A 144,179-nucleotide genomic window follows, 5' to 3' on the forward strand; every position below is an offset into this window, starting at 1 on the left:
GGCTCCAATAAGCGGTTCACCCGTAAAATACTCTGGATTACCTAATCTCACAAACACAACATGTGAGGTGTTCTGCGAAACACGCACTCGCACTCGCGCACGCGCACACACACACACACACACACACACACACACACACACACACACACACACACACACACACACGCACAAATGCTTATGAAAGTATTATGAGACACATGCACGCTGGCAATCCTGGCCAACGGAACAGACATATTGCATATGAAGCGCATTACAGGTCTTTACAGATGAACCGTGTGGATAGCCACCGAACGAACGCCTCATGCCCGAAGGGGGAATCACATAAGGAATGGGAGAACTAGGCATGCTAAAGGACATGAACTGTGATTGCATGAAGCAGACCGTGTCCCTCGCGGCTCACAGCAGTTTGATCACAGCCGGCTCAATAAGAGTGCTGGCAGAAAACACGTTGCGTCGAAAGCAAGCGTTTGAAAATGTACCGAGTTAACCGAGGATGGAGGGAGCACTGGGATCTTCTTAAATCAATATATTTCATAAGGCGCGGCATCTAAGTGTAATTATATTTCCCACTAACGGGTTGGACGTCTCCATAGTGACCATTCCCAAGCTATCAGCCACTGCCCACAATGACACAACTAGCACCACAACAGCGTGTGAAAGTGCTTCAGATCTCGCAGTAAAAAACTAATGGGCAGGCGGTTAACCAATGGTATAAACACACATGCGCGCGCTCGCGCACACACACACACACACACACACATCTGCTCTAATTGATTGCACCCAACCTCAAAGAAGAATTAAGAGAGCGTTTTTTGCAAGTTATACAGGAGACCGCAGGCAGATGAATGATGATGTCTGGGTGTCTGCAATATGGCCACTCTGGCATAGCTAACGTAACGCTATACGTGTCACTGACCGATAATAATTAATGGATACATTTATTGGGGAGAGGAGGGGGGGGGGGGAGAAAAGATTCAGCTGCGAGAGAGGGAGAAGGCCGAATGTTTTTCCCCGCCAGTGGCTGGGATGACTGAGAGGTGGATGATGGAGAGCAAGAGATACAGGTCTGGATCTGTTTTAGGTAATGTTAACTGTATACTGTCTATTTGGACCATTTGCCAAGTTTATGACGAATTAAATCTCTACATTGGGATTTGAGTTGGAAAACGGGCATTTCCCCCTAAAGCGCTCGTCTGTCATGTCCTCTGCCTCCTCTCCTTTCTCTGCGTCTTTGCTTGCGTGGTTTTTCCGTGCGGTGTGGCTCGATTTTTAAGGCCTATATACGGAAGCCGTCGTGCCAGTTTAGGCATTTCCTCCTTGGGATATATAGCATGCACGCATGCAGGGTGAGCAGAGCTAAACACATCTGAAAGCCTGCATCAGAACAGAGAATTAAGCCCCGTTCTTCGTAATTCTACCCTCCCCGATTTCCATGGCAATACATGTGTATCATGGTGTACACAAAGGCAAAGGTGCCAGGGTCAAAGAATCTCTCAGGAGTTTGTTCTTTTTTGTAACATTTCACTTAAGCAACTCCCTTCGGAATCTGAAAATCTAAATTTGTTTGTTCTGGATCTGTCACCTTGTGATTATATCGTCTCCAAGCTGTTTTTTTTTTTGGTTTTCTCTCAAACAATCCAACTCAGACGCGAGTACAGCGGGATATATAGCGTCTGTGTTTTTCAGCAAACTTCACCAACTAACAAGACTTTTCTTTCCTCCCGTGTTTGTCCAATGCCGGTTCATCCAAGTTCACCTCAATTCCAGTTCAAATGAGTGGAACTAATCTTTGTTTTCTCTGCTAAGCTGCTCCTCAGGGGTCTCACTTGCCTGAATGTCTTCCTTTCTCAGAAACTAGACCAGACCGGCGAAAGAGCTAAGCTAGCAATTTACTATTTACTATTCAGCCATTTAGCAGACACTCTCGTACAGAGTGACTAACGAAGTGAAAGCATCACGCCGACACGGTCATCATTATTAACACATCGAGAGCTGGGATTTTCTTTTTCAAAATAAGAGCGTTATATGCCAGCAGATATGGGAGATTTTACTCTGAAAGGTACCACCAAAACCAGTAGGCATAATGTTCCATTCTTACCTCGCACTGGTCACACTAAAGTCTCTCAAGAAGCATTATTCCAAACGAGAGGCTTGTTGAAGTCAGAAATGAAGACAGAAGTATGCCCGTTTGGTCAAAACCATGGAGAGTTCCCTAGATTAGGAGATACGAGGCATTCTTTCTGAGCCGTAAACAAGGAAGTGAACGGCAGCGCGCATGCGTGAAACAGCAAGGAGTATGGTGCAGAAGGAAAGGCCAACCAAAAAAATCTAATTTATATTTTTTGATTAAAAAAGCTCTAAGACATGTGTACAGTACACGTCCAAGTTCCACAACCTAGAAACCTAGCAATGATGTGTGTACTCGTCCTACGGTCTGAATGTATATCCAGTTTGACTTTAACAGGCTATCCAGGGCTCTGCACCTCTCATTTTCTCTCATGTGCTAAAGCTAAACCGACAGAAGTAGGGATAGTGACACCAGCCAACAAATCGATCTTAAACAGATGCTGTTTCCAGAGTGAATGAGAGCATTAAGTGTTTTAAAAGGGGGAGGAGGGGGTGGTCAGTTCTGTTGTCTTTCCTGTCTCCCCGCAACCCTGCCTGGAGGGAAGGCTGAGATTGGCTTGTGGAGTGAGTTAACATAATGGCTTCATGAAAAGGTTGAATCGTATTCTTGAGCTATGTTCTGAAAGAAAACAAACACATCAAAAAAGATTCTCCTTTCTAACATAATAATGTACCCTTACTGAAGTATACCTGTAGCATTCCTTAACACCCTGAGTGGCAAGGACGGAGTTCTCCGTTCAATCAATTAGGCAGCCACATACTATACAGTTTACACAATCTATGCTTGTGCAATTGCATAAAATAACATTATTCAATTTTGCAACATACGGTATGCGCACTTCAGACTGTTTTGATCCTCTTACTCTACTTTCATTGCTGTCAGAGAATATTGACGAGGCTCTAAGTGTAATAATTGAACTGCCTGCGCTGTTGCCGCAGCTGTATTGCACAGCACGTGCATGATGTGACAATACAAACTTTGAACAAGGTTGTTGTCAGTCAGTGGACAGCTAACAGACTTCCTGTCCACTCTCATAGAGCATTTCCTCAGGGATGGGGTTTGGTGACAAGTGGGAGGAAACCCAGCCCTCATACCCAGGCCTGAGGGAGGGATGGCTGGGTGTCACTGTCGAAATCTAGCAGGCGGTTTGCCTCAGGGCCTGCTGGGAACGGCGGGAAATACCTCAGCCTGACAGGAGACAGTAAAACCCAAACAAACCAGCACTCCCACGAGGGAGCTGCAACATGCAATGAAATATAGCTACAATTATATACATTTTCTTCAATCATATGTAAATTTTTTTACATAAATCATATACTTTAAAAAAAGAAAGTAATAGTTTGAAACATACCTTTGAATAACTATACGCACTTTAGACAAAGTTACATAACAATTTTCTTGGAGAAAATATTTCCCCTACAAATTCCTAGGAAAAAGCTAAAAATGACACTGGCCATATTTACAATCATGAAAAATAAGACAAATCATGCCAGGAAGGTTTGTTTTGTCACACGCAACTCACCACAAACACGATGAAGTCTAACGTTTCAGTGTCTTATTAAGTCCTAGACATTTTAACGGCTTTCCGCCTTAGTATTTGGCCAGGCCTTTAACAGTTCCTGTGGCGCAATTACTGCCTCTATTATTTTGTAATTCTGTTCCTCTGTCTACAATCTCTGTGCATGCAATTTATAAGAAGACACATTCATAATGAATGATGACGCATCACCAACGCTCACCCATTCACTGTGTGTGTGCGCGAGAGAGAGAGAGAGAGAGAGAGAGGAGAGAGAGAGAGAGAGAGAGAGAGAGAGAGAGAGAGAGAGAGAGAGAGAGAGAGAGAGAGAGAGAGAGAGAGAGAGAGAGAGAGAGAGAGAGAGAGAGAGAGAGAGAGAGAGAGAGAGAGAGAGAGAGAGAGAGAGAGAGAGAGAGAGAGAGAGAGAGAGAGAGTTGGAGATAGAGAGAGAGAGTTGGAGATAGAGAGAGAGAGTTGGAGATAGAGAGAGCGCGGAAGCTAGGTAGAACAGATCGACAGACAGACAGACAAATAAGCCAGATAGATAGAGGGGGGGGGGGGGGGGCTGCACAATTAACTGAAAATATATTTAAACCGACATTTAGAATGAACAGACTTAAAACGAAAGCATCGAGAAGCAAGGCTATTTATTTATTTATTTTTGATCAACTATTTCTCACATACCAAGTGTTAACTCTGATTAACCACTTAACCCTCATGCTCTATCCCCGTGTATAATGGTGGCATTGCGACACATTTTGACCCAGGGAAACCCCTCTCAAGGACCACTGGGAGCCCCTGGACCTCACTTTGAGAACCACCAGGTTTACGATCACATGAACTGTAGCATTCAAAGAAAAGATCGTTTTTATGAGCATGTGGGCTCTCCGCCAGGAGGAGAAGGACTGGACATGAGTCAGACTGCTGTCAGCGGCTAGGACTGGATTTACCGCTTTCCTTTGTGATCCAGTTGCGTAATTGCAGGCAAGTCAGAGTCATAGATTAAATATTTACCCCAACATTGTGATTGAATACTGTAAAGTGATACAACAGTGCTGCACATTCCAGGATGTGCAGCGGCGGACCTGAGGTGCGCTCGGCCGTTTCAGACACATCCATAAATAATCACGCAGAGGATTCTCCCGACATTTGGCTTGTTTAGATTGCACCGGGTTTATTTCTGCATATTCTTCCTCATCTGCCAAAACATCGACTCCCCCTTCAAACCTGTCTCATTTTTATGAAAAAGTAAGTGCAATAAAAGTGAAAGAAGCTATTTTTTCTTTGCTCCAGATACAAGCCGTGTGAGAGGGGAATACAATTCAAACGTCTCCCTGTGGGTATTACGGTGTCAAGAAGTTTGGTTGGAATCATTACTCTGTCACAAAGACATAGTCACCCCATGCAGTCTATACATCCATCTTACATGTAACCGCGCACACAGTGAAGTCCTTGGTGATAATTGGCTCCATTTGGTTCCATTTGTACACTGTATTCTGTTAAATGAACACTGCAGGGTTTTTATCATCATCACAAAACCCCACAGGTCCTGCCAGAGAGAGATCACAGCAGCAATCACAGCAGCAATGTTTGTTTCATTGCGTCTTGGCGAAATCACACGGGTTGTACCGTTCTTGTATATTATGATTATTAATTTCCGATACTCTGGAATTTGGCTGAACTTGAGCCTCAACTGAAACAGTGAATAAGAGAAGTGACTCTTTATTGTCCGTGGCAACTAAGGCACAACACTGCAGGGATATGTTGCTGCAGTGAACAGTAGCTTGAAGATCAATTAATCAACTGCGGAGTCAATGCTATGTCTAGCTTACATCCACTGGGAAGCACAGCTCCACATTAAGCAAGTCACACTAGTATACATCCATTCGCATCCATTCACATCCATCCATCCATCCAGTATACATCCATCCACGATCCAAGCCCTGTATTAAAACATCCTCTTCTCGTGTCCTTGCCTCAGTGCATCTGCAAGGGATATGACATGCTGCGCCCCATGCATCAAACAAAGGGGCCTGCTTGTTAAAATGCTACCATCATCCATGTTACATGTATGGATTTCTTACATGTTTTTATTTTTAAAGAGAATCAATCATGCTGTGCATTCTCACTGCCCCAGGGAATAGAACGGAGGGGTTGTGTGTGTGTGTGTGTGTGTGCACTATACGTATGTGTGTGAGCAGTCAGCCACTGAACTGTGTGTGCACACGTTCTCAGCAAGTTGATGCGTGGCTCCACAGATTGGTAGTCATTAGCATGACAGAGTGATGTGGCCGCACACTGGGTTTAAAGCCTGCTGGGTCATTAAGCATCACATACGACAGTCTGGGGAATGCCTCCGCTCATCATGACTGTGGAAGATAAGGCCAGATATGGGGGGGGGGGGGGTCCTGATGGCGGGAGCAGATGCTTGTATTCCCCAAGCCGAAAATCCCGTCCAAAATCGTTGCGATTGGCTGAGATGTGCAGAGGGAGCGGCCAACCCCCTCGTTTCATGCGACGACCTGACCTTTTCGGACCACGGCGGCTTGCAAACTCGGACGGCGTGCAAAGCTATCGTCTGCTCGCGTGGGCGTTCGCCCAGCTGACGGTTCGCTTTGGCACACTTCACAAGCCTCAAGGCCTCGCTGTTGGAGTGCCTGGCTTCTTTCTGATTGTAAAGGTCATCATGCATCTGTTGTAAAACGCTGCTCATTTGTACACATGACGTCGAGTTGAAACAAGCCCGGGCAGGGAGGGTGGCGAGGACAATCTGAGGGACATCCTGCATGTTCCTTCTCCACCGTGTGCTTTCTGCCCGTCTCTGCTGCGGGCAATCACAGAGGCTCCGTTGTGCTGCCTTGAGGAGTTTGCCGTCTACAGGGTACATACTGTAACATGAACAGGAGGACCTCAAGCCAGTGCTATACACCCTCCTCAGCTCTCAGAGCATGAGCTCTATATATCCCCACTAACAGACCTCTACCAGTGGCTCATCTTATAACAAAGGAGGAGCTCACACAAACAGTACTTTTAGTTTTTGACCCTGCACTGGAGTATACCCTCTCCCCTGGCTATGACTGCCTAAGAAAATCCACCAGACTTGAAAAGGCTGACTTCATGTGGGAAAGGCCAAACATAATGAGACAGAGAAAGACAGAGACACAGAGAGATAGAGATGGACAGAGAAGAGCTAGGATGTTTCCACTTCTGACTTTGTTGTTGTCGGGGGATTTACGTTCACAGCCAAAGCAATAAACAGAATGTCATAGTCACATTTGTGACTGGGTGGCTTCCTGTCTCGTTAGCCAATGAGAATTTCACATCTCATTCTTTCAAAAAGGCGCCGTTTAATTAATGTCACCACGGATTAAACGGAGCAGTGTGGATGTAAGTGGCTGTCTCCTGACCCGCTGCAATGCAGCCCTGGGTCCATTCAGGCTGATTGATTACACTGACTAGGTCCACTATTAAAAGGGGACGGGGGGTCATATCATGAAGGGGAAAAAAAAGACAAAAAAACCCCACAGCTGGCGATAACAATGGGGGTGGGGGGGTTGTATAGTAGTGACAGAATCACAGGGAAAAAGGGCTGAGAATGAAAACATAATTGGGTAGATAAAAAAACACATGCATGGTCATACTGTAGCACTTGCAGGGAAACACAGAGAGAGTGCGTGCGCGCGTGTGCGTGCGTGCGAGAGAGAGAGAGTTGTTCCATTGTGTGTGCTTTGTTGTGGCTTCCTGCATACAGGAGAGAGAGTGAAGCCAGAGTTATATTTAGTTGTGCGTGGGTGCCGCACAACTGAAAATAGCTGATCTACAAGCGCGTATAACATCTGCTATGGTAGACGTGCTATTTTTGGCGTGCGACACCCCGCGTGCAACGAAGTACAAATCAGACATAAGAGACCGAGGGAGGGAGCGAGAGAAAGAGAGAAGGGTGGTTGAGTGATTATGTGCTGAAGGAGGTTTCTTGTGTGTGTGCGTGCGTGCGTGCGTGTGTGGACTCACTACTTTAAGAGCTTTACCACTCTTAACCCAACATCCCAAATCCTGCTGCTCCTGTCCTCTCCTCTCCTCTCCTCTCCTCTCCACTGCACTCCTCCGACCCCAGCGTGTGTGGAATGCCAGCAGCTCAAAGAGAAGAGAGAGCGAGAAAAAGTGACTCCTCAGGAGAGAGAGGGAGAGAGAGAGATGAATATTTGGGAGGGGTTGGTATAGCTGTTATTATCCTGACCTGCACCAAGCTGCACCAGCTGGAACTACAATAGGAAACAATCTGCTTTTCCTGTGTTGTGTTGTGTTGTTGCTGTTGTGTGGCGCGTTGTCGTCGGCCCTCGCGAGGAATCGGCGAGCGAGCAGGGGTCAGGAAACTGTGTGCAGAACAGACAGAAGAGGACGACTCGCTCTTGCAAAACGGTCACGGCGCGCAGAGACGTGCTGAGAGAGAAAGAGAGAGAGAGAGAGAGTGATAAAACAGATTTTGGAGTCTGCAGGAGCCAGGACCAGCAGGAACACAAACGTCTTGTGGGACAACTTCGAGAAAGAGGGAGAGAGAGAGAGAGAGAGAGAGAGAGAGAGAGAGAGAGAGAGAGAGAGGAACATCACCTGACACACTTTCTGACTCAGCCAGGTGGAACAGCCCTCCCCCTCCCCTCGGTCCCCTCCTTTCCCCCCCCCCCCCTCCCTGAGATGGGCGGCCCGCCGGCCCTCGTCCACCTGACCTGCCTGGGCTACCTGTGGGCGGCGGCGGCCTCGCTGGGGGTAGCCGCGGCCCGCCAGCAGCGCCACCACGTGCAGCACGGCCCCTGCAGCTACACCTTCGTCCTGCCGGAGGTGGAGCACTGTCAGCGGCCCGTGAAGGACGCTCAGGTGGTCACCAACTCCCTCCAGAGGGACTCTCCTCCTCCTCCTGACCGGCCTGCTGCCGCCCCCGAGCAGCAGGGGGTCAACGACAAGGCCGGTGGCGGTGGCAACGCCAGAGCCGCCGCCTGGCAGGAGAGGAAGCTGGAGAACCTGGAGAGCGCCACGGAGAACAACACGCTGTGGCTGCAGAAGGTAAGACCGGACGAGAGCGCAGAGCGAAACGGCGTGCGCACATTAAAGCCCTATACGTTAATTCGTACGGTAGTTGACCTACAAAAAGAAAATCACACACCCCACATGAAACCTTGAATTCATGGATATTTTAGTTGCATTACTGGGCCAAAAATGTGACGACTCTGTCTGAGTCTACGTCATCAAATTATTGGATTCAAGGCTTCATGGGGTGTGTGTAATTGATTGTAATTTTTTGGCTGAACTAGGCCTACTACTAATTCATATTACAATTAAAGGAGTGCACTTTCACACATTGTAAAATGTCAGATTTAGTATAAAATGAATTACTATTCCAACTAAATTTAATATTCAATGTGTGAAAGTGCACTCATTTAGAGACAATTTCAGCATCTTTCCAAATTTGCCCCTGGGGGGTGGTCCGAATTCTCCTCGCAAAACAAAGTCTTATCTTGTTTAATGTAACAGTAGCTCCAGCTCTGCTCCTGCTTGTACACTGTGGCTGCCCTCATCCTGTCCTGTGTTCTCTCGCCAGAACATTTCTAGACTGGAGTAGAAAGACCACAAGGAGTCAAATGCAATCTCAGGATAAACTGTATGTCTATGAAATTCACTATCTGATATCAGCATCTGTCACGCCTTCCCTATGCTCAGTGATTTTCCCTGACGCTTGATTTGTGCACATCTGGGGGTCTCCGTCAACATGTGGTGTGTATCCATGTGTACTGTATGTGTGTGTGTGTGTGTGTGTGTGTGTGTGTGTGTGTGTGTGTGTGTGTGTGTGTGAGTGTGTGTGTGGGTGTGTGTGTGTGTGTGTGTCAGTATTTAAGACCAGTGGGTAGCTTCAAATCCCTGTTGCATGAGAAAAGAGAAAAGACAAAAAATGAAAGAAGTTCAGTAATATCAGAGCGCCAAAAGCTTCTCAGACCGTTAAACCTGCTTAAGTAGTGTTCCCCCCACTGGCGGCAGCGCACACACACACACACACACACACGCACACTTTTCTTGCTTGCAGGCTCAGCCACATGCTTTGCTTCATTTATAAAGCAAAGTCTACACACACTCCCCTGACCTGCACTAAACTTCACTAAAAAGATAACGCGACGGCACATTTGTTTATCTGTTGGAAGCACATTTGAGCTTGTCTGGTCTCCGGGCCACTGGCCTTTGCTGTGCCACTTGGCCCTTATTATTGAACAAGTCAACTGAAGTGGTGCGATACACTGCTAAGGTCATCAGCTCCCAGGATCAGCGTTGCATTATTGTCGGTCAAAGACTGGTTGAATGGTTTCTATTCTCATGGTTATATGTTAAGGTTATACAATAATCCTCAAAGCCATCTCTTCAGCTCACCTCAAGCGCTAGTTCTTGTCCATAGCGTTAAGGACTTAAATGCAGCACAGCTTGTCGACTGCTGCAAAAATAAAACGAACAATTTAATTCGCTAATCAATAATAAAACAATGGTTTTGTGTGTCAAAAGCCTTCTTTCCCTATAGTGGACACGCTCTGAGCCACCCCACCACACGTATAAAATGCACTTTTTGGCCAGAGAAGAAAATATTTCACCGGAAGGAAGATCTGTAGAGGGCGCAGTGGAGTAATTAAAACATATTTTGTCTTCCGGTGAAATATTTTCTTTTCTGGACAAAAAGTGCCTTTTATACGTGTGTCGCAGAGTGCGTCCACTAGGGAAAGTAGGCAAAAACTCCACAAAATCGTCTTTGTTTTGGTGAGTATCAAAAGTGTTCTTGTTTTTGCAGCAGCAGTCGACAGGCAGTGTCATTTTATTTTCAGTTTCATGCTTCATTCCTTGTATCAGTTTGTGTTGACTATTTTCGATATGCTAGTTATACATACTGCAGATGTGTGTTGGTTACTTGTTCAAATACAGTATGTTATGAAATCAAACATGCACAAACATGCTAAGTATGTACAGTAGATGGCATGTTGCTAGATAGATGCTAGGTTTTATGTTTACCTGGTATTCTCCTTTGCAGTCATTTCTTTACAAATGTCCATGCCATTTATTCTAATAAGAGGGTCTGCTAAATGCCTAAATTGTTAATTTAAATTGGCAAGGGAATAATATAATCTTCTGCTGAATACTACCAAAATGTCACTCAAATAGGAGTAAGCTTATACTTTCTGTTGAAAACTACCCGGGTAAAAGTAGAAAAGCTCTTTCAAAGACTGCGTAACGGGTAGATTCACATGGGCACTATGAAAGGGACAACGTGGCATCCGTAACCATTTCAATGTGAATATGCCCTGCCAGCCAATCCCTCTCCAATTCAATGAATCCAATTGAGTTACTTTGAACGCGTGACAATTGGGCTTTTCTTTATAATGGAAAATCTTTCTCTCTGTCTTTCTGTCACCTCCATTACACGTGCTTCCCTCACTCCCTTTTCTTTTGAACTCCTTCCCTAGCCCTCCTCTTCTCTTTCCACACGCTACAATTTCTATAAATCTCATTTTGTTCTATGTATCTGGAAGGGATCACCACACAAATGAATGATGAATGTGCGTTTCCTGTCAAAACCTTCACAATGTTAGAACTCCAAAAATGTCTGTCCACTCTCGTCCTCCTCATACGCGTGCATGCATGCACACACGCACACACCCTCTCTCTCTCATCCAAGTATGGAATTCACACACAGTCCGACACCCATGCTGTGAGCTGGAAACCTGGCTCTCATGTGTGTGTGTGTGTGTGTGTGTGTGTGTGTGTGTGTGTGTGTGTGTAGGGTTCGATTTGTGGGCGGCGCGGGAGTTTAGTAACATATTCTTGACCACTAACCTGAGCAACCACCTGAACAGCCATCAGCGATAGGTGAAATTCCCCTGTGGGATTAACAAAGCTATGATCTGGGGGGGTTCAAATGATTATAATTATTTTGGTTGAGAGCCAGTGTTCCAAGAAAGTGGTTCTCAATGTGGGGTCCTGTGAAGCCTCAGGCTCCCTCCAGGTGCTTCCAAATGGACCGTTGCAGGTCTGTCACTCTGAGAGTTATGCGGGTCCTCAAAATGAAACAAGTTTGAAGAACCTCCCTTCTAAAGAAACGCTCCCATCTGGCAGTTTTGCTCTCTCTCTCTGTCCTCCACCCAGCCTGCCTTGATACGACCTGTCATGGAGGTTGACGAGAGCCAGTTTTATGCCTTCCATCTGAGGGGAAAGCTCAGCGGAGACACAAGCCAAACAGGTCTGTGGGTCTGTTACTGCAGTCTGTCTATACGGTGCCTGACGTCCGGAACATGGAGATTGAAACCTTTCGACACCTTTTCAGAGCCCAGGCCAAAGCCATGCATAACTGATGGCTCTGCTGGTGGGACTCCCAAACAAACAAATGCAAAGTTTCCGACATTTAGGCAGAGTACAGTGGCCTTTAACCCTGCATGGAAAGGGCTTTTCAACACCTCACTGATTGTTGCTATAGCATTCAGGAAGACTGGGTTATGTATTATGGAGGGACGTGTGTGTGTGCATTTGTGTGTCTATGCCAAACTCGCTGACTCGCTGTCAAAGCACCCCCGCGATGCTACAGCCCTTCCAGTGAACCTAACTCTGATGCTGTTCAACACACACACACACACACACACACACACACACACACACACACACACACAAAATTCAGAAATGGGATCTGCAAGTGGTTGTGGACTGCAGATTCCTTCGCCACAAGTTTCTTCAAAGTTTAGTTCTCTTCATGCACAGTTGACATGTCCCCATTCAACCCCCTCCCCCCGCCCCACCATCTAGTCCTTACATGTCCCCATTCAACCCCCTCCCCCCGCCCCACCATCTAGTCCTTACATGTCCCCATTCAACCCCCTCCCCCCGCCCCACCATCTAGTCCTTACATGTCCCCATTCAACCCCCTCCTCCTGCCCCACCATCTAGTCCTCCACTCTGCCTAGCGACAGTTCATTTAACTCTGAGAGTGCAAACATATTTACATTTCGACACCCAGTGTGAAAGTAACACTGAGGATTCAACTGTGCAATGCTTTCCTTGGGGGGGGGGGGGGGCTTGTGGAGGGGCTGTTCTGTGCTGTGCGTGGGCTTTCCTTCATACTGGCTTTAGGACGGCTCATGTCAGATCATGCGAACACAGTAATATTGCAAGGGGATCAAGGTGGCTGGTGACCTGGTTCACTCGCTCTGCTATGCAGGCTGCACTCATACACGCTTTTGGGGGGTTTTCTTATTTTATTCGCTAATTTGCATTCCATTTCTTCTCTCGCTTTAATTTCCGCACTCCCTCTCTCTCTTCCTCCTCTCCTGTAACTAAAGCCCTTATACACACAATGCGTCCGGAGCTTGCAGATCTGCCTTTTTCACCGCTGTGAAATTGTCACGTTCGTGCTCACCCGCCCGTGTCGAGTCGACTTGTGTTATAAGGTTATTTCTATACGGCATGCAGAAACTAATCTATTCACATGAGGAGCACAGTGAGAATCACAGTGCAACAAAGTGAGGGTACACGGGTGTCGCATCGCTCCCCGTGTAAAAAGCCCTTTATTTAGGCATAATACACAATCTTCATGACCTCATTCTTTCCCATTGAGGAGTACATGTGTGTGTGCTGTCACATCTCCGTGAAGCATCGGTCAGATCTTGTGTGATATTCCTTCCCATCAGATCCTATACTCCACCTTGATCCGTCATTAACATTTGGCATGGCCTATCCCACAGATGGGCGTCTTCCATCCGCCTGTGTAACTGAGAGCGAGTGAACAAATCATTCACTCGGCAATTAAGCTATCAAGCAATACAAATCATCCCCGTTTCCTCGGTGCCGGCCAGGCACCCCCTGCTGTCCTGCTTAGACACACTGATGACAGAATGACGCTACATTCCCACCATGGATTATCTGGCCCGATATTGCCACTTCTGAGAGAGAAAAAGAGCAAAGTCTCCAGTTTAGATCAGGTCTTTGGCATGCGGGGAGAGGGGGAGAATACTACAGTGAAGCCATGGACCGACCGAGGCTCCACCACGGCGGGGTTTAATATGAACACTTTGATGAGGACTGGCTTCAGATAGCGGCTTCAATAATGGAGGCCCATTATGTCACACGGATCTCCAGTTGTCCTCCTTTGGAAATGACTCTAATCCTCTGGTAATCTCTGCATGGCATTCACCATGAAAGGATCCGTCTCCGGTCCACTGATGCCTCATGCTCTGTTTTATGCTCCGTCCCCCCGTCCCCCCCCCCCCAAAAAAAAAGAAATAGACGATTTACAGGCTTGCGGCGCGTACCATCGCCAACTCGCTGTGAGCCTGTAGTTTGGCTATTTCCGGCAAGCAACGCAGTATTCCGGCAAAGCTTTAGTCATCAAAAATGTGTGAGATGGATTCATGTGGAGAGTGAAAAGGAGGGAGAGAAAGAGATTACTGCAAGCGATTTACTTGCCATTTCATCTCTATTGGTTGCTCTAATTAGCTTACACTCCCCAGAAAAAAACATAATAAAAACAATAAGAAAATAATAAATAAATGTGGTGGTCACGCCTTATTATATTCCCACAAATGTGCCTCCTCTTTCGCGATTAGCCACTCATTCGTGATTAGCCACTCATTAGATGGATAATTGTGAATATGCACTCGTTTAGTGACTTCATTTTCCAGCAAAGGGATTTAGTGAGTGAAAGTCTGATCCTGTTCTCCCTGGAACAGCATAAATATTAATGTCTTCCCTTCCATAACCCACTCCGCTTTCCGACGAGGCACAGGCTGCCTGCCGCCCGTTAAACGCCCAACGAAATTCCATAGCTCACGCCTGGTAAACGTTTCAACTAAAGCGCCATGAGCGCTAGTGGCGGGATTCGTCTCACATATGCCATTAACTCAAAACAGCTGCATTAATAAAATAATCTGTTTATTGCTGCGAGATGGATGGCACTCTATTTTTATCTACAGCTATGGAATAAAATGAGTTTCCATTTGCCCTTCTTGCTCCCGAGCCAGTTGATTGATTCGAGGGTATGTGAACAAGTGTCCCTTAAGTCCTGGTCACAAATGTCACGCGGCAGCCACTCGGGTACACTGCAATCATGCTGCATTTCTGAAATGCCATTAATTGTTACACTTGCACCATTGTGCATATTACATATTAGTTCATTTCATTAATGCGAGCTTGCCATTTGCCTTAGGTAAAGCCACAGAGCGTATAAGAGAGAGGGATAAATTGATGGATAGAGATATGAACACGTTGCCTTCAGGCCCAAAGGCTTAGGGGGATACCGGGCTGCAGAGGAGCAGCCAGTTCAATGTCACCTCAACTGCCTCCTTCTCATACTGTCAAAACACTGTTGTCAAACTGAGATATCATCATCATCATCATCATCATCAGTATGACTGTCACTGCAGAGACTAACCACTTAAGCCCTATTTTATATAGTCCCATGCATGACCTCCCCCCTCGCTGTAGCTCCAGGAGTCAGTCACGTAGCATTGTGATTCCAGATTAGGAGGTGCGACTGCCAGCCAATATGATCTATTTGCCAATTTAAAAAAGGGTGGTAGATTTTAATCCACTGTGAAACCATTTATTTTATTTTATTTCTTTTACATCACAGCCTGTGCAGATTGCAGAAGCAGGCAAGCCAGGCAACTCCTATTCTGGATGACTAGCAATGCTACAATATGTGACAGAGTGAGTCCCCCAAGCTACTGTATACAGCAGGGTGAGGTCACAGTGAAAATTGTGTGAAAATATTAAAAAACAAATGCATTTCCCAGAGAGAACACATGGCGGGTTTTAAAGTAGTTGCAAAACCACTAATTCTTACAATGTGTGACTGCATGGTGTAATCCATGTGTTTTTAACTATTCTCCGCACAGCTGGAGAACTACATTCAGGAGAACGTGCGCTCCGGAATGGAGGAGATAACGAGGAACGCCGTCCACACCCAGACGGCCGCCATGTTGGAGATGGGGACGAACCTGCTCAGCCAGTCGGCGGAACAGACTCGCAAGCTGACGGATGTCGAGACACAGGTAGAACAACTAAATAAAAGCAGGAAAGGTTGTTTTAAAAAGGCCTAGTTGGAGTTTAGCTTGAAGCTCCAGTGCTTCCGATGTACAGACGGTTTAAGCGGAAGCATTTTGTAGTTTTCGGGAGGAAACCTCATATCTCCAGTTTTCAAATTATGTTTTTTTTTATTGCAAATTAATGCCATACTTATGGTAAAACTGTGTCAGGCAAACAGTGAAAATATCTATAAATAGCAAGCTAACAACACGTCTTGTAGATCGGCATTTAATAATAATAATAATAATAATAAAAGGAACTATTTTGGACATAATCTGATTTTCACCCGGCAGTGACAATTTGAAAATTGTGCGAGAGCGAGAGAACAGTCTGTCTTGCGAGACTATACTCTGGAAGCCCTGCAGTAATTTGAATGAAAGGACTTTAAATCCTTTAGAGATATCACACAACATGCTGCACACAAACTCAAGAAGCATGATGTCAGTGGTCAAGACGTGGATTAGTATCTAATTAGATGACCTCACACGTCAGCAGAGGTATACCGACATCCATGCTGCAGCTTAACGGGCTGTATTTATAGGTTCTACATGACACTGATTGACACAATGAGCTGACAAAGGGTGGCTATAAACAACAAGCCAATTAAAACATGAAAGGCAGTATCACAACACAGATGTCTAATCGTGCCACAAAGCTGTTATTACAGATTGGGCCTGTTTTGATCACGCTGTACTTTCATTCGGTGAACATAAACGTCCCTGTGATGCAAGCGTAACACAACCTGCATAAACATTTTTTGCCGCTTTCATTGCGGCTTCAAAACATGACCCTCGGGCGGGGGGGGAGGAGGGGGGGTTGATAAAGGCGCACATCATGAGCCTTGTAGAAAAGTGTGCAACATTATAGATTTGTAAGCTTAGCTTTTGATCTGCTTCCCGTTCACTAGAATGCACGGCAGGAGGCCGGGCAGGTGGAGCAGCAGGAGAAAGTAGAAAGGAAAATACATTCAGAGCGCGTCACAGGACGCCTGGCTGGAACGTCATATATGGAGATAAGTGACACATCTAAGTCTGACATCATTGCACCGGGCCTTGGCTCAGGTTTAGAATGACAGTCTCTTACATTGGTTATTCAAAAGATGTATACAAGCTCATAGCTTCGTGCCACACTATGAGCTTGTAGATCTGCTATTTTAGAAAAATCCTTGAATTTAAATTTTATAATGAACATTTTTAACTAAAATCTTTGCTTCTGGGGTTCTTGGGAGAGATCATTTTTGAGACATGACATGGAAAGGTTTGACCACCGCTGATATATGATACGATTTTTTCAGAAAACAGTTTAGAAACATATTTAGAATCAGCCTCAGGTCTTTAATACAAAATGTATTAATCTTGTTGCTGTTGAACAATACCGGAGACATCATGAACAAACACAGACGACAGCTTACAGCATGTTTGAATGCTGAATGTGGGATTCTGTGCCAAGATGTGGTGAACCGAACGACATCTGGGACTGTGACAAAGAAAAAGTGCTTCTCTGATGCTCTGCGGGACAGTACTTTGTACCGGCTTAGGAAGGTCATGTTCAACTGTTCTCTCTTGGCGCAGCCTACTGAGCCTATAGTGAAGGGGTCACTACAGTATCTTTACCAAATGAACAACAGTGCTGAGAGTTAACGTTATACATTCAAACAACAGGGGATGTATCTCTAGCCTGGCTAATAAGTAGGGCTGGGCGATATGACGATATATATCGTATTTTCGATAGAAAATGTCTATCACGAAAAAAAAGCTATATCGCTTATATCGCCGTTTCGCTTTACGGCAGTATTTTACGTCACAGCGCTTATATACGGCATGTCCAGCAGCCCACCGCGCGCACTGAAAACAGTGAGCCAACACCTTTCGGATGTCTTCTCTATTATATACTCTAAGGCCAACACGACCACAACACAAGCCGAGGTGGCAACGTCTTCCATTGTATGGATATGGAAGTGGTTTTGATTACATGAAGGGAGATGATGGCTGACGAGATTCAGAGCACGTTCGGAAATACCACACCGGAGCGAACTCATCTATCAGTTTGCATTGCACAGTGCGCCTATAGTGCGCTATTTCCGAACGCGCCCTAAAGTAACCGGTCATTCACTGTTATAAATGCAGGTTTCATGTTGGGTCAAATTGATAAATTGCGTGAGCCACGCATGTTTTACACAGTTGAACAATAAGCTTGTCCGTCGTCGGGTGCACTGCAAACTTCTTCCAAGACGTTCCTCTTACCTGTGCAGTCCTCCTGTTGCGTGTCTGCCTTGTTTTATTGTTCCAAATAAATTATTCCATTTGAAAAGTCCTTAATTCAGCAACAGCTTCCAACAACAACAACACAAGACGCTGACTTTGTTGTGATCATCAAAAAAAAGGAAAAGAAAAAGCCCCACTCGTCCCAGACTCCCAGCTGGGCATGGAGAGTTGACGACAAGATCGCGTTCTCTCTCACTCTATCGCCTGTAGTCAATTAAACATCGTTAAGATGCCCAACGTCTTTAACAAACTAAACTATAACTACAACAGAACATGTTGATTCCCTATACAGAGCTTAAATGAACTGAAACAACTGTAGTGACAAACTGTGACATGAGATATTTATTTTTTCCTTAAGCCAATTTAATGCAGACACAGGCCTGTACTTCTGTGTCTGCTCTGAATGGCAACGTCTTATTTCTTTCTTTTTTCTTCTAATTGTCATAATAATAATAATTATTATTAATAATACTAATAAAACTTTATTTGTATAGCACCTTTCATTACATGAAATGCAGCTCTCAAAGTGCTTTACAGAGCAATGGAGAAAAAAAGAAAAGCAAGGCAACTACATTGCAGTAATGCAATACAGTGAGGACATGAATAACAAAAAATAAAAGATCAATTAAAAGCAATGTTGTAGAAGTGGGTCTTGAGCTGTGCTTTAAAAATGTCTACAGAGGCTGAACAATTGAGTTCAGCCTCTAATTATTATTATATACATTTTATTTTGTAATATTTTTGTACTTGCTTTGGGCCTGTCTGTGCATGGGAAGGGCATCAGTATTATATTCATATAATTAGACTGGATAATGTGAATTTAATTGTTTTTTGAGTGGTGCAACCATTATAGACAGCTATGTGTGTCCCTGTCCCTGTATCCGAGCACGGAAATAGCATAACTATTGTCACCACCAAGTGTCACTGTTGTGCAGCCTAACACAGACAGAGGCCAGGGAGGAGAGCTTGTACAGTACAGTACAGTACAGTACAGTACAGTACAGTACAGTACAGTACAGCCCAAGTACAGTAAAGTACTCGACCTGAACAAAAATCAATTCTTTTAGATAAAAAAAATAGGTATCGTAAAAAATATGCTATATCGTGAGTATATCGTTATCGTGATAAAATAAATTCTATATCGTGATATGAGATTTTGTCATATCGCCCAGCCCTACTAATAAGCCAGACGCGAATCTGCCATTGGCAAAAAAACAATTGCCTGCGGCTGTGTGATACGAGTATGGCTTATTAGCCAGGCTAACGTATCTCTGCTCCGTGCAGTCATTTGAAATTGCCGTGGCGTGCGGTAACATTTAGCACAAAAGCAATTCTGCAACAAGTTAAAGTCCAAGAGTCCCTGATGTTACTGATCAGGCTGAGCGTAAACAGCTGAGCCTGTCACGTCACTCCGGACATTACTGTTTACTGCGCCAAAAGCGGACGTCACTGTTATCACTCTGCCCACTAAAAAGAACCCACTCCTGGACCTGTGCCAACGCCAGGAGTTGCCAGTGACATAGGAGAGGAGCTACGAGTCGTCATGGCCGTCCTCTCCATGCTATAGTACAGTGGTTTTCAACCCTTTTCATGTCAAGGCCCATTATTTATTCGGCATTTGAGCCACGGACCACCATTTGACGACATTAGCCTCTCAGACCAAAAACGTATTTTGTTGTCGTTGAATAAGATGTTGCCACTACATAGACTTCTATTGGTGAAGAGTGACAGTGGCCTGAACCGGAAGTTTAGGAATGCTTTGGAGTCTATGGGCATAAGAGTGACTAACAAGTTACATGAACCACGTGACCGGGCTGTTGAAACCCCCTCACTGGCAGAACTCTCCTTTCCATGGCTCTGGGTCGGTGGAGGTGTGATTTGGCTACGTCACAGAGTAACTGTGATGTGATCGATGACAAAAAGACAACAATACATACTGGACCATTCCCACACGATTCAATGTGTATCTAAACACTGACTAACCACCCTTCTATCAATCTAAACTGTAGGTGTTGAACCAAACGAGTCGCCTGGAAATCCAGCTTCTTGAGTACTCGCTGTCCACCAACCGCTTGGAGAAACACATTCTCCAGCAGACCCAGGAGATCTCACGCCTCAATGACAAAAACAGGTAAACGCTACCCTGGTATAGATTATAGAAACAATATTCCAAGTGCTTTGCCATTTCCAGATATACGTCTTAAGTGCCTAAGTGGAGAAAAAAAAGTCCATGTTGAACAGTTTTATTACCGTTATTAATATTGTCCTTTATACAGTAAATTAGACGAACCAACTGTAATAACATGTCTTACCCTGCTCCATGGACAGGAACCACAGGGAGCGAGTGCTCTTAATGGTCATATATCCTGCGTGTTTGTGTGTGCGAGTGCATGCATGTGTACATGCATGTGCGGGGGGACGAGTGGGGGTAAAGGGGGTGGACGTGTGATGGAGTGGTTTCGCCATTCCTCTCTCTAAGAACGCAAGGTCAAGCCGGGGCCAGTTGCAAATGCAGGGGTTAAGGACAGGCAGGCGGGCGGCGTGAAGGAAGCACTTGTTTTCTCTCCCCATACCTCCCTATCTGGGTTGTTATTCATTCCATCCATCTGTGCTACCAAGTGTGACGGCCGCAGCTCTCTGCCGACACCTGTTACAGATCTGGCCCCGTGTTTTGGCCCTATGGCCCTTCGTCCTTCATGTTCATGACACATGGACCCTGGCATGTAAATAAATGAACACGTCTTATAAAGGGCAATCGGCATGATCTGGACATACGCGATCAAGAAGGTCAGGCACAAGATAAATAAGCACTTTGAGGGCATGCTGTGAGTGACTACCACTGCCCATTCTGTAAAGGCTGTGAAACGCTTCCAACTATAGAAATGTTAGTTTTCACAGAAAAAGCATATCGCCGCTGCCGAGCAAAAAATAATAATTGGAAAAAAGATGTCCAAATGTAATTATTCAGAATGGGATCAATTTGGGGCATGACCAGAACATGTGGGACAGATTCCCTGGTGATTGTGAACATCTATCGCAACTATCCGTCATGCCCGGATATATTTTAGATAACCTTGCTTTACTGTAATGAGTTCTGTGGAGAACTTTAAACTGAATGAGGCTAAGCCTAGCACAGGAAGAGGAATAATTAACCCTCTTCGTTGCCTGCTTCCACTCATCTGAAAATGCGATCTCCAATTCGGCCTCCCAGCCTGCCCTGATCTTATCCAAACCCGGGTCTCTGCGGGGGATAGTCTCATAGTATGATGAATTCCTGTTCTGTACTTTAGCTACATAGAAATGTCTATTTGTATGTCTCTAAATGTCTGTATGTCTTTAAATGTTTTGATGAATTGAACAATGTGGACCCTGTTGTAAACAAGTGTAATGCTTAATTGGGTCGTCCACTCACAGTTGACAGTCTTTGTATTGAGTTTGTGCTTAAAATGTACTGTAAATTCTACAAACTGTTAATAAATATTTCAATCAATCAATCAATCAGACAAGAAACAACACCTCTAGCTAGGCTTGCTGCAGGCATAAAGACCTCCACACCCGACCGCATAGGTAACTGCGGGAATGTTGGAGAGTGGGTTTTAACAAAGTGTCTAACCTGGAAATATCTAAACCGGTCAGATTGTCGCAGGTAATAGGTTGCACACAAATCTCAGAATTCTGCAAATTGGCCATCTATATACAAGTCTCGGAAGTGAATCAAACCTTCTCTTCCCCATGCAGCAAACCCAGAGTCCAATCGAATATTTAGACAAAGTCATGCAAGGGGAACTTTCTCTGGTCTCCATGGGCTAAGAAAATAAACGTTTAAATCTCAAATTCGGTCAGAACGGCTGCTCCGACTTCCTAGTGTTAAAAAGCACTCTATGCAGAATGTCCCATTTTACAATGGGAAAGAGACACTGTAAATGGTAAATGGTGCATTTATATAGCGCCTTTATCCAAGGCGCTTTACAGAGATTGTGCATTACATTCACCCATTCACACACACATTCATACACCGATGGCAGCGGAAACCATGCAAGGCACCAACTAGCACATCGGGAGCAATTAGAGGTTCAGTGTCTTGCTCAAGGACACTTCGACAGTAACTCTGGGGGAGCCCGGGTTCGAACTGGCAACTTTAAGGTTACCATCCAGGCACTCTACCCCTGAGCCACCGCCGCCCCATGACACTGTAGCGATCGGCTATCGCACGCACGCACACACCATCGCAATTATTCATGTCCATGTCCCGTACACACACAGACGAGCGTCAGCGCAGCGACACGCCCCCAACGCTCGTACGTTCCCTTCGTACGTAGAGCCAAGATGGCGCGGCCCTGTGGGAGAGAGTAGCCTGGAGAGGAGACTGGAGAGGAGCGATCGGTACGCGAGTTTCATACAGTCCGCGCGGTGCGTTTCCTAACTGAAGCTACAAGTGGATCCATGCACGTATTGAACAACAGTGGAAGTGATGTGAATATTGTGGACACTATACTGTGGTACCTGGGAGACTGGACTGGATTTTGGGTGTGGGCTGGAAACATCAATACAAACAAAGCAAACTGAGTTGTACTGTGTCTGTGAATTACTGAATTCTGTTACATTGAGTGAAGGTTAATTTTTCGGGTAACCTATCCCCCTGGTTATGGTTTACAGGTTCATGTGTATATATATATATTTATTCTTGTTTAACCATTGTAAGGCTGGCTTCAAATAATAAGCAGTTGTCCCCAAAGTGGTCCAACTGTGTTAGGCATTTGCCTAACTGGCACCCCAAAAAAAGCGTAACATTAAGCCAAGCCGTTACAACACGTTGTGAGCTTTGTAGATCTGCTAGTTTCAAATAGCCTTTGTTATATAGGGCTGATTGTGGTTAATGTGTCTTTTGTAATAATAATTTAAATCTACAAAGCAACGAGTAACAAACGTGTACAAGTAATTGTAGTGGATTAAAAAATATTATATTTGCTTTGTAGAGTAGAAAGTATAGACATTTGGAAACACTCCACTAAAGCAAACATTCCTCAAAAGTGCACTTATGCACAGTAAGTACTTGAATAAATATACTTAGTTCACACCACTGCTGTCTGACAGTGACTAAATAAAACACCAGTGGGGAGGAACTGCAGCAGCAAGAGCAGCTCCTCTGCAGTGAGAGAGAGAGAGAGAGGGGGGGGGGGGTAATCTAATTGCAATAGATCCACATTACACGGTTGTTAGCGTGTCAGTTTGAACACCCATGATGTAATGCAATCCAAATGTCCTGTATTGAACTTGGCCCTATAGCAAATCAAACCGTCTTTGGCTGTATCATGAGAGTATAGACAACCCTTTCCCTCTGCGCCCGGGGTGAGAGAACAAACGGAAAAAAACAAAACAGATCTAAACAACAGTAGACCCTCATCAAGTGTGCCTTTGGGAATCTATGTGAATCGACAATACACTTTCTCTCCCTGGGCTCATGAAGAGTGCAAGCTTGTGTAGTGAGAGATTGACTAGCATTGGTGAATGTGTGTGCACGTGTGTGAGTGTGTGCACGAAGGGAGGGGCAGGGCTGCAAAAGCAACTCATTCAATCTGGATGGTTGGATTGTTTCAATAAATATCTATTGCACTCATTAGTCAGAGCCATAACGATCATGCAGCACGGATTTATGACGTTCATTTGAAGCTGCAGACCTTTTGCAACACTCTCACAACTCACGCACGTGCGCCCGTACATACACACACACAGTCAGATCGTTGCCCCGTGGCTGTGATTGAGAGCGCTCGCTTTCAGGCCCATCTGTGAACATCGCTGCTGTACAGGTGTCTCTGTGGCGTTAGCCCGATGAGACTCTCAGCCTGAAGTCTATAACTCATCCCTCATCACAGCCGGGGCAATGCCACCGAGGGAGCAGTCTCTCTGGAGACACACTGCTGGCTCATACAGTTCTCAACAGCTTCCGCCTAGCAGTCTGCATGTCAGAAGAGCTGAAATTCAGCAGAAAATAAAGCAGATGTCTACAGTAATCGTAATCCACCCCTCCCGCACACACACTTACTTTTCACAAGTCCTATTGTAAATCAGTAATAAGTAAAGCCTATATATATACAGTAGCTTGCTGCTTGGCAGAAATGGACATTCAAAAACATACTTTAAGGAAAATAATGATGACAGCTTCCTATATGCAGAAGGTTTAGAAATGTACTTTCGAAGATTGATTGAGGAGTTGCCTGACTTGAAGGGCTGAAAGGTATACATAGTATAAAGATAAAACAGGATTAGGGTGCAGTTAGTGTGTGTGTGGGGGGTGGAGGGGTGGAGGGGGGTTATTTTCCAACTCCCACCACTTCCACCATTTGTAAGAAGTGCAGCATCCTTTTGAAGTTGAGACCTGGTTTTCATTTTTTTTGCTTTTGTTTCCATTTTTGAGTGGTGCAACCACTCCTACAACCAGCAATGTCCGTGTACCTGTGTGTGCTGTCCGTGTACCTGTGTGTATGAGCACGAGTGGTGTGCGCATGCGTGAATTTGGAACGGAAGAAATTGGTGTGTGTAGTGCCGTGCATGAAAGCACGAGTGGTGTGCGCATGCGTGAAATTGGAACGGAAGAAATTGGTGTGTGTAGTGCCGTGCATGAACGCGGTATCGCACGTGTGGTGCGTGTGTGCGTGCACGTGTGTGCATAAATAAACGCGGTATGTGTGCACGTGCGTGCACGCACGTGTGTGTGTGTGTGTGTATTAACGTAACGTTAGCACACATTAATGCTGCGCACGTACGGCGGTACGTGTGTGAGACTGGATACAGAGAAGAAACTGGAACGATACAGAGAAGAAACTGGAACGATACAGAGAAGCAACAATGCTGCGTCGTATCGCGTGTGTGTGTGTAGTGCCTAGCACGTAGCAACACAATTCTGCGTCGTAGCAACACACATCAATGCTGCGTGCGTGCGGTATCGCATGTGTGTGTGTGTAGTGCCTACTGCCTAGCACGTAGCAGCATCAATGCTGCGTGCGTGCATGAACGCGGTGCGTGTGTGTGTGCATGACCGCGGTATGTGTGCGCGTGCGTGCGTGCACGTGTGTGTGTGAGACTGGGTCAGTGTGTTCTAACCAGGAGTTTAGTTAGTAATGTTAGGCTGCACTGGGATCAGTTGGTTAAACTATAGTGGACATTGAGTTGTCTTGTACTGCCCTGGGATCAGTTCGTGCAGCCTGCGGCGTGCGTGTGTGTGGCTGGATGTATTCCTTACAATTGTGTTTTTCATCCAAAGTATGAGAGAATGCAATGTGAAATATGTCCTGTAAGTAGACTTAGCAATAAAGGCTAATTTTACAAATACCGGTAAAAAATCGGTAGTTCTCAAAGTAGTTCGTAATTTCCAAGCACTTCAAGATGATTAAAAAAAGACTCTAGAGTACAGTAACTATAACAATAAATGTGTAGTAGAACCACTCAGTTCACACGGGTGTGATTTTTTTTAATGTAACAACTACTTTGGGGCGGCGGTGGCTCAGGGGTAGAGTGCCTGGATGGTAACCGTAAGGTTGCCAGTTCGAACCCGGGCTCCCCCAGAGTTACTGTCGAAGTGTCCTTGAGCAAGACACTGAACCCCTAATTGCTCCCGATGTGCTAGTTGGTGCCTTGCATGGTTTCCGCTGCCGGTGTATGAATGTGTGTGTGAATGGGTGAATGTAATGCACAATCTCTGTAAAGCGCCTTGGATAAAGGCGCTATATAAATGCACCATTTACCATTTATTTACCATTTACTTTAAATATTAATAAGGTAGGCACAATGAGCTTCGGCTTCAGCCCATTCCTTTTCGGTCAATTGCAACTTGTTCACCGTTATTCTGTACATTCTGGCTATACAACTGCTGTGTTAAACCATGGACGAGATAAACTAAGTAACTAACTCATCTCTCCGGCCTCTCTGTGTTTGCCAGTGGTCTGGAGCAGAGGTTGCTAGCGCTGGAGGGCCAGTACGGGAGGGAGCTGCAGCGCCTGCAGACGGAGAAGCAGCAGATCCAAGACGTGCTGGAGAGGCAGAGTCAGCTGGTCAGCCAGCTCCAGGGCGAGCTGGGCAGCTCCACCCTCAACAGCAGCCTCCTCCAGAGGCAGCAGGCCACGCTCTCTGCTACCGTTCAGCAGCTGCTCTCGATGGTCAGCCACTGCAACGGTAACACAACTCAAGTCCTGTAGGCTACACTACATCGATCTGCCAGCTGATAACGCATAGTGATGCAACGTGCTGTGGGCTTAGATTGACTATGTTTTTGAACATGTTACCATATATATGCCATATATATATATGGTTATGTATACGTTTTAGTATATTCAGTCAGTTATATAGTTTTTGCAAGCTGTGATTCTCAAAAGATATATATAGACATATAACTTATGGAAAAGTGCAGGGAAAATGTACATCTTCCTCTTTCTAAATCTGTATTCTATATGGCTGAATGTCAAATAAAACTGCTAGAACTTGAACTTGAAAGCCATAAAGGAAATAAATAACCTCATAAATCTGGGATTTTAATGTCAGTCAGCGGTTTTAGTCGATAAAGTGAGTATCCCAAACATTCCATCTGAATGTGTTTTGTAGAGATCACTGCCAGAGAGGAGCCAACCAGTTTCCGGGATTGCGCCGAGATTCTGAGATCAGGGATGACAGAGGATGGGATATACAGCATACGACTGGCCAATTCCACGCAGACCGTCAAGGTAATAGGTCTCCAGAAACCATTAGCGTTTTCTGCTAAATAAAACACGGATCGAGTGTGACATGGCAACCCTCACATGGGGAACTTTTATTGTGAGGATTCTTTATCCCATTGTGCTGCACTGGCTGATTGATTTTCTCGACTATTCGAGTCAGCGGTTAATGTATGGCTTAACTAAGAAACTAAACAAACGGCATACGGCCACGCAGAGGTTCGATCACTCTCATGGGCAACAATACACTGCGGAAGGTACACACAGTTTCAGTGTAATGCCATTATATTGGTCTTTTATGGCGTAGAGGTTGATGTAAATGTCATGTTTGGGTATGGAGCACTGAAATAATAAGCAACAGGAGCGCGGTGCCCTGCAGGCCTGCTGCCTGGTGACTGAGTGTGCAGTTGAATGTTAAATCAGAACAGCTTGAGAGCCCCCCCCCCCCCCCCCCCTGCCCTGACCTGAAGTAGCTGAGCCATGCTAACTCAACCATGGCCCACACCAGCAGTTCTCTGCAGTAGATTAAAAACGAACAACCTTGGCATGGGTGCTGGTCTGATAGGGGAAAAAGTTTTGTTATTAATTACTCGTTTGCTAGCTTGCTGCCCCCTCTATTTTCCCCCCAATCATCTTCCTCCTCATTTCCTGTGGGCAAAAGCAGCCAGGTGTTTGGCGCTGGTGCCATGTGTTTCCTGCCAGCTGGGGCCAATACGCTTCCATAGATGCATGCCGCATGCGTCTTCTATACTATACCCACAATCATCTGTGCTTTCAATCTATGCCATGTAATTCCTTTGTGGCTGGCAAACTGGGTGGTAGCATTCAAGTGGGGCAGTTTTAAATTGCCCTGCTTTCTCTGCAGCATGCGGTTTTCTCATATTTATGCGGGATGCAGATTTGCCCACATAGGCCATGCATCTGTGATCAAAAGAGAAACGTGCATATCATTTCCATAAGTGAAATTAACTGGAAAACAGCATTTGTCCATAGCCTATATACAGTAGCTAGTCCAGTAGCTATCCATATGTATGTGTATTGATCTAAGAATCGATTTACAAATAGTAAAGTAAAACTAATGAAAAAAGTACTCTGCTACTGCTTGTAAATGTATTTATGTGCACACACTCACACTCACACTCACACACTCACACATTTCACTCGAATAGAATTGGCCCCAAAATGAAAAAGGATTTGGATAATTAAATATGGTTCTGGTCAAAATCACACTTTTGGGAAAGGATCTTCAGAGACTCGTATTTTTAATATATATATTCACAGAGTCTGTTGCATTCAAGAAACACTGACATTGAGAGAATGTGCCAGAAAATAATCATAGCATAACAAAATTTGTCTCAATGTTCTGAGGGGGAAAAAGCAAACATTGAGCCATGTTGACCTAGAAGTCCTATTCTGGGAAGTGGCTGGAAAAATAAATCTTTTGCAGCACAACACAGTTGAGAAAAACTGTAGAAAAAAATAGAGGTCCCTTTAGGAGGCACCCAAAAACATAAGAAAAAAACACCAATACCTATAGCTAATACCCGTCAGCTATGAGGCATCGTCTCCGCTGCAGCTGAGCCTCAAGCCAGGATGTGAGTTAGACAGTGAGGATGAGAAGGGGTGGATGATTTGAAAGCCGGTCAGAATATCCAGGGTTGGATTTGCTGGGGAGGACGGCATGACTCAGCTTTTGATATCCGGTCATGCATTTATTTATATGACCGGTGGAGCTTTGTTTTATCATTGGGTCAGATAAAACAGTCTATATTTCCCCCCAAATGAAATGCTTTGATATAATTTATGTTTGATAATTCAAAGAGTAAAAAATGTTTTGCACAACCATTTTCAATGATCAAGGAAGTAAGTATAAAAGTATAGTATAAAATGTAAATGATCGAGGTGCTATGGTTAGAATAAATGGCAATGGAATGAGGCAGATGAGAGACTATACTTACATAACTTCTTTATGTACCGCTATATGGATACGCAGAATTATGCACCACAATAATATCATCACTATATAGCAATCGAATTAAATGTTTATGTTAACCACATTAAAGGACGACCTCACCACTTTTCAACCTACAGTATATTCATATAATTGGTCCTCACTAATGTCTATGATAAAATAACCACATTTGTTCTACTCAGTCTGTGTCTCATAGGAGGGCTGTGGGCAGATCAGAAACCCGTCTTCCAGTGACATCATCGTAAGGCAGATATTTAAAAAATCTGACCTGTCTGAAGTGAGTGGCACTGCACTGCATTGCATTGTACTGCACTAGCCCTCCTCCCTGGCCTGTGTGTGTCTGTGTGTTAGGCTGTGCAACAGTGACACTTGGTGGTGAACAAACGCTATAACGCTATTTTCGTGCTCGGACACAGGTACCCAAGGACACAGCCACACACAGCTGTCTATAGTAGTGGTTGCACCACTCAAAAATATATATTAAAAATATATACTGTAAATGTTTAGATTGTTATTATCGTGAGAACGATGGCTTCAATTATTGCATTGTAACTTTTCAGGAATAGAAAGCCTGCAGTTTCTATATTAGCTTGGATTCCCCATCGATGATGTCACTGGAAGAAGGGGTTTCTGAACTGCCCACAGCCATCCTATGAGACACAGACAAAAAAGTGCTATTTTATCATGAACATTAGTGAGGACCAATTATCTCCTTGCATTTTGAGTGCATTATGAGCCATTGTGTTAGTATAGTCTGCATGGACTGAAAGGACAATACAGATTTTGCCTGTTTCTTCCATGGAGGCTAGCGGGGGCTAACAACAATGCTAAAATCAACAGAATATATTTTTTAAACTCCAGATAAAGGCAAATTAATCAAATATCGTTCTCTCGGGCATGGCTACCTGTAATAATAATAATAATAAATAATAACAATGCATTTTATTTACGTATAAAGCACTTTACATTCTCATGAACATAGGTTGAAAAGTGGTGAAGTCGTCCGTATTTCGGCAAATTTGTCCAGATATCTTCTGAAAAAAGTATAGGGTTAAAACAATGTTGCCCCCCCCCCCCCCCCCAAATCGACCTTGAGCATTGACAAATGATCATGCAAATGTCTTCTTTGTGGTCGGCCTTATGTAGTTTCAATTTGACAGCGAAGTGCATAAATGAATAAAATTGAGTGTTTTACAATAACCACTTCAGAATAGGGATTGTTGCTCACAAAGCTGATTTATTTGAGCTGCCCGCACTGCATGGGAAGAATTAAAAAACACCAATAAAAACTAACTCTGTGGCCAGAAAGTGTTAAGACTGCACAGTGTTTCCAAGATCATAGGGGTTCACAGTAACAAAACGCCATCTAATCTTACCACCCACTGGAACCAGTCATTCATCCACTGTGGAGTTAAGGGTTACATGTGAATCCTGAGAGACTGAGCTGTCAAAAAGCTGTTCCCCTAACGAGTATACATTTCAATTCCTGTCACGAGATGAGTGGGTGTAATTCATTACACTGTTTGTCCTTGCAAAGATGTCTACATTTGGCAAATGCACGGTCAAGTAAGAACAAAAACACTGCCTGTAACTAAAGCCTGCAGACGTCTCCATCTCCCTCATAGCACTGTGTACTGACATCGTTTTTCCACCCCACCTGGGTCATATCATCGTGTTTTTACTCGCAAGTGTGTTATAAGTACAAGTTCTGTATTCCAAATGTAGTTGAGTTAAAAGCCCAAAAGTATTGGTATCAAAATATACTTAAAGTAATACTCATTGTGCTGAATGTCTCGTTTCTTTTGAAACTGTATAAACATCTTTTGAAAATTGCTCTACAACCTATGGCTTGTAGACTAGAGTGTTGTGAGCTATCTACAAGCTTGCAAAGTGACGCGTTGTGAGCTAGAAGTATATGGTTATATCTCTAAGTAACTAGTAACTCAAGTTCTCAAATAATTATAGTAAAAAAACACTACAATTATTTGCCTTTGAGATGCAGTGGAGTAGAAGTACAGTATAAAGTACAAAAAAAAGTGTGTACTTCTCCTCTGGGTTATTCTCTCACACTTCCCCAAAAAGTGTGTGAATTAGTAAGAAATTGACCCTTATTGTCAGTGTGGGTCCATTTTACACCCTCAGAATGAAATTAACATTTAGGATTTTACTGACAATGCGGTTTCAGTTACAAACTCAATTCACGGGATTGAAGTGCAGCACAATTAATAATAATTGTACGTCATCTGCAGGTGTTCTGCGATATGAAGACCAAAGGCGGGGGCTGGACAGTGCTGCAGCATCGCAGAAATGGCTCGGTGGATTTCCATCGCGGCTGGAGGGACTACAAGATGGTAGGTCGGGCTGAACGCCGCCGAGCATCACCTCAGGAGGATGGGGGGGGTGTGTGTGTGTGTGTGTGTGTGTGTGTGTGTGTGTGTGTGTGTGCGCGCTGCAAGTCAGTGCTTATCAAAGTGGGGGCTGGGAAAGAACCCCCAGGGGGTCCATGAGTGGATTCCAGGGGGTCCCCAGGCCAAATGAGTTAATCGGCTATTTGAAAATAAACAATCCATAAGCTCACAACGTGTTGCGATGGGCTGAGTTGTGAACTACATGGTGGTTCCTAGCAAATACATTTGGGGGTCCTTGACCTAAAGGAACTACACTGCTGTGTACTTAAGTGACGCTGGGCAGGAGGTTTCAATCTCTGTCCACGGGGTGGTTTGGCACAGAGAGACGTGGGATCGTGGCCAGCCCCCTGATCCCAGGTGACCTGTGGCTGTTTCATTTGGACCGTCCGTTTGTTCTCCTCTACCCCCCGTGTTATTGCACCTGCTCCCTCTCGATAGCCTACTACCACACGCCCATACAGCCTGCATGTCCATAAACACACAGACGCATGCACGTGCGCGCACACACTCTTCAATCACTCACATAACACTTTCTTTTAATCCGTCATTAAATTCTGCTCAGGAAAATGGGTCGATGAGGTTACGAAACGGTTCCAAGGACTATAGCCGTGGGCAATGAGCACTGCCTGGACATAATACGGTTGGCCACAGGAGACTAGAAATCGGTGCCAATGTCGTACAAATATGTTTTCAAACCTTCCTGTTGTTCTGGTCTTCATTATAGATAATGTTTTTTTTTTTTTTTATAACATCACACTTTGCCCTCATTAAAATCATGATCCTCGTTTAGAAACAAACACATTGCCACATGCTGGGCTGGGTCATTAACCGTTTTGACCCTGGCGTCCGCGTTTTTTAATAAAAGTTTTACCACAATTTGTCGATATTTCTTCTTCACAACTTCTTCACAATTCTTCAGGAGCCAGTTGCACCACCTCATACTAAATTCAAACGTAGCCTATAGTTATAGCTTACATGGCTTAACTTAAAAGGCATTTAAACAATAACTAGGCAAGTTTGAACTTAGTGTGATGTGGTCTCCAGATCTAAAAGCTGACAATGCGTCGTAGTGTGAGTTTATGTTGCAGTAAAAAAAGTTACTGTAAAAGCAAAGTGTGACAGTGAGAGAGACACTAGCTAAAGGAGAGACCAAAAGAAAAAGAGAGCTCACCCCCTCCCCCCTCAAAAGTCTCTCAAGAACAATATTGTCACAAGAGAATGATAAATATTTGGCCCCTGCTGGAGCGTGGGAGTGTGGGGGCCCCTGTAGATGGCAGATAAAGTGTGTACTGATGTGCTTCACTGACCCGACCACACTTTATATTCTACTAATCTTTGTTCATTGTTTATCATGTCTTCCACCCACTGGTGGAAGACAGCAGTGATGAATGCTGCAAAAAGAAAAGGAAAAGAGAAAAAATAAAAACATGTTTTCGTATATTTGCTTTCACTTTAAGAGCAATAACAAACATGGTCCCTGTACATTGCTGAGTGAAAAAGAAAGGGGCAGAGAGAATCTACCCATCTGTTTGAACAAAATGGCATCAACAATATCTTCTGAATGCATGCTTTCAATTATTCACATTTGATTAGGAGTAATCAGCTACTATAGGGCCCACATGTTTATTGATATCATTTGGGAGGGCCCAGATGCAATCAAGTCCTTAATTGGCGCAAATACAATAATGTCGCAGCTCGACGCTACTGTAACTTCAGAGTTATGCAGATGCATTGGTGTCGAGACAGAATATTCTTTATTAATTAGATGCAATATGCATCCATGTGCTCCAGAAACATATTGTGCTGCTCGCACTGAAATCTGAGAACGACCAGATTGTATCTTCCTCACTTGCTGATTTGGCGGTGACCTTCAAAGTTTTTTTTTTTAAACAAACCCGAGACTTCTCGTGTTGGCAAAGGAGGTTGCAAGCACGAATCCCGAGAAATATGACAAGCAGCCAACATTTCCCTCAGTTCTTTTATAATATTCATCTGCTTTCATATGGCATGTAACCTTGTGCCTGGGATGGGTCACTTTGTTCTTCATACAGGACGTTTTGGACCTCAAAGAAAACTAACTTAGTTTGTGACTTCCCCATCTCCTTGAATAGAAATAAAATCTAATGTGATGTCATTCTCCCCTCGGGTGCATTATTCATTCCTACTATGATCTCTGTCTGTCAAAGTAATCACACCCTGTGCACACTCTCTCCACCTTTGTGAGATCACTTTTAATATTACTCTAACGTCCACCTGTTAATATAGTTTAACCTTCCCTTTGGACTAAAACATTATCATATTATATCCCTTTGACATTATTCTTTTCACAAGCATTATATTATGTTTAATTTTACCACAAAGCCCATTTTAAAAGAGGGAAACCATTGAATTACACCTTTGAAATGCAGTACTATAATAGTATTATTATTAGCATGTCCTTGGACAGTTCAGTCTGTGCTTATTATATCTTGCCTAGTCTACAATGAGTGAAAATGAATTCTTGCCGTGTTATATGCAACCGCAGTTCATGTAAAAAAAGGTTTGGGCACATAGAGTTCTGGTTTTTCAACTTAAAAAAAAAGAGTGTGGACATACTGCACAGTGCGTGACTACTTATGCTGAGAAGGATTCCTAGTTACTTCCAAATGAGCTTGGCAGACCCCTGCTAAAACGCTTTAGCCCTTTCCTACTTTATTCCCATTTGCTTCTATACTCTGTTTACCTATTTAAAGGGCTTCGGAGACCCCTCTGGGGAGCACTGGCTGGGAAACGATATTATCCACAAGCTGACCAGCTCCCAGGATTACAGTCTGCACGTTCAGCTCAAGGATGGAGAAGGCAATGAGGCCTACTCGCACTACGACCACTTCCACGTAGACGCAGAGGACAAGAACTACAGGTAACATATCAGCAGGCATAACCCATTCTACATATGCATACCTTCTAAATCCTAACAGTTTTGTGGAAAAATGTATGCTCAAACCATTTCATGGCAGGGATGAAGGTCCCCCAAAATCTATTTGGCCGCTGACCATCCCCCCCCCATCTCAAAATATGTTGTTCCAGGGACCACCAGAAGCAAATATTTGAGTAAAAAATGTGTCCCATTGATGGCCAAAGTATAAAATAATAATACAATTGCACAGATGCTTTCCCAGATTTAATGGGTAATGCATATATACCGTATGTGGTTAAAGCTGAAAGAGAATGTTAATACAATATATCACATCTCTGAAGTGACCTGAAGTGGTCTCTCTACTTTTCCATTGTAAGTACTGCCTGAAGCAAGACTGTCTGAATATCTCTACATGCAGGTTTGAATCCCGGGTATACGACATACAACACACTGACTGCAGCTTTATATTATATGTATGCATATATGCACAGCTACAGTATGCATTATCTGGTCAACAGCATAGTGTATTAAATAATGCTTTGTTGTTTCAAGTCTCTAACTTCCTGTTGCAGTGTGTGTGCACTAGGCTTTAAAGCTTTCACAGCTCTCCCATTTTCCTAAAGCATTTTAAAACCTGCATTCCAAATTAAAATTAAACCCTTTCACATGTCAGAATACTGTCTAGAAACATTTTGAAGAGGCATTCCTTCAGTCAAGACATTTTCATGGAATCCTTGAGAGACATAATTGCAATGAATGAATCTTGATTTCCCTTTGGGCATAAAAGTCTAAGTTCCATGACAAATTAAAAAAGCATTATCTGCACTTAAAACCCCCTTCTATCCTTTCTTATCGGCGCACACAAAAGCAAAGTACCCGCTAGGCTTATTGTTAAGGATGTCACTCCAACTCATGAGCTCAGCGGAGGGCAGGCTGCCACTTTTTCAATCCGTCACCAGGGCTACCTCTGCCCCTGCAAATCCCAGAGGGTAGCCCCGTCCACTGCTGGATAACATGAGCAGTTGGCAGCGCCTGGCCGTGCCAGGAAACTGACAACTCAAGCAAAAAAAAATACTCTACAGTAACTTTGCGATTGCTAACAAGATTAGGTGTGCAAGCTGAAGCCATGGCCTTCACAAAATAGTACAAACATACTGCAGGATGGTTTAAATCAGTGGTTCTCAAACGTTTCTATGTCAAGGACCAGCAAATTGATACATGCATGTATTTGGCTGCAGAACCCCATTTACAAACGTTGTGCCGCAGACGGCAGATTTGTTAAAAAAAAAAAAAAAGTCTAAATTATTCTAAATCTAAACAAAAAATAGCCGAAGTACAAAATAGGATTAGTGGTTAAGAGGTTTAACTGTTCCAAATTATTGCAGGGGACCCCCTGGAACACCTTCCAGGACCCCTGGCGGTCCCCAGACTCCACTTTGAGAGCCAGTGGTTAGATTTAATTGAAATGCTATTGTTTTCCACTCATGTTTCATGCAATAACATTATGTCATGAAACATGTTAATTTGTTCCATGATCCCAGTTAATTTATCTGATTTACCTTCATCTTGTTCAATAAGATCCAAGCAATGTAAAACTGCACTTTAGCTTCCCTATAGATCCCTGCGGGATATGCAGTGTGGGTGGCAGCGCACCTGAATGGGTGTCATCAACCCCTGTAGCCAACAACCACTGTGCTGGTGTGTTGTCATAACTATTTGAGTATGTGCTTTATTGTGCTAGTTTTATTAGCATGCTGCGAATGCTGGCCTGATCTCTATCGTTCCGCTTGGGGTTTCCTGGACGGATGCCTACAGTATGGTGTTAAACCACTATCAAGTCACAGTATAACACCTTCTTCAGCTGCTGCTGACGTTCTCACAACGCTGCAAGCGGGTGGTCTTCAGACAAAACATTTCTATATCCATTCATTGTTATCACTGACAAGCCAATTTATCCCATAAATCTCCAATTGCTAATAACTAGTCCATACCCGTTTAGGGATATGAGCACCCACAGTATTTGTACAGCAATATGTCCTGTCAGGGGCGGCCTTAGGGATCTGGAGGCCCGTTTCAAGACCAAATATGAGGCCCCCATATCACCCCCCCCCCCCCCGCCCTCCCTCTCTTGACAATTACGCCAGCAACAACAACTCTCCTCATCCTGTCGTCCCTTCACAATAAAGTGTCTCCCCTTTACATCCCAATGCCACACATTTTACCCAGGTTATTAACAGGAAATAGGTGTAACTTAACAGCGTGGAAGAGAGAGAGGCAGTGAGTGAGCGAGAGAGAGGGGCCTCGGTGCAAGGGTGAGGGGGCCCGAGGCCCCCTAGAGGGTGGAGACCTCCTAGAGGCTGGAGGCCTGTTTCAATTGAAACTGATGAAACATAAGGCCTCCTATGTGTCCTGTCCTCTGTCCAGTCTTTGGTAAAACCTACTTGAGTTTGCGCTCTCCACCCCCCCCCCCCCCCCCCCCCCTCCCTCTGTGGCACACCCGTTATACGCGATGCTCACGGCATTGAAGCTCTAAAGGGCGCTGGACTTCAACACAATCCCAACTGGACAGTAGGACAAAGACATTTTAATGAAAAACAGTGGATTAAGAACCTCAACACGGATTTTCCTGGAGCCATAAACATCGGATACATGGCGAATGCATTCATTCCTTGCATTGTGCTTACACATGTTGCGACCGAAGGTCGCAACATGTGTAAGCACAGTGCACTGAAGTCTTTCAGTGCCCCCCTCTGTGGCACACCCGTTATACGCGATGCTCAGCCAATCACGGCACAGAATGACACACCTTCCCGTCAAACACAGCGTGCAATATCTGACATTCAGTCCGTCTCCTCGGCACCCATACGACGGGGCAGTCTTTGTACCAGCAACTTCTAAATGTTGGCCATGCAGGGTCAGCTTGGGTGAGGCTACTTACTGGCAGGTGAGAAGAGGTGGCAAGTGATTGCATGTGTGTCGGAGAAGGCATGTGGTTTCAATACCACCCCTATAAGACCATGCAGTCCCAGGAGAAACCAGTAGGGGAATTCAGATATTAGCATAATGATAGCATGGTAAGAAAAAGGGGGAAAAGTACTGGCTATAAAAATAATAATAAAATAACTTCTCCTCGGCAAACATTCTACATAAACAAAAAGTAAAGTTTGTCTATAGTCTAGTTAAGACCACTCCTAGGATACAGGCTTCCAACAAAGACATCATCCTCGCCCTACTCCCAAATTCATTAGTTGAGCTAACCAATGTGATTCCGGTCCTGTCAACCAGACTGCCCTTTGCTGTGAGGCCCTGCTCTCCCCAAACCCTACTTGAAGGATTGGTGATCCCTCACACGCTCCTCAGCAGACAAGCATGCCCTGGGCAAGCAAGAGGTCGCATAACTCAGGGCAGAGTCCAACATTAACTAGACCAGTTGACAGGACAGCAGAGGACAGGCAGCCAGGCAGGGTTAGGACAGCAGAGGACAGGCAGCCAGGCAGGGTTGACCTTCTCCTCCTCCACAGGACAGCAGAGGACAGGCAGCCAGGCAGGGCTGACCTTCTCCTCCGCTGCACTTCAAACCAACACCGAGGCACACATGCTCCAGGGTTACGCAAATAAAATAAAGTAAATGTGCTGCTTTTAAGAAAGTAACCCAGTTGAACCATCTGATGCATCTGTGTTATAGATACAATGGTATGGCCGTTTACATTGTGAGTTGAACTTTGAAGTCTGCTTGGTTTTAATTAGGGGAAGACGAGGAATGCTTGTGTGGTGTTTTACTGGAGGATAGAGAGGCCAACATTCAACGCTTTTTGGTGAATTGCTCCCTTTTTTCCCCCTTGCTAATCCAGCCTTCATGCTGATGGCTTCAGTGGGACAGCTGGCCGCACCAGTAGCCTCACCCATACTGGCACCCAGTTCAGCACCAAGGACAGAGACAACGACCGCTGCACCTGCAAGTGTGCTCAGATAGCATCCGGAGGTACAGTATACCATCAATGGGCAACTGGCGGCCCATCATGAATACTGATATAGTATTGATTTCAGATGTTGTTTTATGTCCATTGTATTGAATTTAAGTTCATAAAGTTAACATAAGTATAACTAAATGCATTAAAAAAAACTGGATTTCAATTCAAATAGCAAAAATAGCAGATCTACAAGCTCAAAACGTGTTGCACTGCGACGTGTTTTTAACATGAGCTTGTAGATCGGCTATTTTTGCTACGGCAGTATATGTAAGTGGCCCTCTGGAGTGAGTGTGGAACTATAGTGGCCCTCTGGAGTGAGTGTGGAACTACAGTGGCCCTCTGGAGTGAGTGTGGAACTATAGTGGACTTCTGGAGTGAGTGTGGAACTATAGTGGACTTCTGGAGTGAGTGTGGAACTATAGTGGCCTTCTGGAGTGAGTGTGGAACTATAGTGGCCCTCTCCATCTTGCCCACCCCTTTAGTATACAGTATACACTGTGTGTATGACCTCTCTGATGTGTGTTCACTCTTCACAGGGTGGTGGTTCGAAGCATGTGGGCCATCCAATTTGAACGGCATGTACTATCCTGCCTCTACCAACGTGGTTCGCTACAATGGCATTAAGTGGTATTACTGGAAGGGACCGAGTCTGATGGCTACCGTGGCAACTATGATGGTGCGTCCCGCAAGCTTTTGATAGGCTGGCACACTGATGATGTCACATGGCAGAGTGGAGCATGGTCTCAACCAGAGCCATCTAATAGAAGAGTTGCGATATTGAGGGGGCAGAAAACAGCCCGGTCACGTGGTTCATGTACTCGTGCAAGCCCATAGACTGCAATGCATTCCGTAAACTTCCGGTTGTCCCCATTCAATACTTCCGGTTGTCCCCATTCAATAGAAGTCTATGTAGAAGAGCCGCCATTGGACTGGCCCCATGAAGTGAACAGAGTTTGTGTAACTCTATGGTCTCTCTATTTGTGAGAAAAATCCGAACCAAACTTTGGAAGGTTTCACCTACCGGAGGTGTTCTCATGAAGTTGCTTTAATAATATCCTGGGGCCAAATGACTGTGGGTTTTCTTGAAAGTTGGAAAGTCCCATGCTTCATAAAGAGTTTGAACTTAAGTTGTAATATGAATAATTTTTCAGATGAGATTCTGGGTGGAATTAATGTTGCTCATAATTTTGCTACAGTATGGACATTATTCATGAAAAATAATGTTTATGTTATTAATATGTAACAATTATTCATGAAAAAAAGGTCATGAGGTGGTAAACATTCATGCATTAAAGTAACAAAACAGTAATGATTACTCTTCTATTTGTTTTCAGTTTTTTTGTTTTCATAGATATTTTTGTTTAGATCTTTTTTTTTACAGACCTGTATCCTACAGTATGTGATTTTGGCCCTTTGTAAATGATGAAACGTTACGCATGTGTCTAGATGTTTATATGTTTCCATTATTATCAGTGAAAACTATTTATGTAAATAGACTGTCTTTAGACTTTATTTTATGTACAGTACATGCACAATGAACTATAAACTAATCTGAGTTTGCTGCCGTTACTGAAACTATAGCATCAACAATGAACATTACGTATTATTGACAATTCTGCCTTTTAAAGTTTTAGGAGGAAAAGGAAATATTCTATAAAACCGCCCGGAATCTTTGCAGCCGCACCTTTAATAAAGTTTAACGAGTTAGTAGTATGAGATCAATTTGACAAAAGTGCTTCCAGCAATTTCACAATTGTCTATTATACGAGCTTATTTACTCTCCAAAAAAAAGCAATATTTGCAATGAACTCAGACACTCACAAAAAGGGAATTTTTGTTTTGTTTGCTTGTTTGTTTGTGGTTCGGAAAAGCAATAAAACCATCCGGGTGTTTGGAAACTTCTGCAAGTATAGCAAGTATACTCTCTGCATGCAAGTTCTATACACACACACACACACACACACAACACGGTAAAACAAAGGCAGGACCTGTCGGATGGAAGCTGCGGTCTAGTACCATCAGTTTGATGAATCATCCCATAACAATGTTCCCTATGGTACTCATTAGAGCACGGAAGCCCCCCATGCACTGGAAACACTGCCAAGTAAGATGCTTAGTGTTAATTTAACTCTGAGAGGGGCCTGAAACGCTCCCTTTGATTCCACTTGCACACTTGTAAATTAACTATAAGCATTTTACTGTGCAGCCGCCGCCACTGAAAATGTAGATAAAATGCAAAATAGCTGGCTAAAGCTTAAGTGACTGTAAATTATTATAGTGACTGATTCCATATTTGACAAAACGCTTCCACTCGTTAGGGGCTGTCTCATGCGATGCTCAAGGATGACTCACGTCAACATAAACTGTGTTGGAAACCGGTGCTGGATGATTTCCTACTGATCAGTCTCAGAGAGAGGGAGAGAGAGAGAGAGAGAGAGAGAGAGAGAGGGGGGGTAAAACAAACCCACTGCTCTCTACTGGGTTAAACCGTAAAACTTTTACACTCAAATAACAACGGACACATTTCTGTCATTTCTGTAAACAAATGGCTTTTTATGTATACGGTTTCATTGGAACTGCAAAAGCACTAACCGGCCTCCCTCCTATATGGCCGTGATTTACTACTCTATTAGGGAATATGCAGGGGCTGCTTGAGACAATAAAACTACTCAGAGAGATAACACCGCCGTTACTTTGCCTGGCCGTATCTCACACCTCCATTAAATGCTCATGTATAAATATACGACGCAATCACAATGGGATTTGTGTGGAAACTGCAGCGATCATCACTACCTGATACGTGGCCAGCAGAGCTACAGTATGGATATGTTCCACCACAGAGGCACAGGTGATGATGTTGCTTTTAAACTCATCATGCGGAAACGCATATCTCTGCTGTCAGGAAGAATACATACATACAGTACATACTGTCTGCATGTGTGCAGAACACGTTGCACGTATGCATCCACATGCACCAATCTATCACGTATACATCCACCAATCTCAGGGACGTGCAGAGACTGTCAGAGAGGCAGGGGCTGAAATCCCGTAAGAGGACACTTTAGGACAAACATATCTAAAATAGCTATCAACGTGTCGCGCTGCGACACGCTGAGAGCTTGTAGATCGGCTATTTCCGGGGGGTAGTGGAGATGCGGCGCACGGCATGGATTTAGAAACAAGTTGATGTCTATGTGTGCACGTCCCTGACCAACCTAGACGTCCCGTCCCTTTCTTTTTGTGCACACAGAGGACTACCCTCCCTTCACTACGCCCCCTCCACCCACCCTTTACCTACAAGACAACCCTCCTGTTGGTTCCATGCAGGGTACAACTGTGATGTCATTACACAAAATTATATATAAAAATAATATATATACTGTATATGTATAATGATTACATGACAGGATAAACAATTAAGCAAATTATGAATGTGCTTTGACCTTTTCGCGCACGCGCACACACACACACACACACACACACACACACACACACACACACACACACACACACACACACAGACGACAGTGCCACTAAACAGGTTTATTACGACCTCCACGGGGCGGGCCGGGTGATGGATCACAGCGGGTGGGGGGTGGGCTGCATGGGGGATCTTGGGGAGTGGCCAGGCGAGTGAATCCATCAAAGTGAGTTTTATAAAGACCACTTTCAGGTGAACAGCGGCGGCAGGTCCGCTGGAGTGGTTGTGTTCCGGTCCGCTGGAGCGCTCGCACGCACGCTGGGAGGAGGCTGGACCGCCGCACCACTCCGCGCTACCGCCCCCGTTTATTAGTCGGGTTATTTGTAGGCAGACGGCAAGAGACGAACGGAGGAATGTGCGAGACGGAGAGAGTGAGAGAAGGGAATGTTTGTGTGTGCCTGTGTATGTGTGTGCAGCACTGTGTGTACGGTACATAGGTGGCTGGTGTGTAAATTATAGCGGTGGCTTCGCCCCAGCTAGACCCACATGTGAGAATTTATCACCTCGGCCAAGATGGATTGAGAACAAGAGACGGCAAGAGGAGACAGAGAGAAAAGGGGGTGGCGGAGTCAAGCGCTCATAAGTCCTCCCCCTCTTTCTGTTTCTGCCCCCCATGTGTTTGATTCATAGGGGGGGGGGGGGGGGGGGGGCTGTTGGCCGCAGACAGGTGGGATAGTTGGTGCTGGTGGGGCAGGAGGAGATAGTTGGTGTTGGTGGGGCGGGAGGGGATAGTTGGTGCTTGTGGGGCGGAAGGGGAGATTGCGGCCGTCTGGCAAAATAAACTCGCCCGATAAATCAGATCGCCAAGTAACGTTTCCGTTTCTGTTTTATATTCTCACACACACACACACAGAGAGAGAGAGTGAGAGAGAGAGACAGAGGCAGACAGACAGAGAGACAGAGAGAGAGAAAGAGTTGCATGCTCTCATGTCATTTCTGAGAGGTGATGAAAAGACAGCAGATGCACCCACGAGCCACTTGGGGGCACTGGTGACACAACACACGTTTCTCCTACCTTGTAGTGTTGAGAGCATCTGGAGCACCTATCTCCCTCCCTCTGTCCCCCCCCCTCTCTCCCTCTCCCTCTCTCCCTCCCTCTGTCCCCCCCCCCCCCCTCTCCCTCTCTCCCTATCTCCCTCTCTCCCCGCAGGTCTGGATTATATAAGTTAAAATCATTAACATGTCTTGTGCCTTGCACCCCCTCTCCCAACAGATGGTTAACTGAAGGCTAAAGAGGACATAAGAACACGAGGGGTGGGGGATTACTTATGTATGGCGAATTGCATTACAGACACCCGAAAAAACCTGAATGAGATTCAGTTCATTGGCCAAGTTATGTTCACATCATAAGGAATTTGAATTGGTGCATTGCTGTCAGGCACAAAGAAGTAAACATAGATACTGTACATATTACACAGCAGATAGGAGAAAAAGTATATTGTTACAGTCTATAGTTAGTACTAGTAGTACATTACATACATACATAGTATATTGATAGGTATTTTTCTTTTGTAGATCTGTTATTTTGGTGGATGACGGTTTTCATGTGATCTATGACTCAGTGTCCCCTATGGTCTTGCAGAATCATGGATTATGAATTGCCCTGTGACTGACATTTGATGTCAGGCTGTCCCACTGACTTTAAAATAGTATGGTTCTGAGTTTCGATAGTAAAACTTCTCCCCTAGCCAGCGTTGTTAGATAAGAATTGTTTTGTTTCCGTTGGCCATAACACCCAGCCTCTGTGTTTTTGCCCTTGAAAGTTAGTATTCGCTCTAACAGACTGGTAAACTGCACTCAATGACGTTCTGCCCTGTCACCTGGTTTCACTAACTGATATTCATATCATAATAAGATAAACATAATATGTTTTTTGACCTTGTTGTTCAACACATTTTCCGGTGTATTGATTACGGTATGCTATATCAACCATGTTCAATTGGACATGGTCAGAGATCGTTGTGAAACGCTGTCCGGATGGCATGTCTTCTTCTCTCCCGAAACAATGGTGAATATGTCTGATTGAACCTCCCTCTAAGTTCTGCTTGTCTGAGTTCTCTTCATTGTGTCATTCATTACGATGTTACTGTCCCATTTGTTGAATGTCTTGAGGCTATGTCGGGGGTTTGGTTGTGTGGGAGTGAGCTATAAAAGCTGTCGCCTTTTTGTGACTCCCTCCATAACTCTGAATTCTTGTGTTGCCTCATTATCATTATTATGAATTGTCTTTTGAGCATGTGTCCCACAGACTGCCTTTACATAACTCATGTTGATTAGGTGATGGAATGGTGATGTAAAACAAACGGTGCCAACACAAACATTAAACGCCATTAACAATAAAGAGACAATATGACGTAAACGACATGCATATTATGACGTAAATTTACCTTCATTGTCAAAGCATTTACTAAACAAACTCTGAACTAAAGACAAACATTAAACCTGTGACCTATATAAGGTACCATATACCGTATATATTGTACTGAATATAAGACCACTCTGATTAGAAGACGATTTTTCAAGACTCATTTGTGGATCAAAAACATTGAATGTCAAATAGTCTAGTCCCCGATTATAATACAACCCCGTTTTTTAGGATATTTCCATTGGAAAATAAATGCAGTCTCATATTCAGGCCAATAGGGTATTCCTTATAGGGCATTATAGTGGGATGACAAATGCCATGTACTGTATCAGTACTGCACCTGTCCCAAATATAGCTATTGCATGGGCTACAGGTGGTAGAAAAACTATACGATAAATCCACTTTTTGTGTGGTTGACGGCAGGATCACGGACAGAAAAAAAAGAGCATTTCTCTATGTACATGTTCACAGTGCCCTAAAAAAGGAGGTCGTAGCGATAACGATGAGAGTGCTGTGTTGGCGCGGTGAATTATCAGTTAGCCAAAAGAAGAAAGATCAGATCTGTCTGCAGCACCGATCCTTCGCTCTTTAAAATAATGAACGATTCCACAGTCAAACCATGGTGGGTTGTCTTGAGTTGTGCTGTTCTCGCTTTGAAGTGTGCACACGCACACGCACACACACACAACACACACATGGTTGCTGAGGGTGGAATCCAATTATCAGCATATAAATCAATCTGATTCCTTTGTGTTGCATTACCACCCTACAAGATTCTCCAGTTGACAGATATGCTCTTCATGTCTCTCTCACAAAATCTCCTCTCCATCACTGACATTCTCCTTGCTCCCACTCCCTGTCGCATGTCGCCTCCCTGTCGGGTGGAAACATCACGTGTCCAGGATTCAAATTTAAAAAGTATAGCTGATTCACAGCAAGTACAAAAGCTTTCGAGCCTGTCAATCGTTTGATATACCGTTGCGTGTAGTATATCAAATAGGGCATTCATTTAGGAAAAATCAGACCCGTCTGAAGTGAATGGTGCAAAAAGAAAACTCAGCTTCCCATCATGCACCTGTGCACAGTGTGAAGCTCAACAGCGCCACCTTATCACCTGTTGGTACCCTAAACATACCTACATAGACAGACAGACATAGGGAGGGACGGACATAGCTGGGCATTGGAGTGGGTGCACCCTATAGTTGCACCACTAAAAAAATCACACCCATGTGAAGTGAGGGGCGCTCTTATCGTCATACATCATTCTGGCCATTCACAATTTGTGTCCTCTCTTTTCCGTCTTCACTTTTGCCTTCAATGTCTGTGTTTACACAAACCAGGAAAGCTGGACATATAGGAGCGGCTAGCGCCCCTACAACAGCGCTCGCTCTCTCTCTCTCTCTCTCTCTCTCTCTCTGTCCCCCCCCCCCCCCCCACAGCACCTCTGGCACAGCATGAAAGGCTCACTCATTTTCTCCAGCATGGTTTTCATTTGAGGTCCAACATCAATCACCCAAAAGTCCAAGAGAGTCAAAAAATCCATCTTGACTCGTAAGGGTGGTGTTGTATTATTCATCAAGACAGAGAGCAAACGTGCAATAGTCTTTTCGCCTGGATTTTCACAAGCACAGTTTGTCATAATATTCCATTATCTTGGACTATTGGAGAAATTAAACGCTGAATATCACAATGTTTTGTTTGTGTGTGTGTGTGTGTGTGTGTGTGTGTGTGTGTGTGTGTGTGTGTGTGTGTGCGTGCGTGCGTGTCTGTGCGGGTGACTGTGCGTGTGTGCCTGTGTATTGGTATAGTACAACAATCTCGCAATCCGACGACAATTTAAGCACAATACGTACTCCTGAAAATCTTCCGCTTTGGAAGATTTTCAAGTATGGAGGTGAACGGCTTACAACCAAAAGTTGCAAGACGATGACAATTTATACTTGTATTACGTCCTCATCTGAAGAAAGGTTTGGGTACGCCCCACGAGTGTGCACTCTGGGGTAGTTTCGGCAATCAGAAAATGTTTTACAGTCCATAAATCACAAATTTGATGATTTATTTTAGACAGAAAACAAACCAATAAGCTTCCACCTCAGATGATGGCAATGATCACAAGCAGGTTTTGAGTCGAGACTGTATTTTCCTGTATTCCTGTACTGTATTTTCCTTTGCTCTCCCATTCATCTGAATGCTAACCTCCCGTCATAAAAGCCTGCACAAACTTGGTCAATACTAGTCAAACTACAAACAGAAGACAAATGGAATCCAATACTTTCAACATTTCAATCTTGTCCCTTGCCTACAGATTGTGCATTCTCATGCAGATGTCTCACACGTAGCAACTCCTTTCAAATAATCACATGTCACTCTGTCTTATATGCTTCATTTACCCTCTGTTGTACAAGGGCAGCTTGCCAAATAAAATATACCAGATACTAGCTCTCAATGTGCGCCGTGACAGTGTCATACAACAAAGTATAAATTAGGGCCTTTAGAGCCTACAATAAATATGCATTAATATGTTGGTGTGCGTTCATGGGAAATGTTTTGGTTCTGTGCTCAGGCTTGTGGAAATAGCAGCCTGTCTCTGGAGCAGAGTGTGTCTAGCCAGGTCATTCGGTGTGTAGGCAGCAGCAGTATACAGAGAACACCATCACACCTCCTGACAGCTGGGAACATCCACTGTGGAGAACACTGCACTGTGAGAGAACATGAGACGCTGCATTGAGTGCATTCTCACCGGGGGACGAGCATTATACCTTCAAAAACAATTCAAAATCCTACCAATTAACGACCGCCATAAGTGTGTGTGTGTGTGTGTGTGTGTGTGTGTTGAATGATTTGAAAGACATTATTGTCGAGATCATTGCTGTTTGGAGTCATTCGATTTTGCAGATTGTTAAGTTCCTGCTTATTCAATCAGAACAAACTAAACGTGATTATTGTAGCTTTTGTTCTTGGGTAAGCATCTGTTGCTGTTTGTGAAGGTGTGTCAGCCGATCCCATTTATTGCCTCCGGCTCCATCGCGATGGACAGCTGCCAACTGGGTTTATTTCTGTCCCTCTTTGCTCGGTACCTGGCTGGACCAATCAGAAAAAGCGACATCTCTTTGTGCAGAGCCAAAAGCCAAGAACCCTATAATCAAGCCACTATAGCATATAGTGTACTTGTGAGTGGCTGAAACATGCATTGTGGGAATGCGCCAATGCAATCAAAAGCAAGTAGGTTGATGTATGGTGGCTAGAGCAGTGGTTCCCAAAGTGGGGTCCTTGAGGGAATTCCAGGGGGTCCCCAGCTAAGTGATAGTTTGGAACCAAATGGACCCTTACGGGTCTGTAACTCTGAGAGTACACATGGAACCAAATGGACCCGTTGTATGATGCCCCGGTGCAGCTCAAGTTGAAGTGATAGATCGACAGCCTATAATGGAGGGGATTGAACAGTATGTTGCAAGCTGCTTTGCCTTACACTTGGACAACCCCATAATAATCCTCAAGTCTCTGACCACCAGACTGTGTACATCATATAGAATATCAAACAGAATAGACAATGAGCTGACACTTACTAGATGTAAAATGGATTACTAATGGTTGGTATTTTACTCGTTTAGTGAGGAAAGAATAGCTAAAATTGTTAAAACGAAAGAAAGCAGCAAATGAAAATTATTAAAGGACCTATAACATAAAATTCAACTTTTTCAATTTCTTTTGTGTTTTTGGGGCTCCCATGTGTGTTTTCTATCCCCACAAATAACCAATTTTGAACAATCAGGCCTTCATGTCATATGGGTGTTTTAATGGAAATTGCTCTCAGAAACAGCTCGACTGATTTTGGCCTCATCGTGATGTCACCAATGTCACCCTACTTTGTATAATTCCTCCTTTTCTTCAGTCTTCAGTTACAAATTTGCATTTCCACTTTGTTTACAATGTCCACCATTGTGTATTTTCTAAGCTGGCATGGAATGGAAACAAGCCTGGTTTTATCTAGCATCAGTATTATAATGACTCAAATATTAAATAATCTGCATATCAGCACCCTCTCCACCTCAGGACAGTGTGGTACTGCAGCTAAAACTGCTTTCAAAGTCCAGAAAGAATTGACAAGGCCTGGTTATATCAGAGTGGTGATTGAGGCTCAAACCATTAGAAATAACTTTGAGGGACATAGACCATATGATTATTAAATATTAAAAGCAGTTTTATAATGCATGTTATTTGCGCTTTAACACTCCAAGTAGCCAATAAGAATCGTTGCTGAGAAAAATCGAACACTATATATCTTACTGTACATTAAAAACTAAAAATGTTAAGTAAACTTAAAAATCAGACCCGTCTGAACTGAGTGGCGCTGTGCTGTGCGTGTGTGTGTGTGTGTGTGTGTGTGTGTGTGTTAGGGCTGTCAGTTCACCTCTATAATCCAATTCGAATTTCATTGCTTCATTATTTGTAATTTTCGAAAATATTTGAATATTTACATTGTTTATTTTAGCTCATATTTAGCCTATAATAATACACAGAATATAATACGATGCATGTTCTGTCCACTAGAGGGCCCCCCCTTCCAAACGACAAAGCAGTACTTTCAGCACACGTAATAAGGGTTTTCACGGCACAAAATAGCGTTTAAACTGTTTTATTGAGCACAGTGCACTCAGCACGGTAAGATTGTTGTCTGTCTATAGTGCAAATGCATTTTACAGTGAACGTGAAACGTAAAACGACAGGCCTAGCGCGAGACCCACCGAATGCTTGTGTTTCCACGGACATTATGTCATGCCATTGCGGTCACTCTAAGCGCCGCCGCTCCTCCGGACATTTCGGAACTTTTCGGGGGTACCGCCTGGGTTCTGCGCGACGGGCTTGACCATGCGGAGTAGCCCTCGTCGGCCCGCTCAGGACCCACGGAACCGCGGGCTTGTCAGCGGCGGTACCGCGAGGCCACGGGGCCTAGAACGCACGGAAATCGAGCCTCCGAAAATATTTTCGAGACATTTCGACGTTTTTGACCGCGTGCTCAGCCTTTGCAATCGGGGCCCTTGTCACCTTCGTGTAGCTGGCTAGTCTCCGCTCATTTATCACCGGGCCACTAAGCCGTCTCTATTACGGTCGCGAGGCCACGGGGTCCGGAACCCGGCCCACATTCGCTCGAGACGTGAACGTGCACGTTTTCACATCCAGTGGAAGCGGCCGGGGAGATTTCACAGCGGTAGATTCTTTACTCAATACATTTAGTGAGCGGATAAAATAACATAAAACAAAATAAAAATATTAAATAGAATTAATAAATGATAAAAGCTCTAGTGTGATAACAGCCCTAGTGTGTGTGTGTGTGTGTGTCTGTGTGAGAGAGAGAGAGAGAGAGAGAGAGAGAGAGAGAGAGAGAGAGAGAGAGAGTGTGTGTGTGTGTGTGTTAGGCTGCGCAACAGTGACACTTGGTGTGGTGAATTTTTTTTCCAATTTTATTTCCGTGCTCAGATAAAGATTCATACATACAGACACACATTGCTATGCGTATAGGAGTGGCAAGCACCACTCAAAAAAACGAAAACACAAACAAATCCAACAGAGCTCAATATATCCAAGGGTTTATTGCAGTCCAAACTGGTCCACAAATCAAAGTAAGTGCACACGCAAAGCAACAACAAAGTCAAAGTCCCTGTGGTTAGATCGTCTGATGATTCATCCTCAAGCCCTCAATATGCCACAGTTTCTCAATTGTTGGACATTTAGCTAATAAGGTCAGCAAGATAAAAATATATGTGTGCTCCAGCTTTATCAATTATCATAGGTCAAGACGAATATAATGATATCTATAGGTCAGGTGTTCCGTTCATGAGTTAACTACTGTATATCATGGTTATGAAGATAATTACATTTGGATAGAAACCTTTGTATCTAAATACACATATTGTATACTTCATTGTAATGTATGACAGTGTCACTCAAAAGTAGCAATAATAGACGATGTTAAAGCTCACAATGTGTCAGTCACCATGGGACATTGTCAAAGGTTTTTCAGGCCTAATGACCCAAATAGGGGGACTGCCCATTCTTCCGACAATGCGGCTTTGTGTGCGGTGAGAGGGTTAGCAATGGGGAGAGTCGGACCAACGCACCGTCGGAACAATGATGCTGCGCGTCACCAATAGGTATGGCAGTTTGAAATCAATGTGTGATCAATACACTTAAACAGTACACTAGAATATGGTATCTGAAACATTTTCGACATTTTAGGTTAGAAATAGAAATAAGCTACGCAGTGACATAAAACATGCTTCACACTACCCCTCTCTTTCTCCCTCGGGCTGCGTGAGATACAGGGCATTGCAGGCTACAAACATAGCCATCTCTGGCTAATGCCTTCCCATAGCCCAAGGGGATGGGACCTTCTGATTGGTTCAGAATCGTACAGTCTACTGACTTTAAATATGGGGTGCAATGGCTTTTTGGGGCATTTTATTTTGAAGTTTCACTCTGAAATGGAAAGCGTGTGTTTTTTAACCTTTCAGAGCATTTGGCGTCGCCTGCGCTGCGACACGCTGTGGGCTTGTAGATCTGCTATATTTATGTGTGTGCGCACTGTGCACGCCTGCACAGCACCGTGCTCAATAAGGGCCTTTCTCGGCCCCACCCCTCTCACATTGTTGTCTCCACCAGGCCGAAGGCATGTGGGGAGAGTATGTTTTGCACTCCGTCCGTCCGTGTGTCCGTCCGTCCGTCCGTCCGTGTGTCCGTGAACAGCTAATCTCGGCCACCGTTATTTATATTGTGTTTTAGTTTCCAAGCTGGCCGCAGCACCAGGAGGGGGTGGGGCGGAGGTGAGCAGGCGGGGTCGACATATGCTCTTACTGGGCTGCATTCAAGCCCCCCTCACCCCATCAAACAAAATGTTTGGCCAAACCATATGGGCTTCCAATGGAAATGCATTGGAGCGGCCATTATACACAGACACAAGACCGGTGTCTTGAATGTGTGAACGCAGCCCAGTAAGGCCACCCCCTCCTGGTGCTGCGGCCATCTTGTAAACTAAAACACAATATAAACAATGGGAGAGAGGTGGGGCCGAGAAAGGCCCTTATTAAGAAAGATTTGGTGCAGATGTGCTCATTGCACTAATGGCGGTCAGGTTTAGAGCCTCAGAACGGAGAGGGCACTTTTCTCCAATGGTCAAAAAGGCAGGGGCTCAGCGGTCCAGGCACCTTGGCCGGTAGTCCAAGTCTGGCAGTGTGCCGCGGGTTCGACTCGGCCTTTATACTGCATGTCACCCCCCATCTCTCTCCCCATTTCCTGTCAGCCTACTGTCTGTCCCTCTATAAGTATAAATTGTAAATAAATATTGCATTTGTGTCTTCCTCCTTTTTGTCATAACAATATTCACTGCACTCAACATGTTTCTCAGACTCCAACTGACTCCCTGGTCAGCTTTGGCTAGTATTTTGTTCTGCTAACAGGTGGCAGGGTAGAACTGAACTTCACTGCTCATGTTTCTGTTTTCTCTATCTGACAATACATAGAAACAGTTTTTAGACATGGCACCAATGTCGGGTGGAACTGGAAACCTATGTCTAAAAACATGAATCTGTGTTCCATACTTTCATTGGATCCAATGTAGTTAATATTTATCTCACAAGCTTGCACAACACTACATATAAAATAGGAAATTAATTTATGATAAAACATTTGAAAAAAGATGAGATATGGAGATACAAGGTTTCTGCCCAAGAGTGGCCATATGCTCTAAAGCAGGGGTGCCCAAAAGGTTGATAGCGATCTACCAGTAGATCACAAAGGCTGTGCAGGTAGATCACATGACATGCCCCTAAAGAATATGTAGGCCTAATTTAAATATGAAATAATGGATTGACATTAAAAGGAGTTAGCTCAAACCCACAATGCAATATTTTGTTTTCAAGAGTGTTGCAGTGCACAAAAACGTTGGTACAGTAGCATTACAAGTTAAATACAAATCACTCGACCTATTCCATTTATCCCCCTCTATTTCCCATCCCACCAGCTCCGCTATTCCAAAGCCCCCTCAGGTACATTTTTAAACTATTTTCAGAAATGGTATAGTCATCTTTTCGGTGGGTAGATCTTGTTGAGCTGGTTGAGCATTTTGAAAGTAGCTCTCAAGTCAAGAAAGTGTGGGCACCCCTGCTCTAAAGTTATGTTGCTTATTTGGGATAAACTAAATTGGTTATAAGTATTACAAAGGGTATTGATTTAGAAATATATTTCACAAAAGCGTATACAGTACTGTATAGACTAGCATGAAATATAAAACCTAAAGATAGTAGGCCTTAACACAGAGTCCTTTTTTATAACCAAACAGAACATTAGAAGGAGTTCCTAATATTATTCTCCTTCTACTGCCAATTGTCATTACGGCCCCTGACACTCTTCATAACATCCAATACTTGTAATCAAGTGGTGTTGGGCATGAGGGGTCTGATGCTGTTAAGACAGAACAGGTGTTTGGGATCAAGGCTGCCAAGCATAATTGCATGTCCTTATGGCTAATCATTGGCACTCGACTTTTGCTCAGACCCGACCGCTTTTAATCCCATTATGCATGGCAAACAAACTGCCACCCTTTATGAGCCATTGTGTATTCCGAGGGAATAGTCAATTAAGACTAATCGCAGGGTTGACATTTTCAGATATGAGTTTCAGAGAGTGTAGAGTACGTTTGTGGCACAGTGGGGGGAGCAGAGGGGAAAGTTGGAGATGCTTAATTTCCCTGAAGTGCTATTGTGCTTTATTTCCCATGAAGCCACATCACTGAATTGCTTTGAAGAAGAAGAAAAATCTCGTTTTGTGTTGGAAAAGAATCACATTTGAAGACTTCTAGTGTTCTTTATCTCCATTTCTGTGTCTCCTTATTGTGCTATATTTCTGTCTTTGTATGCCTTAATCTCCACTACACACACGCACGCACGCACGACGGAGCTTTAGCACAGAGCTTTGTAATGGCTTTGATCAATAATTGATCAAGGGAGACTTCTCACTGTTCAAAGACCGTAAGGAGGTTTAACGGCAACCATTTTCGTTTTTCTCCCAATATTCAGCCAAAGATGAGAGCCCCATTGAGTGGAGCTCTGCAGTCATTGCTCACCCACCACAGTCTCAGCATCTCTCTCTCTCTCTCTCTCTGCCCTGACATTAGCTGAAGCCCAATGCTTAACAAAGACAATGGGCCAAAGCAACATGTCACACCTGCTGTGATCCAAAATGTCTCAGAGCGGGAGTGAAAATGTCATGTCCACAGTTCAGTTGCTCGCTGAAGGATCCTTTTGTTATGGGAAATCTTTGTACATTTTTGCAAAAGTTTTAATGGACCCGTAAATTAATGGACCCTTTCCTTTATCTTCTCGCATGGGGGTCACTGGTACAAAATCTTTTGAAATGGCACCCCCATTTGAAAGGATTTTGAATCATCCCTTTGCAAGCCAGCACAAGCTCGGGAGAACAATGTTCTTGTTAGTGCCACACAGTATTTTCTGAAGTTTAGTGAGCACAATTAGCACATACAGAGAATATTACACAGTACATAGCTTAGCAGAAGTCTGAATACACCTAGCCGGAAGATAGGAGTGTTGGAGCTGAGTAGGATGGAATAGGTGAACTAAAACATGATGCTATAATACTCAAATGGGCTATACTTTAACACTGACATCCCATATATTCCACGAACTGTCCTGTAGTATAGACAAAATCCACACATCACCACCACAACCAAATAATTATTTCCAGATAGACACTGCCGGCAGTGTTGCATTGGAGCAGTATTATTCATTAACCTTATTCCTGGAAGAACAAGACTCTTACGAGATTGTTATCGATAATTATAAATATATTATTTATTTATTTTGTTGTAACTATCCACAGGTTGACAAACTAGACAGCTATATGTTCCGGAAACTTTGTTTTATATCGCGTGGTGTGGTGGAACCATAGACATTCTACCAGGAAATGCTTCTTTCTATATGTTTGTTTACAAACCTTCTGAGCTGGCCTACATTTGATAAAGTTATGCCACAAGCATATACAAGCACAAGCATATATAGAGGCTTGTGCAGCGCCTAGAACAAATCAGCATAGTCCAGCACAGATACTGGGGGTGCAGGTCAAACGTCAGATACATTTACAACACATAATTAAACCAGTAAGACGCCCTGAGGGCGAGGTGCACGCATCCGCCTGAGTGATGGCAGACGGAAGACTGCTGGGCGAGCACTGGCGCTTTGGCATGCGGGGTCAGATCTATATGGAATGAATTACTGTATGTACTGGCCATATATGGAGCGTGTCTAGAGTGTACAGGGTTTGATCAACATATGGAATGTCAGAACAGGAAGGATAGGTGGGGAAGGATCAACATTGAGGTCAGATGTAGAGTTACTGGCTGGCTCCATATATGCAGATCTATGTAGTTCATGATCCAGTTTTCTCCATGTATGGTTTGATTAATTGAAAATGGTGGGCCCTAAACAAGTGTAATGCTTTATGGTGTTGTCCACTCACAGTTAACAGTTTTTGTATTGAGTTGTACTGTAATTCTGCAAACTGTTAATAAATCAACCAATCAATCTAGGGTTAGATGAGGTCAGTGTTGTGATCTTCATATATGGAGATGGCCATATATGGTGGCGTAACGTGTCACGAGGCGTGACCATAAATGGAGGCATGTCACGAGGTGTGACCATATATGGAGGTGTCTTCGGTCGCAATTAACACCCAGAATTTTACTCTGTTGGACACACACACACACACACACACACACACACACACACACACACACACACTTTGTAAAGCTGAATAATCAGCTGAAGGTGGATAATGTCAAATTCCCGAGTGCTCACTTTAATTATTTTCTTTTCATTTCACACTGGACATTATCCGTTCATCTATCTACGAGTTCCATTTCAGTGCCATTATCCTTTAACTGCGTAATATCGTAATCCTTGGGCAGGATTACGGTTGTGGAAGCACGCGCCAAAGGACGCTGACTAGAGTTCAGATAAGGATATGGGTGTGTTATTTCCAGCACTGAAGCTGTTCAAATGGAGCAATTAGTAGCAAGTAAATTGAAAAATCGTGTACATTTCACGATTTAATTGTGAAACTTGGCCATTAATTTAAACACGATGTTAGGTCACATGTTGAACCCAATACTGAAATCAATGGTCAACAACCGAGGCACGACATCAGAGGCCAACAGAACATTTACCACAAATGTAGTACCAATAAGCATAATAATCAGCAACAAACATCTTTTCCCACAAACAAATCTAAAAATGTAAGATAAATTAAGATACAATTAGGGCAAATATAATTGGGATTATCATTAGCATCGTACTTTACCAAAATAATATGTACTGTACCACGTCATATATTATGGCCATGAGAAAAATCTCTGTAAAACAAGTTCAGGATGTGGTGCCATTGCTCTGACATAATAAAAATGGCTTAGTTGCCAGCATTCTTCATGTTCCTGTTGAGTTATTTATTGTTTGTATACCTGTTGTATACCAAGAAATGGGAGCATGCGTAAGAATCTGACAACCAAGCCTACTAACGTTACCACTTGTTCTAGTGAAAATACAGCAGAACCATTTACTCTACAACGGTGCATAAAAACAAGGTTTCATACTTCTTGTCTTCTCTCTTACTTGAGTTTGTGTTTTTCCTGCACCATGTCTCGTCTAATACATGCTGAGGCGTGATGCAACATAACACTAACGTCGCCTCACACTTGGCGGCGGTAACCAAAATTGTTGCTGCGAGGACAATCAGTGGTGCAGCAGCACCCACAATTTAAAATCATCCTGTTCAAAATTAGATACAGTACTGTATACTGGTTATGTGCATACCGTTTATTGGCTCACTACTTAACAAACTACAAAAAAAAACAATGCGTGTTATCTGGGAGGGAGAGGGCTCCAAACCACTGACCTAAACAAATGTTTACTTGTGTTTATTGGGTCGTACTGGCCCTTGGACGCGGGCACTCACTCGCATAACGGCTCAAGGTCTGACTGGTACAGTACATCCATCATGTTACGCTACAGTCACAAAACTCCTCCGTCTTTTTGACGTGATGTGAAACTGCCTGGCCCATTGGGTTGTGGCTTCGTTAATGTTTTTCTTTTTACTTTTCTTGTTTCACCGGGTTATGGACTTTCACCTGGTGATGCTTTGTGAGCGGTGACATGCAGTCTTCTGCCCTATACATCCCATGCCCCAGGGAACACGAAACGCAAACCCTGGAGGCCAGAAAACCAAGCAACATTGTCTAGGAGGAGCTGTTTACTCAGTCTGCAGGCGTGTACAGTGTTTACTCCCACAGCTCATACTCGGCTCCAGGTGTGTGTGTGTGTGTGTGTGTGTGTGTGTGTGTGTGTGTGTGTGTGTGTGTGTGTGTGTGTGTGTGTGTGTGTGTGTGTGTGTGTGTGTGTACAGTGTTTGCAGCTCATACTCGGCTCCAGGTGTTCTATCGCTGACTGAGCAGGAGACAATACTGTCAGAGAGAGACAGAAAGCACCATCGAGTGAGTGAAAGAGAATAGAGACAGACAGACAGACAGACAGACAGACAGACAGACAGACAGACAGACAGACAGACAGACAGACAGACAGACAGACAGACAGACAGACAGACAGACAGACAGACAGACAGACAGACAGACAGACAGACAGACAGACAGACAGACAGACGTTAGAGGGAAAAGAGGAGGAGACTAAATGAGAGAAGGGAGCGAGAGCTAGAGCTGGTGGAGGAAAGTGAATGAAAAATTCATATGTTTTCTGATCCCAAAGGCCCATTCTGTCTTTGGTAGAAGTCCTGAACAGCATCAAACTGCTGAGCAGCAGGGGGGGGGCGATGGGACTGTTCCAGAGAGATGTTATACGCTCACAAAGACACGCTCACAAACACTCACAAGTTGGCCAGATCTAGTAAAGGGACATGGAGAGGACCAGACGATGTGTTAAACTTGAGTCAGGAGTGAGCTGAGAGGGTGATAATAATCCCTTAACATCCTAACACAGCCACATCCTAATACCCACGCACACATACAAGCACACCACACATGCACTCTTTATTGCTGTTCATGGGCAAGCTGCACTGAAGTTTTGACCAAACTTCCCCAGCGGGGCCAAAGTTGAAATGAATTGTTTCATACCCATAACAACCATGCAAAAATGGCGTGGAAATGTCATGCGAAGAGTGTGCCGTAAGAAGCCGAGAAAATAAACGTATGTCGGCTTTTCAGATACATCTGGAGATTAGCGTCTCTGTAATTCTAAAAGACACCATGTCTCTTATCCTTAACGTGTCACAGCCTTAAGCTGAGGAAATGAGAGAGAGAGAGAGAGAGACGCCACTGCAGTGTTGCCATAGCCACCATTGCATTCTTGGGGGGGGGGGGGGGGGGGTAGAGGATGAGAAGGAGGAGGAAGAAGGGAGCTGCAGGGGGGGTGAAGAGAGAAGTTCTACAGTTCTGCCTCCACCACTGTTTGAAAGTGGGTCAACAACACGTGCGAGGCAAGCATATAGACAGACACACTGTAGATGGACGCACATCCACCCACGCACGCACGCATGCACGCACGCACACACCCACGCACGCACGCACACACCCACGCACGCACGCACGCAATACAGTGTATGTTTGAGGCAGGTGTTGTGGAACATTATGCCTTCTAAAGTGTGTTTTTTGAGTGGTGCTCGCCGGAACCGGGCCGGTACTTCACACGGGTGTGATTTTTTGTCTCGCACCAAAAGTAGCAGATCTACAAACTTCACAACATGCCACAGCTTGTAGTTCGGCTATTTTGGGGCAAGAGTCGCAAGACACCGGCGCGCATGCAACTATAAGAATAAATCAGACGAAAGGGAACACCCACCAGGGCAGAGGAGACAAGGCAAACACGGGATGTTTGATAGGGTTTACCCAAAGCCCGGAGCTCCAACCTCAAAACGGAATCCAATCAGATAGGAAGGGGAGCAGTCACCACATTTATAACTTATAAGCGACATTTTACCGCTGGAAGAAACTCCAGTCACTCAATGTTAATAGTATTTGTAGTAGATAACAGTAGCACAGTTTTAAATGTGCACCCTATGGCCAGAAAAAGAATGCAGTCTGTGTATTTGGATTGCTGGATTACTACAATGACCGTAATGCTTTGGTGCACTCACCCCACCTTGTGGAGAGGGGGAGGGCTGTCTTACTGAGACAACATGTAGTCCAGGAAGGAAGTGAGAGCAGTGTCTGTGACATCACAGAAAATAGCCGCTCTACAAGCTACCAGGAAAGTGTTTCTTGTCTCTCTGAGAGGGTACAAATGCAACGTCCTGTAGCCTATGTCCACAATCAGTAGTTTTTACTTAAGTAAAAGTATCAATACTACAATGTAGAACTACTTTGTGTAAAGTTTGTAATTCAATATTTACTAAATAAGTATTGGTTTCAAAATGTACTTAAAGTACCAAAAATAGAAAGTACTCTTTATGTAGAATGTCCATTTCAAGTTTTCAAAATGTATAAAAAGCTTTTGAAAATAGCAGATCTACAAGCTCACAATGCATCACTGAATTCAGGTCAAAATACATTGTCTAAAGAAGACTAGAGTCTGCACACTGTGGTGATACTCCTCTGTATTATTCGTCGTCAGAGGAGATTGTTCAGCATCACTTAATCATTGAATATAAAAGCAAGGCTAACATTTCAGCAGCAAGCCGTCTTGTCAGGGTCAATCCCTGTGAGATCAATCCATGAGCCATGATCTGAGTTTAACTGCAAAACATGAGGTTACCGAACAACCCTCCCTTTATTCATCAGAGCTGAAACCAAGGCCGCAGACACCAGCTGAACTTGGGTGGTCTATATCGATTTAAGCTTTAGCCAGGTAGCGGAACAATTTACAGTTAGTGAATCCATTTCATTAAAATGCAATGTATTTGGACTCATTTTATGATCCCAAACAGGAAATGTACTCGTAATTTCTCAAGAACAGATTATGTGCTGCACTACCGAATCTATCAGCAAGGCCATTCAGAATGTGTATAGACTGTTGATAGGGAGAATGAAAACATGGGCACACCACAGGAAGTGGAGGGCTGAGGTCGGGCCAAACGTGCCAACATCCTGTTATACACATTCTACTGAGGCCTGCCCCCAGAGGCAAATTCAAAGGAAACCAACAGCAGAGGGTGCTGCTTTCTCTTTTTTTGCCGATGAGTTCCCAGATTGATGTTCTCGTGACTCGTCCTCATATTTCAATGAGGGCTTCAGTCTCCTCATTCGACCACATCTATCCACGGTAACGGGACATCTTTGCACTGCGTAGAATTTCCAAATCTCTTCTCCAACTGCGTTTCCTCATCATTCATCCGCCACATAGTTTGCTTCATTTCCTTTATTTGCTGCAGATTGCATTCACACCTGCACCGAATCAAAATGAAGTGCGAAACCCCCATATTAGTAGAATGCGGTTCTTTGATGTGCATTAGGATTCGAATGAGCCTTCACACCTGCCAAACGAAGCGCACTTTCTGACAATGTGCAGCAGGATTTGTTTTCGCAGTAAAGCTTTCTGGTGTGAATATGACCTAATTCTCTGATGAGACATTCTCTCTACAGTCGCCTAGCTGCATCTGCAGTACTTCCTCCTTGGTGCACGGCTGTAATGTAGCCTATATCACTATACACAGCCATGTAAAACAATGCAGACCTTGAATAAATCATAACATTAAATAGTTGCCACAGGATCTTCAGCATTTACCAGCAGCACTCGACTTACATTTCTTCATAGTTTAAGATCTTTCCTGGAGCCTACCCTCCCTATACACCATGGTATGCAAGGATGAATGAAATGCTGCAGAGCACGTGAAATATCTCCATTGTACACCAGCTATAGTCAGACAATACATGAATCCCATGTGGGTCTGTGGTATGCAATAGGTCACAAAGAGATTCTGGATTGTATGCTCACAATAACTAGTTATGCTCACAAGAACTAGTAGCATCATATATCACACATGTTGGGTATATACAGAAAACATACAACATTATCATGTATTGGAGATTAGACCACTGAACAGCATGAGTGGAGATTCCTTCAGTGGGGACAGGCTAGCACCAGCCAGCGAATCATTACACTACATATAGGCTAGCTAGTAATTGTGCCATTGACATTTGCATGCAGGCTGCAATAATGCTTTGGTCAGTTCATGATTAATGTTTAGTACAATCCATGAAATAGAACGAATGCCGTACACTCTGGCACGGACTGTATTCATTAATACAAGGCTAACATTTCAGAATGATGCCTTATTATCAGGGTGACAGGGTCGATCCCTGTGATGTATATAAATGAACCATGATCTGAGTTTAACTACAAAACATGATGTTATGATGACACAGACAACTTCCCTTTAAATCAGAGCTGAAACCAAAATGTTCCGTTTTACTGTGATAATTATGATTAAGCCCTGCTGGTCGTGTGCTACGTTGGAATGGAATATTCAATGCTTCTAGGATTTTGCAATCACAAAAATGAATAGGCTGAAAAGGCAAGCAATCCTTTTCGCAATTAATTGTGGGAGTTCATAATCTGAGGTTGTAATTTGTCCAATATATATTCAAAAGAATGATCAACTCGGGATTCTACACCAGTACACCTCCAAGAAGACAGAAAGAGTGGAAAGGAGCAGAGATGCAGACGTGTGTGGAAGAGAGGCCCTGCAACCTTTATTTTCTTATTTCTATTTTTACGTGCAGCGTTTTTCAGCGTTGTGAAATGCTGAGCAAGCATATCCTGGGTATTCTCGTTCCATGCTGCAATTGTCTCTAGCATCTGGCCGTCTGCTAGTGCCAACACATTCGGCCAATATTGGGTGTCTTTGTATAATTGTGAGAGTTTGCAATTTGCACAGTGCTTGAAATAATTATGTCTGTATAACATGGACAACTTACAATTGAAAGAAGGCTGTGTGTGCATGCGTGCATGCAGTACAAGAAATGGACATTCAGGCGCTATCCTGCCTTCGGAACAGTGCCACCTAGGTAGCAGCAGCCTTAATGCTATACTCCCATCCCCTACAGCAACTTTACATTACAATGTAAACCAGAATACATTTTTCATATGGGCCTTGAAATACCTGCGCCCAAGACAACACATGCATTTTGTAATAGAGCTTATATCCAAAGCCCTATATGCTCTCTACACGGCAGGAGCCCTCGGCAAAGCATCTGGTTCTATAGGTTCTTCTACCTGAGCCTTAAGGGTGTTTCTAAGGCAGAGTGTATGGAAGGGGTGACCCTCGTGCGGCCCCCGTTTGACTGGTGGCTCTGTGAGTGTATACCAGATGTAGGTCTCGCAGTGCTTCCATCACCACAGAGGGAGGGCGAACTATCCATCTGTAAGGACTACTGGTTTTATCCTCACGGCCAGTGTGGCCGTTTCTCTGTCAAAGACAGGTTCGGCCCTGGGGACTTGCTAGAGCCATTTACCAATGCAAGACATATGGCATATGAGCATGAGTCGTGTACCCACATACACACACTCTGTCTATGTCTGTCACACACACACACACACACACACACACACACACACACACACACACACACACACACACACACACACACACACACACACACACACACACACACACACACACACACACACACACACACACACACACACACACACACACACACACACACAATATGACATGCACAAGAGTGATGACGACCGACAGACCCAAATGTCAAGGAAAATTACATCAAGCAGTGAAGCACAGAAATGGTGCGTGTGCGAGTGCGAGTGCGCGTGGGTGCGTGCGTCTGTGTTCGCTATACCAGAGGCTCTTCCGTTCTCTACATCTCTCTGTCAGGGACATGATGAACACATGACAGGAGCATTGAAGGGGCCCGTGGGCCTCTGGAGAGCAGGTATAATGATCAAACGCACCCAAGGGACAGGGCCCAGAAGTCTTACCTAAACAGCTGTCCGCTCATTCCCAGAGACATCCACTTTACCACTCACTAACCCGGCCCAATAAATCCACTGGCCCGGGCCCCATGGGTCCCATAGAGAGGGCCCCATGGGTCCCATAGAGAAGACCATGTGGCATATGGTGAAAGTTGTCATAGATTATTAGTGTGGTGGTGGGGGGGCTGCTGAGAGATTGGACAGTCGTATAAGATAGGGGGCAAGAAAACGCAGGCACAGAATTATAATACTGTGGTGTCTTGCTCGGGAAGCACCGCGCCCAACAGGTAGAAGATTTCCCCCCCCGGAGAGCGGTTGAGGCAGAGAGAAAGACGACAGCGTCACAGCACTGGACAGACGTGTCATAGAAGGAAGATACGTAGCTACCTGTTCACCTGCTGCATCAGCTTGATTACGCCACATCTGTGGCTGTGTGCGAACTAGAAGTGTTCAAATATCGTTTTTTCGGTAAAAAATCGATTCTGAAAAATAAAAACGGTTCAATATACTGTACAGTAGCCTAGGTGCCTGGACCGCTACGCCATCACCCCTTTTCTGTCATTATAGCCAGCATCCCCATCCCCTTATGTCCCTCACTCTGCTCCCTATGACTCCCAGTGCTCTCTCTGCTCGACAGTGGTGACAGTGGTTGGGTCCCTGGAGCCTAGAGCCAAATTCCAATACCCAGAATCTCGGCTACTCGCTCACTCGCACTCAGTCACTGCAAGGTGGTGTTATGGTGGAATTGGTGACCTGCTGAAATATGTGACAACCGTGTAGACAATCACATAATGTAAATGTGTCCTAATGTCAATTGTTGCAGTTTGTTCATTAGCAGAGTTCAACCTAACTGTATTTAGGCCATGTATTTAAAGACTTCCATGTAATAGTTGTGTGAACAAGATGGTAACATATTTGGCAGGTCACCAATTTCACCGTCATTTGCCATGCTGGAGTGAGCGAGTGTGAGTGAGCGAGTGGCCGAGATATTGGAATTTGGCTTAAGTGTCCAGGCATCTGGTCAGCATCTGTGGATGACACATGTCGTGCCCTCCACATCCCCCACTCATCAATTTATTCCTCAACTGCCCCTTGCTGCTCCATCTATGAACAGGTTACCCCCCTGCAGGGGCTGTTTTAACACCCTTCACTTCTTCTCCGTCCCTAGTGTCCCTTTAGCTCTCTGCTCAGTCACTCCATCAGCCGCTGTGTCAACAAAGTATACACACCGAGACATCTGTCCTTACAAGCCATGGGCAAAAAACTAGAATGGCAGTTAGAAAAGATAGATATTGTCTATGGAAGAACGAGAGAGAGAAAAGAAAGTATCTGCTGATAAAGTTTCTGCAGTGTTCTCCGCGAGTTACGAGTGAGGCTGAGTGAATCGTATTGCCATGGGCACATTTTGTGTAGGTTGAACTGATAAGAAAGGCTATTGGTCAGGTCAGGTCAGGTCATGTGAGGTCAATTTGTATTATCCCCGCTAGCAGAAATGCAGGTGGTCAAGGTACAGAAGCAAATAAAACCGGATTTTGCAACCATGGTCTATGAAAACAAGTATAGACCATATAGGACACAACGAGCATTCGCTATTCATTTGAAAATAGCCAATCGACAGTGGCGGCTCTAGCTGATGTTGGTTGGAGGGGCTGAAGAAATCTTATGCTACGGGCCAATATACGATAGTATATGCTGATTGATTTATTAACAGTTTGCAGAATTACAGTACATTTCAAGTACAACTCAATACAAAAACATGCTATCCATTGTTCACCCTATACTACAGCATGTTCACAGAATACTGGTCTACAGCAACAACAGCATCAACATCACATTCCACAACAACCCAGTACCCATGCAGTGCTACTCAGAAAATCTATTACACTATGCTACCCAACTAGTTCAACCTGCAGCAATAGCATCATATTCCAGATATCAGTACAGCAATGACACTACTACAGGCCTATACTTTGTTACAGCAAATGCTCCACAACAACAGAAGTGCATGCCCACAAAAAAAACACTCCACTGAACATTGTTTGTATTTGTATGTACAGATAGCTGCTCTTATACTGTCATTAATAATAACAGTACGCATGCACGCACGCATGCACGCACACACGCGCGCGCAACTGGCGCAAACGGGCCGTTTGCGCCAGTTGCGTTGCGCGCGCGCGTCGGTGCCGTTTCGAAACAAGCAACTTGCAAGGCACACACACATGCACGCACGTGCGCACGCACACGGCACCGAAACAACACTAACACACGCACACAAACACAGCCTCTCTCTCTCTCTCTTCCCAACTCAATGAGAGCTCGAGCCACTTTCAATGTGATTAAACCAGCGATTATGTTTCTTAACTTTGTGAGATGAATGAAGCAGACCACTCTACCTTTCTGTGGGTCCGGTGTCTGCCCCAAGCAAGAATTTCAAACTCACAAAACGTATTCTTCGTATCCTTTATGTTATATCCAAAATGGACGATATGCTCCCAGTCTCTTAACTTCATTTTCCCCTCCACGGACACGGGACAAAACGGATTATAAAGTAAATAATAAACTTATTTCATTTAAAATAGGCTACTTCTTTCACATCATAAACAACCACACACAAGCAGGTGGCCACGTGATGTGATTGGTCAATAGCCAATGACCTCACGGTCTGAGGCGGGCATTAGGGCTGAGCACAGCCCTCTATTGGCTCTGGGGCTGAGAGATTGTAGCCCCAATGGCAAGTAAACCAAGCAGGCGTGTCTTGGCAGCTGTCAATCATTCAACGCAATGAAAGCCAATGGAAGCATTTTGGGCTGTAAGAAATCAGCCCATTTTGGGCTATTTTGTGTTTTTCTTGTAACTATTTGATGCTGTTGCTGCTTTAGATTATACCAGAATATAAAAGTATCTATTCTAAAACATTTTAATAATAATTTCTCATCTTTACTCCATAAGATAGGGGGGGCTCAGCCCCCCTTGCCCATAGATACGAGCCACCCCTGCCAATCGACAATGACACTTTGCGAGCTTGTAGTCCTGCTATTATAATTATTAATCGGGGGGGGGGGGGGTGAAGCATTAGCAGCAATTACACTTTAGAAACAAGCCCAAAAAAACGTACCCCGCAAATACCAATATTTACAAGCGACTTTACAGAAAAACAAGCGCAAAGTTGCTCATAATAAGGACACATGGTAACACAATTGACATTAAATAATTTTCTTGAACACCGCGCTCTGACTTATGGTTTTAAACTGGTATGGTGCGTTACCAGTTTAAAACATCATAGCATAGGAGAAGGGATAGCCGAAACGTCTGTCCTGATATGTAGAAAATAAATCTGTTGAAAATGAGTTCTTGGTGTGTGCGACCCTTCTCCTATAACACAAATAGACATATTATATATATATATATATATATATATATACATATACACAATAATATACACACAGGAGATACATAATTACAACAATAAGCTCCAGAAACGCCGATACCGCACAGGCAACTTGCTCCGTTGCCTGTCCACCTATTGAGCTTTGAAAAGAATCCTGAACACCTGGAGTGCTTTTTTCAAAGCCCATCATGAAATATTTATTCTTGTTTATTGTGATGCTGTAGGGAATGGAATTGTTGGCATTAGCTAGCCTGTTACTACCTCAGTACAGTCAAAAGGAAGGCAGGATGGATAGTGCCTGAATGTCCATTTTTTGTAGCGCACGCACGCACACACACACACGCGCACGCACACACTAGAGATGCAACGATACAGATTTTTCAATTCCGTTCCGATATATTATTTTTTAAATTTCCCGATATCCGATATTTGCCGATCCGATATTTGCTGTAGGCTACATAGCAAAACAAATAAATACAAAAAATGCATTAACTTTCAATAAGCCATTTATTAATTGTACAAATGCCTTGCATTTAAATTCAAAGAGGGGATGTTTATGGTTAAGTGTTTAACCTGTAAAAATAAGAATAAGAAGTGTTTAACCTGTAAACCTTAAGGAAATGGCAACTTGTTAATTAATACTGTGGTTTATTATTATTATGTGCAAAGGTAAATTTTTACCCCTAAAGTGATGCCTGCATGTAACCTGTTAATTAATACTATGGTTTATTAATAATAATAATAGTAATTATTATTATTGTATACACGTGTTACCTTTTTACCCCTAATGTGATGCCTGGAATCAGCTGCGCTATCATGTGACAAAAGCCTTGAGCCTTACCGACAGAACTCGGGGAGAAAAAAAATACCTCAGGACGTTTGTTATGGCGCTGGTGTTGTGTTGCTACTTTAGTTTGCAAACTCTGTCTTTGTCTTAAGAATTGCACTAAACTTACAATCTGAATCAATATTTGAGCTTCTGACAACAATGTCATGGTTTGATAACTGAGCCAATTATATAAAGACGGATTTTACCGCGACGACGACGCGCGCTTATTCTTCATCATCATCATCGTCACAGCAGCATTATTTTCAATGGCAATAATAAAGTTACAAATATTTAATCACACGCCAAATAGCACGTGTGTGCAGTTAATATATAACAGAAGAATGGATTGCAAGAGCAATCTCATCAACAACAATGTCAGAACGCAGCTATAGATGATTGGCTCCACCACACAACTGAACTGCGCATGCAGTGACTTGACTGATCCGTGCGACGACGGGTAAACCTTATACTTTGAATACTGTTAAGTCTGTAAGTGATTCAATTCTCTTGCATATTGCACCTTAGTGGGGCTTTTTTCTATAAACTGTTTGCAGTCTGTACATACTGGAGGTTGGATTCGCTCACTGCACTGTCTGTGCAGGACGGACTGTAGTAAACATTAAACACGTGTCCCCCTCCTGTATCGGAGCGTGTATCGGTGGCGTAAAATCCAATCTCCGATACATTAATTAAGCTGGATCGGAGGCCGATCCCGATATAATATCGGATCGGTTGCATCTCTAGCACACACACTTTGCATATTAGGAGTGTACACACAACATGCACACACGCGTGTGTGGAGGATGCGCCACGCACATACATAAACTGTATATGGATATAATATTCAGAAGATACACAACACAATAGACTGAATAGAGGCTTGCATGTGACAACATCGTACCCGGAAGTTGGTTGCGCACAGGTGGTGAAAAACAGCCATGCTGTTTTCGTGCTCAGACGCACCCAGCCACCCAGCCAACCACACACATAGCTCCATAACTCAGAAAGTCACCACAGACATCTTATGAGCTACTTTGTCAATAAATTCCATGCCGGTGATAATTTTAGTTTTGAAGTGTTTTTAAACGTCCTGCTGCCTCCTGCATTATGTGCAAATTAGACACACGTGGTACAAAGGGCCATTGAGTGATTTCCAACAAGTGGTGCACATGTGCCAGGGGAAAAGTGATGCATGTGCATACGGTACTCTGTAGAATACCTCAAAGTGCTCATTAGCAATATCCATGAGTTAGACGAGCCACCTAAACTGCAGTTTCTACCCTCTGTTGCTGCAGGGGAAATCGTCTGGTCTTTCTTGCATCTACTATGATAACCTTGCTGTATCTCATCTCCTCCCCGTTTCCAGTCCCATGTCTGTGTGTGTGTGTGAGCCACTTGTCTTGTCTGAATCTTGTCTATATTTATTATATCAAATCTAGGCCATGTAGCAACACTACATATCCCAGGCTGCAGCTTGCTCCTATACCAATAGTTAGACCTTCCAGAAAAACGTGATTATGCGATTGCATAATTCATTGCATAATCAGCCAAATGGCGTAGATTATGCGGCTAGATTATTTGTTTTCTTCAAAAAGGCTGCATATTCACCGCAATAATCGCATATTTCCATGCATAATATGTGGGGCTCGCTTGATTTCACAATCTCCGCATTTTTCCGCATAACGTTTATAAAGTCATTGCCTCTCACATCCGTTCACACACAAACCATGGTGGTGCGGTGAAAAGTGGTGCCCTGTGAAACCTCTTCAAGGACCGCAGGGGGTCTGCTGGGCTAGAGAATGTGATTCAAGACATCATCGTATAGGCTATACCAGCTGTTTATCCCCTGATAAACGACTGCATTAATTCCGTTTTCCTCTTTCAAGATGCCAACGTAGAAACTGCATGCCAAGGAAACAAAGGGGTGGCCAGCAAGGTAGCAAGGCATTGTGGGGCCAAGCAGCTTTATGCCTATTTTATGGGAGGTCGTACAATGGTGTCGCACAGTGAAAATAGTCGGTCTACAAGCTCGCAACGCCTTGCCCAGTGAGCTCGTAAATTGCAGCACAAGACCATCATACAACAAAGTATCAGTTTTTACAAGGCTTTACAAGGCCGGAAGTTCCAGACCCACCGTAGACCGAGTGCCAGGCCGGTCTACGGTGGATTTTTATGAAAGAAAAACTTTACAGATTGAAAGAGGATAATCCAAGCTTTTCGTGCAGCTGTAATGTTGGTGAGTTCGACGTTGTTTAATACAATTAGATATAACTTTTCTGTTTGGATGTCAATGGGAAATTGCACCTAGTTAGTCCCTTGCTGCCAAGATGGCAGCCGTGTGCATAAGTTCAATAGGGCAGGAGCCTGTCTGCCGTTTCTGTAGCGTGAGGCAGCTTGGTCCATAGCTCTAATGCCTTCATTAGAGCCATGGACCTGTTCTTTTCCTACGCTCGCATAAATGCAGACGAGCCTCTCGTCTGTAGCAGCGTAAATATAAAAAACGTTTTACCTACTCACCAAAAATAAGGCAGTTTGTGTAATTAGAAACCTACTTTCCTTAGTGGACACACTCTGAGCCCCTTGATGCCAAGTGCCAAGCAGGGAGGCATTGGGTCCCATTTGTTATAGTCTTTGGTATGACCCGGCCAGTATAAGGGCATACACTCCGAGCTGGTCTGAATGGAAAGTGATTACCAAGGCGGGGGGGGGGGGGGGGGATATCTCTGACGCACACCGGATCTCTGACGCACACCTGACGCACACCTGCGCAGACAGCATTACATTAAAAAAATACCACCCAATAATAGAACCGCAGAGTTTTCGATTATTATTAGGCTAACTGTTAATTTCTTAACGGCGATTAATCGATTAAATGTTCGTTTTTAAGTGTAAATTAAGTGTACAGTATAATTCAACAAATTTAATGAAGTGGCCAGCTTGTTGAATTTTCAATCAGTAGACACAAATTACCTCTGCAGAGAATATGTTCTGACTGCACTTTAACACCCACACATAATCCCCAATACGCCTTCACCTGCCAACATTCTTCAGTGGCTGTGGGCATAATTATTAATGTGGCTGGAACACAGGGCGTTAGGTTCACGCTTATTTACAATAAGTTAGTTATAGTTCATAATGTGCAAGAGGCAAGAGCTTTGTTTTTCTCTCATCTAATTCATGTCAATATTCATATTCCTAGATTTTGTTGACTGTCTCTTTAACTTTTTTTAATTGGTTTACATCTTTAATGGATTAAATAGGCCTGGGCCCTCAAGGTGTTAACTGACAAATGTACGCAGGGTTGAATTTGGTAATCTATAGCTTTCAGTTACTTGTTGTGAAATGGAGTGGCTTATCATACTTCCCCTTGTTTATCAGCATAGGGGCCATGTATCTTACAGTGCAGCTTTAAATGGGTTTGACCGGTTTCAGAAGCTTGACAAGCGAGCCCGTACATGGTAGCCCAGTACCTTCTCTCCGTGCAGCCTCCGGTTGTGGCTGTGCTGGCCATGGCTCTCTGTCTGCCTCAGAGCCTTCAATGGCAATGGCATCCAGTTATACTTAGGGCTGTCACGATCATGACATTTTACTTGACGATTAATTGTAGCTCAAATAATTGCGTTTCTGTCTTTGAACATTGGAATGCGTACATTTTTCATTTCTGTTTGGCTTTTAGACTTTGTAAACAAAAGGTGCACAGGGTAGAAGATTGTGACAAATCACTTGCATAATAACTTTATACAAAAAAAGAAAAACATTAGTGGAAGTAGCTAATCTATTTCCACAATTTTGGAAAATGTTTGAAAGTATGTGAACATTTTTCAACGTGGAAATTGTGACAATTATGCCAATTATTCAAAGGAATGATTGTGATTATGGTATCCGTCTCAAAAAATTGCAATAAGGCAATTATGTAATAATTGTGACAGGCCCAGTTATCCTGCCCAATATGTATGTGTGTTGGACCCCACGGGCCACAAAGATTTTGCACAATTTGGTGTTTACAGTTAGAGCAGAATGAAAATGCCTGTACGTCCAGTTTTCTGTTCCGATTTGTTTTCGGTTAACTGATATTTACTTGCTTGCTTTTAGAGGCTCATCATGCTGTTGCTGGTCATCCTCGATTGGAAAGCACTTTGGGTCAACTGCTGTTGTTTTTAAATATGAAATAGAAATAAAGACGACTTGAGTTTAGGATTTACTGATTACATTTAAAGCTGCTATAAGCAGTAATATGTCAACATTTTAATGACTTTATCTTTTTTGGTATTCAGACAGCCAGCAAGCAAATCTTTGATCGGCCTCGGGTTGTGGCAGTGAAAATAATGGCACATTATGGCTTGGCCTCTAATGATATTTTAGTTAATATTAATCTCGTCTGTCTGCAGAGCTGAGGTTGAAGACACAAATGCTATGTTCAGCAAGCAATACCACTGCAAGAGCAGGGGAGTAAAGCTAGTTGATTACCCAATAATATGAAGCTCATTCCCTTGCTATACATGACCAAACAATATTGCTCCACCACCCTAAAATGTGTATGAGAAATTACTTTTATCAGCTCTCCATGGAGGGTCAATATCACCCAGCAGTGGGCTCTGATTTCAGCAGTTTGTCCCATTACCATTCCAGTGGCTATATCTAGAATATGCCTTTTCCAGCTCATTATGCCCACTTTGGCTTTCCATAAGGTCATTAATCCCAATCACTGTGTTCATTTTCACACATGCCAAGCCATTATTCTGCACTTGGCAAATCTTTTGTCTTTACCTTACTGCAATTAATACACATACACCCACACACACAGGCATGCATGCTCATGTGTGCGCACAGCCGTGCACGCACGCACGCACAGCTTAATAATTCCAATTGTGTCGCAGAGTGTGTAATTTCATAAACCATGAAATACACAGAGCCAATCAGATCGTGATAATGAACAGAGAGAATCTTTTCAAGAGGTGGGCCTATAAACCTTATTTGTGGTTCTTGAAACATTCCAGCACTGTTCAGTGTTCAACACTTTTTGTTTGTGTTAAAGGACATAGGAGGTTTATACTTTGTTGTATGACAGTATTGCACAGAATTAGTGACAACAGATCTACTGTACAATGCTACAAGCTCAAAACACATTGACGAGTTGACTATAACCAAAATTGCATGCCGATTTGAAACTAGTCTCTCTGCGGGTTTTATTATAGAACACACAAAACTATTTCTTTCCATTTCTTGAAAACCAGCGGTTTCCGCCCTGCGTGCAGCGAGAGACCGCACAGAGATAACCTCATGGCACAAACAGATCCAATCGCATACTGTATTGTAGGAGTGAGAAAAGAAGAACTGCACATCATGCAGAAGTCATGTTTTTTCAATCTTGCAGTGGCTGGTCTGTGATCAGTACGACAAAGTGAACCCCCTGATGTAGGAACCGCATGTGAGTTGTTGTCTTTTGAAGACCAATTCCATTAGAATTCCCCACCACAACCAGAGAGCATGTCTGGGTCACGCACATGTGTGTGTGTGTGTGTGTGTGTGTGTGTGTGTGTGTGTGTGTGTGTGTGTGTGTGTGTGTGTGTGTGTGTGTGTGTGTGTGTGTGTGTGTGTAAATGGAGGTCTCAAATCAATATGGCAGGGTGCTGAGCAGCTTCAGGGACACTGTGTTGGAGTTGCAGATGGTAATGAGGAACCTGACAAGGGGGAGGGCAGGACCCATGGTCACGTGATCAGAGAGGGAAGATCAATCAGAAGGATTCAATTAATTTGCGTTGACATTAGATGCGCCCACGTTCCACGCCTTACCCTGGATGGAAGGGGTGGGGGAGTGAAAAAACACGCTCATGGAAGCATCCGGGTGGGTGTGCATTTTTTGGTATCAGGGAAACCCGACGTGTTGTTTGAGCTTGTAGATCTGGATGTCGAGGCTAGGACAAGTTCTACAGACCAAGGTGGAGTCTGAAGAGGTGAGTCTTTAGATTACGGCAGAAGATTGGGAGTGAGTCTGCCGTTCTAAATGGCAATGGGGAGTTAATTCCACAGTTTGGGAGCCAGAAGGAAGAAGCGTCTGGGATGTGTGGAACGTTGTCCCGCAGACGCAGACAATCACAATTGCCATTATAAAAGGGCAAACAGCCCTGCACATAGTAGTCTATTTGGTTCCATCTGTACACTCTCAGAGTGAAATGAACATGCAGGGTTTGACAGTGCAGTGACATTTGCAGTTACAGATCAGATCTCCATCTGTGGCTTAAAAGCCCTAACTTTGGTAGCTTTATTTCTAACGATTGTATTATGACATTTTGGGCAATTAAGGTTTCAGCCTAATCCAACCGCAATTCACTTGATTTATGAAATACAAGTTAAATGGTCTTACTGGCAGCGTGATTTGGCGCTGATCGGTCCAGTGGTTATCGAGATTAGTCCTGGACTCTCTCTCACACACACATGCACACACGCACACACACACAGACCCCATTATGACTGAATTTCCCAGAGGATTAATAAAGGTCTATCCTACCCCATTTAGACGGCTCGCCTGACACACAGCCACGCTATGAAAATGATATCAACACTGGAGCCTGTATGACCATGTTATAAATTCAGCAAAGAAATTAGAGATCATTCCTATCTCACTGCTGGAGAATGAACGAGAGAACCGGAGGCAGAAACAGAGGCAAAGCAATAGATAGGAAGTGGAGGTATAGGCTGGGGGGAGAGATTGGAAAGAGAATAAAGAATAAATATGCAGGGATAAAAGGAAAGAAAGGCTGAGCTTGCAAGACATTAATGCTTTCAACACACTCCAGCCACCTCACACTATGACATTTTGTAAGGCCATTTCCGTTCTTAACTCATTCATTCCGGGAAAGCATCTGTCATTTTGTACTTTAGCTATTAAAAAATAGCAGACTTTGTCTAGCGCTATGCGCTTAAACATATTTAACTCAAATCTTTGCTTCATTTTAGATGGGGGTCCAAGGCCAAATACATATGTTGTGGGGTCCCCGACATGAGCACCACTGATAGAACAGCATACGTTAAAAGGTTAAAAGATTTTTTTTACAATCGACCTCAGGACGGTCGGTTAACTCTATGGCTTTCATAAAATGCACCTTTAACAGTCAACCAGACCCCCCCCCCCCCTTTTGGGGCTTTTCTTTCTAAAGCTCAATCAATTACAAAACACCAGAGGTGTTTAAAAAAACAAAAAAGGCTCTGAATGAGATTTGAGTCACTACTGAAAGTAACTCCTGCTGTGAAGATACATTGAAATGACATCAAGCAGAGAGGGAGAGGGTCTCAGATCACACAGAAATCCCACTTTGAAAAAGCACCATCAGAAAGGACCTAGTGCCTAACCTCCTTTTTTGTCTTCTGTTCTCTTTACTCCATCTGAAAATTCTGCTAGGCACTGGCATGAGTTCAAGCCATTTACTTTCATTTGGCTGTGGCCAGGCAGGAGGAACACCTGTGGGATTCACTTGCAGCAAAAGAAAAATCTAATGAAAACATTGGCCAAAAATCGAAATCTCTTTTCACTTACATCCTTTTCAACCTCTGTCCCAAACTTATTTGGCCAAGGTCAAGGAGACTTATTTGGCTATGTCCAGCTTCCTCTAGAGAATCAGTGAGTCCCATCAGGTATAAATACCGGGTGGATAAAGACCGTAAGGTTGAAATGTCGAATTTCTGCCTGCCTGTCGCTAAATAAAGTTTGGAGCATCAGTTGCGACCCCTGCTTTCTTTTCATTGTGTACTGTTTCTACAGCTTTGGCTCAGCACCAATGGAGGATGTGCATTACCTTTTTTCACCCCATAAATACCGGGTGGTCCATGGCAGAATGTTTTTTTTTTTTTTAATGAAGAATTATATTGTGCATTTATTCAATGTATCAAAAATAATCCTTCAAAATGTATCAGTAATCAAATGATGGAATATTGAAATATGAAATTAACCGTTATTGCTTCAAATTATGGGATGTTGTAATACATTACATATATCTTATTGCGTTACTTACGTTGTGTGTTGTGAAAAATGTGTTTTGATTATATAGTTGTCTAGAGCTAAAAAAAAAGCTTTAGAAGCACTGAGGTGTAGCTCTGGGAATCGGCCCACTGCACATTGTCATGCAGGCCATGAACATGTGGACGTCCTGAGGAAGGTCCGTCAAGGTCCATCTGTGCGTTCATATCGCTACAGTTTGCATAGCTTCTAAATGTCAGAGTGAATAAAACATTATCCATCTGGTCTGCCTCAATCTGTGCAGCTTTCCTTGGAGTAACTCTAGAAAGCAAATATGTCGATGACACACATGAGACAGATCAGACTAGGGCTGGGCAACAGATCAATATTACATTGATATTGTGATAGTAGAGTTTTCAAGCACAGATAGGCCTACAAAATCTACACAGGGACGAGGGACCCCTCCGACTTTTAACGGCTCAATGTGTGAATGGACGCGTGAATTTACATTTTGGACGCGTTGATGTCGCTTCTATTGTTGACTACTAGTCTCCCCTCGACCGTTCCGAGGTGTTTTTGAGGGAGAGCGTTTGACTTGGAAATAAATTCACCGATCCAAGACTATGCAGACAGTATACGGCTTCACACACAGCGCTGCTAGGATCCTGAATGAGAGTGTAAACGTAAATGTATCCACATCACACCCACCCTGGCCACCCAGCCTCCGTTCACTCCACTGACTCCATCCCCATCACGTGTTTTTGAGGGGCCCTCCTATACACAGGATTGTTTTTCTTTAGTTCAATGTTTGTTTTGAAAATGCCATTGACAATGAAAATGTATGTCATAATGTGCCATTTACATCATATTGTCTCTTTATTGTTAATGGTGTTTAATGTTTGTGTTTGCACAGTTTGTTTTACATCACCATTACATCACGTAATCAACATGAGTTAGACTTTAATATATTAGCACCCCTCACTTCACACCGGTGTGATTTATTTTAACTGTTATTTTAACTGTTCAAAAGTGATATGCGAGTTCAACGCTTTCTTATTAGAAACCTCTTCTTCAAAATTCACTACATCTGTGCTGTTCCCATTCAGAGCAAAATCCAAAATGTGCTAAAAACTTGACGGAAACTAGAAGAATGTGGAAGAATGTAGTCAGTGAGAAACTAACTGCACCCCTATTCGTGATGGCTAATCCTTTGCAGATATGTAACATGAAATAGTTATATGTACAGTACCAGCAGCCTGTGATACTTGCACGTTTTAGTCCAAAGTTCTGACTTGCACTAATTGATTATTCAGAGCTATAGGTGGGGGTGTTTTTTTTCCTCTCAACCGTTAACACTCAAAGTACAATTGGGCCTTACAAGGTGCAGTCTGCGTGTGACTCGGAAAAGGTTGAGGCGATCAATTCCACCTCTGAGTTCTTATTGAGTTTTAATCAAGATTTCTGCTTTGGTTTCATCTTCTCTCACGCTTGCCTGGCCCACAGATGTCACATGGGTCAAGGAACCATTCAGAAAGCTTTAATTAGCTTTCTCAAGCTAATGACTTCTCACGGGCGTCATACAAATTGTTCTGTCAAATGCTGACTTTGAGTCAAGTTCTCGCCGGCCTGAATTGTTCGGGGGTTGCGAGCTCAACGGAATAAAAGTGTTTTAATCATGTTCAGATTCATTACCCCAATGCAATGCCTGATTTTTCACTTCCCTCAGCCATTTTGTAATCAAAGCCCCCCCCCACATGCACTGTAAGTGGCAGACGCCGGCAACCTGTTTTCCTGTGAGTCAAGTTCAACCCATGGACATATCCATTTCTGACAGCTTCCAAAAGGAGACAGTAATAAGATGACAGGCTGACAGTCTGAACGCGATAATACAGAAGCTACCCAGAGCTGAGGTAATTTGAGACTGGGAGTACATTTATGCACCAAAGTCCATCGCAGAGACAGGCGCAGGCCTGTGAGGAAGCGCAAGACAAAATAATATGAGCTTTGATTTAAATATGAAATATGGCAGCCTGACCCCATTCCCTTTGCCAAGATCTAATTCAGCTGTGCCTAAATGGGGATGGGTATTGCCTGAATGGCTAACTCGCTGGACCTGAAGTGTCTTTTTTAGAACCAGTTTCCAGCAAATTGAATTTCAATCGTCTGAGCGGTAAATGAGGAGGAGATTTATAAGGTTCTGCCTGCGAACAGAGCATTACAAAGCAGCAGTTTGCCACAGCAGTGTAGTGGCTGTTTTCAATGTTGTCACGTCCATTCAAATAAGGCACACCCGGCCCGGGCATCCCTTATTTAAAATAATATATGGTATGGTCAGATAAAGATAAAATCACTGTGTATATGTACAGTTCTTTTTATATTAACAACATTTGCCACATGTCTTGGGATTCGTGAGTCGCAACTGCCTTTGCCAACACGATACAGTATCTCTCGGGTTTGTTTAATGTCATTTAATCCAGAATTAATAGTAGGACAGTTTTTAGCAGCCATCATTAGCCTCCGGTAGCTCCCATGTTGTGGAGTCATCGAATATCTAAAATCTCCTTGTGCACGCACGCAATCTTAAGCATTTTATTTGAGATTAGGCTCAGATTGAGGACCATGGAAAAATAAGGCACTAGCCTCACGTTACCGCCTATCGTAGCGGCGTGAAATCGGTGAACCACTTGACAGTCTGGCCCCTGCAGCCAGCCCCTAGGCTAGGGGTTTCTGACTGCAGCCAGCCCCTAGGCTAGGGGTTTCTGACTGCAGCCAGCCCCTAGGCTAGGGGTTTCTGACTGCAGCCAGCCCCTAGGCTAGGGGTTTCTGACTGCAGCCAGCCCCTAGGCTAGGGGTTTCTGACTGCAGCCAGCCCCTAGGCTAGGGGTTTCTGACTGCAGCCAGCCCCTAGGCTAGGGGTTTCTGACTGCAGCCAGCCCCTAGGCTAGGGGTTTCTGACTGCAGCCAGACCCTAGGCTAGGGGTTTCTGACAATGTGGCCACCTGAACAATTTGGTTGAATAGTCCCGGGTTACACCAATGCTAGATGTGGCACAGATCTGATTCAGGCTAGATTTCGCTGCCAGTGTAAATGGGGCCTTAGTGCCGGAGAAGATGTCATTCCATTTCATGTTTTCTTCAAAACACACTTTTTGCTACTCCTCCTACAAATTCTGTCCAAACCGACTTGCATAGCAGGGTCAACTGAGTGCGAACATTGCTGGTGTCATCAGAGTAGACCCTGTTCTATGGCTGACCCATTCGGCACCATACCATTAAATATTTCATCAGGCTGATCAAGTCTCATGATTGCTAGGGTTATGCCTGTCTATGTGCATAAATTTACTCTATGCCAATTCATCTTTCCTACTGGAGCACGTTGCGGCAGCTGAGCATCACCACTTGATACAGCAGCCAGTTTTGGCTCTTGGCGTCAACCTGCCTATATATTATGGAGCATGGTCCCAGGGGACATTTTAAAGGAGCGGCGTCACATGTTGAATGGGGTCCAGCCCCCGCTCAGCACCCCCCTCCTCCCCCACACCCATTTCTCTCTCTCTTTCTTACTCTCATTCTCTCTTGCTAGTGTCTGATGTGAGACGGATAGAGCTTGGAGCAAAGCCGTTTGCTGTCAGGCCCCGGCTAATGGAATCAACATGGTTGACGAATAAACCCACCGAAAATAAGTTGTCAGAGAGCCGTCGGCCCTTCATCAGCCTCCCTGCCACGTCTGGCACTGCCTTGACCCTTACCCAAGCTGGATGCGATCCACTTCATCATTGCCGTGCTCAAATTACATTTCAGGTTTTTATTTATTAATGTATACGTTTTTCCCCCCCCTCTCTTGCTCCTCACCCGATGACATGAAGGCGTGTATGCCATTCCTAAGGAAGAAACCTGCACCCAACCGCTGTGATTGGCTTGGCTGAGTCGACACACGGAGGTAACAGAGGAGGTTGTTCGCAGGGCTCGCCAACTCGGACAGCATGGAGACTATATGAACCACCAGGGTTCATGTGGCTAAGATATTCAGCCAAAACATACTAGTGTCAAATCAATTTGGGGGAGGAGTGAAGTGGAGGACTGTTTTGTTTCTCAGACTGTGTGTGATGCGTGTCTTTCACAGCTCAGAGCTAGATTCCTCATGGCAGCACCAGACAGCAGAATGGTGGAAAGGAAGGGAAGGCCTTGCATGGTGGCAGTGGTGGGAAAAGTACTCAATGGGTTTTGACTTAAGTAAAAGTAGCAATACTGCAATGTAGACATATACTCTGTTAGATGTAGACTAAAAGTCTGCTATTTAAAATGTGCAGTTCTTCAGTAAAAGACTAAACGTATTTATCAAAATGTACGGTATTTAAAAGTACCAAAGGTAGAAAGTATTCATTATGCAGAATGTCCCATTTCAAATGTATACAATGTATAAAAAAATATTTTGAAACAAGCTCACAATGCCATTTAGCTTGCTATTTTCAAATATATAGGGATGCAGTGGGTAATGTATGATTTGTAATCAAAATCTACAAAGTACCCGGTAAGTAACGTTTTCAAATAATTGTGGAGTAAGAGTATAATATTTGCCTCTGAGATGTAGTTGAGTGCAGAAATTTGGAAATACTCCAGTAAAGTTAAACAAATAATAATAAAAGAAAACTCAAAATCGTACTTACTAAGGTACAGTATTTGAGTAATGCACTTATTGAACTTAGTTACTTCACACCACTGGTGGGTGGAGGTTAGATATGTTACTAAGTTCACACCACTGGTGGGTGGAGGTTAGAGATGTTACTAAGTTCCCACCACTGGTGGGTGGAGGTTAGAGATGTTACTAAGTTCACACCACTGGTGGGTGGAGGTTAGAGATGTTACTAAGTTTACACCACTGGTGGGTGGAGGTTAGAGATATTACTAAGTTCACACCACTGGTGGGTGGAGGTTAGAGATATTACTAAGTTCACACCACTGGTGGGTGGAGGTTAGATATGTTACTAAGTTCACACCACTGGTGGGTGGAGGTTAGAGATATTACTAAGTTCACACCACTGGTGGGTGGAGGTTAGATATGTTACTAAGTTCACACCACTGGTGGGTGGAGGTTAGAGATGCTCCGATCAATCGGCCACCGATCGGTGATCCGCCGATATTCACTCCAAATGACTCGATCGGTTATTGGCAATTTACAGATAGGGTACCAATATTTTATACCATTTAAGTGGTATAAAAGTCAATCAGATGTACAGTTTTTATGTGGGTTTTGACAAAATATGTAAAGTTATTACATTATAATAATTTGGGAAATATTCCTCTTACGCACAAGATTGGTATCAGTATCGGCCGATCATGAGAAAAACAATTGGTGATCGGGATCGGTCCCAAAAAACCTGACCAGAGCATCCCTAGTGGGGGTGGATGTTTGGAGCAGGTTAACAGAGGATCCCGCTGCTCGCCAACCTGAGAAACACTCCACAGGTTACTACGCCCTCCACATCAGAACATACAGTGAGTACAGTACACAGAGCTGTGCATTGGAGCCCTGCTGATGCTCCATGAATCAAAATACAAGCCACAGGAATCTCTCACCAGCACTGTCTTTACCCCTGCCGTTAAGAACACAACTCACCATCTTACTGTTTCCAGAGACGCTGTGTAGAAAGCATTTTCTCTCTCATATTGAAAATCAACAATTTGAATAGAAAAGGCATACTGTGTGTAGGCGGTGTTTTGGTGTATTTTATTCCCTGTTACAAACAATGCAACTCACAAACCGGCATGTGGAAAAGTGAGTGATGCATGGGCCTGCTGTGCTTCTCTTATTCAATGTAGATGAGTCTCTGCCATGCTGACAAACCCCCCCCCCGTCACCCCCGTCACCCCCGTCACCCCACATCAAATCTGAGACGCGCTTCCCACTTCTCCAACAGGGTCTTTCAAAAATACGATGGTGCCCAGCATGCTGATTCAACAAGTTTAAACTGGAAATACACAACAGGCAGAAGTAGAGGAAGTAGGTCAAGGATTCTTGACACACACCACCGCATCCCTGAGCCCTCTGACGAGTACCTCAGATGGCCACAAGGGGCCACTGTAGGTCCACCTGTGCCAGAGAGAAGGAGAGAGAGAGAAGGAGAGAGGGACAGTGTGTGTGTGTGTGTGTGTGTGTGTGTGTGTGTGTGTGTGTGTGTGTGTGTGTGTGTGTGTGTGTGTGTGTGTGTGTGTGTGTGTGAGGGTGTGTGTGTGTGTGTGTGTGTGTGTGTGTGTGTGTGTGTGTGTGTGTGTGTGTGTGTGTGTGTGTGTGTGTATTGGATCAGGCACCCCACTGGTTCTGTGAACCAACAGCTGTGCTGTATATCCTACACGACAAGATTAAACCTCCAAACATATAAACAAATAAACAATCTGCACTCAGGCTTGCAGGGCTTCAGCCATGGAGTGTGAATCCCTGTTTGTCCTCCTGTAAATGTATTTATTTATTTAACCGTGCAACTTGTGAACTGCAAAGTTCAAAGAGGACAGCAGGGTGGGCCTTGAGATCGCAAAACATAAACCACAGGGAGGAGCAGAAAGCAAGGGAGCGGTAGGGAGAGAGTAGGGGGAGATGGTAGAGGGCAGGTGAGCTACGAGAGTAGTTGACCTTCCCCTCACATTGTCAGAATAAAACAAGTCCGGTAGCCCCCACGGCCCTCTGCCTAAATCAGGCTGCCAGTCCATCAGCTGCCCCTTTTAACACGTCAAAACAAATAAACAGAAGAAACCTAAACACAGAGACACAGAGCCGACAAACGGGCGGATAGACGGACAGGTGAAATGCCCCAGCTGCACAGGACAACATTGGCTGAGCAATGAGAGAGAGAGGCACCGCCGAGCTCTGGTGATCTGTCATCAGCCATCGCACTGCTCTCCCCCTCTCTCTCACTCACTCTCTCTCTCACTCCCCCTCCCCCCCCCCCCCCCCCCCCCATCCTCTTACCTTCATCCTGTGCTTTTGTCGGTTTTGCTTCCCGCAGTGTGTTTGTCTGACACATCCATCTCGGTTCGCTTACTTTCCTGTGTTTAACGCTCGTCTGCAATCCTTCCCCTCGATGATTGACCACGGGCTGTGAGAGGAAATTGGGGCGGTGAATTAGATTACCTTTTGATGCAATACTGTGTGAGACGATCGCCACTATTCTGTGTGGAGTTTGCATGTTCTCCCCGTGTCCCCTAGGGTAGATACCCTCACAAAAACATGCAGTAATCCTGGTCTCTAAAACTACCTCCCCCTGGCCAGCCGGGGCGCCTAATGGAGGGGAAAGGAACTGGTCGGAATAACGTGTCCCTTCCACGCGCTACATCCGGCCGGGGAAATTCCCCTCAGTCAGATGAAAAGAAGCAGCTTGGACTCCTCATGCATAGAAGGAGGCATGAGGTCAGTCCGCTGCCCCCCCAGGTTGGCAGAGGAAGTGTAGCACCCAGGATTACATTAGATAATTGGCACTGGGTGAAAAGAAAACTGGGTTACAAAATTGTGGGATAAAAAAAAATAAATAAAATAAAAGCTCAATAACAACATCAGCGAAGAAAAACCTAGAGGCAAGAAAAGAACATTATGAAACTCTCAGGTTCAATTTCCAGGTGTGCTTTCCACCGCCAGCAGCATGCAGCCGGGAGGAGGGATGTCTTGAAACTGCACCAATGTAAAGTAAACCTCACAGGTTTACACACCAAGTATAAAGCAGTGGGTGGCATTCTTTTGTGCAAGCTCCCTATGGCTTCAGTCAGGCACACAAATAGCCTACAATAGTGCAAATGTATGAAGGTTCTGTATAAAATTGAAGAATGGTAGGTCTATGTAGAAGATTCAGAATGGTGCTGAGGTGTGTACTGTGTGGTTTGGTCAAATATACAGCAGTTGCAAACATACAGCGTTCTCCAGCAGTCTATTGTGGTCGTTATAAAATTATGAATAATAAAATGTATCAATGCACTGTATAAGGGCGAACAGGTTAGTCAGTGTACCTGTAGGTGCAATTTCATGCACGCACACACACAAACACACCAGAAACGCCAATCTCACCGCTATGGCCATATATATGTGACCAACCGACTTCAAAGTTCAAACTCGTCCTGTATATCGGCGAGGACCCCAAAGGTGGCTTAAGTGGGAAGTGGGTGGGATCAGCGGATAGCCCAAAAATAGATAAATATGCTGATGTCATCAATATGACGTCATAGACTGGCGAATGCCTGATACGGAACTCCATATATAGTGTGGGCATGAAAGGGACACAGACAGATACAGGATTATCCACATGTTCTGTCCTCGCTATTATATACATACCCATGGACGTATATTCAGTTAGACAGACAGCTGAACAAGTTCCTACTCAAGCTCCAAAGAGCATGCCGGTAACACAAAATGTGAAATATATGCTATACAATAAAATAAATAGTATGACATGTGACTATGTCATACTATGCAGTATGCATGTTGCATCAATAGTGCAATGTAAGTCTGCAACTTCACATAAAGACCATGGCATCACAAATATCTGCTTTAAATGTACTAAACAATCAATCAACACATAAAAACAACTGCAACATGGATTAGCATGCTCAGTTAGCATGACTACTTAGCAATTAACCATACATACTCTACTGTACATTTCACAGAAAGAATGATGCATCTATTAATTAACTAACAGACAAATGCACATGCACCCCTATGCTAAAGAGCAACTTACAGAAAATGCCATGTGTAAACCATGAAGGATAGCAAATTATGAAGGACAGCATGCAGCAGCAAGCTGCATCTGACAAGATCTTGAGATGAATGAGAAGCACTTCCTGATTGAGAGGTTATCAAAATAAAATGTACGTGTGAAAATGCACTGAACAACCACCAGGGGGTGTCAAACGTAATAGAAGCAAATACAATTCAAATCTGGTTACATAACACCATAATATGGTGTTTTGTAACCGGTTATGTAACCATTTATGCCCATATATTAAATGGGCATAAAAGGGAGACAGACGGATACAGGATTATCCATATAAATATGGGCATAAAAGGACAGACAGACAGGTGCAAAGCATACTATGACAAACAGTACAACAGGTATTGCATAACTGGGCTGGACTTGCATCTTTCCCCAGTAGGATGTGGTGCCCACTGCCCATTAGCAATTGTCAAGTAGCACAAAATAAATACATTGTACTGTAGATCCTCTCCTATATAAAAAGACGAGGTTACAGTTACTTAATTGAGGAGGGAAAAACTATAATAATCCCAAAGACACTATTGCTGAACTCTAAAGCTTAATGACGCCACAACAAAGACCTACCATATACAATATGAATTCATATTCCTTTTTTAACTATAGATTTTCATTAGATAGAATGTAGAGAGACAAGGACACTGAGATCTTTAGGCTATAGAGAAGGGAGAGATGAGAGACATGACAGAGGCTCTTGCCGCCACCACCACCACCAGGGAACCCAATATCACACCAGACACATCTCACTCTCTTCGCCCTGCAAGCCCAGTTGGCTGTGAAAATGTTCCTGTTAGTGACTGACCAGGGCGGCACTGGTGGTTGGAATAACGTGTTCCTTCCACACGCTACGTCCAACCAGGGAAACTCCCCCCTGTCAGGTGTAAAGGAGCAACTTGGACACTCATGCGTGAAGGAAGCATGAGTTCAAGTCCGTTGCTCTCCCCAGGTTGGTGGAGGGTGTGTAGAGCCCAGGATCACATTAGATAATTGACACAGGGGTGAAAAATGGGTTACAAAATCGTGGGATAAAAAAAATATAAAAAAAATAATCAGACTAGTTAGGCTCCTGAGATGGGACGTGATAGTAGGAGGAGGACAAAGTACTGTTTTTCTTTTTACAGTGAAAGTAGCAATAATATGACGTAGAAATAAGTAAAAGTTCTGTATTCAAACGATAAAAGTATCGGCATCAGAATATACTTATAGCACCACGGAAAAAGTAAAGGCTACTTACAGTAAGGTTTGAAAGGAAAAATTGAAATAAAAATGTGCAAAGTTATACATATTCAAAGTACTTTAGTGGAGTAAAAAAGTACAATGTTTTCCTCTGAGATGTAGTAGAGACACATAGACATGCACCAGTAAAGTGCCTCAAAATGTGGCCAAATCTGACTGAGGGACTGCCATTGGTATTTTTTCGTTTTTTCATGTCATATGAAAGCAGGGAATCATAGCTTCAAATTGACGTATTGGTTGTTCAGTTTGACCCACCAGTTTTGGAGATATGGCTTATAGAGTAATGTCTTGCAGCGAGTTGAGACAACAGGCTTGAAAGGTTCACTTCTGTGGTCTCTAACAATACACCTACATGTTTAAGCATTTATTTCATATTTATTTCATATGTTGATTTCAGCTCGGACATTTATTTCAGACATGCTCTAGCCTCTAGTATGTGAAGAGTCTGCCTGTGCTATTATATACTAATTTGGATAAATAAAATAAAAAGGTTTTCTCCTCTGGTGAAAAGCTGGAGATTGCGCGATGTCAGGCTGGTCAAATCTGGTCACAAATTGTACTGAAGAAGGGTAGTTTGTACTTGTTTCACCACTGCAATAGAGATGATAACTCAAGACGGGCAGGAAAGAGCCTGCATGGGCAGAACTACACACTGCTAATGGAGCTGAGATGTGCAGTCCTAGCACTCCACCTCTAGTTCTTACCGAAAATCACCATCAGCAACAGGTACAGAGAGCAACAGGCACCAGCATACATCGACACAGGGCACAGACAGATGGGGTGTGTGTGTGTGTGTGTGTGTGTGTGTGTGTGTGTGTGTGTGTGTGTGTGTGTGTGTGTGTGTGTGTGTGTGGTCTGCCATTGATAAATGACACCTTTGGCTCCTGTGAATGCCACAATGGAATGCACTGTACAGCACACTCTTGACATTCCTTTAGGCTGCAACAGAGGTAATATTGATCAAGCCTCAGGTCTCTCATCCAACAAAACAGGTGTCCAGCCCAGAAGACTTGAGGACAAGACTCCGTTGTGCATCTGTCCCCGTTTTCTGCAGCGCTACAGACTCTGGGTTGAGACCATAGTTAGAATATACAGAGAGGCCCGCCCCGCCCGTGCTATTCACTTCAATGGAAGTCTGGGGGCTTGGCTGAGACTTCCGTGCAACGTTTCTGAATATGGGGTCAAGGCTCCCATTGGCTTAGGCAGCGTTTCTGAGTATGGGGTCAGGCTCCAATTGGCTTAGGTGGCGTTTCGGAGTATATGGGCTCAGGTCCCGTAAAAGTCGCCATACGGTCCTCATAGCCAACAGCGGCGATCATATAAGCCAGGTTTCACCCAGTAAAAATCAATAACAGTAAACAAAAATAAATAAAGCAAAGGCTTTTTTTTTTGCAGCACATAGATAAGCAATAACGAGCCAGAGACAGCGAAAGAGAGAACAGAAAAAAGGCAGCATGTAAGAGAGACAGACAGACAGACAGACAGACAGACAGACAGACAGACAGACAGACAGACAGACAGACAGACAGACAGACAGACAGACAGACAGCTCTAGTAAGTGAGGGAGAAAATGAAGCCGCTTCTTTCAATGGTTAATTCTCTCTCTCTGTTTAGTTACTCCTTGTCTCTTTTCTTAAGGCTGCAGGGCCTTCTACAACCTTAATCAACCTCTCTCACCAGCAGGGCTCGTAGCAGGCATCTCTGCTCGCCTACATAATTGACTCTTCGCGTTTGAGAGGCAATAAAAGTTTATGACTATTAAATAACATAACATCAAGCGGGCTGCCTTTCTTACCGAAACTATTAGCAGGAGGGGGAAGGCACGCTGTGAACCGATAATTAATTGCTTATATTCTGGCGGGGATGCCTAATTAAACCAATTGTTGGTGTTATTAGCCGATTAGCGGCTGGATTTGACAGCCCTGAATGGCTGTCAGTTGACAGACAGTGGGAGAGGCTTCAGCAGGGGCAATGAGAACGGCTTGGTGCCGGGAGGTGTTGACTTAATTGGTCTTTTTGTCGGGGGTTGGTTTGGGTCTCCCGGCGAGGCTGGAGTGACCAACTCCCAAGGCCTTCATGCTAGATTTAATGGCCTGGTGGTAGTAGTGGACTACAAGAAGATGGGGGGAGGGTAGTTAATTGACTGCGTGTTTAAGCTCCTCAGCCATGACATATACTTGTTAGATTCCTTTTTTTGGTCAATGGTGCATCATGTGACGTAGGGGGCCATTAACTCTGGTCCATAGCCCTAATGCCCTTTGCTGCCGTTGCATTAAGGCTCTAGCTGCCACTCTTTGCTTCTAGCCCTCGCATGAAATGCAGACCAGCCTCTCGTCTGTAGCGTAAATACAAACGTTTTACCTACTTACCAATACAAAGGCGGCTTGTGTAATTAGAAAGCTTTACTTTCCTTAGTGGATGCACTCTCCATGTACTTTTTGGCCAGAAAGGGATTGTTTTTCCACCGGGAAAAAAATACTTTTAGTTACTCCACTTACTTTGCCCTGGTGGGGGGCTCAGTGTGTCCACTAAGGAAAGTAGGCTTTCTAATTACACAAGTAGGTAAAACGTTTTTTTTATATTTACACTACAGACGAGAGGCTGGTCTGCATTTATGCAAGCATAGGAAGAGAACAGTCCCATAGCTCTAATGAAGGCATTAGACTGAGCTATGGGCCAGAGCTACTGTAGGAGGCCATTGACATTCGGAGAAGTGCTTCTTCAGTGTTTCCATCCCTTGCTCAAATGACACCGCATGGACCCGGACGGCCTAGATTAGTCTCCCAGTCATGTCCAGCGCCGCACACGTAACGACGCCGAGGGGGCGGTCATCTCATATTGGCTCTATACCTTCCCCATCGCTATAATTGGGTGTATTTTTAGAGTTTGGCGGTTGAAATTGATATGGGAGACAGACTGACAGTGCTGCCGCTGCTCAGTGATCCATCCTTTGGTGCCAACCTTGGTGGCCGCGGTGACAAATTTAGACATACAGTGTTCCCTTCCACCAAATTAGATCAGGCCAATGGGCCATGAACAACTTCTCTCCCTGTCCCTGAGAACCAGAGAGGGCCACGGTGTTACGGACAGTGGTGGAAAAAAGTACTCACATGTTTTACTTAACCATTTAGACCTGAGACAGATTTAAAAAAAAAGGCTCTTCTAAATCCTGACAGTTTTCTGACAAATCTGTGTCTATATCAGTGGTTTTCGAAGTTTTTCATGTCAAGGACCCCAAAAGATATGTTGTTCCAGGGACCCCCCAGAACCAAAGATTTGAGTTAAAAAACGTTCGCTCTGAAAGAATATACATTCAAAGATTTTCACCAGATTTCAAGATTTAAAAAAAATTGCCTCTAGGGAGTGTTGTTGCACATAGATCAGTGCAGTTATACTGTAGGTAAAAACATGATCTGGCCTGTTAGAGCCTGGTGTGAATTTTTTTATGTGGCATTTCCTCCTCGCCGTAGTGGGAATGTGCATGCACAATTTCACGGAAATTGCACGCTGTGTTCATGATTTGAGCCATTTTGTTCAAAACAGACCACTCGTGCAAACTTTAGATGTCAATCTAGCCAATCAGGATGGAATATGGGAAATGGGACAGATCTGTGTTGATCACATGATTATATAGTGTATACCGATTTGCATGATGTATGGTTAAAATGTAAAGAGTAATATAAAGAAATGTGTTTAGCAAAACTCAGCCTCATGGTGGCGCTATAACAGGCCATCCTGAAGAATTTGGGGCTGAGGTTAGTCATTGAGATTAGCTGAGAGATTACAGTAGCATGGATGGACGGACGGACCGTGACACGGACACACAGACAGACAGAAGGAGTGCCAAACATACTATCTGGAGACAATTACATTGCCGTATTAATTATACTAAATCGTCGGTACCCATGTTATGTGACAGGGCAGTGTGGTAGTCATGAAGAATATGCATCAAAGCAAAGTAATCTATTAGGCAAGCTGGTTTAAGTGATTCATGTTCAATTGATGTTACAGAATCAATCTGCACAAGCAGGGCTCTAAAATATTCACAGAAAAACTGATTTGAAATTAATTGAGTCACTTTTTTTACACTTTTATCTTCGGTCTGCTTCTTATCTGATTTAATGACCTTGCCTGACACCAGCCATCGTACACATGCCAAATTAAACACAAATCTCTGTCATAAGTCCAGAAAATGGAACATAAAAATCCATTGCGGCATTAAAAATCTATACCAATTTCATGCTGGTAATATGTGACACTTAGTGGTGGTGGAAAAAGTACTCACATACTGTATCAATACTGCAATGTAGAAAAGTTGCAACTCAAGTTTTCAAATAAATGCAGTGGAGTAAAAGTACAATATTTGGATGTGAGATGTAGTAGAGTACAAGTAAAAAAAGTAAAATTATTGGAATTACTCAAGTAAAGTACAAATTCCTCAAAAGTGTAGGCCTACTTAAGTACAGTACTTAAGTAAATGCACTTAGTTACTTCACCACTACAGACACTGTTCCGTTTTTCACAAGGTCGTGGACAAAAATGCTAATCTTAAATTGCCATTTCATAGACCTGTGAACTTGGGAGTCCTAAACTCATGAATATGTATGAGGAACCCAGACACCTATAGAGCACATTATAGCAGGCACCTTGTGACAGAAGGTGAAAAATGCGAGCTCCAATGAGAATTAAATACAGATGGCTTGAATGGTGGAGAGAAGAGAATGTGTACGTGTGCACGAGATAAAATAGAGATAGAGAAAGACTAACAGACGAGACGGGGGATTTTAGTTTTAGTCATAGTCTTTTGAATAATTTTCATTTAGTTTTAGTCACATTTTAGTCACCTGGAATGTTCTAGTGTTAGTTTAGTTTTACTTGACTAAATATAAGTCGACTTAAATCTACAGTTGATTTAGTCGACTAAAATGTGTTTTGACAGGCCTCGATATTGTTGTAATGACAGATTTTACACTACACAGATAGTTTAGCAGATCTACAAGCTCACAACGCATCGTGCATCTTCAGCATGCAACCTAGCATAAAACTGGATCTCTTGTCCACTAGTCCCTCCCTAATATTTTAGTTTAGTTTTTATTTGTTGATGAAATTGTCAATATATTTAGTCATAGTTTATGTCATCATACATTTGTTTTTATTACATACACTCTTAGAGTTACAGACCTGCAGAGGTCCATCTTGAGCCGCCTCAAGGAACCCTGGGGGTCCCTTTACCCCACTTTGAAAACGACAGGTCTAGAGGTTCTCAAAATATTCAAAATAGCACTGCTCAGAGAGAGAGAGAATGAGAAAGACTTGCGCTGGGGTGAGAGGGAGCATAATTATTTCAATTCAATTCAATGGGCTTTATTGGCATGAGAAAACATACGTTTACGTCAAAAGTCAGAATATCTAATGAATCAATGTATATATGTACCGTCGTACCGAGGTCGCTCGTTGCTTGTTCTAATGGGATTGCATTTAGGAATAATTGCTGGTTTTGGCGGCTGGATCGTTTTTGAAATATCATGATTTTAGTCTTGGTGAGGTTCACTGTCAAGGCCCTGCACATCTGGGAGGATTTGTGCAGGAGATCAAGTTGCTGTGCTGTAGTCCTTCTTTGGTTGGAGACAAATTAACTTCTTTCTCATTATGTGAAAGTAACTGTAACATCAGTTAACTTATTAACGTTCTGACTAGGGATGCACCGAAAGGGAAATTCTTGGCCGAAACCGAATACCGAATATAGGAAACAGTTGGCCGAAAACCGAATACCGAATAGCCGAATACAGCTTTGTTGTAAAGCTACCTGATTATGGCAAAAGACATGATTATGGATTTTCATAATCGATTCATCGGGCGATTATTTAAACGATTAATCGGATTATGGCACCTTTTTTGCAATTACCTTTAAAAAAAATGCTTCAAGTTATTGTAGGCATGTTGTAACTAACAATAAAGACAATAAAAATGAATACTCCTTCAAAATTAATATTTTACCCCCTTTTTAATACAATTTGATTTCATTGCCATTCCTTGTACTTGTAATTATACTGTAATCTGTAATGTTGACTGTGTATAGCTGACTGTCTTTCTTCCCATTTCTATCTCTGGGACCCCAATTTATTTTTATTTCTATTCTAAATTATTCTAAATCAATGTAAATTTTGAGAGTGTATTTGGTTCCATTTTTGCACTCTGTTACAGACCGGCCCCACTTGGTTTACTTCCTAACTATCTATAATTTAGCTGGAACTCCCACTATGAGAACCACTGTCCTACACAGTGTGTGGGCACGCACACGCACGCACAAACACACACACACACACACACACACACACACACACACACACACACACACACACACACACACACACACACACACACACACACACACACACACACACACACACACGTGTACACACTAGCATGCTAGCTGATAGGGGAAAACGTTCTTATTTAGCAGCCATATATTAGCATGTTCTCTAGGCTCTAGTATCACATATTGCCAAAGTTAAACAGCACTGAACAACTGATCATTGTTAAGCAAAACGTTCACGGACGTTCTGCTTCTGCTTTTGCCCTGCCTGTGCCCACTTCAATGCGCTGCTGAGATTACACACAGGTGGAACAGATTTGAGGAGCTAACGAGCAAGCTACTGCTAGTGTTCGTCGTAGCCTGCCTGCAAACTCACAGATTCAGACATTGGGGAGCATTTTTTGTCATACGACAAAAGAATAGACAGTGGCGGTGCTCACAAATACCATGTTTTGGGACCTGTTGATGAGCATCATGAGCTCGCAGATTTCGCGGAGCGCATCGCAGCCACAGCACAGAGCAACTTGACACTGTGTGTGTGTGTGTGTGTGTGTGTGTGTGTGTGTGTGTGTGTGTGTGGGGGGGGAGACTGAAGTTGGGAGAGAGAGAGAGGTAGATGCGGAGCGCTCTGGTTACGTTCAAGACAATCGCGTGTTGTGTTTATACCGACCCGGTGTTTTGACTATTCGGTGATATATTTTCGGCCTATTTGAGCCGAAACCGAATAGGCCGAAAACACATTTTTAGCCATTTTCGGCCGAATATTTTTCGGTTGGCGAATTTTCGGTGCATCCCTAGTTCTGACATTAAACAAGGAGTGAAGCAATGCGTGCCAAGTTGGCAAGTTGACAATTACCGTAAGTTTATTTATGTGTTGTTGCGGTTTGCTTGAATATCTGTCCGTGCAGAGACCCGCCTGTCAAAATTAACTGCTCTACAAGCTCATCGCGGAGCACCGTGTTCACTGTTGTGTATAACTTAAAGCTTGGGGATCCAGGATCTGTGCATTTTGCAGGCTATGACGACGTATTTCATCCGACGAAAGATATTGCCTGTTGCCTTATATGGCATGGAATGGGCATGTTCAATTATACCAGTCGACACCAGGCGAAACGTTTGGGAAAGAGGCGAAATGAGATACACGGGTGAACCCACAAATGAAGTCATTACACCACCTTGGCTGCATGACATGGGAGCTTGTCACAGCTTGATCGGACGGATGAATACGTGATCATTACGCATTTAATTTACACCTCGTCGTATATCTCCGTTGTGAATGAGTAAATGTGTATATTGTGTGTTGTATTCCGCTTTGCTTAGAGCAAGTCCTGCCTTTGTCTTTCTTCTGTAGTGCCTGGGGGAACTGACATTTTTGCCTCATAACTTTCACCTACTGAGCAGACATGGGGATGGCTATGAACCCAAAGAACCCATTAAACACAAGACGTGTTGACTGCTTTACTACTGCACACTGGTCAGGCTCACCCGGAAAAGATGGCAGTTTTTTATAGGGAACATTATACCAATTATTAGAGTGAAAATGGTTCCTGTGGCAGCTCATATTTCTCAACACATTATCGGCACAACTGGGGCATTGTAGGCTTAACAAGTGGTGGATCACCCAGACTTTGTCTAACAGGGTAACTTGGTTTGTAGGAAGGGCGAGCACTGCATATCCTCGGGTGGGGTTAAAATGCCAGGTGGAGCTGTCGATAAGCACACAGTTTGTTAAATAATCTCCTCCTCTCTGGAAGAAAGCAAAGCCTGCAGGGATTTCAAAGGAAAAATCAGCAGGGTGAGAAGGAGAGGTGATAGGATCCGCATTGGTTAGGAACAAGTTCTTGATAAATATACAGGGCTTCCTCATGGGACAAGCAAACCAAGGACCTCAAGGCAATGGCTCTTCATAACAACGGAGCAGAGTCCTGTTCAATTACCGTTAAATCACAATCAATAGGATGACCTACAACACATGAGTGAAACTTGGCTGCCTTCACTGATGCCTCAATTTTGAAGAAAAAGAAAACCTTACTATGCTATAGATTTTCCTCCCAACCGTAGGCTGGTCAATTACATCAATAACTGCCAACAACAACTGCAGAAGAAAATGAGGTGAAGTAGCTCCTCTGTGAATTCACCCCTCTCCCCTCTCTGTTTGGCTGCCAGGCAGGTTGTAATGTGTCCCTTCCCGCTCTCCATTTTGTCCCCTCTTTCGCAGCCCTCCTGTAATTTTGTAGCCATCAGAAACTGGCAGCATGGCAGCTTTACTGCACACCCTCGCCTGGTATCACGATGTGATGAAATCTCACTGCCTAAAGGCTGGCAGCCAGTGAGACATTGCCTGTATGCTAACTCTAGCCTGGCAGGGGGTGGGCACTCCACCTGGGCCTAGCCAAACCGCCATGCCAAGCATGAGTTACAGAGGCAGCCATTTGCTGAGGGCAGTGGGAGGTCTGCACCTAATAACTTCACTTTGTATTCGTCAGACACCAAAGTCACGGAAAATGACCTTTTCAGACAGCAAACTGCTGTTAGCAGAGAGACGCAAATCATTGTACTATCTGGAGGTTTCGGTTAAGTGTTGAATCAATCAGACTCCACACACCTCAAGCGAGATTACATACCACAATCAATAGAGGCAGGCAGGCATACCTACGGCAGACTATTACCCCCCCCCGGGTTAGTAATCCATCCGGCCGTGCTTTGGTGAAGTTTAAAGGTATCTTAGTTCATGGCCTGCTTGTATTCTTTTTGGAAAACATCTCCATCGCAGCACTTTGTATGGAATGGATTTTCATAAAGGCTTTCATCTAAGCCTTTAGAGTCTAGTGGTGTTGGAAATGAATTTGAAAGAGAAGACTAAATCAAGAAACACGATAGAAGATGTCGTTCAACCACCTGAACAGAGTGAAGCAATGATATGTATCAATGAACTACGGTAGGCATCTAGTGCAATGGTTTGCCAAGGCACACTAATGTCCAGGTGGGACTTGGGATTTAGCGACAACCACACATTATACTAAGTGCTATACAGTAATTTACTATATCAGTGCTTTGGGTGCATTCATTTACCAATATAGAGGCATATTCTACATCCTAAGAAATATATTTTACCCACTCTCTCAAACTGGCGTCACCATTTTGGCCATGTCATTGCGACCGCGGGTCGCAGTTACGTAACTATGGAATCTAGCATTTCCCGTCAGTGTGTGACATCAGCCCCCATATATGGTGCCCAGGTATGGATATATAGTAAATGCGACTTGCTGCGGCAGTTAAGCCCATATATGGAGATCTGTGATGTCATCAATATTGGCCAGCAAAGCTCAAACCCTTAGATCTCTATGGATATATGTCAGTTCTGACATTCCATATGTTGATCCTTTCCCATCCATCATTCCTCTTCGATTTCTCCCCTTTGATACCTGTCCATTCAAACTCTAGACGGGCCTGACCCAAAACGTATTAGTGCAGCCGCGCCCGGCAGCTGGCGAAAACTAGGGTTCTCAAGAGGCCGAAAATTAAGTCTGCCGTCAACGAGGCGGATGCGTGCACAGGCATCTTACTGGTTATAGGTAGACTGAATATAGTGAAGCATTTAATTTCGAATTCTTTTTTATTTTGTAATATCAAAAAGTGTGCTGCATCGCCTGCAGATCTATTTTGGCTATTTTCTTATATGATCTAGGGCTCAAGTGTTTAAACTTTTAATTTTGCATTAGTTCAGTCAGAAAACGTACAAAGATTGAATTTATAAAATATTTATAAAATGTTAATATAAGCGTGAGTATTATATTTGATGTTGGTGTTCTGGCTCTGTCACATAACTCCCTGCGCTTAGCACAGTAGAAGATACCCATCAGAGCGCGGACATATAGACTACAGTATACAGAACTAATCTCTCGAGACAGATTCAGAGCTCCGCAGCTGCATCTGTCGGCAACTACCGTTACAACAGGAGTTTGTTGTTAGTAGGAATGAAAACAAAGACGCACCACCAGAAGAAGAGGGCTGAAGGAGAGTGAACGGGCCGACATCCGGTATGTAAAGAAACTCAAATGGTTTTTTTCTCCCCTGTTCTGAGATTGTATCTATAGCACCTGATGGATATTTTTCCACCATATGCTTTAAAGACTATAAAGACAAGGACTGTATAAAATAGTTACCATAAATAGCTATGACAGCAGAGCTATGATACTAGAGTGCTGAGAGAGCTCCTGGAACACCGGAACTCTAGAAATACTAATTGTAATCTAATTACAATATATACTTAGCTTAGCTTAGCTTTAACCAGGATACTTTAAGTAAATAGCCAATATGAAAAATGTTACTTTAGGAGAATTACCTTTTACATACCAAAATGTTTACCTGTGTCCACCCAAGGAGAGAGGTCCATTCAGAGTGAGGTTTTATAGCCATATTTTATATTGATTCAGAGAGACAGAACAAGATCCACATATTCAGCATAATAATTTACAATCAGATTAGACAGACCCCGCAGGGCCGGTCCAACATGGTCTCTCAATGCGGTTCCAAAATGGCATGGAGTATTTATACGGTTTCAATACAAAATGGAGAATGGTACAAAATAGACGTGGCACTACAGAAGATCATCCTAATCAATGTAATGGGATATGTGGGATATGTAGTAATCGGGAAACTACATTTCTTACTAACTAGACGCTGAGACAGCGTGAAGTAATAATATCTGCATATGAGTGGAGCACAGGGCAACCAGATTAAAAGGTCAAAGGGGTCAATGACCATCCACCCACAAAATACCACAGAAAATACATATCAGCACTAGGGCTGACCTTCGATTACGTTTTTGATGATCGACGCTTCGATATAAATTTGTTTCGATCTTCGACGCTTCGAAACACAACGGGGGGGGGGGGTGCGATGCGAGGTTCGCAATGCGGAGGCGCGCACCTTAAACAATAGCGGAGAGAAAGGCATGCTTGGATTGGTCTCATTTATTTAAAACGATAAGCATTGAAGCAACAACTGTTGCAGCCTTCATGAAACCAGTGACGCACAAATAATTAGGCTTAATAAAACATCAACAAGTCAACTGCCTGACGCAGGCATTACCTCTCAAAAATATATATAGCCTATAGCCTATAATCAATGCTTCTCTTCCGATTGAAACTCAGATGTAACACCAAAAAAAGCACCAGTTCTGGAGCTCCAGGCGCGCTAATTTGCGCCGCGGTCTACGCCGCTCTCAGACCCTTCCGACGAGGCTCTTTCTTGGGGTAGAAAAGTCATGGGACACGCCAATTTCTTGTCACATAGTTGACACTGTACAGTGTACACCACTTGTTCTTTGTTCTCCTTGCATATTCTAAAATGCAACCACACTTTAGATTTATTTTGTGGCGGCATGAGTGCAGGCTGCTGTGTGTGTGTGTTGACTTCCTTGTTGTTACCACGAGTAGTGAGGGGGAGAGGGGAGGAGGCGTTGCGGTGCTGCAAATGGGGCCGTCTCGCGGACCAAAAGCGTCCGCTTTTTTTTTAATGACTATTCGATTCAAAATTAAAAAATCGATTCCCGTGCGTATCGATTGAACATCGATTAATCGATTTTTTTGGGTCAGCCCTAATCAGCACCCCCACCCACCCCAAGTAAGTAAGCAAGATAGTAGTCACAAAGGAGAGAATGCTGCAAAAAATAGAAATTTTTCATGCTGAAATAATAAACGCGCTGGATACAATCGAGTCTGTCCATGCCAGTCTGCCTATGTCAGTTTAGTCTTCAGTGTTTATAGTCATAAAGGGCAGAGTTTTTATTATGAAGTCAAATCAATGAAGCTGCAGTACTGCACAATCTGTAGAGAAATAAACTGTGGTGGAAATGATTGGAGAATGTAGACATCAGAAATCTACTTTACTCCATACAGAGGAAGAAGCGATCACTATCGGCTATGTTGGGAAGATAAACCATTAAAACCGAAAAAGCATCTGTCATTTTATGCAATAGGGATGCAGGGTTAAAAGTCGTTAGCCTACATTTGTGGGTTTAAAAACATTATTTAACCAATGAAAAGTAAAGGTGTGGATAGTTAGACTGGCACGATTACAAACAAAGTCAATGGAAAGACGAGAAGTTGCGCGAAGGGGGGCAACGTGGAAAAAGCGAATGGCCGCCTGCGGTATCTTTGCCCTGGCTGGAAAAATCCAACTGAAGCTACCGTTGCGCTGATTGCCGGAATCCCGGAAATGTTTGGTTTTATTCATCCATATGAGTGCATTATGGTCCGATTCAGCAACGGTGGAATAAACTATATAGGCCTACAAACCCTTTGCAAAGACATAGGAACTCATTTCGCTGCTGCTCATAGAAAATATAGTAGCAAAAATTGTGTCAAATATATTGAACTGAGCCATCTTGGGTGAACGAGCAGATCCATTTAGGTTACACTCCCAATGTTAAATCACTGTTTACAGCCAATCAGCACGCAAGCTGACCTGCACGACCAAAATCAAGCGATTGAAGCGACTGGAAAAAAATATATATCTGCATGTTTAAACACACCTTAAGAGCGTATGGCTAAAATAATAACTACTTTGGATCCACTGTCTGGAACACCTGTCTTTTAGCATTTCATGAAAAGTACAACTGTTTTGAACACACAAACATTTCCGCCCAACTGTGACGATAGATTTAGCTACACCAACACCAAAAACCATAAAAAAGTAACAAGCAAGAAACACATCCTGCCACGTTGACAGATGCTGCCTTTCATAAGTGTCTACATAACATTCCAAAAAGCAGAGGTAAGGACAGTTTGACTGGCAGACATGAGGAGAGAAGCGTTCGATCCAAAGATCTAGAACAAACAGATCTATACTGCACAGCACCCGTTTTATTTTCAGGTAAATCAGTGAATTATGTACCAGCCTACCTTGATTGCAAATTGATGCAGCTGAATAACCCAAGAGAATGAGTTAAACCATTATGTCGCTCATTAGACTGCAAAAGAGGGATATTATACCCCCAATTTGACATATGCGCTCTGAAGGAGTCTAGACTGTCTATAACAGCGATTCCCAATCTTCAGGCATGAGAGTACAAATGGAACCAAATGGACCCATAAAAGGGTTGTTTTCGTTCTATCAAATTAATACTCAAATTAGGCTCCATGTTGCACCTGATGCATATCAAACTGAGGGCCCTTGAAATTAAAACGAGAAGTTAAAAGATTGAGTTAAAAGTTGAGAATCGCTGTGATGGACAGACATAGTGAGAAGAAGAGTGCATCATTAATATAATTACGCTCCTTTCGAATGCTCTGTCTTTTAGCTAGTGATCTGTCACCCGTGTAAGCCTCGTCTGGTCTGTCTCACTTTTCCCCTTTTCCCCCAGTCATTATGCCAACACTCTGTCTATTTCATATAGCCATAAGGGCAGGGGCGAGGGTGGTCGTAGGACTATTGTCCTCTAATTGGCTTCATGTTGCTTTGACGACAGAGATCTGAGGTCTGTTGTTGCTTAGTGTTTAACTCATGCCTACAGTACATGGAGGACATGACACGGCTAGTTTACATCGATGCGATGCGAGAATGAGAGTACCCAATACCAACTCGGGACTCCTGACTTGTTGCCCTCCACACCCTCCTATCTAGCATTGTCGTTAGCCTTCTCTCTCTGACCTTGTCTTAGAATGCGTCCCGTGAGATCCCCATAGACCATGGAAGACCACATTTCTGATGTGGTTCATCCATGTGACACCAAGTGCCATTCGTATAGCATAGACCCCAGGGTCCTTCCCTGTTAGTTGTGCTGTGACAGTTTACATGTTTACATCAGAGCACGGCGGTCTGTGGAGGAGTGACGAAGAGCTTGTTACTAGTAATAATAACTGCAGCACGTTGGATCAATTCATTGGAACACAAGTCCTTAATTTTTCCTGAAAGTTAACCCGACAGCAACGATTTGCATTATGGCTGCCCTCAAGTGATCTCCCATGATCCCCATGGAGATCCTAGCGGTACCCTCAGACTATGTCAGACTGTGGCCCTGTGTGGCCCCCATGCACACACAATTATGAATGCAATCACATTAACAAACGAAGAGTCAATTAGTAACAGGGACTAAACGAGAGGAAGGTCAAAACAGTGATACCCTGCCAGTGTTAATTACTGTCTATGGCAATAAAAACACGAGAGAGAGAGAGAGAGAGAGAGAGAGAGAGAGAGAGAGAGAGAGAGAGAGAGAGAGAGAGAGAGAGGGAGAGAGTGCGTGCGTACTCGTGTGCATCATGGTCTAGCAGCCCCTAGAACATATTTCTGCTACAGGTTTCAAGGCAATCCATTCAATTTATGCAATATTGTGTGCAAGGTGACATGTTTGGCCTAAAGGGTGGTGCCAGAGGAAAGGCAGGGCTTGGGGTCACCAACATCAGCAGGTCTCGTCCTCTGGGGAGTATGAAGATGCACAGCAAATGACATGGGAATGCAGCCAGTAGATTCTGCATCGTATGGGACCTAAGTGGTGGATGGACGGTGAGACTGAGGGACCAACATCCCCCATCCTCAGAGCCCCGCTGCAAGTGGGGCTAAAAATAGCGTGAGCACAGACTGAAGATAACGCGTTACAGGTTGCGATAGGCATGATCTATTTCGAGACATTTCCGATACGATGATCAAAAAGCCACGAATCTGGTTTGCCACCGCTTCCCCCTTCCTAGCTGTGGAAGTTGGAGAATGCACACCGTCTTTTTTTTCATGGCCCTTGAAATAATGAGGATCCTCTTTCTTTCTTTTTTTGCTGTGCTGTACCTTTGATATGTTAAACAAAGTCAGACTCACCAACTGGCAGCAGCTGAACCAGAGAGGCTCTACCGTCTGGGAGGCCCAGGTCAGCCAAGCAGAGAAAGAGAGAGAGACACACACACTGAATACTAAACACTAATAGGCCTACCTGCTCCCCAGAGAGGCAGAGAGAGGACACACTACAGAGGAGAGTTGTATGACAGCAGACAATACCTCTAACTAGAGTTCTCATTTTCTGCTAGGACCCGACCCGGCCCGACATTTTAGGGCTGGGCCGGGCCCAACAAATATGCTAATTAGACGGGCTGGGCCGAGCCTCGGGCTCTGTGATTTTCCGTGATTTTTTCTTTTTCTCCTTTTTTCAATAATGTTATTATAATAAAAATAGCAATTCTGTTATTTGTGTAATGTGTAGGCTATATATCCTACAAGTATGTATTTATTATGAAGAGGGCTGCGCTATGGCGATTCACTTGTGACAGGAGGAAGACGGAGGAGTGGAGGCGGGGGACTTGGAATGGATTACTGACTGCGCAGGCAGAGAGAAGTGAACGGTGGGGTGGTTGTTTAATGTTTATACCGCTGGCTGGCCTCTGTTTTGCGGCGCACCAAATGTGCTTCAGTTCATAATGCTAAATGTTTTATAAATCAATCGGATTATCACACGATAGACTACAACATGATAAAAACAGTTGCACTGAGCCATCTCGTTAAACCCAGCTGACTGCGAAGAATAACCTAATCATTAGGCCTAATCAACGTCATATAGTCACCAACCGATCCATATAATTCTGTAGTGTATGATCTGACCACGCAATGTTACAGTCCACTGCAGGCTACAGGCTATTTGATTTACAAAATGATTAGTATTATAACCGCCATCCCTCAGTGCGGCAGCGGTGCTCCTCGTTATATGTGCCCGATTTAAAATAACAGATCTCTAAGCTGTCGAGACACGCCATGAGCGGGTGCGTGGATGGTTTGTAAACTGTAGGCTATGTTTGTTCTTTTGGACACCGAACAGGGACGATACTTTGGGGTCTTGGACATAGCTTCACTTCAGAGGAAACGGGGAGCTACTCACCACCACTGGAATATGGAATCCATTAGAATTATATGGAAATGGTATATTAAAGGTGATAGAGACAAGTTTCCAGTGTTTGTACACAGAAGTGAGTGAGTGTTTCCAAACAAATGCACATCTAGCTCCACCCCCCTCCCCCCCTCATTCTATTGGCTGAGCCAGGTCACTTCAGGCTATGGGATTGTTGTTGCTGCTGGGAGGGACGCTATGGATATTGCGCTCGTATGGCTGAATATGACATTAAAAAATTATACATTTCTATCGATATCATAGTTACAACAATGACATTGAGTTGACATGACATGTTTTTTTAAGGGTAACTGTAGCATAATCGCAATATCACACCGAGTCCCGCAAATGAGGAAGTAGGAAGTAGAGGAGACTCACTCAATTCAATTCTCTTTTATTTGTAATCGTGCATATAAAACATATTGCCCCTCAAATGCTCCAGCCACTACAGCATCGTTCATGTGAACTACTCTGTCCACGGTTATTCATTGCAATGAAAAAATCGCTATGATGATCCGCGACGGCTAGCCTGTCCCCGTTGGCGAGCACGGGTTGAATGCACGCTTCAAGCCGGCCGGCACGCAGTCGCCGCGGCAGTGGCTGGTGAAATACTATTACTCACTTCCACAGTCCACTTCCACCATTTCAACAAATAAGCACATACAACCCACTCCACATGAACGAGAACGATATTGATGTAGGCCTAACCAGGAGATTTTATTGGGGTCCGAGTTGTTCTCTGACTAAGGATCATCCGAGTTCTGAGGGGTGCTTGCTGCTGGTGTTGTTCAGTTTCACACCACCCAACCATGCACTATACATAGCGATTCTCATTTCAATAGGCTTACATATTAAATCATAAACATACTATTTCACATGAACAATGTTAGTGAAATTAAGATATGGGGATAATATTATACATTGAAATCGCATCGCGTTTTCATTATAATACTACTGGGTTGAACACACCGTCACTGCCTCGCGCTGCAATTGGCTAAAAGTTTAAATCCCCTCCGACGTCCCGAGTAGTAAACTGTAGTGGATATAAACAGCGCATTCAGCCACAGGGGGGGCAAAGGGGGAACACCTCAGCATCATAATATAGGGAAAGATAGAGGTGGAAAAGGCCAAACAAATACATTTATATAGATTTTAGATTTTGGCTGAAAACTTGTCTATATCAACTTTAACAGTCTAACGTGAGCTACATAAATCCTTTATTTCGGCGATAAGTCCATTGAACTCCGTTCTCACTCTCACACAGACACACACTGAAAAAAAAAAAAAAAGAACGCCACTTTAATGCATGGCCAGCTCAGCAGCACGCGCCGTCAGTGGCATTAAAGTGGCGTTCTTTTTTTTCTTTGTCAGGCTTTATAGGGCTTCGGGCCTAACATTATGGTAATTTTTAGGGTAGGGCCGAGCTTCGGTCTGACCCAGTTAGGGCCGGGCCGGGCCGGGCTTCAAATTTCGGGCCCGATGAGAACTCTACCTCTAACGCTGCCCTCGTCCACTCATTCAGGGACGTGCAGAGTGTTAGAGAGGCAGGAGCTGAAATCCCCTAAGAGGGCACGTTGACAAAATAGCGAAAATAGCAGATATACAAGGTCACAGCGCGACGCGTTGAGAGCTTGTAGATCAAGGACGCAAACCAGCACTCTTTAGCTAGTGTAGATGTGGTGTACGACATGGATTTCTAAACAAATTTGTTCAACGCAAGATACTGTGTTCAAGCTCAGGCGACTTCCGGCATGGCATGGAAAGGAGAGGAGGTGCATTTGCATTTCTTCCACCATGTAGTAAACGCTGCATTTGTGGTCTGGAGAGGGCAGTGGTTTTACAGACGGGTATTATGTATGAGGTAAACTGAGATAACTTGAGGTGCACCCGGACCGCAATGTGTGTGACACCTAGGTCCTCTTTATAAGTGACACCTACACAGTGTTCTCTAGATTTACGCTGAAGAAGGCTCTCGGGCCGAAACGGCCTTACTGTTGTTTGCTGCTGGGGGGATACAAAATAAAGAAGACTGCATCTTCCAGAACCGTGCACCCGTGACATTATGACGTGGGAATACTCAACCGAGTGCTTGCTTTTGCTTTCTTCTTCAAATAAGAAATGCTTCACACAGTTCTGTGTATGGATGAACTATGACAGAATAATAGTAGTTGTGGACATGAAGTGAGTTGATATGTTATCTGACAATTGGTATATGAATTAAACGTGTGAAACATGTATTTCAGATTGACCAGTTACTCTTGATGGACGATTGAGTCCGCTACTGTACAATGCAGGGCACAGGCTTAATTTAGTTCCGACACTATTATTAGTCCGACAGTCATTAGAAAATTAACAGTTTAGGACATATTAGGTTTCCACCCGACAGTGACGATACACTCACAACCGAAGCGTGCCAGCAATCTAGGGCCGATATCAAACAATAACACACTCAGACATACATGAGTGCACCTGTGCACACACATTGGCGTGCAGAGTGCCCCTGTTCCTTTAATAGGGAGTGGAGAGGAGGATACAATTTATAAAAGGTAATGCATTCCCAGCAGGGTGAGTGTGTGCCACTCCAAGCAGAAGCCATGTTGTCCCTCCTTCCAAAGCCTGATGCTAGGCTTGAAGGCTCTGTGTGTTGTTATCACAAGCCAGACAGACAGACACAGAGTGGGTTGTTGTAGGGCCGGACAATTAAGTCATTTTGTTAGCCCCAAAACGGGGGACAGTGCCCTCAGTACCCTCATAGCTGTCTAACTACTTCTCCAAAGTGGATGACGCCAGCACTCGGATTTAGAACAAGCATTCAGGGAAAAGCCATTTGTTTGTACAGTGTGTGACAAAGGCTTTAATCAAAGGGGTAGTCTAAATTTACACATGTTGACTCACATAGGGGGAAAACCCTTTACGTGTACAGTTTGTGGCACAGGCTTTAGTCGAAAGGGTAATCTAAAATTACACATGATGATTCACACAGGGGAAAAGCCCTTTATGTGTACAGTCTGCGGAAAAGGCTATCAAACAAACGGTACTCTAAAATCACACATGAGGACCCATACAGGGGAAAAGCCCTTTACGTGTACAGATTGTGGCAAGGGCTGTAGTCATAATGGGGATTTAAAAATACACATGAGGACTCATACAGGGGAAAAACCCTTTCAGTGTAAAGTTTGTGAAAAAGGCTTTAGTCGAAAACGTCATCTTAAAACCCCCTTGTGGCCAAGACTACGTCAAGCCCATAGACTGCCATGTTAATTGACGTAGTAAATCAACAAATCCCTCCAAGCCAATGACGTTATCTGCGTAGTAGTCATACTGCCCTGTCAGTACGTCTTTTTATAACAAAATATTGCAATTGTTTGACATTTTTTTAATTATTTTTATGTAATCTACCAAAAACCGTTTTGTATTGGTTGACTACGTCAAGCCCATAGATTGCCATGTTAATTGACGTAGTAAATCAACAAATCCCTCCAAGCCAATGATGTTATCTGCGTAGTAGACGTACTGCCCTGTCAGTACGTCTTTTTATAACAAAATATTGCAATTGTTTGACATTTTTTTAATTATTTGTATGTAATCTACCAATAACCGGCCGAAACCCGCGCGATCGTGCACTATCGTGCACGCGCGCCGTCTCTATGTGATCCGCGGCAAAAAATGTGATATTTTGGGATGTTCCTGGCCGTTTTTAAGCTTAATCTGACTAAGTTATGACAAAGCTAATGTTAGTTTAGCAATCCGGACGGCCAAGCTATAAGCTAGGGGTCAAATTAGCTTCCTTTGTTTACCTCGTTTGACAGGAAGTGATTTAGCCAGATTTAACACTTTTGTCAAAATCAGAATAATGGAACGTTCCTGCCATCAGGTGGAACTTCTGGGTATTACTTTGAAATCGAAAGTAAAACTTGATGTATTGTATTTAGATCGCTGATCCCTCTTATTGCATTAAAATGACGAATTAAGAAATGGGGCATTGGCCAGCATTGGCCAGATTTGGCGACTTTTTGAATGGCAATCGAAAAATGTGAGATATGACCACAATGTCACGAAATGTCTCATTTTATAGCTCCAAGTCACTACTTTACAATGAAAAAATAATTATGATTATAGCTTGTTCCATCGTTTACTTATAAGCTTTTTAGTAGACCTTGGTTTCAGTGATAAGTCAAACCAAGGTGTACTAAAGTGCTTATAAGTAAACGAAGGAACATGCTAGGAACATATTTTTTTTTCCGGTGTAAACTAGAGATGTGCAGCTTTAAAATGAGATATTTCGTGACATTGTGGTCATATCGCACATTATTCTATTGTCATTCAAAAAGTCAGCCAAAGCTGGCCTAAGGCACAATAAGATGTTATTAAGGTTGGCAACTTGGCCATTAGAGGGTTAAAAGACACATGAAGACACACTGTTAAATGATGAGTGATTATTTTTTTCAAAGAAGGCATTAGAGTTGACAGATACGATTTTATGCATAATGACCTGCTAATACTACATATCGTTGCTGTCGGGAGGAAACCTCAAATCAGTGCTATTGAACATCATAACTGTAAAAAAAAGCATTGTCCGCAATTTCTTTTTTTTTTTCAAATAAAGGTTTGACAGCTACAGATCCTTTGTGTGTTCATTACAAGAAGCTCATCAAAACACATGTGTTTCACCTCCGGTATGGACATCTTGTACTGTGAACAATACAGTGACAACAGATTTTTATTTGTATTTATTTATTTAATTTATGTTTTGTATTGACAGGGACAATGCTCATTTATCAACATTTCAGTTTTCACATCCATGTAAATGTACCAGAGTTAGTCATAAGCTAATTTACATCTGTAGTCCCTGAGCAGGCTCTTAAAATGCTTCATTTTACATCCTGCGTACCAAACAATTACTACAAGGAACATGATAGGAGTATTCATTTTACACAGGACACACCTTTTACTTGAACTATTGCTACATTGAATGTGTCCTTATGTTACTGTGTGCATCCATTTTACTAAGCCTGAAACTCTAATGGAAAATAATAAATGCTTATAGAAAATAATACCAGCACTCACGTACTGTAGTATCCTGGAAGGATTAAAGCTTTATTTTGTATCCCCCCAGCAGCGAACAACAGTAAGGACGTTTCGGCCCGAGAGCCTTCTTCAGCGTAAATCTAGAGAACACTGTGTAGGTGTCACTTATAAAGAGGACCTAGGTGTCACGCACATTGCGGTCCGGGTGCACCTCAAGTTATCTCAGTTTACCTCATACAAGACATGATAATTGTGCCGTTACATGTTTTTTTAAGTGGTGCAAACCACTTCTACATCCAGCTTACAATGCCCTGTACGTGTTTGTGTGTGTGTGTGTGTGTGTGTGTGTGTTGAGCATGGAACGAGAGAAGTATGTGACATGGCTGCCACCTGCTGGACGCACGGGAGTTGCACCACTTGGTTCACACTGGTGTGATTTTTTCTACTACAAGAGGCATGGTATTTATTCAACAAGAAACGGTAAACCAAAAATGTATATATAAATCACACAAAAATCCTCCTAGAGACCTGCACAGGTTAGGTTTTAGCTTTAGTGTTTATACTTAATATATTTCAGTAGATTGGATGGAGCCCGCACACCACAGGTAATAGCAAGACGTTCTTTATTGAGATACTGACAACGTTTCGATCTATTTGATCTTCATCAGGTCATGTGAACATACACACAAGTTTGTACTTTTATAATAAGGGAGTGCCCCCATTACCCAATCAAAACACCACCTTTTGGTGCCCCTCCCATCACTACAGGTGTGACACGTCAACCCTGAGTGAGTAGGTGGGGACCCAGACATATTGATATGAATATAGTCTGTTCAGAAGTTTTAGTGCACCAATTAAAACCATTTTAAAACCATTTTTAAAAACATACATGTATATCTATACTCAATTTCATCGGTACATTAAATAAAGATATCACATGTCCTATCTACTAGGTCTGTGGGCTTAATTTACATTTCCAATGTTATTCCTTTTTGTTGCATTGCTTTCCTTTTGTAAGGTAAACTTTGCAACCAAACTGAAAAACAGGAAAATACTGATGCAGATAGATAAAGAACAATAAAGAACACAACCAAATGAACTGCATGGAGACACCAAAACTATATATAGTACATACCAAAAGATATACATGAAACAACAACATATGCACCAGTAGTGATGGGAGGGGCACCAAAATGTGGTGTTTTGATAGGGTAATGGGGGCACTCCCTTATTATAAAAGTACAAACTTGTGTGTATGTTCACATGACCTGATGAAGATCAAATAGATCGAAACGTTGTCAGTATCTCAATAAAGAACGTCTTGCTATTACCTGTGGTGTGCGGGCTCCATCCAATCTACTGAAGTTTCTTTTAGCCCAGCACCCAGCCTGTCGATGTGCGTATTCTACGTCTGCTCTATACTTAATATATTGACAGTTATTTTTGTGTGATTATATTGTTTTGGTTTACCGTTTCTTGTTAAGAAGCATAAATACCATGCTTCTTGTAGTAGGACAAAACAGCTAAAATGGGCAGGGGCTGAAGCCCCCTTTGATGTCTATGTGTGCACGTCCCTGCACTCATTGCTGATTGACAGTGCGGCCAGATTACTCTGGCACTTGGATCCCAAGTGCTACACAACCCCTATGGGCAACATGGGCAGATCGCCACTCCTCCCTCTGGGCTACGTTGTTTGCAGAGGTTAACTGCCTGCCTCTGCTAAGAACTTACCCGAGTTGAAATGATGGCAGTAGAACTCAACTCGGTGATCCCGGAGAAATAGAGTATGTGTGCAACTGCGTGTACATAACATACCGCAGGCGTAAATACATTTTGACTTTTGCATAAGAGGGAAGAACAGCAGTCGCACGTGCCTAGCCGCCTAAACAGCCGTGAGCGATACATCGGCTTGACACCAGACCGTCTGGTTCATGCAGATCATCAGTGTCCTCCATAAAACCCCCCAAAAACCAAACTTTCCAGGAATGGAGATAAATGGTACCTCATTTTTCTTCCACTGACAGCCACGTATTTTGTGAATTCTACAATGCATTTTCAATGGGTGCTGCTGTTGTCTGACAGTATATGAAAATCTTTCAAGGTTAGCCTTAAATGACCTGGCAAACAAACTGAAATTACCACACACAACAAAAAAGAGAAAAAATACAGAAAGTGACCTTTTGACTTTTTGACTCATCTAAATGCAAGCTGGTTTAGTTTTAATATCTAGCTGACATTAGGGAGCAATGTTATGGTCCTTTGCAGAAAATTCAAGACTAAATGAAAATAGATCGTATTAATAATATATCAAACAGAAAAAAGTGCTATGCCTGGCCCGTGACTCATTTATCAAACGCAATATCAAAATGTTTGTTAGTAAAACTGCTTAGAAATTTGGCATTCATCAAAGGGTGTTATATTATTTTGTGTAAAGGTCATGAAATGTCAAGACCATACAACAAACATACAGTGATCTCTAGGAATGCCAGTATAAGTGATTGCTTATTAATGGAAAAGTTATTTATTTTGCATTTGACATGCTAAATTTGCTAATGTTAAATTTCTGTAAAGTTGTTACTGTGTTTGTACAGTAATTGTGTGATAAATGAAAAGGTTGCCAGATGTAAAAGGAACTATTGTAGACCTTTGATTCCAAGTAATAAGTAATTATTATTACTTTTTTAACCCATTCTGACCGGGCACCCATTTTGGTGTCAGCATCATGTTATGCTTTAGCTATTTAAAAATAGCAGATCTACAAGCTCATATCGCGCCACCGAGTGGCGCGATACGAGCTTGTAGGTCTGCTATTTTTGAAAAATCGAAGAGCGACTGACATTTTTAGAATCTGATCTCAGGTCAGAATGGTTTCATCAGGACCAGTGTGTGTCCGGCGGAAACCTCGTATGAATCTGATCTCAGGTCAGAATGGGTTAAGGAGCAATATGTAATAAGTAACATATTAGTCTCCTGAGTAATATTGCCCAAAACTGTGCATGCAAACATTCACTCCTCACATCTTATGAAGCTTTAGTTTAATTTGCATACATTACAAAACAAATACCAAAAACTCTCGATACGAAAATATCATTATAAAAAAATGCACACTCCAGAGCCATCAAATAGAAGAGTTACGATATGGAGGGGGCGGAAACCGAGCACTCGAGCGCTGTTCATGCAGCCTGAACTGAGACAAGCTGGAGTTGGAAATAAAAATTTTTCAATTAGGGCGGCGCAAATAAGAGCTGTTTTAAGCATGTGTGCAACATGACAACTGTTTTAAAGTATTGTACAGTACCAACTTTAATGTTTATGTTGTACTATTACTACAAAACATAATACAGGGATTTAAGATCATTAAAGCTGGGCTATTGCCTGAGTCCAATGCATTTCTGCCTACTTCCAGTCCAGGATTTGTCCCAGTGGGTTGTCCCCATTCTCAAAAGAAGTCTATGTAAAAGAGCCACCATTGGACTGGTCCCATGAAGTGAACGCAGTTTGCGTAACTCTGTCTATATCTAAGACTCTGGCACACTCAATGAATAACTCTTCCTACTTACAGGCCCCTTCCCTACTTCCTTCACAGGTGTTACCAATGATCCTAATGAAGGCAGCTGTTCCATTTAGTGTACAGTGGTTCTCAAACATTTCAAGACACCATAACTCTGAGAGTGTAAATGGAACTGAATGGACCCTTTACAGGTCCATTTGGTTCCATTTGTACACTTTCAAGAGTTAAGCACCCATTTGCAATCTGTTCTGGAATCTTTTGGAGAGCACTTATAACACAGTTAAACAACATAATGAGACAGACACAATTCAGAGTTTCAAAGTATTAGAATCTTTCATTCGAATACGGAGCCAGCAATGAAGCGTTGCAATGGAACACCATGTACTGACTCAACACAACTCAGTCAGACTTCAGCTTAAATGCCTTCCTACTCCCTCAGGGAGAGTAGGTGGGTCTTAACATATGAGACAATGGGAAGACCCCCTCAGACCACACAAGTCACAGGTCAAATGTCAGTAAAGATAATAATGGGACAGAAAACAACTGAGTGATGAGTGATTTGATCTCCTTAAATGCATAACTTAGTGTATTCCACATTTCCTCGACAAATCCATTTGGAAAGCACTCAATGACACTTTGAGACCCACTGATGTAGCAGAGTGTTTCCAGTGAGCCAACATGAACAGAGCCTTCCCGGCCTTAGTGGACGGGAAAGACGGAAGTAGGGAAGGGGCCTGGAAGTATAGGAAGAGTTATTCTGTGTGCATCGAACTTATTAGCACAATGCCACTGTGTTGATTTACTACCTTGGGTGTTGTGGTGTGATACTATGGCCTAAACTACAGTATCACTCTAGTTGTATGTGTCTGGAACTTAATGTTAGTTATCATGGCAAGTCCTGCTGTGTACCAAGCGTCCAAAGTTTTGCAGTATACCTGTGATGACAGCTGGGCAAATAGCATTGAGTGCCATCTAAAGACACCAAAAAATGTAATTGGACTACTGCACATGCCTGACCAGAAATATCTGGACTTATCACTTGTGCCACTTTCAAACCTCCCCCGCAGTCGATTCATCGATTCATTAACTGTACATATTTCTCTAAAGAAATAAATAAGGAAAGCGAGTAAGATATCTAGTTAGGCGTTAAGTGTTAAGCTCAGGGACATCAATGCCAGGTCTGGAAATCCAACCTGCTGTAGGGCGCTCTCTACCATGTTTTCAAATTAAATTACAACTAACTATGATTGTACTTTTACACACTTCAGTTTTGGCTCGGCCAAAAGAAACAAGACATTCTCTCAGCCTAATGAACAATGGACATTGTTAACAGAATAATCCAATCTCTCTCTTTATTTGGAGAAAACAAAACCAGCTGGCCTCCCATTTCAGTTTCAAGCCTCGAAGAGGTGCAGCCTAGGCTAGTAGCCTTGGAGAAGTGGTGGAGAATTCAGCTGTTGCTACGCAACTCATCAGCAGCCCTTGCATTGATGGCTTCCCCGTAGGCCATTTCTTGATGACAAATGAAAGAAAGTGAAATATTGAGGGAATGTTCTCCATTCTGCACTCTCCTGCTCTCTCTCTCTTTTCTCTCCGCTGTTTTCTAACACTTCGAGAGGGAGGGGGAAGGAGATGAGCGCAGGCAACAAATGACAAGAGGGACAGTCACCCATCTGTTCGGCTGATGCATTATTGATCCCGGGCTCTCATCAGACTGATAAGTGAAGGATGCTGTGTAGGTGCAAATGCTCACAAATTCACACATGGGTGTATTTGCGCAGACTTCTTAAACGACCACACACATGCATACCCATAGCTATGTGAAAGTGCACACACACACATGCACAACGGGTTCAATTATGCCACATTCATATTTAACTTCAACTCTGATTCCACTGTATAATTCTGTTCAACATGGCCCCATGTCGAAAACAATTTCAGCATAACACCCTCTGACACAACCCAAGAGACTACTGTACTATGTGCTCCACAAAAAGGCCCCCAACCCCCAGTTTCAAATGCAGGCCATGATGGTGGCAAAAGGCACATCATTTTATGATGCGTTATGAGATGGCTGAGCAAGATGTCAGGGCACCCTGGGAACGCCGAGGGCGAATTAAGCAGTAGATTAATTATGTGGAAAATGGGTCCAGAACATGACATGCCATAAACGTCCTCATCGCCGGCCTGTCTGCCGCAAACAGATGAGTTCATAAACAGACAGTGGAGGACAGTCCATGTCCTGAGCCTGAGGCCAACAGCACTGAGTGAGCAAAAGAGCAAGTGTGTGTGCGTTTGTGTGTGTACGTGCGTGCGTGTCAAATTCCTCAATATGATTAAATATATTGAAGAGTAATTTCATCCACTCAAGGATGCGCCAATCTGAGTATAAGCAACCAATAGTAATAGATTAAAAAAGGAAAATATTCATGTTACGGTTGGAATAGATAGTGGTTGGCTCCATTAATATGGACCTCCAGTATTATCCTATGATGTGGGGATCAGGTCCAAATGTTTCATTTCATGTTTGTGACGTATCGAGATTTAATGACCCTCTCATAGGAGGGCTAGTGGGCAGTTCAGAAACCCGTCCACCAGTGACATTAAAGAGAGACATTAAAATATATATGTATTTAGATTTGTATTATCGTGACGACAGTGGCTTCAATTATCGCATTGCAACTTTTCAGTTTCAGTTTCTATTAGCTTGGATTCCCCATTGATGATGTCACTGGTGGATGGGTTTCTGAACTGCCCACAGCCCTCCCATGAAACACAGACAGAGTAGAATTGTTTTTTGGCATTTTATCATGAACATTAGTTAGGACCAATTATATGAAAGTAGGTTGAAAAGTGGTGAAGTGTTGGAGTGTTGACTAATTCAAACAATTAATTTGCACACATCCCTGACCCCGACCGATTCATTGTTACAACATCATTACCAAGTACAACCGGTGGGATCACTGCAGTCATCACTGATTGCAGTGCTGCAGTACACCTCCCAATTAGGAAGAAATTAGACACAAAAAGGCACACCTTTTCCCCAAGTCGTCATTTTGTTATTTTAGATATGCCACAATTGGCCGAAACTGGACTCAAGGTGTCACAAACAAGTATTGGTTTCATAAAAGGGCTTCATGTTGTTGTTGTTGATGAGTTCTTATAAAATTATACAGTGTTAAAAGCATATTACAATGCTTTATACGTTTACAATGCATTATAGACATGGGATGCATAGCAAGAAAACTGTATTTATGCAAAACATTGTGATCGATACGATATTACCGTTACAATTTCATATTTTATAATTTATGTGTTGCAACATTGAAAACTAATTATTCAAAAAAACACATAATAAGTCAATATCACTCTTAATTGTATTGGCTATTGGGTTCCCACACTAATTTGATATTCTAAGTGTAGCAACATAACAATGAAGTGGACGATTGCCTTTTTGCAATACTGATATTGCGCATGTTCATACCTCGATAACGATATGATAACGATATATTGTGCAGCCTTAATTTTGATGTCGTTACAAGGTTTGGATATGTGTACTATTATGTATCTTTTCATCTGTGAGCATACATGCCTCTCCCACCCTAGCTGCTGTAGTGATTATGTCAGCATGCTGTCAGGCATGGGGCCTGTTGTGGCACTTTAATTATGTATGCCCTTTGCTTTACATTTGGGGTCACTGAAAATCCATCTACTTTGCGCCTGGCGCCAACACCTACATGTTCTTATGAGACAGTTCTTCAATCATTTATAACAAGATCTTTAAAATCTCATGGTCTCGGGAGATTCTGGAAATGAGATGCTCAAGGGTTTATTCCCCCCCCCCCCCCCCCAAAGGATGGGTTGGTAATGCTTCTCCTCCCCCTGCTTCTCCACCCCCTGAAGTGAATGCGGCGTCTCGGTTTGAGCACATTGCGCACTGGTCTTTTTAAGGTTCATCATTTTGGTGGCCTTTGATTTTGTTTTGGGGAGGGGGCTACATCATAAGCTACAAAGCTCGGACTCTTCTGACCAGCGTGGAACTTTGTATGACTGGTGCTGTCTGTTTGATCTTACTGTATGTCGATAGGCAGCAGCATGAGAAACACAGATGAATGTGGTCTGACGCACTAAAAGCTGGACGCAGTAACTATTTATTACACGTTATTAAAGCAGTGTTTCCCCCCAGGTCTTCACTGTGATGTTTTGGTACATCTTGGCATAACATTTCTTATTTTGTAATTCAAATGTTTATTTTTCAATGTGGTACAAAATATAACTTCGGTACAATGCAGCACAGCCTAACAACATTACAAAAGGATACGCGTTCAAAATGGCCTTAGAGTATTATGTGGTGCATGGGGGTTTATTTTCAGCCTTGTTTGGTGGCTCAGTGTTAACTCTTTGTTCACAAGCTCAACGTTGGATCTGGGATGAATACCAAATAAGATTATGGCTGTGAGTTCACAGGGCGAATGCTGGGGTCTACAGCAATCACTCCCGTTCCGCCCCCTATCCTTTATAACTCTATGGTCTTCACTGTAGACTCTACAGAGCAGAGCAAGGTATTCCAGGTCTGGGGAGCAAACCGACTGAAGGACATGAACGTGAAAAAGGTTTGTCCGTCTACACATGCCTTGTGTGTATATGTTGACTTCTGTCATTACATGTTTGTATACATCTGCATTCGTGGGACCTACCGGTATACACTTTTGGCTGTGTGCGCGCGTGCTGTTGGCGATCTACATCTCCAGACAGCTTGGTGATGTGTGTCATTATTGTGCCATTCATCAGCCGTAGGCTGCTGCCATGTAAGTTGGTACCACGGTCTCTCTCTCTCTCTCTCTCTCCCTCTCCCCCCCGGGTTCAGCTGGAATAATGGAGGAGTAGGTCATTTAATAATAATTACGCATCCCAGCCATGCTTCACTGTGAGACGCATGCACGCACACACACACACACACACACACACACACACACACAGGTAAAGTACGGCACAAATACAGTGGAGGTCTCTCATTTCCTCCCCTTATTCATTTCCTTCACCACACCCTCCCCGTCCCTCTCATTGTAATGGAATCCTGTGTATAGGGCCATTTGGAGTTGAACAAGCTTTAGGATGAATCACACAGCATGGGCTTCATGAGTCAAGGCAGCAGTATAATGGATTCTTCCAATTCCCTCCCTCCTCCCTCCCTGTAGCATCTCATGTACTGTACATTGTCGACCAATGTATATATGCAACTCCATGAAGAGACGGTGGGTGGTGAATGAGAGGTTAGATACAAAAAAGAGTGCACGGCTATGGCTCGGAAGGCTAATAAAATCCACATTTCTGCTCGGAGGAGAGAAGAGATAACTTTGTCCTTGGCTCGCTCATAACCTCATCAGAAGCGCTCAATGAATCACATAGCGCCATAACTCATTGTAGGAGTAGCCACGGTACGGCTATGGAATACCCTTGAAGGAGAGGGATTGGGGCAGAGCTACATCCAGGATACAATTGAATGGAAAGAACTACGCTACTACATGTAGCGAACCTATTATTTGTTCCTTTTGCAAATAGATGCTGAGAATCAGATCAAGGCCCACACGTGCGTGCGCGCATACAAAAGCACGTGCACGCACGCATACACAAGAGCGCGCGCGCCTTGCATTGGTACACAATGCACAGGGGCGGAGCTACCGGGGGTGTAGGGGGGGTGGTCACACTCCGGCCCGGACCTCCTGAGGGCCCGGGCTGTCAGATGACCGATTGACGATTTTTTACAGAGTCACTCACGACTGATAAAACCAGCGGGCCCCCGCAAATCCCGCAATTAACCAGATACAGAGCTTATATAGCCTATATAATAGCCTACACTTTAGCAAAATATCATGTCTGATGAGAATGTACTGTGCTGGACTGTACAAGCACCGTGGAGTCTCTCTCCAACAGACATCCTCAGCCACGCTCCAAAAGTGCAGCACCTGTCACTCATTAGTAGGCTAATCACTCTGTGAGGATTTAGGAGTGCATATGTGTGGATAACGTCCGTTTCTCCACAACGGACTGTTTCGATTCTAAACCCCTTCTTGTTTATTTTCCCTGTGTGCGATCACTCAGAAGGTGAAACAGAACACAAAGATGAGTAGTAGCCTATTTATTTTTTAACACGCACGCAGCACCTCTCTCTCTCTAAGTCTCTCTCTCTCTCTCTCTCTCTCTCTACGTCTCTCTCTCTCTCTCTCTCTCTCTCTCTCTCTACGTCTCTCTCTCTCTCTCTCACTGCTGCGCAATGTCACAGACACAGACGCGATCAATATATAGCATAAATAATAGGCAAAATATAACCCTTTCCCTCTATCTGTGACTGTGATCAGCTCCTCAACCCTCACACACAACTCCTCTCTCGTTCATGCACGCCTGCTCAAATTAGCAGCAACTGTTTTTTTTTCGATCGGGGGGGGGGGGGGGGGGGGTGCTGTCGAGAGTCAGGTTCGGTGAGGCCCGGTCGTGCTGTCTCACACCCCGGCCCGGGGCAATGTTGTTCCGCCACTGACAATGCAGGTTACAAGTTACACATGTTTGCAGGTGTAATGATTAGAAGCGGGGGAAATGTGATTGATTCTTTGATTCAACATTAATGTTGATTCTGACAGAACATAAAAAGCACAATAAACCTCTCTCTCTCTCCCTCTCCCCCTCTCCCCCTCTCTCCCTCTCTCCCTCTCTCCCTCTCTCCCTCTCTCCCTCCCTCTCTCCCTCTCTCCCTCCCTCTGTCCCTCTCTCCCTCCCTCCCTCCCTCCCTCCCTCTCTCCCTCTCTCCCTCCCTCCCGATCAGGATGCCCACATCAAGTGCAGTGCATAATCTCAAACACACAACCAAAGAGCTACTATCTCAGTGTTGCCTAAAGTGCTAGTCTCCCTGTGTGTGATGTGATGTTTTAAAACAAATGCATATAGAGAGAAGACTTCCGCACACCCGGCAGGCAATTTGGAGCAGGTGCGATGATGACAAAGAGTATACAATGTGGAAGAAGGAACATCCGCACACTGCCACTTCAGAGCAATTTTATTAATTGAGCAACGTTTCGGTCTTGCGACCTTCCTCAGGCTTAATAAAACAAATGCATTTGACATTTGTTTGGGGTGGGCTGGCAAAATGCCTCTCCCAGGAGTTTGAGAGTGTATAAAAAAACCGATGCTGCAGAATTATTTTGTGTTTTTTAAGACATGTTTTCCGCCTTTATTAATAGCCCACCATGAGGAGAGACCACTCAGGCATCAGACTCTGTGCGGTTTGCACTTTAACCACTCAGGCAATCAAGGCTCCAGTTTTTAAACATGTTATTTAACTTTTCATCGGTTGAAAATACCCCAGTTTGACCTTTAACCACTTAATACCTATGACGGTATAGGTCAACAATACGAAATAACCAATCAACTCCTCAACCTCACAACATGTCACAGTGTAATGCATTGTTGTCCTTGCTAAAGGAATGCTAGAGGGAATCATTTTGTTGGTTTTTATGGGCAAAATAGGGATGCCAGGTTGAAAGTGGTCAACCACACAGTAATGTACCATTCAAAATCCAAAGTTGAAAGAGATCAATGATTAAAAAGTGCCGTATACTCACTGTGTCACCAAAGCACTACAAGTACTACACACACAAACACATAGTTTCTCCTGGGGACTTTTTAGCTTAACTTGTCTCAGCCGACCGCAATATGGGCTGAGCTCTGGGGTGGTGGATGAGAACTGTGCAGCAAACAGACTTACGTTCTGAATTAACAGGATTACGCCTTCTAAGAGGCTTGTCAGGTAAACCTGGACCTGTCTGCCTGAAGACTAAGGCTGACTCTGAGCCCACTTTGAAGTCCCTAACTGTCTCATCCTTGACTGGCATACCAGAGAGACTGTACGAGGCATGCTACGCAATATACCAGCTTGGCAAGTGCAGATGCACACACAGGAACTCATATGTACTGTACAGCTAACAAGCAGAAGTGTCATTTCAATCACGTATTTTGCCCTTTTTTTTTTAGGAAAGCCTGAAAACACATTAAACAAGACTAAAGCTGGGCTCAGCTGGTATGTATAAACGACATATACAGTGTGCTACATGAGCACAATAGACACATTTATAGACACACCTGTATGACTTAATTCATAATCATGGTGGACAAGAACATTGTATCTCTGTTAATCCGACACACAGTCCTGCTTCGTTGCACACAAAGGATGAAAGGACAGTTTGCCTTCCTTAATACACTCCGTAGCAGACTATTTTTCCCTTGATGGTTAAATGTTTACAAAATGGGACACAGGCACGCACACACACACAGTCACACACACACGCAGCAGAAGAGAATGAGATAGTTTTAATATCCTTGTTGGGCCAATCTGAAGTTAAATTAAATTAAAATGATTATATAAAAAAATACCCTGAAAGAATAACAGTCCATCAAAGGCAAAAAGATATTCCATTTCTCTCCTAGCTCAGTCACTGAGAAATGCACTGAATAAAACATAAAAGTGCTTCGTAAGGCCATATCCTCTAAAACAGTGGGTGATTCAGCATTTCTCTGTAGCAAGCAAAGTCCACCTCAATAACCGTGCTAACAACACAAAATCTTGATCCCATCGACATTTTAACGCTTACTTACGTTACTTTTACAATGGAATAAATGGCAATTTTAACTGGACTGGACAACATTAATCTGTTGCCCTTTTGTGTCGCATTCATACCCATGCATGGCCCAAAACCAAGCATAATTTAGAGGAGACAAATGTATGTTGGTGTAACTAAAGAAAAGGCCACAAAGCAGACCACTTGTAAACAAATGTTTTGCCATCACTGATGCTTCATGTTTCAAAGGCATTCTGGAACCAATTTAGCCAGGAGAATGTGCTGCATGTTGTTTGATTACACAGCTTAGTACTCCAATGGCCCAAATATGTGCTAGCGTGAGCTTCATCTCAAATGGCAGCATGTGTACCACAACAGGCTCTGGAATCTCAATTTCAGTCAGGAACACTCACGCCAAACCATTTATTGCAACAAATGGAATACAGTTAAACTTGGCGTTAAAGTCTGCGCTCTGGGAGATGTTCCCTGAAGTTTGTCTAAAGCATCAAGCTAAGCTAAATCAGGGAGCAAGACTTGAAATCAGATTCACTTGTCATGCAAACTTTTTTTTTTTTTTTTTAAGATATTTTTTTGCGGCTTACGCCTTTTATTGATTTTTTAAGGGACAGACAGTAGGCTGACAGGAAACGGGAGAGAGATGGGGGGATGACATGCAGTAAAGGCCGTGTCGGGTCCGGGAGTCGAACCCGCGGCACACTGCGACTGGATTACCAGTCCGGTGCCCAGACCGTTACGCTACGGCCTGGGCCTTGTCATGCAAACTTGAATGCATTTTCACATTAAAGCCATAGAACATTGAATCATTTTAGAGCTATATAACATTGAATTCCAGTTTACTTTAGATTCATGCACACGTTCAGTCGTGCTGGTGCAAATTCAACTTTGGCCTATAGAGATCATAGATGGGCACAATACAATCGCCACAGTATACTTATTGAGCTTAGCAAACTGCAAGACAAGCTTGTTCTGAAGGACACAAGACCCAACCAAGGACAGCACACGCCACACTACATGAATTGTTAACCAAGAATGGTTCAGCACCACTGCTGATGGACAGCGACAGGCCGTGCATGCTACTGTATATGTCCCAATAGCACCATTTCTTATACACAGGGACGCCCAAACACCCAAGAGAGCAAAGCAGACGGCCAAGTTGACAAATTGGTTTTAATTGTATGCAACACTCACTGTTAAGCAGATGCAAATCAAAACAACTTATTCATTTCTTACTCTCTTTTAAACTCTTAACATTACAAGATAAAGTAGACAAAGTGGTTTATCATTACAACTAAGTCATAAAACAAACAGACAGTGAAAGCAACAAGGACACAATCAGGCAGGCAATCAGTTACACACACATGGGAACATGCACACGCACACGCACACACACACACACACACACACACACACACACACACACACACACACACACACAGCCTAATTCATGCTATGGTCATTGTTTTAGCCCATTATCCTCTGTAGGGCCATCTACTTAAACAGTATTAAACAAGTAATAATCCAAATGCAACAACCGAGGAAGCCATGCATCCTCATTAGAGTTGCTCAGTCTATTGAGGTTTTTAAATCTCTGCTCAAGACTCATGTATTTTCATTGGCGTTTATAATCATATTTGGGTCTATGCCTTCCATTTTGTGCCATGCATGCTTGTGACAATGTGGTTGCACATGCATGTACAGCGCTTACAATTTAGATTGTTGTAAATATGCTCTATAAATACAGTTTGATTGGATTAGCTTTATAGAACAAGGTAGGGCTGGGTGCAATAACCGCAATATCGCCATACCGCCGGTATGTAACGCATACCGCGGTATCGGGTTCATTACCGCGGTTAAAAAATAAAATAAAAGAAAAGAGTATCATAACACAACAACACCAGAGGGAGTTCAAAAAACCATGTGCAACCCAGATTCGGCACAAAGGATTGATTGATTGATTGATTTAAATATGTATTAACAGTTTGCAGAATTACACTACATTTCAAGCACAACTCAATACAAAGACTGTTAACTGAGAGTGGACACTTGTTTACAAGAGGGTCCACCCAAATTCATTTCACTCCTATGCCACAAAAATGTGGAACGCCCTACCAACTGTCATTAAGACATGTAAATCCCTTGACTCCACCCACCCCCACCCACCCCTTTCCCCCCTCACTGTATACGTTTCCCCCCCTTTTTACCTCCTTTATGACAAGTAAGACGCGCAAACGCGGGAAGTGAACGCAGCTGTGTGTGTGTGTGCTACAGCTGCGCCCTCTGGTGGCGGGCGGGTGGTGTCACAGCCGGGCAGACAGACAGACAGACAGACAGACACACAGACACACAGACAGACACGATCTGCAGGGTCTCATAGTTTGCATTCGCAATCACTGCGTTCGCAATGATTTCCTGTTTTTGGCTTTATAGAAGTGCATAGTGTACAAAATGATATGATGAATTGAAAATGGTGGACCCTCTTGTAAACAAGTTTAATGCTTTATGGCAGTGGTATTCAATTAGATTAGGCCGGGGGCCACAACTGTAGAATGATTGTGTGTGGGGGACCGCACAGTGTGCGCGCGAAGCGCGGAAATTTGTGGGTTCTCAAAATGCTTTTTGTGCTCAAACACGAAGATTTATGTATATTTCCGCACAGTAATGAGCAGGATAATATGTCTATACAGGTATATGCTACCTTAGAATAGATGTAGGCCTAGACCTATTTGACAGTGCATAAACAGCATTGCTTTGACATTAACGACCATCAGCTGGACGGACACACACACACACACACACTCACTCTGCTGTGGGCAGTTCAGAAACCCGTCCACGACCACCAGTGACATCATCGTTAGGCAGATTGTTTTTTAAACAAGATTTATTTACGTGAGAATAGTTTATCAGACTATAAAGATCAGATTACATAGAGCAGTGATTCCCAAAGTGGGGTTCGGGGTCCGGGGACCCCCAGGGTCCTTGAGGCAGTTCCAGGGGGTCCCCAGGGAAATTATGGTTTGGAACCAAATGGACCCTTATGGGTCTGTAACTCTGAGAGTGAACCAAATGGACCCTAACAGGGTTTATTATCGTCAGAATGATGGCTTCCATTTTCGCATTGCAACTTTTCAGGACTAGAAAGCCTGCAGTTTCTATTAGCTTGGATTCTCCATTGATGTCACTGTTGGGTGGGTTTCCGAACTGCCCACCGCCCTCCTATGTGACACAGACAGAGTAGAAAAAAACGTGCCATTTTATCATGATTATTAGTGAGGACCTATTATATGAAGATAGGTTGAAAAGTGGTCCTTTAATGATTACCGTCATTATGGTAATCTCACAATTAATATCGCACACACCATACCTGTAACTTTTATTAGCCCTCTTATTATTCCCAAAAAGAAAAAGAAAAAAATATATATTTTTTTTGGGGTCTATATAGCAGTCTATATAGACTGCTATATAGTCTGGAACTACACCGAGTAAGGAAGCTGCCATTTCCGTTCACAAAAATATATTTAAAAATATCTTTAGAGCTTATTTTTTTATTTCCTTTTCTGCTAAGCAACAAGCAATATATGCTTAGATGATTTCTATTTACATTAGGATAAATGTGTACGAATGTACAGACGAAACGGAAATGGGGAGGAGGCTCCATTTCCGCTTTATATTTTACTCATGAGAGAACTTCCGTTGCTCCAGACTGTATGATGGAAGCATTTGGAAATTGTGAGAGGCAACGGTATGGCAACGCGAGACTAAGACTACTGCAATGCCCTGTTAAAGGGGATCCATTAGCATGAGCCTTGGAAAAAAAAAAATACAAAATAAAATACAAAACAAAACACTATGTTCAGAAAACCCCTGCCAGGATCCACAGTGATACATCACACCCCCTGGCTAAACCACACTCCTTCATGGTTTGAATTCAAAATGTCTACTGACTTTCCATGACTTCTGTAGAAATGCACCACCTACTGTATAAACTCAAGGACCTTCTTGCTCCAAAATACAACCCTCGGGACAAGCAACAGCGAGCTACCATGCATGCAGGTTCCAGCTTGGACCAGGGTTTGTGTGCGGCCATTATGATGCTTTTTTGGCATATCACTCAGCCTTGCATTAGATACATCTTCTGAAAGCCAATTTTGTGTTCTGCTTCATGTGAACGTGACGGGAGATTATGGCAAATGCGTCATCAATGCAGTGACCCTACTGGCTGCGGTAATTTTAAGGTTCCCATTCTCCCACCACACAAAATTACTGCCTCCACACACTAATGCACAATGACCTCCAGTAATGGCTTTTACAGGAAACACAGGCATTATAGGCTATATCAAAATTCTAAACATAACCTACACTGGACGGTTGGCTCAACCGTCTGGGCACCTGGGCTGCCAAGCCAGCCGGACGGCGTGCCTGTCTAGTTACTGTACCCTATCAATAAAGGCAAAAAACACCCAAAAAGATCTAAAAAAAAAAACATAACCTACCACACTCAGTTTCAAATGTTAATTTCCAGCCAGACTTAATAAAGTATATATTTAGTCCGTATTCTGCTGCATTTTTCACTTTGTATCATAGAAACATAAATGTGTTTGTATTGCTTTGATCTTAACATCATGACTTTTCTTCACAGATGCTGAATTAAAACGTGAGACACGCAAGAGAGGAACAATGCTCTAGTCTAGTATAATCTTTCATATCATGTCTTTTATCTGCAGCAATTAAAAAAGCTAATTCTCTGTTGTCATGGGATAATTATGTGAAGAAGCAATCCTGAGCCTGTTTTTATAGTTTTTTCACACTGAAAATAAAGCCGGCAACTCAATATAGTGCAACAAAAGAAAGATCTTACGCATCTCACGCACGCACACACACACACACACACACACGCACACGCACACACACACACACAACCCCCCCCCCCCCCGCAAAAAAGGCTAAGATGCAAAATGAGAAAAGGTGGTTTACCGCCAAAGTATGCACATAAAAAAAACAGTGCATAAAAATGAGACATAGCACATTCAAATACAGCTAAATCAAATCTAGATCTCACATTGCAAGGCTACTGATTGTGCAATAAAAGAGGATGGCCCTTTTTATGGTTCTGACAGTTACGACTTGACTTATTATATCTCCCCCCGCTGTGATAGAACACGGTGCCAGAGCACAGAGGGAGCATTTACAATATTAAACAGCTAATAGCAGTGAATTCACCACCTCCGGTCTGGAACGGTATAGCATGTCCCCCTCGCAGTGGGCTGGGCCCATTCTCATTCTGTTCCACCGCATCATTATGGCTTCAAACTGCTTGTCCCAGCCACACATTAATATTAATAGCCATGCAGAACACATTTGAAAAGCCCTCTCTCGTCTCAGCTTTGTGTGGGAAATTACCGTTTCAAAATCAGTTTTGTGCCAGCTGCATATACGTCATATTACCAAACGAGTCAGTCCAGGTTTGACACCTGGACCTAATAAGGTCACACGCTGTACAAACTCTACTCTTAACTATTGGGGCATGATCCGTACGTTGAGTGGGTAGAGCGGCCGCCATGGTAATCAGAAGTTTGCCGGTTCACCCGTTGGCTATATAAAATAGTCTCTGTGCCAAGTGTCCCTGAGCAAGAATCTAAACCCCTGAATGCTCCCATGGGGCGGCATAATTAATAAGGGGATTTTTAAAGCTCCTTTATCCAAAGTGCTTTATGGTGTGCAAAAAAGAGCACTGTATGGAACCAAAGTGGAATGGGCTGGGGCTGGGGGGGACGGGGGGTTGCGGTAAAAAAGGTCACCGGCAGTGTCCTTTAACTCATGCTGTCATTCCAGGGGCTGCCCTACTGGGGACAGTGTGGCTACTGCACACGCGCACATGCACAGTCGCACACACACACACACACACACACACACGCACGCATGCACAGAGCTGACCCTTTAGAGTAAAGAGAGGAAGACAGGCCAAAGAAAGAATACCCCCTGCCATGGCTGAAGGACAACATTATTAGTCAGAGAAAGACTGGGGGACTCTGGGAGTGCAACCGGTGACTGTTATTGCTCTCCTCCCTATCAGTGGCCTCATCTCTCTCTCTCAGTTTTGCCCCGTCTCTCTCAGTCCACCGGGGGAACTCGTTATCTCCTCGTGAAAATGTCTTTGCTCTTCTGGAGGCCAAGAGAGGATCATTGGTTCTACGTGAGTGTGCGCCTGTGCGTGATATAAGTACTTGGGAACGGAAAGGAAAGCAATAAGAGAAATCCAGTCCCCGTCACCACAAAACATCCATGTGGGAGGAGGGGACTGAGCTCGAACGCAACAGACAGGTTATCCGAAGAATTGCATTCGCCGTTGAGAAACTTTGCACATGGAGTGTGACCTGCTATACCACTCAAAACGACTGCAAGTTGCCAAAGCTCACGTATTTTATGACAAAGTCTTCTCGAGCCTTTCAGCTGTTTTTGGCATTGTGGCACATTGCGAGAGAACAAAATGTCGACTTCCGTTAGAGCACACAAATTGCTATCCATCTCGGATGAGGCATACAGCTTTGAAGCTATAGGCTGATGTGCCATTGGGATTTATTGTCAGCACAGCAGCATTCGATAATTGGTGTGTTCTTCTTCTCCACTGGCAGCTTTCTTGGTAGGATTGGTTGGAGACTCATGCAGTTGCTTATGAATGAGAAATGCTTACTCCTCCTCCTCACTGGAAGCCTCTATTATTCTCCGATACAGTGAACATCATAAAATCTGTTAATAACTTGCCAAAGAGCAGTTCACACTCTTAGTGCTTCTTGCCCTTTCTTCTTGCTTTACTTTCTCTCCTTCAAACTTTCCTCCCACCCTCCTCTTCTTGCTTTTTGACTTCCTTCCTTTATTTCTTCGGTCCTGGCCATCATCTCAATGGGAAAGCATTCTCTTCCTTCGTGTCTTCTCTTTGTTTCAGTTTCTCCCCGCTCCCCTGCCTAAACCAAAGCAGGGTAGCTGAATATGCATGAGCACCAAAGATGAACAAATATACCAGAGATTACATTCGTTCCCATTAAAATCTTGGCTGCTCTTGTGTGCTATTGATATGGCAAAGATCCCTGCTGTTGTGAGGGCAAACAGCAGAACACAAGCACGCAAATTGTCCCTCCTAGAAGACACATGCATGCAAAGACACTCATCCATGCACACGCGCACACGCGCACACGCGCACACGCACACACGCACACACACACACACACACACACACACACACACACACACACACACACACACACACACACACACACACACACACTCTCACTGCTGGTTTCAGGAGCATTTGCAAACAAAACAGCACAGATCTACCCAAAAAACGTCAGGGTCTGTTGATAGAACATGCTATCCCCGGTGCTGCCGCGGATGTTTGTCAAGCCCTGAAGCCTCCCCGCATGAATACGACTGAGCTGACTTGAGCTAAAGAGACAGCTGTGAGTGCAGCCAGACATGCATACAGAGATGGTGTATACTATACACTGTATAGTAAATACACTGTAAAGTAAATAAACCACATGAAGCAGGCACACACACACACGTACGTTAAGGCAAATGCATATAACCATATGCACATGCATGTATGCATGGCACATCAAAGTCACAAACAAAGCATTCACCTCTGGTACATGGTGAACTAGAACTGTGTGTGTGTGTGCTGTGTGTGTGTGTGTGTGTGTGTGTGTGTGTGTGTGTGTGTGTGTGTGTGTGTGTGTGTGTGTGTGTGTGTGTGTGTGTGTGTGTGTGTGTGTGTGAGAGATGATAGTGATTATAAGTGATCGGTGAAAAGATGATGTTCATCACTGGACTAATCAGTAATGTCAAACCACTGACTTGGTTTCAAAACAGCCAAGATATGGTGGAACCTCAATAGTCACACTGGGGGGCCAAAGGCATGGTGGAACCTCAATAGTCACACTGGGGGGCCACAGGCATGGTGGAACCTCAACAGTCACACTGGGGGGCCACAGGCATGGTGGAACCTCAATAGTCAAACTGGGGGGCCACAGGCATGGTGGAACCTCAATAGTCAAACTGGGGGGCCACAGGCATGGTGGAACCTCAATAGTCACACTGGGGGGCCACAGGCATGGTGGAACCTCATTAGTCAAACTGGGGGGCCACAGGCATGGTGGAACCTCAACAGTCACACTGGGGGGCCACAGGCATGGTGGAACCTCAATAGTCAAACTGGGGGGCCACAGGCATGGTGGAACCTCAATAGTCAAACTGGGGGGCCACAGGCATGGTGGAACCTCATTAGTCAAACTGGGGGGCCACAGGCATGGTGGAACCTCAACAGTCACACTGGGGGGCCACAGGCATGGTGGAAGCTCAATAGTCACAATGGGGGGCCACAGGCATAGCGTTGCTTCAATCCGCACCCAACTTGCCACAACAACTGTGCCGGGGTCTGCCATGAGAATAGTCACACATAGGGGGTAGGGATGGGTCCGATTAATCGATTAATCGATTATCGTTGATAGGACCCGAAATCGATTATGAAAATTAATAATAATTAATAATTTCTTTTTTTTCCTGTTTTTTTTTAATGAAAATCTGTTGGAAAGGCAATATTGTCATCCAAACAGGACAGGGTTATAGGCCTACCAAAGTGTGCCTGGGATGTGTCTGTGTAGCTGCATGACTGAGAGGAGTGTGAGTGGAGATTGATTCTAATCAAGATACAGGTTTGGAGGATTTAGTGTTGGGAATTTACCTAATCATGCCTAGGCTGGGGTTGCTATGGTGATCAATTGGACCACCAGTGGTCCTCATTTGAAAGATGGAGTTATCTTAAGTATCTCTCGGAGAGAGTCATATGGGGTCCAAGCCACTAGATGGCGCAGGCACACAGCCTAACATACACTCACGGAACAATTTGATTGGATCGTGAACTGTCACTCATGGCGTGGTTATATGGACCAACCCACCAGGTATATAACCTGAGGTCCGCCCTGAGTAACGTCATTCCTCGCTTTCTGTGCTATCGCATACACGTCTTATCAAAGAGAATCACCTTTCGGCTGTTGAATATTGTTTTCCATCAGGACGGGTCTCAGACTTGTGCCGCGGAAATTCGCAGCCCTACGTTGGTGTCCTTCTCTTCACTCACGGACGTTCCAGCATTAAAAGCCCGTAAGTTATTTTTTAAGGACATCAAAACTCAAGTGGGCCGTACGGCGACTTGTGGTTTGTCCTCTGCTAGCTTCCCGAAACTTGTTTCCCCCTTGCTAGCCACGTGCGTCCCTTTGTTCTGCTAGCCTTAGTCTACTGTTGCACAACGTAGCACTACCGTAAGCCTTAGAACAAGACCTGAAGTTTTCACTAGCTCACCTGCCCAGCTAACAGCTAACCAGGCGCTGCTCTTCTAGCCTCCGCAGTTTCGCTAGCCCTTTGGGTTAGCTAGCTCCCGCTAGCGCAGCCGCTAGCCTCTTAGCTCCGCGAGACGTTAGCTAAGTGTCCGGCCGTCAGGCGCTCACTTAGCCCTCTCTAGCTTCCCGTGCACGTGCGGCTTAGAAGACCACGGTCCTGCCTTACACGACGCAAACCGCGCTACCGACGGAAGTCCGCCCTGCTCTGTGTCGTCTGACCTAAAGCAGCACAGCGTGCCGGCCTCGCTACGCGAGCCCCAGGCTTTGCGGCCTTCCCCGTAGTCCGGCTCCTTTTTTCAAGCAACATCAGTTAAACAGCTCACTCGTCGCCACAGTTGTAAAACGTGGCTTCTCTCTGTTTAGTCTCCTGTTCTCCAACACTGTTCTGTGAGTACCACTTCTCCTCACACTACTTGCTGTTGTGATATTTATATTATTAGTTGTACAACAATAATATAGATATTGTAACTTGTTTTCTTACTGTTGTAATATATATATATTATTAGTTGTAAAACAATAATATTATATATTATAACTTTATCTTCACATTCTTCTACACCTTTTTTTGTGAGTACCAGACTGCTTCTCCTCACACTTTACTTTACTGTTATAATTAATATTATTAGTTGTTAAACAATAATATTATATTATAACTTAAAAAAAAAAAAAAAAGAAGTTTTCCTCTTGGGCTGCCGTTTCTTCTCAGACGACAACCAGTACCCGAGATGGCCTGCGGAGGTGGCGACGACCCTTTCCCAGAGGAGGATCGCCCCCGTGTGTGTTTCTCACGCACCTGTGACAACCTGCTGTCCCCCGAGGACAGACATTCTCGCTGCATGTTCTGCCTAGGCCTGACACACGCCCGCCAGGCTTTCGAGACGCCAGGTTTCTGCCCCTGCTGTTTCTATCTCACAGACAGGGAGAAGGGTCGACGCATCTCTCGCGTCACAAACTACGAAACCAGGCCCCTGGCCGACACCTCCGACCTCAGAGCCCGACTGTCCCGACCAGCTCCGGCCCTTGACTGGCCTGACCTTCCCACCCGTGATGCAAGGCCCAGGCCCGCTGCCTCCTCCTCTCTCTCCAGAGCCCCTGACCCCACCCCGTCTCAAAGACGACGTGACGAGACCTTCATGGGCTCTCCTGCCAGGAAGACGGCTCGGACCGATTCCGACTACGGTCCGAGGACGGCCCGTCCCTCTGGGCCCTCAGCCTCTTTCTCTCCCCGGTCACAGTCTGACAGAGACTTAGACCGTTCCCCTCAACGGACCTACAGCTCTGACGATGACCACGACATCGACCAGCCTGCTAGACGCCGTTCTTTCTCCATCGGTGACCTCCCCCCTCTCTACTTGGCCAATGGCCAGAGATGGGGTGACGTATTGGACGATGAGCGTCCAATGGATGACCTACCACCGTACCAGGATCGACTGGACGACTATAGGGTCCTGGATGAGGTCGGCTACGACGACCCCTTGGCCTACGACGCCGACGCTCCAGATGATGCCGACGCTCCGGACGAGGCCGACGCTCCGGATGAGGCCGACCACCCAGGGTTGGTCTTGGTGGACCGCGACCGTCCCCTACCCAAGGACGCCCCGGACCAGGCAGCCCCGGCTGCTGACCCGGCCCTACCGATTGACGAGAGGGACCTGGTGGATCTTTTCCGCCAGGCCTCTCTCCGCTGCAATAGGACCTGGCCTGAAGAGGCCCCGCCACCAGTCCCGGAGGACGAGTGGCCGGGTATCAAACCCAAGAAGCAGGTCCGCAGGATCCTGCTTCCCCTGTCTCAGGGTTTCAAGGCCCACTACACGGCTAGCTGGAAAGAGCCCATGGCTCCTCCAGCTACTCCGCGTCGCTCTCGTGTCCCTCTGGACACGGTTGAGATGCCCTCCCTATGCTTCGACAAGCTGCCAGCTATCGACCGCATAGTTGGAGCCTTCCTCCTCAACCCCGCCTCCCCCCAGGTCACGCCTTTGACGCGCGACCCTGTCCTTCCTGACCGGTGTGACAGGGAGGCCGCGGCGGCGAACGCAAAGTACTACGCCCTTGTAGTAGCGTCTGCGAAGCATCTCAATGCCTCTGCGCTACTCCAGGGCTCCCAGAGTGCACTGTTTCAGGAGATGGGCGACGCCCCTACCCCTGTACAGTTGGCTGAAGCCCGTCGCCTGCACGAGGAGATTGTGACTTTCACATGCTGCCTCACAGACCTGACCGGTCGCATGGCCACGGCTTCAATCAACTCGGAGCGCACCAGATGGCTGGAAGCCTCACCCAGTCTGGACCCCGATGCCCGGAGGGAGCTCTCCGAGGGTGCCATCATCCCCGGAGGCCTCTTCAGAGGCGCACTGGAGAGGATGGCCCTCAATGTGGAGGTGCAGCGTCCAGGCCGCGAGGCCCTGGCGGCCTTTGTCCCCCGTGCCGTGCGCCCCCGAGCTCAGGGCCGCGGGCAGGGGCAACCTCCTCGCCAGCCTCCCCGCCCTCCTCAACGGCAGCAGCGTCCTGTAGGCAACAGGAACGCTCGCCAGGCTCCACGTCCCCGCCCTGCCAGAGATGCCGGAGACCGTGACGTCCCCAGACCAGCTCCGCCCGGTGACAGAGATGGACGACGTCGACGCCCCGGAGACCAACGCCGTCGCCCCGCCGGCCCCCAGGCTGGCCCTAAGAGAGGCGTTCCTAAGCCCAACAAGGACCAGCAGCCGAAGTGACCAACCGACCCTCCCCCCATGCGCCGGGCCTAGTACCGGACGTAGCAGTCTCGGACTGCACGTCCGGTCCGCCCGCGAAGCGCTCTCGGACCTCGGCACAGGTGAACGTCCCGGACGTCCCTGTGACCCAGTCCCAGTATATTGTTTACATGCATACAGCACTTTCTGTTTTTTCTGTAATAAAGGCTTTGCCCCAAAACAAAAAAACAACAAAACAATATCGACAGAGGGGGGACATGAACCCACTGCCAGGGGAGCCCCGTGGGCCCCCCGACGCAGTGGGGCAGGGCATGAGGTCGGTGGCGTACCAAAACGCCACTGGGGAGACGGGTCATGCCCAATTTTTCTCCGACATGCCAGGGAACACTGCCCCCAGACGGGGCACGCCTCCCATGGCCGGAGAGAACCCACTAGCCAGGCACCTGGCACGGTGGGAGCGGTGTGGAGCATCCCCATGGATCCTCAACACCATAGCGAAGGGCTACAGACTCCAGTTCGCCAGGACACCCCCGGCGTTTTCAGAGGTCATCTTCACCAACGCCAGGGGTCAGGAGGGTCTGGTTCTCCAACAGGAGATAGCCTCCTTGCTGGAGAAGGGTGCCGTCAGAGAGGTACCCTTGGCCCAGCGTCGCAGCGGGTTCTACTCCCGCTACTTTCTGGTCAAGAAAAAGGGGGGGGGCCTACGTCCCATCCTGGACCTGCGGATACTCAACAGGCACCTCAAGTCTTTTCAGTTCAAGATGCTGACGGCCAAGTCTCTGGTGCGCTCCATACGCCCAGGCGACTGGTTCACATCCATAGATCTAAAAGACGCCTATTTCCACATCCCCATTTACCCGCCTCACAGGAAGTTCCTGCGGTTTGGGTTCCAGGAAAAGGCTTACGAGTACACGGTCCTTCCATTCGGGATGTCCCTCAGTCCCAGAGTGTTCGTCCGCTGTACGGAGGCCGCGCTGGCACCCCTGAGACTTCTCGGTCTACGGGTGTCCAGTTACATAGACGACTGGCTCCTATGTTCGGATTCAGCGGAGGAGGCCGCGAGGAACACGACTCGGGTCGTGTCCCATGTGACCTCACTGGGTTTCAGGATAAACCTAGCCAAGAGCATGATGACGCCTACCCAATCCACGGATTTCATAGGCATCACTCTGGACTCTGTCTCCTACAGGGCTCAGCTGAGTCGAGACAGGGTCAACGACCTCCTGAAGTGCGTGTCCATGTTCAAGACAGGCCGCACACTTCCACTGGGTACGTGTCTACGGATGGCCGGACTCATGGCCTCGGCCATCTCTCTGGTAGGTCTGGGCAGACTCCATATGAGGCCTTTCCAGCGTTGGCTGAAATCCCTCGGTCTATCCACCAGGTTCACGAAACGCAGAGTGACAGTGTCCTCGAACTGCACTCTAGCTCTGAAATGGTGGTCGAACAGAGGTGTCCTGACGGAGGGGGTCCCGATGGGTCTCCCCACAGTCAGGAGGTTGGTCACCACCGACGCCAGCCTCTCCGGTTGGGGCGCCACCCACGACGGGAGGACGGCCAGGGGGGTGTGGGATGCAGCTTTGCGCTCCTCCCACATCAACTACCTGGAACTACTGGCGGTGTTCCTGGCACTCCGAGAATTCGAACAATTCCTCAGAGGTCACCACGTCCTGGTTCGTTCAGACAACACCACGACGGTTTGTTACATCAACAGACAGGGGGGACTCCGGTCTCCTCGCCTGTGCTCCCTGGCACACAGGCTCCTGGTTTGGTGCGACAGCCGCCTGCTGTCGCTCTCAGCGTGCCACGTCCCGGGCCGCCTCAACGAAGGGGCCGACCTACTATCCAGGGGACCATTACGCTACAGCGAGTGGTCCCTGAACCCCCGGGTAGCGGACTTGGTCTGGACCAAGTTCGGCAGGCCGGGGGCGGACCTCTTCGCCTCAGAGACAAACAACAGGCTCCCTATGTTCTTCTCTCTGTCAGGTTCCCCTCCACTCGGCCTGGATGCGCTGGCGCATCGATGGCCTCGGGGTCTGCTTTACGCGTTCCCACCGTTGGAAATGATTCCGCATGTCCTAGCCAGGGTGCGGGATCAGGGATCGGAGCTACTGCTGGTAGCCCCAGCCTGGGGGTCTTGGAGACAGGACATAGTCCCTCTCCTGTTCAAAGACCCATGGCAGCTCCCTCTGTGGAGGGACCTGCTGACCCAGGCCGGAGGAGAGATCTTTCACCCACGTCCTCAGGACCTAGATCTCTGGGTTTGGCCCGTGAAGGGGCGTCGCTAGAAGCGACTGGTCTGCCTCCAAATGTCATAGAGACGATCCTTGGTGCCAGGGCTGCCTCCACCAGACGACGTTATAACACTGCCTGGCATGTGTTTGAGCGTTGGTGCTCGGGCAGACAGGAAGAGGTCTTCCCTTTTCAGGCGTCTGTGAGACACATTCTGGTTTTCCTACAGGAGTTCTTAGACAGGGGTCTTGGTCTCTCCTCAGTCAAGATCAACCTGGCGGCCATAGCGGCCTATCATGTTGGTATGAACAACAGACCGATCAGTGAACACCTGCTGATCCGTCGGTTCATGAAAGGAGTTACGCGCCTCAGACCGGTCGCCAGATCTCTGGTCCCCTCGTGGGACCTGGCGATAGTCTTGGACTCCTTAGTGAGAGACCCCTTCGAGCCACTGGAAACGGTGGACCTGAAGTTCCTCTCTCTGAAGACCGCTTTGCTCGTGGCCCTGACGACGGCGAAGCGGGCTGGTGACATGCACGCGCTCTCAGTGAGCAGCAGCTGCTTGAGATTCAGTGGTGATGACACCAGGGTCACGCTCAGGCCGAACCTTTCGTTTCTGCCTAAGACTTTTCCCGCGGGCTGCTCGCCCGTGGATCTCACGGCCTTCCATCCTCCTCCCTTCTCTTCGGTGGAGGATAGGAGACTACATTGTCTCTGTCCGGTGAGAGCCTTGAAAGTCTACAAGTCAAGGACTGCCCCCTTCAGGCTGGGTGAGCAGCTCTTTGTGGCCTGGGGTTCCCAATGGAAGGGTAAACCCATTTCGAAAGTTAGACTCTCGCAGTGGATTGTGGAGGCTATAAGGTTAGCCTATACCTCGTGTGGTACTGAACCCCCAGAGGGCCTACGTGCACACTCTACAAGAGGTTTGTCTACATCCTGGGCCCTGGCCAAGGGTGTCCCTATTCAGGATGTCTGCGCTGCGGCGAGTTGGTCGTCTCCGTCGACTTTCGCCACGTATTATAACCTGGATGTGGCCCCTGCAACCCTGGGACATGCAGTCCTGGGGGTTGCTGCCCATTGAGTCAGGAAGTCTGGCTTAGGGTCGAGGGTCCCTTCTGGCCCCTGACCATTAGGGATGGGTGACCATCGTGTCCTCTGACCGACAGGGCTGGAACAGCAGAGCTGTCGGCCCTGGGTCATGGACGTTTTCATAAGGTCGAGGGTCCCTTCTGGCCCCTGACCATTAGGGATGGGTGACCATCGTGTCCTCTGACCGGCGGGGCTGGAACAGCAGAGCTGTCGGCCCTGGGTCAGGGACATCTTCATAAGGTCAAGAGGTCCCTTCTGGCTCCTGACCATTAGGGATGGGTGACCATTGTGTCTTCTGACTGGCGGGGCTGGAACAGCAGAGCTGTCGGCCCTGGGTCAGGGACATCCTCATAAGGTCATGTGGTCCCTTCTGGCCCCTGACCGTTAGGGATAGATGACCATCGTTGTTTTTTGACCAGCAGGGCTGGAACAGCAGAGCTGTCGGCCCTGGGTCAAGGACATCTTTTATAAAGGATGTCTCTTTTGGGTGAACGCGCAGGGTTGGCTTCTTGGGCCTCCTTTGCGTTTGGTCTCTCTCAAATAGAGATGATCCTAGGATCGAATTTTCTATCAGCCGAAGGCGATCATACGGGAGCGTTATGTTCCCCATATGACTCTCTCCGAGAGATACTTAAGATAACTTCGGGTTACTTTAGTAACCTCAGTTATATAAGTGACTCGAGAGAGAGAGTCATTAAGTCGCCCTTCTGTCTTTTCAAAGACGTCAGAAAGCAGGTTGATAGGAATGACGTTACTCAGGGCGGACCTCAGGTTATATACCTGGTGGGTTGGTCCATATAACCACGCCATGAGTGACAGTTCACGATCCAATCAAATTGTTCCGTGAGTGTATGTTAGGCTGTGTGCCTGCGCCATCTAGTGGCTTGGACCCCATATGACTCTCTCTCTCTCGAGTCACTTATATAACTGAGGTTACTAAAGTAACCCGAAGTTAGTAACCATATGGACCCTTATTAACTCTCAAGAGTGACAATTATTGTTAATCAACTACATCAGGGGTTCCCAAACTTTTTTGACTTAGGTACCCCTTGGGGGAAAGATTAATTTTATTTGTAGGGTTCATAAAAAAAAAGGAAATTATTAAAAAAAAAAAAAAAAAGACCCCCCAAAAAACGATTAATCGATTAATCGTTAATATTGAATTATACAAATCGATTTTCATTTTGGACACATTTACACATCCCTAATAGGGGGCGCTACAGCAGATGGACCACCATAACTGACCATTGTTCTGATCAGCCCAATATAGAGCGTCGCAGTCCCACCCCCTTTCAGAACGACGAGTGGCCCAGGAAATGAATCCCAATGCATTTTCCCCATAGGCTTTTCTTAAAGAATTTATTTAAAGACGGTTACACTGCGGATAAAGCCAACTCGGATCGTGACAAATCATGACAATGAACACAATGTTTTGGGCTGATCAAATAATTTATAAGAAGAAAAACCAAACAAATAGTGTTGTCTCCTGCCTTTATTTTCTTCTTTCTAATGATTTGATCGGCCCAAAATATTGTGTTCATTGTCATGATTTGTCACAATCCGAGTTGGCTTTGTCCGCGGCGTAACCGTCTTTAAATAAATACTTTAAGAAAAGCCTATGGGAAAAATGCATTGGGATTAATTTCCTGGGCCACTCGTCGTTCTGAAAGGGGGTGGGACTGCGACGCTCTATAGGACTGGATTTTAAGGCAATTCAATTTAAAATCTAGTATACAGTCACACACACACTCAAATCTATAGTGTACACACACACACACACACACACACACACACACCTCGTCCTCATGTCGGTCACCAGCCTGGCCACCCACTGCTGTGGGAGTGGGATGGGATATGTCGCAAGTCAGACACTCTAGCACGAACAGCACGCCCAAGTTGATCCCACAAGTGATCAATTGGGTTGCGGACAGGCGTGTTGGCAGGCCATTCCAGTTTCTGAAAACCCCACTGTGCTCTTCCTTGTTATACTGATAGACTTTAGAGTTCTCAAATTCTGCCCGTTACAACAGCGATGCAGCAAATACTCACTCTCTCTCACACACACACACACACACACACACACACAGACACAGGGATTTCGTCCCTGCAATACAAATTTACCTTTACGTACAATAGAGTTGACCTTGACCTCGATACTTAGTATTGTAGCAGCGAACATGGGAAACGCAATAAAGACAATACATTTATAATGGAGTCAGGGGAGACACAATATCTTCTAATGGATCTTCTCGTCTATCTTCGCGTGAACCCATCAAGTAGCCTACCAGCAGTCTTGGGCCTTTAAAAAGACAATTTGGCGCACGCAGAAAATAATGTCAACTCTTTTTTTTATATATATTTTTATCCCACGATTTTGTAACCCATTTTTCACCCCCGTGTCAATTATCGAATGTCCATCAATCCACAACGGGAATCGAACCCAGGACCTTCTAGCTGTGAGGCGACAGCACTACCAACTGTGCCACCCTTGTCAACTTTTATAACAGCACACCTCAAGTGACCCCCAAACCACCTGATGAAGCTTAAGTCCTGATATGTATATATTTATTTAAATGTGTGTTATTGCAAACCAAATAAAAGGGCTCATCTGGTACCTGTTATATGACATATTTTATCGTCATAGTTAACCTTGATTCACAATCTGTTGGTCATTAAAGATACCTTGACATAACTTTAACACACGGCATGCCCTTTCAAAAAATAGATACGTTATATTGCTCTCTGTGTATTGGCTTTACATCGCAATAATTGTGCACCAAATCATTATGCATCAAGTATGCAAAATCTATTCAAATGATTTAGATCTAATTGCAGTAAGCACTTTACTTGGAGATTGCAATAGCTTAGCGCATCATTAATTCTGCACGGATGACCAGAATGTAAATTCTAAAGTAAAATGGAAAAAAAGGATTTTCTGTATGAAGTCAGATACTCTTGGTTCACTCTGTTATATACGGTAATCAAATGGAAAGTAACAGGTGTGAATGCAGATAAGGGTATTGAATCATTTCAGTCAATGGATAATTTCTAGGCAGTCAGCATTAGTCGACATTAATCATTGTTTGATACATCCGTCTCTCATGTTCAATACTTACAGTAGACAATAGAATAATAGTTAATGTGTACAGCAGTGATGAAGCAACTCTTAAAGTTGCAAACAAGGACAACATGGTCTATATGTGAGTTATTTAATTTAGGCGAGTATGGTTTAACCCCCCCAAAAAACAATGCAACCGCATGTGTGGTTAGGAATATTACAGTATGTATGCATGTGCGTCTGTCTGTGTGCCATGTTGGTTCTGTCGAATCTCTGTAGGCTATAGAGCGTTGCAGTCCCGCCCCCCTCGTGAGACCCGGAAAAGGAATCCCCGTTCATTTTCCTCATAGACTTTTCAGAAAGTATTTATTTAAAGACGTTTACGCCGCGGACAAAGCACAATAAACACAATGTTTTGGGCCAAACAAAGAATTAGAAAGTAGAAAAAAACGGCAGGTTACAAGACTTTTCTTGTGGTTTTTCTTCTTTGTAATTATTTGTTTGGTCCAAAATATTGTGTTTGTTGTCATGATTTGTCACGAGTCAAGTTGGCTTCGTACAACGCTTAAAGGGTCTTTAAATAAATACTTCATGAAATGTCTATGGGAAAAATGCATTGGGATTCATTTCCTGGGGCTGGCGTCGTCATGAAAGGGGGCAGGACTGCGACGCTCTATACAGTTGGGGTGTGTGTGTGTGTGTGTGTGTGTGTTTACAGTCCTAATCACTGACATATAAGCCTCATAGCATGGCTTATTGATCGGCGCTGCTCCACATTGTGGCGTCTGGGGAAGCTCCGGCCGAGGAGCCAGGGCCAGCCAGAGGCCTTTAAGAGTGAAAAACATCCTGCACATCGCCTCGCCATCCCTGTCTCGTTTAGAGAGTCCTCAGGGTCCCATCAGCACCCATTTTTATCTGTTCCTTATCACGCCAGGCTGGCCCCAGACTCATCTGTGACAGGGACACTGTGCAGTCCCCCTCTACGTGTTTGTCTACTCTGCACAGGCTCCATGTCTGCTGGGAAATGCTATGCGCATCTGTACATGTTTTAGCTCCTCGTTTATTATTTTCTTCATAGAAAATGGGGAGTGTAATGTAGAACAGCAGATGCTGCAGAACTTCTGCTTTCAGAATAGGCTAGTGGTTATCACCTTGATTTACAGCAAGGAAAACATGTAATGTTAGTGAGTAGGAGTTTTGTTCTATATGCACCTCAAGATCATGTTTATGATAGCATAGCATCCACATGGGCAAGCGTGATGGCTATTTTCCACAGTACCATACTGTTGTAAGGCTGTGGAGTTTAAGAATGTGCATGACATTTAAACTAATCTAGCTAGGGGCATGTAAAAACTGTCATTGTTAATGAGCATAATGGCCAAGATTCCATGCACACAATTCAAGGATGCTCATGTCACTGTATAATCAGAAATCTATAGCTTTTGCCTGGACATAAAGCATTGAAGCAACCAGAAGATATTGCTTTATGTTACTAAACTGGGTATGATACCACTGAATGGGAGATATGGTACAAAACCATAGCAATATGCTATAAATAATTAAAAGTTTGGTATTATTTGGTACATCATTAATAGTAGGCCTATATGTATAATATACTGTGAACAATACAATTAAGAATCAAGTAAAACAAATATTACACAAGTTATCCCATTTACAGCAAAGCTTGTTTAAATGCTTGAAATAAAGAAAATAAATGAAAGTTTTCTGTAACACGTCAGTATTTAATCTCTCTCTCTCCTCTTGGTATCTCCTAGTCAGCATCTCCAAGATGGATGGTTTTCTGTTTTGAACAGAGTTTGTCTAATCCTGCAGCTATCGATCTCCAAGGCATGCAGTCTATGGTGTTACTTCCCCGGATTTAATCAGACTTACCCAGCAATCCCTACTCATGTCCTTCTGCAAGAATACAGAACAAAGAAATAAGTTGCCTTTCAATAACCATAGGTCTGCACTGGAAATTCTGCGTTGCAGTATACTTTGTTTCCTCCGGTTCATGACAGCCTGATAATATATGACAAAGGATGGTAATGGGCAATTTAGCATTGTTTGACTTAGTTTGACATAACACTGGTACAAAAATTAACCAAGAATCCCCTCTCGTTTGCTTCTGGAATACCACAGTGAGAGTGGTTTGCAATGCTACAAACCACTTTAGTAATACTAATTTTGCATACCGATATGACGACAACAAAATGCCTGTGATACGCAACACAGCACTTTATGAATAGCATGCAAACGTGACGTAACAAAGAACAGTGATGCACCACCTCTTCTCTGCCCAAGACATACAGAAAAGGCACCCATATGCCTGGGTGTGACACTGGTCAACAGCCATGCCTACAGGGCGTGCACGCGCGCACACACACTCGCACACACACACAAACACACATGTGCAGATAACCAGCCGTATAGCTCTAAACACCCCCAGACAGGCCCTTGTCCCTCTGGCTTAATGTCCTTGCAGCTGAGGGTAATGCAAAGAGATGGATGGCCCCGACCTACCCCTCAGAGCTGGGGTCCCTCGCTGTGAGATTGCATGTCTGATACCATCCTCCATCTCTACGTCTGTGACATCCACTCCCCCCCCCCCCCCCCCCCCCCCTCCCCCCCCCCAAATCGATATGGCTCTCTGATGTGCGTTCTGTCAAATCCACAGGCTGAGCAATGCACCACCTTCCCATGAGGAGATGGATGCAAGCCTAAGGTAGTGAATGAATTGAGGGTAAACGCACATAAACACTAACATGCGGACGCACTAACATGCAGACACACACACACACACATGTACAAACACTAACATGTGGACGCACTAACGCGGACACACACACACACACACACACACACACACACACAGTGGTCGCCCCCACCCGCTAGTTCTTGAAATGGGTCACTCAATCTACTGTCAAACGATGAGCATTTTCTATATGGGAGTTGCAATCTCTCCCTCTCTCTGTCCTTCTCTCCCTTCCTACATCCTTGACATGTCATGATCAAATGGGTGCTTCCCATTCTTCCCAGTTCAGACTGTGACGTGGATTCTGGGAGGTCCATCACCTGCAGTATGGTCCACCTTGCATTCTCTCATCACTCCATTCCCTGGATTGCCCCTCCATCACCTGACACCGTCTTCTCTGTCAACACATTGCACCGTTCCTCTTCCGCTCCGGGACAGCTAGTTTCCGTATCGTTCACATTTATGTGACCAACCGTGCCACCTTTTTCCCCAACTGCCCCCCCCCCCCCCCACCCGCCCTCCACAGAACCCTTATAGTTTCCCCCGTATACCTTATGCGCTCCACAAGGCATGATAACAGAGTGGCTGAGAGGGTCTGTAATAGTGAGCGGAGAAGCGTGGCCAGAACCATGAAATGAAAACATGGGTGATCCGGGGAAAGAAATCTATTCTTGGATGGGCGCCAAGAGGGAGATGGGGCCATCGATTCCACCATATTCCCCTGGATAGTGTCCTCTGCTCACCCTGCAACAGTATGCTGAAATGTTTGTAAGATGGCTAAGGATTTAAAGCATTGTTCAAGGTTTAACTCATCCTGGGAACAATGTACAATATAGTCTATGAACTGTTCGTCATAGATGCTAGACAGTGGGAATGCATGCTTTTATAACATCCTCAAACTGTCACAGTCTCTGCCCCTTGACATCTTGGGTCTCCACTCTCCTCCTGTGCTTCAAGCCCAAGGTAGCTGACTTCCAGTCCAGTCCAGCAGCTAGCCACTGGCCTGATAGTGTCCAGACAGTATATGTCAGCCTGCTAGTTAGTTGGGTAGCCACCAGCCAGCGGATATCCTGCCTGAAACCCTCCCGGCCATCCTTGCTGACTGTGAGACTGTGAGATTGTGTCAGCCGTGTTCGCCATTTTCCATCGCTGAAGCCTGATGCACTCCAGATGCCCATCTCTGTTCCTGAGCTCCAGCCATCACCTATAGCCCTAATGCTTTTTTGCAGTTCCATCTGAGTGTGCGGAGCTTCCCTTTATTTTTTCTCATATTCCCTTTGTGGCTCCAGCACCTCTCTTAAGTTTTTTCAGCGGATGAGCGGTGGATCTTTTTCTATTTTTGCAGTTCCATCTGTGAAACCAGAGATGGCAAACAAAATGGCCGCCACTGCCATGCTCTATAGAAGTAAAGCTGGGTTCACCCACAGTCTAGTCTCGCATTGCCAGACTGTTGCTTCTCGCAATTTTCAAATGCTTCCGTCATACAAAGCAATATATGGAAGCACTATCATGAGTAAAATATAAAGTGTAAGTGGAGCCTCTTCAGTTTCGCAAATGTATATATAAATCACCTAAATCACCTAAAACAAACAGATTACTCGGATTTCAGGAGGTGTAGTTTTCAATCCTGCAAAAAAAAGGTATAGAAAAAACTAAAACTAACACTAAAACTAATAAAAACTAAACTAAAGCTGTGTTGTCACAAAAATAAATAAAATCTAGCAAACTCTCTCTAGTAAAAACTAACTAAAACTAACTGAATTAGAAGAAAGAAAAAAAAGTCAAAATTTACTTAAACTAAACTATAATGAAAAATCCCAAACTATTATAATAATAATAATAATAAAACTTTATTTGTATAGCAACTTTCATGACATGAAATGCAGCTCAAAGTGCTTTACAGAACAATGGAGAATAAAAGAAAAGCAAGGCAACGACAAAAAACAAGCAGTAATGCAATACAGTGAGGACATGAATAACAAAAAAATAATAATAATTAAAATAAGTAAAATAATTTTAAAATCAATCCTAAAAACAACCGGAAGCCAGTGCAGTGATGCCAAAACTGGAGTAATATGTTCTCTCATCTTAGTTCTAGTTAAAACTCTGGCTGCTGCATTTTGGACAAGTTGTAATCTGTCAGTTGTTTTCTTAGGCAGTCCTGAAAAAAGTGCATTGCAGTAATCAAGCCGAGAAAAAACAAAGGCGTGGATTAGCGTTTTTGCATCGTCCAAGGACACAGGCTCTGATTCGTGCAATATTTCTAAGGTGAAAAAAGGCAATCTTGGTAACATGATTAATGTGTGAATTAAAATTCAATTCAGAATCAATAATAACCCCCAGGTTCTTTACTGTACTGTTACTTTCTACAGTCAGGTTGCCAAGTCTGCTTAATATTGATTATTTCTGTTCACTAGAACCGATTATAAGAACTTCTGTCTTATCCTCATTACATTTTAGCTTGAGAAAGTTCTCATTCATCCAACATTTGATGCTAGACAGACAGGTAACCAGCGGGTCTAAAGCACAGGGATCATTATAACCTTGCTACTCACAATCTGATGTTTGGCCCTGACATACGTACACATACAAGCACACACAACCAAACACCACCCACAGCCACATCCAAGGACAGTCTGTATCAGTGGCGGTTCTAGGTGATGTTGGTTGGAGGGGCTGCCTAAGAAATCTTATGCTACGGGCCAATATACGATAGTATATGCTGATTGATTTATTAACAGTTTGCAGAATTACAGTACATTTCAAGTACAACTCAATACAAAAAACATGCTATCCATTGTTCACCCTATACTACAGCATGTTCACAGAATACTGGTCTACAGCAACAACAGCATCAACATCACATTCCACAACAACCCAGCCAGTACCCATGCAGTGCTACTCAGAAAATCTATTACACTATGCTAACCAACTAGTTCAACCTGCAGCAATAGCATCATATTCCAGATATCAAAGTACAGCAATGACACTACTACAGGCCTATACTTTGTTACAGCAAATGCTCCACAACAACAGAAGTGCATGCCCACAACAAACACTCCACTGAACATTGTTTGTATTTATATGTACAGATAGCTGCTCTTATACTGTCATTAATAATAACAGTACGCACGCACGCATGCACGTGCACACACACACACGCACGCGCGCAACGGGCCGTTTGCGCCAGTTGCGTTGCGCGTGCGCGTCGGTGCCGTTTCGAAACAAGCAACTTGCAAGGCACACACACATGCACGCACGTGCGCACGCACACGGCACCGAAACAACACTAACACACGCACACAAACACAGCCTCTCTCTCTCTCTCTTCCCAACTCAATGAGAGCTCGAGCCACTTTCAATGTGATTAAACCAGCGATTATGTTTCTTAACTTTGTGAGATGAATGAAGCAGACCACTCTACCTTTCTGTGGGTCCGGTGTCTCACAAAACGTATTCTTCGTATCCTTTCCTTTTGTAGGTACGAAGTATCAGGTACTGTGATTGGTCAATAGCCAATGACCTCACGGTCAGAGGCGGGCATTAGGGCTGAGCACAGCCCTCTATTGGCTCTGGGGCTGAGAGATTGTAGCCCCAATGGCAAGTAAACCAAGCAGGCGTGTCTTGGCAGCTGTCAATCATTCAACGCAATGAAAGCCAATGGAAGCATTTTGGGCTGTAAAAAATCAGCCCATTTTGGCCTATTTTGTGTTTTTCTTGTAACTATTTGATGCTGTTGCTGCTTTAGATTATACCAGAATATAAAAGTATCTATTCTAAAACATTTTAATAATAATTTCTCATCTTTACTCCATAAGATAGGGGGGGCTCAGCCCCCCTTGCTCATAGATACGAGCCATCCCTGGTCTGTATAGTACGACGCACACAAAGGAGTCATAATAACTGTTTCCATCTACAGTACTTCACGTTCCCTGTGTTCCTATACTGTTCCTATTGTGGTTCACCCAAAAAAATAATTATTTTCTATCAGTTACACACCCCCAATTCATGGAGATGTTTGAGGGGGCGCTAGTGTTTGTGTAAACACAAACATTGAAGACAAAAGTGTAAACACGTCTCAACACTTAAGGTCTGGGGTCAACATGTCAGCACCCATCTGCAATAATCATCTTTTTTTACCTGCTAAAATGGACTCTGGGTTTGCTGCATGGGGGAGAGAAGGTTTAATTTACTTCCGAGACTTATATATAGATGGCCAATTTGCAGAATTTGGTGATTTGTGTGAAACCTATAACCTGCTACAATCTGACCGGTTTAGATATTTTCAGGTTCGTCACTTTGTTAAGACCCACTCTCCAACATTCCCGCAGTTACCTACGCTGTCGGGTGTGGAGGTCTTTATGCCTGCAGCAAGTCTAGCTAGAGACATTGTTTCATGTCTCTGAGACTATCCCCCGCAGAGACCCGGGGTTGGATAAGATTAGGACAGGCTGGGAGGCCGAATTGGGGATCACATTTTCAGAGTGGCAATGGATAGGGTTAATTTCTCCTCCTCCTGTGCTAGCTTAGACTCATTCAGTTCAAAGTTCTCCACAGAACTCATTACAGTAAAGCAAGATTATCTAAAATATATCCGGGCGTGATGGACAGTTGCCTTCAGCGTCCCCTTCGCGGGGTCCCCAACGAGGCTTCAGGGGCAACACCAGAAAGCGGGGGGGCACATAGCAAGGGCCGCTGTGTCTGGGGGATTCGACGGGCACAGTCTCCCCACACCACTTTCCCCACAGGTTCGGGAACCTGGACATTATGTAGTGGCTACGGGCCTCACATGCTGTCCAGGGAAAAGGAGAATAATAGCACACGATTGTTTAATCAATGTATGTTCTGTCGATACTGTGTACGATGTAATGCCTCCTTTTTGTGCAATAAAAGATTTTACCCCGGTGCACCCCGTCCGTGTGGCGGGGGCGTGGAGGAAAAAAGTGAAAACAAAACAAAAACAAATGAACCCAAGGGGAATGAGCCCGATGCTATGGGAGTCATTAAGACACCCGATAGCAGCGCGAGTTGTGGGAGAAAATATAAAAACAAGGAGTTGTATTTTCTTTTTTGTGAATCTCCGCAAAATGAGACTCTCCTATACTGACCAATGAAATGATCAGACCAGTCATCAATCAAAAAAATAATAACATAATAAGGTTTCATGGGGTGTGTAATTGATGGAAGAAGTAATTTTTTTGGGTGAACTAGAACTACACCTCCTCCCATTAATAGAAATGAATAGGCCAGCTGTGGTGGAAAATTATCAGGAAAACAAGTGTTAACAAAGTTTTTAGCAGATGATGTATTTTAGTGCTCTCACCCAAACTTTTATCATATAGCCTACAGGGGTCTTTTGTGTGTTTGACAGCAGGCTAAACTTGATGAATGCTATTTCACAAATCAATGTGGGATGTATGGCGTATGGCGGAATAAACAAGCCACAGTTAGGGGTCTCTAGCTGTTTCGGGTCGTGGGTGGTGGGTGGGGGGGGGGGGGGGGTTCTCGGTAGGAAGGGGAGGATAGGCGTGTCAGTGTAAATGCAAAGCCCGGTGTGAGCAATAAAATATATATTTACTGTAAATCTCCGGCGGCTCGGGAGCAATAAACAAACACAATCAACTGCTGCTTCGGCGCAGCCTACACATCTGTT

The 144,179-nt window shown here is 44.3% G+C and overlaps 1 protein-coding gene across 1 annotated transcript; it reads left to right on the forward strand.

Annotated features, from left to right (window-relative positions):
* The first annotated feature begins 7,626 nt into the window (after positions 1-7,626).
* angpt2b (angiopoietin 2b) lies at positions 7,627-39,837 on the forward strand. Its single transcript, XM_083783760.1, has 9 exons — positions 7,627-8,702; positions 15,551-15,706; positions 20,014-20,135; positions 25,941-26,173; positions 26,600-26,718; positions 30,931-31,032; positions 33,822-33,988; positions 37,837-37,967; positions 38,493-39,837. The coding sequence occupies exons 1-9, from the start codon at positions 8,337-8,339 to the stop codon at positions 38,651-38,653; spliced, it is 1,557 nt and encodes a 518-aa protein (XP_083639886.1). The 5' UTR covers positions 7,627-8,336; the 3' UTR covers positions 38,654-39,837.
* Positions 39,838-144,179: the final 104,342 nt, after the last annotated feature.

This window comes from Protomyctophum parallelum (genome assembly GCF_964188405.1).
Source record: "Protomyctophum parallelum genome assembly, chromosome: 1".
Taxonomy (NCBI): Eukaryota; Metazoa; Chordata; class Actinopteri; order Myctophiformes; family Myctophidae; genus Protomyctophum; species Protomyctophum parallelum.

What these genes read in the sequence shown, in the direction of transcription:
- angpt2b (XM_083783760.1), top strand. Translation starts at nt 8,337, where the DNA reads ATGGGCGGCCCGCCGGCCCTCGTCCACCTGACCTGCCTGGGCTACCTG. An exon ending in ACACGCTGTGGCTGCAGAAG is followed by an intron (nt 8,703 to 15,550) that starts GTAAGACCGGAC and finishes TTCTCCGCACAG; the next exon opens with CTGGAGAACTACATTCAGGA. An exon ending in TGCTCAGATAGCATCCGGAG is followed by an intron (nt 37,968 to 38,492) that starts GTACAGTATACC and finishes CACTCTTCACAG; the next exon opens with GGTGGTGGTTCGAAGCATGT.